Here is a 144,179-nt window from a genome sequence, read left to right on the forward strand (position 1 = left end):
AGAGAATGTACTTGATGGTAAATGAAGGATCCTTGAAGACTGGAAGAAGATGAATGATGAATGAAGATTGAAGAATTGCTTGGAAGCAGGAGACTTGAAGGGCTAGGCCAGGAAGCTCAGGGATACAGGCAGAGACCAGACTGTGGAGAGAACTGGCAGCGATGGGGTTAAGCAGTAACCTAGACCAACACAGAGCACGAGCAAGGCACCAAGGTCAGGAGAGGTGAGTCAGAGAGCCGGAGTCAGCTGGGAGCTGTGAACGCCTCTGGAGACTCTTTGCACTGACGCAGCCCTAGGCAGATCCCCTATATCCCAAGAGGGCGGCTGCCATTGGCTGTCAGGTCAGTATGGGAGGAAACCTCAGACCTGGGCCAATCTGCTATTTTGCCCTTAACCAAGATGGCGGCACCAGCCTCCCGGCACCATTACAGCACACACTGCTACACCTGTCGGCGTCCCACGCTGCCTGCTGCCCACCAGACTGTCGCTGCCCGCTGCCGCTGACCCGGAGACCACTACACGCTAGCCGACGGCGGGCGCGGACGGGTGAGTAATATGCCCGCCGCGCACCACCGCGGCTGAGTGTGACAGTACCCCCCCTTTTCTGGGTGACCCCAGGACACCTACGCACCTTATGTGGGTTCCTTTGAAAGAATTGTCTCACCAGACGGGGAGCATGGAGATCTGCCGCATCAACCCAGGAGTTCTCCTCAGGACCGAATCCAAGCCACTCCACCAGATACTGCAGATGGGCATTGCGACAACGTGAGTCGATGATGCGTCTCACTTCGAACTCAGTCTCTCTTTCAGAACCAATCTTGGGCGGTTTGGGCACCTTCTTTTGATATAAGTTCAATCTCAAGGGCTTTAGAAGAGACACATGAAAAGAATTTGAGATCTTCAGGGAAGAAGGAAGCTGTAGTCTGTATGCAACTGGATTAATAACTTGCGTGATTGGGAACGGTCCGATGAATCGGGGAGCCAGCTTCATGGATGGTAACCGAAGGCGTATGTGGCGGGTAGACAGCCACACTCGATCTCCAACCTTCAATTTGGGAGCCGCTCTTCTTTTCCTGTCTGCCATCCTTTTGTATCGAGCGGATGCTTTGAGGAGAGCGGTATGAACATCTGACCAGATTTTCGCAAACCGTTGTAAAGAAGCAGCAGCTGCAGGAACATCGGATGAAGATAAGTCTGAGAAATCTGGAGATCGGGGATGTTTGCCAAAAACAGTAAAAAAGGGAGTGGTGCCGGAGGATGAATGATAAGAATTATTGTGCGCATATTCTGCCCAAGGCAGAAGATCCACCCAGTCGTCTTGAGAAGAAGAGATGAATAAACGAATGAAGGCTTCCAAGTCTTGGTTGACCCGTTCCGTCTGCCCGTTGGTTTGTGGGTGGAATGCAGTGGAGAACTTGAGTTTGACTTGTACAGCGGAACAGAGGGCCCTCCAAAACTTCGCAACGAATTGCACTCCACGGTCAGATATAATCTCTTTGGGCAACCCATGAAGTTTGAAAATTGTGGAGATGAAGAGCTGAGCCAGAACTGGAGCGGATGGAAGACCTTTCAATGGGAAGAAGTGCGCCATTTTTGAGAACCGGTCAACCACCACCCAGATTACCGTATGCCCTTTGGAGGGAGGAAGTTCACAGATAAAGTCCATAGACAAGTGGGACCATGGTTCTGTAGGAATGGCTAGAGGTAGAAGAGGACCGGCAGGAGATGTTCTGGAGGACTTATGCTGGGCGCACTTTACACAGGAAGCGACGAAGCTGGTTACATCTTGACGAATGGTGGGCCACCAATATGAACGTAACAGGAACATTAGGGTCTTCTATGCACCAGTATGTCCTGCAAAACGGGAAGCGTGTGCCCAGGACAGCACTCTTTTGCGAAGATTGAGGGGAACAAAGGTTTTGCCCGGAGGAGGTGAAGGTTGGACCGTAACTTGAGCAAAAACCAGAGGGTCGAGGATTGGTCGAGGAGGAGTATCTAGGTCGGCCGGAGTCTCGAAGGAGCGTGAAAGGGCATCGGCCTTGGCATTCATCGACCCGGGTCTGAATCTGATCTGGAAATCGAATCGTTCGAAGAACATGGCCCAGCGGGCTTGACGAGCAGTAAGACATTGGGCATGCTTGAGAAATGAGAGATTCTTATGGTCAGAATATACCGTGATCTTATGTCGTGCCCCCTCCAGGAGGTACCGCCACTCCTCCAACGCTAACTTGACAGCTAGTAACTCTTGCTCCCCAATGGGGTAATTTCTCTCCGCTGGAAGAAACTTCTTAGAGTAGAAAGCACAGGGGTGAAGTTCCTGGTCCTCCCCTTTCTGTGACAAGATTGCCCCGACTCCCTCTGAGGATGCGTCCACCTCGATAATGAAGGGTTTGTCGAGGTTCGGCTGAAGAAGAATTGGAGCAGAGACGAATGCATTCTTTAGTTGTTGGAAAGCTAACGAGGCTTCGGGTGGCCACTGACTTGGATCTACTCCCTTGCGTGTTAGAGCTGTAAGGGGTGCAGCAAGGGTGGAGAAGTCCCGGATGAAGCGACGATAATAATTTGAGAAACCCAGGAACCTCTGGATACCTTTGAGCGTGGTAGGCGCTGTCCAGTCTTGGATGGCTCTTACTTTCTCTGGGTCCATCTCTATCCCAGTGCTGGTGAGGATGTGGCCAAGAAATGGAATGGAAGTGACCTCGAAGACGCATTTGTCTAGCTTGCAGAACAATTGATTTTGGCGTAGACGGCGCAGGACTTCAGATACAGTTTGACGATGGAGATGAAGGTTAGGAGAGAATATGAGGATATCATCGAGATACACCACGACGGAATGATACAGTAAGTCCCGAAATATGTCGTTTACAAACTGTTGGAAGACGGCCGGGGCATTGCAAAGGCCAAATGGCATCACCAGGTATTCGTAGTGGCCATCCCGGGTGTTGAAAGCCGTCTTCCACTCGTCACCGGAACGGATTCGGATCAAGTTGTACGCCCCTCTCAGATCCAGTTTGGTAAAAATAGACGCCCCTCTGATCTTATCGAAGAGTTCGGTGATGAGGGGTAATGGGTAGCGGTTCTTGATTGTGATATCGTTGAGACCCCTATAGTCGATACATGGCCGGAGAGTCCCATCTTTTTTTTTAACGAAGAAAAACCCCGCTCCGGCTGGCGAGGTGGATGGACGAATGAAGCCTTTATTCAAGTTTTCACGAATGTAGTCAGACATAGCCTTGGTCTCGGGTAGAGATAAGGGGTAGATACGACCCCGTGGTGGAAATTTCCCGGGTACCAACTCTATCGGACAGTCCCAAGGACGATGAGGGGGCAGAGAATCGGCACCTCCCTTGCTGAAGACATCAGAAAAAGAATGGTATGGTGGGGGTATAGACAAGGGTGAAGCTGGTGAAGACGGAAGACTGGAACCTCCCTCTTCTTGAGGATTCATTTGATTGAGTGGAATGATACGAGTCATGCAAGTGGTTAAACAGTTCGTACCCCAGGCCTTGATCTCCATGCTGGTCCAATCAATATGAGGATTGTGTTTAGCGAGCCATGGTAGACCCAGGACCACCTGGTGTGATGACTGAGGAAGAACTAAGAACTCTAGAGTCTCTTGATGTAGAGCACCCACTAGCACTGTCACTGGATTGGTTTGAAGGGTGATTTGCCCACTACAGATACGACTCCCATCCACTGCAGTGAGAACCAGAGGATGGGTCAAGGGTTGTACTGCCAGGGAGTGTTGAAAGACGAAAGATGAAGAAAGAAAGTTTCCTGCCGCTCCAGAATCCAATAGGGCCTGGACTTTATTTTCCCCTTGAGGGCACACAATGGTAATTGGAATGGTGGAAACAGTTGAGGAGGGAGATGAAAGCAAAACTCCTAACCGGGCCTCCCTCTGGGAGGTTAGGAGCGGCCGTTTCCCGGACGCAATGGACAGGAGGACAGCAAATGGGCAGAAGACCCGCAGTACATGCAGAGATTCTCCCGTCGTCTACGGGACTTTTCTTCCAGTGAGAGCCGAGAACGATTGATCTGCATAGGTTCATCAGGTGGTGTAGTTGTGGAAGGACTTGGTCTAGGAACGGGAACAGCATTTGGAGTGAAGCGAGGGCGAAGGCGATCAGAGCGATTTCTCTCTAGTTGGCGTTCCTGCATCCGTAGATCTACTTTGTTGCACAGAGAGATGAGCTCGACCAAGGTAGCCGGGAAGTCACGAGTAGCTAATTCATCCTTGATACGACCTGCCAGCCCATTCCAGAAGGCGGAGAGGAGAGCCTCTTCGTTCCATTTTAATTCTGAGGCCAGGGTCTGGAACTGCACAACATACTGTCCCACCGATCGGCTACCCTGGCGAATCCTCAGGATTTCAGTAGCGGCAGAGGACACTCTGCCAGGGTCATCGAAGATGCGACGAAAAGAGGTAATAAAAGCTTCATAGTCATTGAGCAGGGGGTCAGAGCGTTCCCAGAGAGGGGACACCCAGTCCAGAGCTGACCCTGCCAGGAGAGACACAATATAGGCCACCTTTGCCTTGGAGGTTGGGAAGTGAGATGACTGCAAGGTGAAGTGGACATCACATTGGTTCAGGAACCCACGGCATGCCTTTGGCGAACCATCATACTTGCTGGGAGTAGGGAGTTGCATGTGATGAGGAACTACGGATCCTGGTGTGGAAACAGGAACTGGAATCTCTGGTGCTGGAGCCACCGACACTGAGGGAGCCGCCTGGGGCGGGGACAAGGCCTGAAGAAATTGAGCCACTTGGCGTTGGGTAGTTTCCACTTGTTCGAGACGAGCCACGATACCTTGAAAGACGTCCGTCATGGAAGCCTGTACTTCACCCGACTCCATCTGGTCAGTGCAAACTGTCACAACTGAAGGGCTGGATGAAGTCGTGTGGTGTGTAGCAACTGGAGACGGACCAGAGGATGAAGGATTAAATCGTGCAGGTTTAATAATAGAATTCATAAATGGGAACAATACACACTTGAATACTTTCTTAAAAGTGGCAGTTAGTGATAAACAATACTTGAGCCAGCAAGGCACTTTAGAAGAAGAAAGTTCATTTGAATAATGACAGTTCAAAATGCATAGGACGGCAGGCTGGGGTCTTGAAGAATAAGAGGATCCGGAAAGAGAATGTACTTGATGGTAAATGAAGGATCCTTGAAGACTGGAAGAAGATGAATGATGAATGAAGATTGAAGAATTGCTTGGAAGCAGGAGACTTGAAGGGCTAGGCCAGGAAGCTCAGGGATACAGGCAGAGACCAGACTGTGGAGAGAACTGGCAGCGATGGGGTTAAGCAGTAACCTAGACCAACACAGAGCACGAGCAAGGCACCAAGGTCAGGAGAGGTGAGTCAGAGAGCCGGAGTCAGCTGGGAGCTGTGAACGCCTCTGGAGACTCTTTGCACTGACGCTGAACAGCCCTAGGCAGATCCCCTATATCCCAAGAGGGCGGCTGCCATTGGCTGTCAGGTCAGTATGGGAGGAAACCTCAGACCTGGGCCAATCTGCTATTTTGCCCTTAACCAAGATGGCGGCACCGGCCTCCCGGCACCATTACAGCACACACTGCTACACCTGTCGGCGTCCCACGCTGCCTGCTGCCCACCAGACTGTCGCTGCCCGCTGCCGCTGACCCGGAGACCACTACACGCTAGCCGACGGCGGGCGCGGACGGGTGAGTAATATGCCCGCCGCGCACCACCGCGGCTGAGTGTGACATTAGTAATGCAGTGGCTGATTTTGTGTGATCAATCAATTACACTACATACAAGTTACATATCATATAACTGTAATACAAGGTTATAGGGTCAGAGGAATAACTCCCAGAAACAATGGAGCTTAATATCATGATTCTGTCCCTGACCAAGGGCCAGATTAATGGCTTTATGGGCCTGGAGCTGAAGATGTTCAAGGCCTATTCTGAAAAGTGGAGGAGGTGAGGCCAATGCCATGTAGGCATGTAGACACCAGTTCACTTGTTTGTGCCTCTGCAATGCTCCTGTGCACGAGTGGTTTGCTGACCACACATGTGGCAGACATTGTGCAGTAACTTGCTGCTGTCTTGTAATCATTTTTACTGTCTGATGGGGTCCCAAAGAAAAATAGTTTGAGACCCCCTGCCAGGGGCATGCGTGATTTGCAAGGGGAGGTTTCCAGAGAGGGGTTAAGAGACGTATGGGGTTGAGACTGAGGTGAATCAGTATATACCTGGTCCATTAAGCAAGTGTAAATAGATATAAAAATTGTTTTAGATATCTGGGTGTGGTATGACTGGCCGAAGGTCGTGATCTCGGCGGTCAGTATACTGACATCGGAATCCCGGCCGCTGGTATCCCAACAGAGCGGCGGGTACAAAAATGCCCCTTGCGGGCTCGGTGGCTCGCTGTGCTCACCACACGTTCTATTCTCACAGCGACTATTTTCTTGGGGTGCAATATTTAACTAAACTTCAAATCATTGCTGGCAATAACTAAAGTCAAACATACAGGAAAAACAGGCACTGGTGAATGACGAGATGGTAAAATGACTAATAATCTGGCAGAGCTGAGGCTCCCACATGAACACACGGAATTGTAGACCTCTTATTAGATGCACAAAAATATTCAGTATTACGGAAAAATAATTTCTGTCAATGAAGGAAGCGCTGCTGTATCAGCTATAAAAGACTGAAAAACACGTCCTTCATGAAAAAAATATATAAATTCATGAATACACATATTGTGTTACTTTAGGTAAAAGGCTGTAAAATACATAAAATCACAAAATATTACATATAAACAAAACCTACAGAATCATCTAATCCTATTGAAGCATGGACAATGATATACTCTCAAAAAAATTAAGGGTACTTGCCTAGCATGGCACCCAGATTTTCTACGTACGGCACCATAGGTAAATATTTCCCTACGGTGTCGTACGTAGCGGCATGCGATGCAATGCGATTTTCTCATGTATTTTTTTTACTCATTGTACATCACTATATCGCATCGCATTGCATCGCATGTCCCGCAAAATCGCATGCGATTTTATAGGGTGTGCGATGCCATGACATTAGGTATACAATAATCTGATTGTATGTCCCAAAAGTAGATTTAACGCACCCCCCCCCCACTATCCACGCCACCCCGAATCATGGCGAGCGCAGCGAGCCCCGCAAGGGATGGCGGAACGTGTTCTCCAACTATTTCATTACCCCACTATCCACGTCGGCGTGGAGTTGCCTACATATAGTGTGGCGAGTGTAGCGACCCACCGAGGCCAGCGAGCCCCGCGAGGGGACGCAGATTATTTTACATGTATTCCACAGCCGCTCGCCACGCTTCGGGCTCAGTGGCTCGCTGCGCTCGCTACACTATATAGAATCAACTCCATGCCAATGTGGATAGTGGGGTAATGAAAAATTCGGAGGACGCGTTCCACTGCAATCGCCACTCTTCGGGGTGGCGTGGATAGTGGTGGTGGGGGGGTGCGTTAAACCTATTTTTGGGACATACAATCATATTATTGTATACCTAATGTCATGGCATCACACACCCTATAAAATCATATTCGATCACATGAGACTAAAAATCGCATGCGATGGCCCGGTGCTGAGAGAGCAGTGAATAAATTACCTAGGAAAATCGCATCGCACATCGCATGGCCCTAAAATGGCCCGTGCGATGCGATTTCACTTTGCAAAATAGCCCACTAAGCAAATAGCTTAGTGGGCACCGTGCTAGGAAACAAGTACCAAATAAAGAAATTCATATTAGAAACCAAGTCCTGCTGATAAGTTGGTACTCTTTACCTAGAACGGCGCCCAAGATTTGGATCTTGGGCATCGCAAGGTAAAAAATCTGGTCGGTCGCATCGCATGCGACCAAAAAAATCGCATGCGATACGACCGACGCGATTACCGCGATTTTACAAAGGGAACAATGTTAAATGGCCCAATTGACCCGATTTTACATAGGGAACAATGTTAAATGGCCCACAGAGCCCAAATAGCCACCCTCAAGTGTGAAATGGCCCCCCCAATTGTTAACGCCACCCCACGATCAACGTCAACCCGAAGCGTGGTGAGCGGCGGCGGTACGCGTCCTCCGACCTTTTCATACCCCCACTATCCACGTCGGCGTGGAGTTGAGAATAGAAAGTGTGGCGAGCGCAGCGAGCCACCGAGCCCGAAGCGTGGCGAGCGCAGCGAGCCCCGCGAGGGGACGTGGATACCTTCACAGGTATCCGCGTCCCCTCGCAGGCTCCACGGGTCTCCTTGGCCCCTCACGGGGCTCGCTGCGCTCGCCACGCTTCGGGCTCGGTGGCTCGCTGCGCTCGCCACACTTTCTATTCTCAAATTTACGCCGACGTGGATAGTGGGGGTATGAAAAGGTCGGAGGACGCGTACCGCCGCCCCTCGCGGGCTCGCTGCGCTTGCCTAGCTTCGGGTTGACGTTGATCGTGGGGTGGCGTTAACAATTGGGGGGGCCATTTCACACTTGAGGGTGGCTATTTGGGCTCCGTGGGCCATTTAACATTGTTCCCTATGTAAAATCGGGTCAATTGGGCCATTTAACATTGTTTCCTATGTAAAATCGTGGTAATCGCATCAATGCGACCGACGCGATTTACATTTTAACATGCATTTCTATGTGAAATCGCGGGCATCGCATCGGTCGCATCGCATGCCATTATAATGGCATGCGATGTACATGCGATGCCCGCGATGGGCGCCGTTCTAGGTAAAGAGTACCGATAAGTTTGTAGGGCCTTTGTTATAAATCAAGTCCTGCCATTGAAGCTGAACTTTATAGTAACAATCATTGTTGGAAGTTGCAACTTTGTATATTAGCAAATAAAAAAGCTGCATTTGGCAGCAGGGGGAATCCGGAGGACTGTGTTAAATAAAAATACAAAGTGGCAAATTCCAACAAAGGACTGCTTTCTTCACAACCCGTGATTCACGAGTGTTTCAAAAGGGGGCAGTGATTTCCAGGGGAGGGGCTTAAATACAGGCAGCAGCAGTGAGTTAAATTCCATTTTAAAAAATCTGGTTTGTCATGGGGGTTTCTGGGTACTCAGACCCCCCCCGTGTTCGCCACTGCCTGACCTATATGTTGTTAAATTATACTGTATTCACTGTACTGTGATGCATTCCCTATAGTGAATAGTACATTATTATGAATGCACTATCTGCACCTACTATGTATGTTTATAAAGAGACCCAGTGAGCACTCTCTTATAATTATGCAAGCCTTTTTGGTGGTTGGCCACACCCTAAAGCATGTGCTCCTTCCACTGCATTCCCCTGGTGAGCCTATAATGTCTCAGTCCAACATTTGCCATTTCTTAGGGACTGTACACAGGAGCATTTCCTTGCATAGCTCTCTGCCAGGGAGGTAATGCAAAATAATGGTTGGTGGATCTCAGTGCTGTGCTGCCTATGCTCCTGCCCGCATGGTCAGCAGGAATGCACGCAACTGCATTGCTGGGAGACTATGCTGACTATTCAGTACATGTATATTTGTCTTGCCATTGGATACGACAGTAAAAGGTGCAAATGAATCATCCAAAGGCAAACAATGATATTAAATATATGAAATAGATCAGGTAAGAGGGGGCAGCCTGTTCTTTGGGTACCTATTTACATACAGGGTGAACTTTACTAAAGCTTCTAAAATGAAAAGAGGTGAAGTTGCCCATAGCAACCAAATCAGATTCTGTGAGGGATATCTACTATCTTCTATCTAGAGGGTGCAAAATAAATTAGATAATAGATAGTATCTGATTTTTGCCCATAGCAACATCCAATGCAAAATAGAATTCACATCTTAGTACAGTGATGGCTAACCTTGACACTCCAGCTGTTGTTGAACTATACATCCCAGCATGCCCTGCTACAGTTTTACTATTTAGCAATGCTAAAACTGATGCAGGGCATGCTGGGATGTGTAGTTCAACAACAGCTGGCGTGTCAAGGTTAGCCATCGCTGTCTTAGTAAATTTTCACCTATCTATTTCTATATTTGCAATCTAGAAAAGGATACAATCAGATCAAAGCAAAAATCTGACAGGCTTTTCATTTTTAAAAGCTTTTATAAAATTGACCCCACGGATGGAAAAGCCTGTGTTATTTCACTATTTAATGAACAGATCACCTCAAACGGTGACATGTCCTAGAGAATAGGATCTGCTTGGGCCATTTTGAATCCCTCTATCCCTGTAACTGTTACAGACGGTGATGAATGGTCTGATCTGCCCGACATTCTGTAACTGCACTGGCTCCTTCTCATCTCTTACACAAACATCTTGCTGTCACCAAATTGCTGCTGCCTGAGACAGCTGTTCCCACAGCCTTCTGAATCTACGCACATCCCTGCATTACTCTTATGGGGCCTGCCTCATTTAGCAGGGGTAGGACCGCCAACCACCAGCCCCCACCAACCGCCGGAAGGGGACGCGTGCTTGTGTCCCCTTCCAAAGGAGCTCACTACTGGTCCCCGTAACCCTCGCCGCCGGTCCCTGACGCTCACCGGCACCTCCCCCCCCTAACCCTGCCCTGCCTGAAGTGGTCTCCCATTGCCCGTTAACTGGGGTGCACATGCGTGTGGGATACTCGTGTGTCCCAGTCAGATGGAACGCCATCTCGCCAGCGGGGGGCAATCTAGCGAGCCCCGGCGCTGGCTGGAGGCGCTCCATCTGTACACATGGAGATGATTGCTTGATTTTTAAGTGATTTCGCTAAATCGCTTAGAAATAAAGCACAAATCGCTCAGTGTGTATGCCCCATAGAGATGGAGATGTGCGGCTAGATCATTCAAGCATGCAGTATATATCTAGTCAGCGATCGACGTCACCCTCACTCCTGAAATACCGTCACAATTTTTACTTTTTTTTTTGCTTAACACAAATCACCCATACTAATTCGCTCAGTACAAATCTCTTGTGTTCAGGGGCCTACACATGGGAAATCTTGCTGGCCGATCTGAGCAATGTAGATTGTTCAGAATGCTCTAATAACAGGGCTTAAAGTGGTCCTGGAGTGGTGGTGGAACTCCGTTCCCCTAACAATGAGCAGAGCCTAGACCAGTGCCAGGAAATTTGTGCCCTACCACCCATAAAGGGATAATGGCCCCACAACACATTGTAGCACAATTGTGTACACATTACACCGCATGTACTGCCCTTGATTCATCTTAAACCATACAGTAATGCCCCTTATACACATAATGTTCACAGTTGTTCATCTTAACTTTAAATTATATACGCCGTACCAGAAGAAGAAGCTACTGGAACAGGCTTTTCTGTTGGAATTACTTTTCAGGACTGTGGTAGAGGTGGAACTCAGTTCCCCCTACCATTAGAGGTGGTGGAACTCAGTTCCACCCCGTTCCCCCTCACTTTAACCCCTGTCTAATAAGATCGCTCAGCACACAGCGATGTGTCAGTAATGTGTGTTGAGCGATCTATCAGGGACAGTGTTCTCCTGTGGATCTTTTAAAATGTGTCAGTGAGTAATGAGTGCACCTCTGTACTTGCTGGGTGAAATAGAATAAGTGAACTGTTTAGGCCCCCATACACTGGGCCTGTTTTAGTCAATTCCGATGAATCGAGCCGTCAAATTGGCCCAATTTGATATCCCCTCAGGCCCAATGCACACGGGACATGAGGGGATATCAAACTGTTCCGAGACGGTGCTCAGACCTGCTGGCCTTCTGACCACCTGACCTGGAATCTCCCTTAGGGGCAGGGCTGCCAACGGGGGGGGGTGTAGGGTCTGGAGTCCCGGGCTCCGGCAGACATGGGGGCCCAGGGGTCAGTGGAATACTCCTGCACCCTCTTGAAGTTTTTATTTTAAAATACTGTTGCACAGGAAGTGGCTCCCCTTTCGCTCTGTTGAGCTGTAATGCGAGACCCAGCACCAGAGAAATGCAGCAGCCGGGGATTGCGGGGAGGAGACCCAGCTCGGAGACTGGGAGGACGCCCGGCAGGTGGATTGCGGGGAGGAGAACCGGCTCGGGACTGGGAGGAGGATGCCGGTCGGGGGACCGCAGGGAGGAGACCCGGCTCAGGGACCTGGAAGAGGATGAGCCCTGGCCCTAGAAATCATGAGGAGAAAGCCCTGCGCCCGCAGCTCAGAGGAGGAGGCCAGTAAGTGTGGTGTGTATCTACATTACATGTTCTGTGAGTCTGTGTTTGGATGTACGGTATGCTTTATGCTGTGTGTAGTGTGTATATGAATGTATGCTGTGTGTGTTTTGAATGTATCTATGCAGTGTGTTTTGTGTATGTGTATGTTATGTATGCTGTGTATGTATGTATCATGTATGTAGTGGGTGTGTCTATTTATGTTTTGTGTGTGTGAGAGAATGAATTTTATATATATATATATATATATATATATATATATATATATATATATATTGGAAAAATGGATGAGAAACAGCGCTCTCTAGTGTAATAGGTAAAGGTCACACTTCCAAAGTATAGTAATGTGCGTACCGTATATAAGTGAATTTAGTGCTCTTCAAAGTAATTCTTTGGATTGTTGATCCCATGGGTTTACCAGGCTGCTACCCGGACTACAAATTTAGACACTGTACGTGTCTCTCCACGAGTATCTCGTGGAGAGACACGTACAGTGTCTAAATTTGTAGTCCGGGTAGCAGCCTGGTAAACCCACGGGATCAACAATCCAAAGAATTACTTTGATGAGCACTAAATTCACTTATATACGGTACGCACATTACTATACTTTGGAAGTGTGACCTTTACCTATTACACTAGAGAGCGCTGTTTCTCATCCATTTTTCCAGTACACATTTCGAGACGACACAACAACGTTTCAAAAGGAGAACATAGCAGCCGCCTGCCATACAGGATTGGTGTATTATTTGAGAAAAACTATACCCTGGGACACAATAAGAACTGGATCAGACCCAATAAGGGCGAAGCGCTGAACAGTACCCAATTTTTGTTATATATATATATATATATATATATATATATATATATATATATATATATATAAATAAATGTGGGGGGAACCCCTTCCTGCGCTATAGAAATAAAAGCAGCACCTCTGAAGGGTCTTCTGTTAGACAAGACCCAGACAATAGAAATGGGAAAAAGGGGGGGTATCAGAGTGCGCTAAGATACAATCAATAACGATTTAAACATTTGGTATTTAATATAAAATATACAGGTATAAGTACAAGAATAAAATTAGCCCTTTTTTAGGGTATCACAGATATACAATTGGTGAACATGAATAATTGCTGTTCAATTCAGGAGATCTTGATCACAGTTAGCCCAACGCGTTTCGTCATATCATGACTTCATCAGGGGCGGATATTGTAATCAGCATTGACCGTATGTGTTCACCAGTGTGCGCCCCCCCAGTGATTCATGGACCCCCACAACCCCCCCTCCCACAATTTGCGGACCCCCGCGACCCCCCTTCCCTTGATTCACGCCTTGATTGGCGCCATCCTACGCAAACATTTTTATGTTCAGCCAAGAAGAGGAGGTGTTCCTTAATAGGCCTGAGATTAAGCGGCATTTGCTCCTGTACACCCGCTACATAGATGATATTTTCATCATGTGAACGGGTGTACAGGAGGAATTTGATGATCTCATGTCTTATGCCAATTCCCGTGACTCTCCTATACGGTACACTTATGAATGCAGCACCACTTTGGCGCATTTCTTGGATGTGGAGATTACCATCCAAAACAACAGCATCACCACTGATGTCTTTTACAAAGATGTATCACGCAACACATTCTTAATGTCCAGCAGCCATCACCCTCCCGCCCTCAAGCGTGGCCTTCCACTATCACAGATGATTAGGGTGGCGAGACTGGTTAGTGATCATGATGCTCTCTCAGATCGGCTTGACCATTTGGTTGGCAAATATCTGATTAGAGGCTATGATCCAGCCTTACTGGCCGCCCAGAAAAATCAGGTCATGCAGATGCCACGTCAGATATTGCTAGAGCCCAAGAAACGCTCCACTGAGGATGTTATCCCGTGGACCAGTACATTCTCCACAGACAGCCCTATCCTCAGTTATGCAACTAAATCACTCTGGCCTATTGTTAAAACTGATTTAGAATTACCCGGGTTCCGTGCTTCTCGGCCTATGGCTGCTTTCAAACGTGGCCCTAATTTGCGCGATAGGTTGGTTAAAACTGAAATTACTGGTATGGGTATTCCGCGAGCTCCCAATACCACCTTTAAAGCTGCTGGTTGCTACAGTTGTTTAGATTGCGTTACATGTAATTACATGGACACTTGTAAAAGCTTCAAACATCCCCATATGGATAAGGAATATCAAATTCGCCATGTGGTGTCATGCCGTACTGCATTCGTTGTATACATTATAGTATGCCCCTGCGGGCTTTACTATGTGGGCCAGACCACTTGCCCCTTTAGAGTCCGTATGGCGCAACACAGGTCGGCGATTGACCTGTCACTACGCGGCAGGAATGTCGACCAACCTGTGGCGCGCCATTTCAAAGCGTTTTGTCACCCATTGGCTTCCCTCAAGTACTTTATAATAGACCACATTAAAGAATCCCTGCGCAGAGGTGACCGTGCCAGACAACTCCTGAGACTTGAATCCCAATGGATTCTCAGACTGGATGTAACTCATCCACGTGGTCTTCATAAAAAAATTAACTGGAATGCCATTATGTAATTATGCCTGCTGTATATATTTTCGTGTCTTTTTGTTTGTTTTATTATTGTTTTTCTTTTGTGTATAGCTTTTATGTTTTGTCTTTTTACATGTATTTATACTGTGCCTTGCTCCCCGTCAGATTCGGCTTCCCCCGCCGCTGGTAAGCGCCTTCTTCCGGATTATGCGCATTCACTCCTTTCAGTGAGACGCAAGCTGTTTTAGTTGCCGGGCAACTTCATCCACTACACGCCGGATATGCTATGACGCGTATTTCCTGTATGTGCATCTGAACTGCTGGCAGCGTGCGGGGGTGGCCGGAGCTGTTGGTGACTATATTAGAGGTGAGTGTTATATGTCACTGTTGTTGTCTGTACCTGATGAAGGGGGTCATACCCCGAAAGCTAGTCTTTTAATACAGACTCCTTTTTTTCACCTACAACCGCCTCTTGAGTGCTGCCTCTGTTGGATTCATATCTGTTATTACGTCCGGGCACCGGGGCCTATATTCTTGAGAACACACCGAGTGCCGGCTGACTTGGACTCTATATATATATATATATATATATATATATATATATATATATATATATATATATATATATATATATGCAGAGCCAGCCGGCAGCAGAGCTGGGCGATAAATGAGGGGGGTGGGGGGGGGGGGGGGCGGACTAGAAATCAGTCCCGGACCCCACAATTTCTAGTGGCAGCCCTGCTTAGGGGTACTTGAAACCGAAGTTGAGAACCACTGATATAGACTATGGGAAATCAAATCTCCCACCAGTAGCGTAACTAAAATGGTGGCTCCCCCCAGCCATAAAAAATGCTGCCCCCCCCCCCCACAAAAAAAAAAAATGCGCTGACAGTGCAGGTACAGACAGAACAGTACCTGTGCTGCTTTGATCAGCCAGGGCCCGGGAGTGAGGACAGGGGAGCGGCGGCCAGGGTGTAAGGAGGAGCAGCGGTCAGGGTGGAAGGAGTAGGCGCGGTTACGGTAAGGGGGAGCGGTGACCACGGTGTAAGGGGGAGCTCTCCGGCTGTCTGTGTGAGGACGCTCAGTGACCCGCCCCATGGGTGGTTCATGGGGTGGGTCACTGGGCGTCCTCACACAGACAGCCGGAGATAGAAGTAAGAATCCTTAATTACTGGATGCTGCAGAGCTTTTGGTTTTCTCTCACAGGGCTCCTGGCAGCCTCAGACCCTCCAACATGACCCGTTCCAGTAGGTACAAAGTGCTCTGTTTCTGGACTTCTTTCTTAATAGATAATTGCAGTCACCTGCTTTGAACTAGTTCAGTGATAATAACGGTGATCCAGCAAAGGTGAAGGCAATGCTAAATTAAGGAAGAAGTCCAGGAGCAGAGCATTTTGTACCTAATGGAATGGGTCATGTTGGAGGATATGCAGCCTCTGTGAGCGGCGTGACCCTGCGCCCCCGTGGCGCCTGCCCCCCCCACCACCGCTAGGGCTGCTGAGCCCTAGCTACACCACTGTCTCCCACACTAAATTGCTCAGAACACATCTCTTGCTCAAATCTCCATGTCTGTATTCCCCACATGACTAACATTTCTAGAAATAAAGCAATAAATAAAAATGGATTTGCGCTTAAAGTGTCCAAATAGGTGCCCTGATGCCATTACATCTATTAACAAAACATACATACAGATATTGTGGTTTCAGTTATATTCTGTTTCAGGCCTGCGATTAGCAAATGTTAATTGGCAAGTTGAGGTCATTTGTATCTGCCGCTCAGTACTAGTTACAGCAGTCATTAGGGTTATGTGTGAGTCAGCAACCAGAGTTTGGCTTTGATCAGTTTGATGTATGTCAGGCTTAGGCCCAAATCACAACATAGCAGTTTTCCCTCAGCCTCAGTAGTTGTAGCACTGTGTAAAAGGAATACAATGTCTGCGATGTGTCTGTCACACAGCGGATGTGGAAACTGGACTGGCTACGAAGACATTTTACGCATGTTCTTTTTCTTTTTACAACAGATGATAATACTTTGGTCCTTCATTCAGCCACGACTGCAGAGTTCTCTCATCCTTATTAATACAGGAGGCCAAAATTAGAATGCGCAGATTTCCCATAGCGTCACTTTATAATTTGTTTTCTTGGGAAAATAAATCTATTTTTGTATCTATGAGATCCTAAGCTTCCAAACTGAAGGGTGTGGCTGTAATGAAGCCTTGCAAACAGAGCACCTGTTCTAAACACCCTTTATATAAGGGGGTGTGGTTCGCAGCGTCTAGGTCACAGGTCTTCAACCTGTGGCCCTCCAGATGTTGTGAAACTACAAATCCCAGCATGCCTTGATACAGTTTTGCGATAAGGAAGTGTTAAAACTGTGGCAAGGCATGCTGGGATTTGTAGGTTCACAACATCTGGAGGGCCACAGTTTGAAGACCCATGGTCTAGGTCAGGCATGTCCAACGTTGGCCCTCCAGATGTTTTGAAACTGCACATCCCAGCATGCTTTGCAATAGTTTTAGCATTGTCTAATAGCAAAACTGTGGCAAAGCATGCTGGGATGTGTAGTTTCACAACATCTGGAGGGCCAACGTTGGACATGCCTGGTCTACAGTAGGTCCTTGATGGCTAACCTTGACACTCCAGCTGTTGTTGAACTATACATCCCAGCATGCTCTGCATCAGATTTAGCAAGGCCAAATAACAAAACTGAAGCATAGCATACTGGGATGTGTAGTTCAACAACAGCTGGAGTGTCATGGTTAGCCATCAAGGGTCTAGGTCAAACCCGAAATGTTGACATGGGAAAAAGGTCAACATTAGTTTTTCACATTTTTTGGTGCCACTATGTCAATTGGAACACTTAGAGCAGGCATTCCCAACCACGGTCCTCAAGGCACACCAACAGTACAGGTTTTGTAGATATCCAGGCTTGAGCACAGGTGACTTAATTAGTACCTGAGGAATTCTGATTAAACCATCTGCGCTGAAGCCTGGGTATCACTAAAACCTGCACTGTTGGTGTGCCTTGAGGACCGTGGTTGGGAATGCCTGACTTAGACCCTGAATTAATGTACTGCTTGCAGCCTCCTGATGCAGTGAACAGAGAACAGTGAAAAGTGCACTGGTTCTCAGCGCCAGAACTGCTGAGAGGTGCGCTAACCAGGACTCAGGAAGGGTGCAAAGAAGTATATATATAGAGAGAGAGAGAGAGCTATATCAGCGGTATACAGTCGTTAGGTGAACACATATTAGGGTGACCACTAAAGGTCGACATAGCTTAGGTTGACACATGAAATAGGTCGACATAGCTAAGGTGGACAGGGTTGGCAGGTCGACACAAGCAATGGCTAGGTCAACAGCCAAAGGGTCGACCTGAGTTTTTCGTGTTTTTTTTATTTAGCTGACATGTGCCAATAGGCGGTATTCCATGCCCTAACATCCACAAGGGCATGGAGGGAGAAAATAATAGTGTGCCGTGCCTAGCGAGGCACCGTGCCCGGAGAATGGTCGAGAGCAGCGCTACACTTTGACAGTGAGCATGTCGACATTTGGGGGGAAACGTGAAAAACTCACTTCGATCTTTTGACTGTGGACCTATTCATTGTTGACCTAATGTTTGTGTCAACCTTCCAACCCTGTCAACATTAGCCATGTCGACATATACCATGCGTCGATTTAAGCCATGTCAACCTTCTGTGGCTGACCGAATGCATGTTCACCTAATAAGTGCCGACCCATGACCCGTCTCAGGTGACATTCTGCTTCATCTCACCACTGTACATGTGGTCATAGGTGCTGAAAAATTTCGTCATTTTGGGAGCTCTGTACATTAACGGAAACATGATCCATTTTATTTCATCTTGTTACAGCTTTTAATTTTGATAACTATTCCATCACATTATTCACATTAACTGCATCCATTAGCGTGAATGGCATCTCAGCAAAAGAAATGGAATATTACCCATAGGCTTTAATTGAAGAGCGCCCTCTAGTGGCCAAAATGTCATGAAGAATACCAAGATACTTGTAAGCAGCCCTGTTTCACTATATAGACATCTGTGGTTTCTTACACAGCAACAATTGTTACAATTTAGTTTTTGTATATTAAATATTCCGGTACTTGTTACCTAGAACGGCGCCACCGATTTTGATCCTAGGCATCGCAGGGGGAAAAATTGCGTCGGTCGCATCGCATGCGGCCAAAAAATCGCATGCGATGCGACCGACGCGATTACCGCGATTTTACATAGGGAACAATGTTAAATGGCCCAATTGACCCGATTTCACATAGGGAACAATGTTAAATGGCCCACAGACCCCAAATACCCACACCGAAGTGTGAAATGGCCCCCCAATTGTTAACGCCACCCCACTATCAACGTCAACCCGAAGCGTGGCGAGCGCAGCGAGCCTGCGAGGGGCGGTGGTACGCGTCCTCCGTCCTTTTCATATCCCCACTATCTACGTCGGCGTGGAGTTAAGAATAGAAAGTGTGGCGAGCGCAGTGAGCCACCGAGCCCAAAGCGTGGCGAGCGGACGCAGATACCTTCACAGGTATCCGCGTCCCCTCGCGGGCTTCACAGGTATCTGCTGCGCTCGCCACGCTTCGGGCTCAGTGGCTCGCTGCGCTCACCACACTTTCTATTCTCAACTACACGCCGACGTGGATAGTAAGGGTATGAAAAGGTCGGAGGACGCGTACCGCCGCCGCTCGCCACGCTTCGGGTTGATGTTGATCATGGGGTGGCGTTAACAATTGGGGGGGCCATTTCACACTTCAGGGTGGCTATTTGGGGTCTGTGGGCCATTTAACATTGTTCCCTATGTGAAATCGGGTCAATTGGGCCATTTAACATTGTTGCCTATGTAAATCGCTGTAATCGTGTCGGTCGCATCGCATGCGGTTTTTTGGCCGCATGCGATGCGACCAACGCGATTTACCTTTTACCATTCATTTCTATGTGAAATCGTGGGCATCGCATCGGTCGCATCGCATGCCATTATAATGGCATGTGATGTGCATGCGATGCCCGCCGTTCTAGGTAACAAGTACCAATATACCTAATTCAAATGGGAATAATAGCCTAATACTTATATAAAGCACTTAAAAAAAGTTTGTGCATTCTAAAATTACCTTTTAAAGTTTCACTATTTGTATGCATAATTTTTACGGAAAGTGCATACACATAAAGCAGAAAAAAACGACGACTAAAATAGAAATCCCCTTTACCGCAGTGCTTTAAAGTCTAACTGGCACAACTATGGTTAACGAAACAGCTTGGAGTTCCTCACATATGCTGTGGTTCTAGAGGCGGGCGGGCCTGTGTGTGCTTCTACTCAGTCCAGCAGTTAGGAAGGAAAACTACTGTATATATAAAAACTACTTTGCAGCAATACTCTATCATTTTGTATTATTATTCACCGAAGAGAAACATGAAGAAAGTAAGAAGAGACTTGGTTTTAAGATCAATTTGTCCAACAATTCAAGCTTTCAATAGTTTGGGCTGGCTCTGAAAGAGGGCAACGGGCCAAGGACCAGATGAATTAATATTCCAGTCAAGACGGAGGTAAGGCAGACAATTAACCAGGCCGGCTTCAGCAGTGCTACAATGCAGCTCATTATACTGTTTGGCACTGAATTTGTTTTGCAAGTTACAGGGGGGAAAAAAGGCATAATAATTACTGGGGCTCTATTTTTTTATTTTTAGTATAGAGGTAATCAGATTGTGGCCAAATTTACTAAGATGAGCGTTCTATTTCATATGGGATGTCGCTATGGGCAACCAATCAGAGACAGGTCTGGTCTCCCTTATTCGTGTAATCCAAACACCAAAATATTCCGAAAACCGTGTTTTTAAAAAATATATATATTTTTCTTCCCCCGTTCCTTTTTTTTTCATACTTTCCTCATCCCCCGATGTCCACGACGACCTCTGGGATCCTCTTCAGCAGCATTTCCGATCCCAGGGGTGCATTGCGCAAGTGCGTGGGCGTGCAGGTGATGTCAATGGCGCGTTCGCGCACTCATGCAATACACCCCCGGGACCGGAGATGCCACTGGAGATGATTTTGAAGGCCGCCGTGGATGTCGGGGGACCATCAGGGCACCACCAGGGGGCCAGGTAAGTATGGAACAAAAATATTCCTTATCTAAAATGCTTGTGGTCCCGAGCATTTCGGATAACGGCTACTCAACCTGTACTATCTATTATCTTCCAGTGGTAGCCAACTCCAGTCCTCGATAGCTACTGTACCAACAGTTCACATTTTCCATACAACCCAGCTGCTGCACAGGTGCACTCATTACTCACTGACACATTTTAAAAGATCCACAGGTGGAGCTAATTACTTCACTGGTGATTCTGTGAGGAGACCTGGAAAACATTAACTGTTGGTAGCTCTCGAGGACTGGAGTTGACTACCCCAGTTCTAGTTGCTGCAAAATAAGAAAGAAGTAAATTCTGATTGGTTGCCCATTGCAACATCCCACGTGGAATAGAACCCCCATCTTAGTAGATTGTTTGTATTCTGTGAGTCTCTAGGGCAGGCATGTCCAAACTATGACCCTCCAGCTGTTGTGAAACTACAAGTCCCATCATGCCTTGCCACAGTCTTGCTATTAGGGAATGCTAAAACTATGGCAAGGCATGCTGGGATGTGTAGTTTCACAACAGCTGGCGGGCCACAGTTTGGACATGCATGCTTGAACTTGTAGTTCTAAAACAGCGATTGAACTACATAATACCTAATAATATTAACAAATACATTCTTGTAGTGAAGATTTCCAATTAGAATGAGATACTCAGCGTGATGGGCCAAATATGCCCAAAATATTTAAATTATTGGCCCCGAAATGAAAAACAAAAACCTGCGATAAAATCACATCAGAGAAGAAAAATGTGAATGGAATTATTCAAGGCTCAATAGTTTGATGTACTTGCCAGAGAGTATTTTGGGAAATGCATCTGGTCACTTTTTTTTATTTTCATATATAGCTTGGCAACATAACGTGAAATGAGAGACAGATGTTTTACTATTTCTTTTGCCTTTTTACATTTCAGCGGGCAACACAACACTTAAGGTAGGATTATAGGAAAATAAATTGGTTGCATCTAAAAAATGTAAAGGATGATGTTCCATTTTCTTACTCCTCCTGCAAACTAATTGAGCAGGAAATGAGGTTTATTCATTAGAAGCTGAACATATGATGGCAATTTCTTTTGTGGGGGAGATGTTTTCCCTGGCAGTATATAAACCCTATAAAGATTGTGATTGGGTTTTTCAGAGAATGGCAAAACACGGGGAACTGGGTGGGATCTACTAGTCTAATAATATTCCTCATCCAATGGAAAACATTTCCTATTGAGACCCCCCAAGGGTCCCCCTGGCTTTCAGATCCAGCCCAGACATTAGGCCTATTCTTCTCTCCAGATTTTTTTTCTTTCCTCTGAGGCATGCTGCTTGTAATACTCAGCATTGGCTGTGCCTAACAAAGGAGTGGTGATAACAGCTGCTGTTGCTCTCACATTGGGAGGATTAGCTAGATTCTGGAGAATGAGAAACTGGACAACTGTCCCATAGGTTCCGTCTATTTTATTTCCTCTAAGGATGGATGTGCACATGGAGTTATAATTATTGTCATCTCTGTCTCAGTTACTGGAAATGCTGGTTCTGCTCTGTGGTGAGTATGTCTGTTACTCTACTACGTCTGTTACAGTGTGTGCTTGTTTTAGTGGAATATGATTCCCTAGTTACACAACTTTGTGTGTGTATGTGTGTGTGTGTATATATATATATATATATATATATATATATATATATATATAATGTTATTGTACTTGCCTGCTGGTCATTGTTTTATAAAATATTTAAAAAAAAAAAAAGGATTACTTTGGTTACAACAATGTGTAAGTTTTGTTCATACTGTACATGTTCTAGATGCTGTTTGTGACACGTGTACAGTAATGAGGGTCTTGTGATGCTTGTAGAGTGTTTTGCTGGCCATAAGCCTGTTAATGTATTGATAGTCTGTTCATGTGCTATCCGTTCCCTGGGGAAACAAGGGAGATAGGCAACTGTCTCTTATCCAGTGTTGTTGGTAGTGGGAATGGCATCTAATTATATGATTATTAAATGAGTATAATAAAACTATACTTGAAAGCAAAACTCTATCTATCTATCTAGATTGTACGCTTGTGAGCAGGGCCCTCCTACCTCTAAATCGATCTGTTACTACCCAGTTTGTTTAATAACTGTTGTTTCCAATTGTAAAGCACAACGGAATATGCTGCGCTATATAGGAAACTCTCTCTCTCTCTCTCTCTCTCTCTCTCTCTCTCTCTCTCTCTCTCTCTCTCTCTCTCTCTCTCTCTCTCTCTCTCTCTCTCTCTCTCTCTCTCTCTCTCTCTCTCTCTCTATCTATATATATATATATATATATATATATATATATATATATATATATATAATTACACAGTGTGTGTGAGTTATGTGAAGCTTACATCTGCTGCAGTGCTTTACCAAAAATATTTGGTCATTCACATCAGTCCATGTCCCAGTGGACATTTCGCTTCCTACCATATGTACTTACCACAAGACTAACAAGGAGAGGCACGTGTGTGAGTATACAGTGTGTTTGTATATACTGTATATTGCATCTTCTCAGTTTCTGAATGGCTTACTAGAAGGCATTGTGCTTGCTGCTGCTAGTAAGGTCCCACATTTGCAGATGTATAGGTTTGGGTGTGACCTTGGTGTTTTAAACTGAACTGTGAACTTTATGCAGATGTTGGGAGGATGGAGTGGAGGGCTGTAGTGTAAACATCAGGAGGGATGAGAAATGTTGTGGGATGGGGGAAGGGGAGAAAGCAGAAGGGGGGAGGTAGAGGGGAGTTTTCACATTTTAATGAGTGTCAGACATAATAGGAGCAGGAGGATATTACTCAGTGCGAATAGATGAAATTCTGTGGATCTTCCTAAACAGAGATTTACCATGCTCCTATATCTGTGTGTGATGGTAAGTGTGGGAGCATAGTGCTAAGAGATGTATTCAGTACTGAGGGTGAAATGTAATAGGGTGACAGAATCAGAAAGTGAGAGATTTGGTAAGAAATCTCCCAGGTTTTTTTTTTTTTTTAAAGCGGCAATCGTTTACACTGCAAAATCTAACTGGTTTTGCCGTGTAAATGATTGCCACTTTAAGAAAAACTGGAGATTTCTTACCAAATCTCTCACTTTCTGATTCTGTGACCCTAATAAATTTTGCCCCTAGTCTCCTTTTACCATATACAGGGAGTTGCAGGGAAGGGAAGGAGCCAGGCTTTTTCTTGTTTAGCAATAGATGCAAGAGTTTTGGAGGATCACACAGTCCATTAAAATGAATGAATTGTGAGAATGTTCTGTGACACACTACTGTCTGCTAAATATTTAATGAATGTTTCTGAATTGACTAGTACCCTTTTAATTAAATGCATTGATTTACAATGGGCAGTGACTACAAATCATTTTTACTTGTCTGGATTAAAAACTTGTACTGAATATGGTAGGGCTGTTCTTATCAATTGTATGGAATAGCTATACAATGTAACATCTCTTTGTAGAATATCCCTATCCATAGGACAGGAGAACAGCAGAGGTGTAGTCGCTGCAACTGGAAATATTATTTATAATTTTTTTTTTTAGAAATTGAATTTACTTTGAAGTCACACCGGACAAAATGTATGATACTGGTACAGCAATACACGTGTGTCCTCCCGTAGCCATCTGTCGAGTACAGGTGTTTCCCCGTAGCGATCTGTCGGGTACAGGTGTGTCTCCGTAGCGATCTGTGGGGTACAGGTGTGTCTCCGTAGCGGTCTGTCGGGTACAGGTGTTTCTCCATAGCGGTCTGTCGGGTACAGGTGTTTCTCCGTAGCGGTCTGTCGGGTACAGGTGTTTCCCCGTAGCGATCTGTCGGGTACAGGTGTGTCTCCATAGCGATCTGTCGGGTACAGGTGTGTCTCCGTAGGGATCTGTAGGGTACAGGTGTGTCTCCGTAGCGGTCTGTCTGGTACAGGTGTGTCTCCGTAGGGATCTGTCTGGTACAGGTGTGTCTCCGTAGCGACCTGTCAGGTACAGGTGTGTCTCCGTAGCGGTCTGTCGGATACAGATGTGTCTCCGTAGCGATCTGTCGGGTACAGGTGTTTCTCCGTAACAATCTGTCAAGTACAGGTATTTCCTTGTAGCGACCTGTCAGATTATAGTTTTAAGAATTCTAATGGTTCGAGCTAGTGCAGCAGTTTCAAGGTTATATTCGAAGATGTATATACAGTACTATACATAGGGGGTTATGGATTCTGCATCAGGAGGCTTTCACCACCAAAATGTATTTTTATGCCCCTGCTTCTGTATGGTTGCTATTGGTGATGCAGCTGTGAACTTTAGTAGGACTGGGTGCTTCTATGAAAACTGAAATAATGTGTGATGTAGAACACAAACCCCCAGGGGTAAAACATGTGATGATGCTTTTTGTACTATATATACACATAATGAATTGATCAGTGTGAGCTGTAGCTGCCTGGTGCTGTTTTGATTTTCAAACCAAAAGATTCTGACTTGTAAACTCCAAGTACCCCCTGGGTCACAGGGCTGGCAGGTACAATGTGACTGTATGGTATTGTTTGTAGGTCACGCAGGTGTGACATACATTCTATTACTGACAGTTACACATACTGTTGCAATATACGGACACATGTCCTATTTATATGTACAAACATATTGTGGGTAATTGGTTGAGTGATTATGTAGGATTCTGGTTGTTGTATTATGTACAAATAATTGACCTCTTTCTGGTCCACACGCAACGCTGCAAAATTTGCAGCATTGGGTGTGGATAAAAACAAAAACACAGCCCGCCACTCGCACAGCTGCCCCCCCCCTCGTTAGCCGAGTACCCCCGCAGGCATGCAACTGGATGTTTTGCATAAACATCCGTTGGCAGCCTTGGGTGCGGGGCCAAAGCATCCGCTGGTCATGACCATCAAATGAGTTGGAAGGTGCACGCAGAACTAAGACACTCTCTGGTGTCTTAGCTTTGCCTGCTCCCTGTATGGGAACAGGGTGGGAAGCTGACGTCCGCTGCCCACCCGTGTCACTGCTTAAACTCCAAGGGAATGCCCAGCATTTTCATGGGAACACCAGTGAAACGCTGGGTGTTCCCATGGGCGTGGCCCATCACCACCCCACCCTCATGACAATACCCTATATCCACGCCTTTTAGTGCTATTAGCACAATCTGACCCACAAATATAATTTCTCACAGCTACTATTAGAACACAGGGGTCCTACTTGCCCAATCTCCTGGAACTTCTGGTAGACTCCCACATTTGGAGGAGAAGATCCCAGAAAAGCATGGGCACTTTGCAACATCCTGCCGATGGTGACCACTTCTTATGTATAGTGGGCCGAGCAATGGGAATAATGATGTGACGCTCTTTCAAAGGCGTTGCTGCAGACCTGACCCCAGAGAAATGAAAGCTGTAAATCTGTCAGAACAGACTTAGGTCTACAGTCATTAGGTAGACCCCGGAAGTCGACTTGCCCCAAGGTCAACAGGGTTAAAGTTCGACATGGGTTTAGGTCGACAGTCATTAGGTCGACATGAGTTTTTCACCTTTTTTTTAGCCGAATGTCGACACAGTCAACATGGACACAGTTGGAGATGCACCGCAGCCCCTCGCATCGCTAGCTTCGCTCGCAATGCTTCGGGCACGGTGCCTCGCTGCACTCGGCACACTATTTTATTCTCCCACCATGCCCTAGTGGATTGTAGGGCATGAAATACCGCCTGTCGGCACATGTCGGCTCAAAAAAAAGTGAAAAACCCAGGTCGACCTGAACCCAGGTTGACCTAAACCCTTGACCCATGTCGACCTTTAACCCTGTCGACCTTGGAGCAAGTCGACCTTCCGGGTCGACCTAATGGCTGTAGACCTAAGTCTGATCTGACAGATGACCGCTTCCCAGAGAAATAAAGCTGTGAAATGGGCTATATGACGCCTGGTTACTGGTAGGAAATGGGGGATACATCATAAGGTCGACACCACTAGGTCAACATGCTGAAAGGTAAACATGGAACAAGGTCGACAGGTCATTCGATCGACACAAGCATTAGGTCGACATGTGCCGACAGGTGGTATTTCATGCCTTAGCATCCACTAGGACATGGTGGGAGAATAAAATAATGTGCTGAGTGCAGCGAGGCACCGTGCCCGAAGCATGTGCACTTTATCCTGTGTCCATGTCGACCGTGTCGACATTCGGGTAAAAAAAAAACAGCGAAAACCCTGTCGACCTTTTGACTGTTGGCCTAATGCTTGTTGACCTAGTGGTGTCGACCTAATGACTGTCAACCAACTTATGGTCGATGAAATGATCCATACCCGAAGGAGAAAGGTCACGCATTTCGGCACCAGGTTAGAAAACCGCCAGCAGCACCCTGGTTATAGGAATGATCCTGCTGATGGGAAGAGAAGTCAACAGGAAAATGGGTTCAGTGCCATTATGTGCAGAGCTGCTGATTCAGGACTCCAGAAGTGTAAGTATTGAAGAACATGGGTGTGTCTGGTGTGAGCGTCTTGGTACGGGTTATAGGGTCGACAGTCGACTGGGCTTAAGTCGGCACATGAAATAGGTCCACAATGGATGGTCGACAGTCAGAAGTTCAACATGATATTTTCCCGTTTTTTTATTCAGTTTCTGTTGCCATGGACGCGGTGTCAGTGTACCGCGTCCCCTCGCATGGTTCATTGCGCTCTCCATGATTCCCTTCTCCCTCCACGCCCTAGTGGATGGTAGGTTTAGGAAAATAAATGAAAAACTTGCGTCAACCTTTTGACTCTCAACCTTCCCATTGTCAACCTAATGCGTGTGTTGACCTTTTGACCCTGTCAACCTTAGGCATGTTGACCTATAGCATCTGTCGACGTAAGCCTTGTTGGCTTTTAGTGGTCCAACTAATGTATATCGACCTTCATACTGTCAACCTAGCGACTGTATCCCACTTGATACAGAGAACCATGTAAACAGCAAATCCTGTACTCATTGTAGATCCACCACTGCTGCTGATACAACAAGTGTTCAGGAATTATCCGAAAATCACATTATATTGTCCATACCTCCCAACTGTCACGATTACAGCGGGACAGTCCCGATTTTCGGGTCCTGTCCCGCTGTCCCACCCGCGGCAGGCATTGTCCCGCTGCGGGGGGTGGCAGTTGGGAGAACCCCCAATCTAGTAGAATAGACGCCAACTAGGTTGACCATCAAAAGGTCGACATGCAGTTTTTCATTTTTTTTTTTTTTTTACCCAAATTTCGACAGTCGACCTGAACACTGAAACGTAGCAGCGCGACCCCTTGCATGGCTCACTGCGCTCGCCGTGCTTTGGGCACGGTGCCTCGCTACGCTCGGCGCACTATTTTATTCTCTCACCAGTGGATGGTATTGCATGAAACACCGCCTGTCAGCACAAAAAAGGGAAAACCCCCAATGTCGACATTTTGACTGTTGACCTTCCCCATGTCGACATAATGCTTGTGTCGGCCTTCCTGTATGTCGACCTAATGTTTGTAGTCCTAGTGACAGTATCACATTTGGGGGGGGGGGGGGGGCACCAATACTTGTCTTGTCTCCAGGCAACTGGGACAAACTTAAGCCACTGGTGGTCAACCTAGACACTATTGATCTAAGGAATGCATACCCCTGATATGATCTACTTCATTCCCTGCACGGGCTCCGTGAGTGACCAGCATTATACAGTATATACACTAGTTACCAGCCTGCAGCTAGTGTACAGGACATACAACTGTAATGACAACTACTGTGCGTGGTCGACTGGGGCAACACTAGAATCTCTCCGTCACGCAGCTCCCAGTGTTAGCATTTTATAAAGCATGTCTCCGAATTCTCTGCCAGTCCTTTTGTGCTTTCCCAGTTTACTCCCTACTCGCTGGTTCTGGGTTTTCTGAGACATATTTGACATTTTGTGGTTTTCTTTAATCCTATTTATGTTTTCCAAAACTGTTAATTCACATCCGGTGGTCTGTAGACGACGTTCACAAACTTCTGCTTTGCTATCAATGGAAAATCGATTGTGTGGTTCCCTTTTTTTTTTTTTGATTCTTTACTTGTTACATATTTATTTATTTATTTATTTATTTTAGAATTTTCCATAGCACAAATATTACAATTTGTAACTTTTCATATATTAGTGTGAGAGTCCCTGAAAGGGGATACGGTCAGCTGGTCGACATACTGGAAGTTCCACAGGTGCTTAGGGCGACACAAGCATTAGGTCAACATGGTCTAGGTTGACCGTCAAAAGGTCGACGTGGTTTTTTTCGAGGGGACGCTGTGCACTTAAAACTGTGTCCATGTCGGCTGTCGACATTCGGGTAAAAAACTGTGAAAAATCCCACGTCAACCTTTTGACTGTCGACCTAGGCACCTGTCGACCTTCCATTATGTTGACCTAATGACTGTTGAACGTCTTTAGGTCGACCCAATGATCCCATTCCTGTTTTTTTTTTTACATACATGTACTATGCCCATAGCCAATAATGGTAATAGGGCAGTATGGATGGTGTAATGGTTAGCGTTACTGCCTCACAGCACTGAGGTCATGGGTTTGATTCCCACCATGGCTCTAACTGTGCGGAGTTTGTACAGTATATTCTCCCCATACCTGCGGGGGGGGTTATCTGGGTATTCCGGTTTCCTCCCACAATCCAAAATTATACCAGTAGGTTAATTGGCTCCCAACAACATTAACCCTAGAATGTCTGTGTGTGCGTGTACATGTGGTAGGGAATATAGATTGTAAGCGCCACTGGGGCAGGGACTGATGTGAATGTTCAAAAATTCTCTGTACTGTGCTGTGGAATATGTATGCGCTATATAAATACCTGGTAATAACAATAATATTGATAAATACAGTAGACTGAATTTCTGCTATTCATTTTGTTATATAATTTGTTATATTATCTTTATATTTTGTTATATTATCTCTGTCATGATGCTGACTTGTACATGTTTAGCTAAAGCAACATTAAATTTTTTTGGGAAATAAATGAATATCTAAACTGACCATCTTATTGTCTTAACTACCCCTTATCCAAGTGGTTCCCGAACGGTGTACAAAGGCGCCCTAGGGACCTACAAGGCTCTTGTAGCAGTGCCTCGGATTGGTAGCCCAGGCCCAAATCAAATTATTTATGGTCCAAGTGATAGGCAAAGCAAGTGCGAGTGGCTGCCAGTCATAAAACACGTAGAGCGTAATAAGCACAGGTGTACATCGTCACATAAAGGACTCCTAGAATGACAGCTAGGACCAACTCCATTTAATATTTATTTTCATATACAGTATATCAATAAAAAACTTTTATCCCATGACTGCCATGAAACAAATGCTGTTTCATGGCAGTGTGTGTGTGTATTGTGAACCAATGTCTGGTGGCAAATGAGTAGCTTAGTGACATGGTTGCCAACAGTATGTGTTTCTGTGCCCCCCAATGCCACACAATTTGGAATGCCCATTACAGATAATGAACCACACTGTAATGCCCAGTAAACATCAAACATGCCACATACTGTAATGCCCATTGCACATGCCACACACCATAATGTTTAATTCACGTTTATGCAACACCGTAATGCCCATTACACTTTATGCACCACACAGTAATGCTTCAGGGTAATGCTATACACGCAAATGCGTAATTATAAAGTTTGCACCCCCATATCATTTTAGTGCCACTTACACATAATGCACCCTGTAGTGTCCCATTACATACATAATGGTCCCAATAGTGCTGCTTACACATACTGTATACCGTATATACCAGGGCTGGGCAATTGCAGCCCTCCAGATGTTGATGAACTACACATCCCAGCATGCCTTGCATCAGTTTCAGCATGGCCACATAGCAAAACTAATGCAAAGCATCCTGGGATGTGTAGTTTATCAACATCTGGAGGGCCACAATTGCCCAACCCTGGTATATACTCATGTATAAGTCGACCCGAATATAAGCCGAGGCAGCTAATTTTTAACAAAAAAACTGGGAAAACTTATTGACTCAAGTGGGACCCTCACTCGAGTATAAGCCGAGAGGGGGCTTTTTCAGCATAAAAAATGTTCTGAAAAAGTAGGCTTATACTCGAGTATATATGGTTATTCCTCCCTGTAGTGCCACGGCCTAACACACATAATGCCCCCACTAGTGCTGCTTACAAATATAATGACCCCTGTAGTGCCACTACCTAACAAACATAATTCTCCAACTAGTGCTGCTTACAAATATAATGACCCCTGTAGTGCCACTACCTAACAAACATAATTCTCCCACTAGTGCTGCTTACAAATATAATGACCCCTGTAGTGCCACTACCTAACAAACATAATTCTCCCACTAGTGCTGCTTACAAATATAATGACCCCTGTAGTGCCGCCTAAACACATAATGCCCCCACTAGTGCTGCTTACAAATATAATGACCCCTGTAGTGCCACTACCTAACAAACATAATTCTCCCACTAGTGCTGCTTACAAATATAATGACCCCTGTAGTGCCACCTAAACACATAATGCCCCCTGAAGTGCAGCTTACCTACCTGCTTGATGCCCAGGGGGGATTACCTGCTTGTTGTCCAGGGGGAGTTAAATGTTTTTTTATTGCGCGGTAGGGATGGCGCCGTGGAGTTGAGGAGTCTCTGACAGCATTAAAGCAACCTTGCACCCCTCCAAAGATGGCCACCACGGCAAAAACAACAGACACTAGAGGTGCAGGAGTACCTCTAGCGTGTCTTCTATGTGGTGGTGGACATTTTTGGAGGGGCGCAGCGTCTCTGTAATGCTGTCCGAATGAGCAGGTGGCACTCCTTCGGGGCCCGCCACTTACGCTCTGCCGGCTCCGTCCTCCATACAACCCAGTCTGTTGGATTTCATCACAATGTTGCTATGAATGTTCTATTCTGTGCAGACAAAAGTTATCAAGTAAAGGTGCATGCACACTGAGTGATTTGTGGCACCAGTGATTTTGTGAACTATATTGGCGGTGTTGCTGGACAAATGATATAGTGCATACACACTGAAAGATGTTAAAGCTCTCATTCAGTAACATCACCGGGTTCCTCTCTGCTGAGCATGAAACAGGGACTATGTTAATGGCCCACAGGAGCGCGCATTGTTCACGTTGTACACACTGGGGGATATTTTTGGACGATATCACTCAGAAAGGCCAAATGAGCAATCGCATTTAAAAAATAACCCAGTGAATATGCATCTTAAAAGTTGTTCATTTTTTTTTTTTTAGATCTGAAACCAAATATACTGCACAATGCTACCCATACACTACAGCAATTTGGGCCGATTTTCACCTGTTACCGATGGATTGGGCTGAGAAATAGGGGGAGATTCTCTAAGGTGAAAATGCGGTAAAAACCCTGTTATCTGGGTTTTTACCGCATTTTGGGATGCTCTAAGCATCCCCCTCCGGGTTACCGTGGCGGGTGGCATCGACAGAAAAATCCGGCGATGCCCCATAGAAGCCAATGGGCTTCTAACGCGAACCCACTGCCGCCCCACATCGCCCCCTCACCTGTGTCCGGGCAGCACAGAGCTGTGCTGCCCGGACCTGTGACCTCCTCCCTGCACTGATCCTCTTCCGGGTGCAGGGAGGAGGAGAGCCCGGCGCAGCAGCAGCAGCGCCGGGTGTGGGAGGGAGGGGGGACCTGCTGGGACCCAGTGACTCTCACCGCAAAGGACAGCTCTTAACGCAAGAGCTGTCCTTTGCTATAATTATCGCATATGTTAGAACATATGCGATAATTATGATTGCGATGGGCGGCGAAGGGGGCGGAGGGTTTCAGAGAATCTCCCCCATAGTCCCAAATCTGAAGCAAATGATATCCCATCAGGTCCAATGCGTGGTCCCGTGCGCATCTGACCTGAGTCTGATGCACCCAGACCCCTCTTCCAGGTGATGGGTAACAGGGGTCGCATGTAATACATCACATGTAAAAGTACCACGCGGCTCGCGGGAGATTGGATGGCCATATTTTTATTGTGTGTGTGTTTTTTTTCACTATTGGTTTTGTTGTAGAACTAAAAGTATCAGCGGCCCTTTAATGCCCCGCATGCTGGGACTTGTTGTTTTCAAAGTCCCTGCATTCAGGGAAGGCTTGCTGAGACTTGTAGTTCCACAACACAACTCAATAGTTTATTTTTCTATTTTTACCCTGGGCACTGGGGACAGCCCCCGGCTTATCCAGGATAACCCTGGCAGGGGTTATACTGGAGGGGGCGCACCCCTTTATTGGATGGTTCCCCACTCCTAAAAGGGTCCCTACCTGGGCTGACCAGTCAGGGGGTTAATGCTTTGGCTGGGGGAACTTGTATAAAAAGTTTCCCCCAGGCTGTGTCATTATCCGGCTGGATGTTTGGGCCCCATATTTTGGAAACCAGGATTGGCCCATGAGCCTGGTGCTGATTTTAGAAATCCTGGGGAACCCCAATGTTGTCACCCCAGAATTTCTAAAACCAGGACCGTTTCAATGAGCCCAAGGCTGGCGAGGACCACGCACCATTTTTTAAAATGTATTTATTCATTTTTTTTCACACTTAAGACAGATCTGTGCAGGTTGCAAAAGTCGCAGCAAAAATATATTCTACTGAGCATTCCTATTTACTGGTGAATTCGAATTCACCAATACGAGTGATAGTACATTTGTCAATGACATAGAACACTATGGGCAGTATTCAATGAGAAAAGTTCTCCGTGTTTTGTGGAGAATTTGTGCTTTGTTCGCCTTGGATGGAGCATTTTGCTCTCCAAAAGCGAGCAACCCTATTCAATGTGAAATATTCTCCGTCTTTTTAAGTGATTTTCTCCGTCTCTCTCCGTGTAGCAATTCTCCATCTTTTGATGGAGAGCTGGAATGTGAACTTTTGAACGTAAAGGTTTTTTTTTTAAATTTTGGTGTAAAAAAATCAGGTTTTTTTTCCTGTGAAGGGGCATGTTATTTTTATTCATGTGCTTATAGCACATGAATATATATTTAATTTTAAAAAAAAATATTTTTAAAAATTTTTTTTTTTTTTTTTTTTTTTTTACACAGTGCAGCCAGCAGGGGGCCCGAGCGCTCGAGCCGCTCATTAGATATTCATATATTCACTGCAGCCAAACGTAACTATGCACGAACGGTGCAGTGAATACTGGGTCCCCCGCTGGCTATAGGGGGGTGCAGCCTGGGTCCTGGAGAGCCCCCCTCCCCTCCACAGTCCTCTGGAGCAGCCAGGGAGACTTTAATCTCTCTGGCTGCTTCCGGCTCCCTGAAAGCTCCCTGCTCCCTGCAGGGGTTAAGACTCGCCGCGAGTGGCGGCGAGTCTTAACCACATTGAATAGAGGGAGCAGGAGTGGCAGCGAGCCCTCCGGAACACGGAGAGTGCATGGAGAGCTAAATAAAACGCTCTCCATGCACGGAGAACTTTTTCATTGAATACTGCCCTATGGCCGGCGGCCGCATAGTCATATGCATTTGTGAACATCTGAATACAGCTGATCTGGCGGTATAACATTTGCTGTTTGTAAATTAGGGGATGCGGGGTTCCCAGGCTGTATATCAGATTGCATCGTACCCATTCGATTTTAGTAAATTTACCCCTCAATGTCTGCCGAGAGGGTTGCAACAAAACTTTCCCACATTTAAAAAAAAATCTGTTTTTGTTTTGTTTTTTTAAACCTGTCCGTTTAAAAAATAAATATAAAAAGAGAATATAGCAGTTTTATATTATGAAACCAGATTTCCTATTAACTGCTTTATAAAAAAAATTGTATTATAATAATGTCTCAAGAAAGGAATAAGAATCTTCAGTACTGAACCGTCTATGAGTACAGGCAAGGTGAAGGCAGCTTCTTTTATGTTTTCCCATTAATGTCTGTAGCTGCGGGCTGGAGGTTGTCACCTGGGTGCCCGACTAGAAGTGATTGGCTGCACAAAATTCTCCTGGAAAGAGAAGCCGAGGGGAAAGGAGGTCCCTCTTTTGAGATTGGCAGCTGCTGCAAGATTCTTTTCAAGCAATGGCCCAGTGGTCCTTTCTGATGGGTCGCATGAGATGTGACATTATCAGGTAAAGCCCAGCTTGGCTTGGTGAATCTGAATCAACCACACCAGAAAAGTAATTCACATACCTCCCAACATGACCCTCTCCAGGAGGGACACAATGCTCTGCTAGTAGACATTCTTCTTAACATAGAATTACCTTCATCTGTGTTGAACAGGTTAATTGATAAGAAAGGCGTTTCAACACAGGTGATGGTAATCATAGATATAGGGAGGTATTCAATCACGGGCGAGCATCTCCTGTCGGGGGAGATGGCCGCCGGGCCCTATTCAATGCTGTCTTCCTCGACAGTATTGAGCAGGGGATCTCACAGAACGAGCCCGATTTCACAAGCAGTCAGGTTCGTTCTGACGGGAAATGCCGACCTCACGGTCGCAGCTCTACTATTACCGGCCACTTCTCGTGGCTATGCCCCCTTCTCGCCCCGCGGCAGGCGGGACATTGAATCCTGTCTGCTTGTTCTCGGTCGTTCTGACCAAGAACAGGACTGGGTCACAGCTGTCGAGCCAGCGCGACAGCCGTGAACCGCAGATTGGATACCCCATTTTTGAAGCTATGTACACTCCCTGGATGGAGAGCTGTAGGACACCCCACTTGTCTCTCAATGCCCCATATATCAGGCCAAGCAATGTATAGTCCCAGAACCCATCTTTACTCTGTGTCTCCACCAGTAATAGTATGCCTGATGGAGCATTTCCAGATGGACATAAGCTTTTTAATAGATTCCCCCCCCCCCTTTTTTTTTTTTCTTTTTGAATTTTTAATACAATGTCAGAATTGGATCTGAAGCCCCAAGTGCAGGATTCCAGTTCTGCTGCACTTGAGCAATCTGGCTGGAGTCCTCTAAATGCTACATGCCAATATTGCTGCGAAGCTGAGCATCACTCGGGTGACCTGGTGATCATTTCTTCTTAAATTGCAATTTGCAACATTAGAGGATAACCTGTTAAATCGCAAAATACAGTGTGTGTTTAAATTCATGCTTAATTTTGCTGCAGTCGTATGGGGCCTACACCATACCTCCCAACTTTGAAGGACACTGAGGCGGGACATAGTTGATGCGCGCCGAAATTTTCGGGGGCGTGGCCTAATCTCGGGGGCGTGGTCCATACTCCCAGCTCTTCTGCAAGGCCACACCCCCATTTTGACGCTATAGGGGCATGACCCAGAGGCTCCGTGAGCCTCTAGCCATGCCCCCAGCCCCCTGGCTGCGGGAATAGACACTGTGCGGATGCGCACAGCGTTTATTCCCCGCTGCTTAGTAGCCGACTGGGGGGACTCCCAACAGCCCCCCCCCCCCTCACCGTGGGACACTGCCGGTCGCGGGTGGGACAGCGGGACAGGCCCTGATAATCGGGACTGTTGGGAGGTATACTACACACTGGGCGATTTTCATAGCATTTTCTAAGTGATCTAACTAGATCGCTTAGAAAATGCCCCTACATCACTCCGTGTGTAGGGGCTATATTGCTGTGCAGCCCCGCTCGTCGCTATCGCCCGCCAAATAATATCCAGCCTGCTGGATAAAACCAGTAAATTGCTGATCAGGGGTTATTCTGATTCACTCGGAAAGCCACAATCACTCTCTAATGGACAAAACCTTGCTGCACTGCAGGTGGGGTTGATGTAACATGTGCAGAGAGTTAGATTTGGGTCTTTTATTGTTTCTGTGCTGGGTAAATACTGGCTGCTTTATTTTTACACTGAAATTTAGATTTCAGTTTGAAGTACACAAACCTAAGATTCCTCTCCGATGTAGCAGTCCACACCCACGCTTTTAGGTGCCACGTTCACAATCTTTTTTTTTTTATTTTTTTTTTTTTACAATCTCTCCACATATGGAACTAGACACGCCCTTTGGGTGAAGCATGACACACTCCTCAATGGGGCGTTGTGCAAAATTCTACTACCAACTATAATCTCCCTGAAACTAGTTTTCAAAAGTAGGCAAGTATGAAATATATATAATTGGTTTTCAATGGACTGGAGGATTGTAAGAGCTTTTGTCATATCTGCTGATTTTTACTTCCCCATCCCAATTTCCTACAAGGTTTAAAAACACATGGTGACTTCTCTTTAATAGAAATAGTGTTTTAATAAATAAGCTCCAAAACAGGCAAGGCAGTTCATTCATGTCCCAGTGACATAATGGAAAATGATCACTCATAAGTGTGTGCATCAATGTGTATTTGGTCAGAATGTCCTACTACAGTATTTGTTTGACGGGTGGTGTTTCCATTGGTGTGGCCCATGGGACGAAACTAAAAAAGGTTATTTATTGGTAGCTGGGAGAATTGAGTGAAGTTTCAATATTGTTTCAGAGCTGTCAATGCTATCATTGGCTACAGGAACGTACTGGGAACCGCCCCAGTGCAGTGACTGGTATCTGAGGGAAAAAAACACACTTAAAGTATTTTTTTTTTTGGCCTTACGTAACAATTCCCTAAAATGACTATATTTGTGTATGTACATTTTGTATATGGTACATCTTGTATTTTCTCACGGCTCCCCCAAAGAAACCTTTTTATGGTTCCTGAATCTGCGTGAAACCACCTTTCCAAAGCTGCAGAAAGACAGAATCCACAGATAGGTTTTTAGAAAATCAGTATGTGCTTGAAAAAGAGATTGCTTTATTTCTTAAATGACCATAAAAAATGTATAAATAATATGGTAGCCCAAACAAGGGATGACATTTTGAGCGACAGACAACATACCATGATCCATGTGTTTACTGTTGCAAGAATGGGGAGATCTGGTCAGTAGAACCCCCACCCCTTTACTCTGTACTTAACGTTGGATTACAGGGAAAAAAATGTGTTCGTTCTTTAACTGCCCATCTGCTAGGTCCGTGTCTTACAAAATATACCCAAACATACCTAACATTTCTGATGCTCCCTCTGGGAGGGTGCAACCAGGTCGCACAGGAGGGGTGTGTGGAAGAGGTGGTCCATCGGCGTGGCGACACATTCTTCCCCAGCTTTACAATGCCCCCATTACTAGCATTATCAAACTGGACCAGGGCTACGATGACACATGCAAATCGCATCATTGTCCTGCCCACTTTGCCTGTGTGCACAGGAGGAACCAGGAGTGCGGACAGGGGTGAACTGATGGAGGGGGTGAGCAAGTTGCGGTAGATTTTCCTTGGGGGCCAGGATGGTGACTCAATTACCAGAAGCCTCCTAAGACATTCCAGGAGTGTGGGTAACTATGACTATAAAGGCCCGTACAGTCACACTGGGCGACTTTGAGCTGAAAGCCGCTCAAAACAGCGATGAGCGGTGATGCGCGCTCCCACATCATTGCCGGGAAAGCCGCTCATCTGCTGCAGATGAGCAGCTTTGAGGACAGCTTTGCATAGCGCTGCGCTATGCAAAGCTGTCCTCCCCCCCCCCCCCACTCTGATGGCGCCGGGCAGGGGGAAAGCCGCTCAGTGAGTAAGCACTGAGCGGCTTTCCCTCTAGCGATCATCGCTGTCCATACACGCTGGGAATAATCACCCAGTGTGTATGGACCTTAACTCTTCCAATACCAACCTCCTATCCTGCACTTTGAATACCTAGGTTTACTAATGGTTTCTGCAGCAAATGGTCAGCAATGTTCTCCTGATTGGAACTGACATGAATATTCAATAAGTGTCAGTCTGGTCTGAGATGCACACGATATGAGTGAGCATAGGAGAGGAGACCACACCCAGCTGGGACTCCTGCTAGCTGCTTGATTGACATACGTGATGTGTAGACTCACTGGGAAAATGTAGGGAAAAATAGTTAAGTACAATGTTCTGCTGAATGATGAATTCACTTGAACATCTTGGAGATCTCCTTCCCGGACCTCCTAAAACCATCTTAAAAATAATGTCAAAATGTAATTTTATTTTACCCAGAGTATGAATGAACTAAGCCGATTTAGCTAATGTTAACATTAAATACATTCCGGCCATTATCCATTATTTATACAACCCGGACAGAGGTGACCGTTTTAATTGGAAGAAGTCTGTCGGGATACTCTTGTGTTTCATAAACCGAACATTATAACATGCTGCAGGCATACACTGCAAGAGTGGGACATTCTAAGGTCGCAGAACTTATGGCTGGCCAATTTTTTTTTTTATGTTTTTGTTTGAATGCTGGAATACGTGGTGGTGGGTTGGCTGATGTTATCTATAGTGAGGAGAACATGTTTCCCCTTCCCCCAGGCAAGGATCTGGTTAAGACATCTCTGTGAAGATAATTAGCTCAATCCAAAACAGATCCTTCAGTTTAGTCAGTGTACACTTATGCTGGCCACACATCAGACCAACTTCAGACCAACTTTTCTGAAACCCTTCAAACCTCCAACCAACCAACTTGACAGTCCAACTAAAACAGTTCCCCACACATCTAACCAACTTTTCTTCCAACCAGTAAACTTTTTTTTCCCAGCCAACTTCTGTCCAACTTCTGATGTCACAGAAGTAGGCGGGCAGTGCCTGCCTGTTTTGAAATTTTATGCATTCATGAATTCACCTGTGCCCATTCCCAATAAACTGAATTCTGCATGATCATTTTAAAAAGCAACTTATGCTGAATCAGGGAAGACTGCTCTTTTTTTCTGCAGCCTTCAACACCACTATAAGAGAACATTGTATTTGTTTGTTGATACATTGAAAAATCTGCACTTACTATGTATCATTTGTGTAAACATTGTTGCAATTATGTAAATGGAAGGTAATGGGAATCTTACCGCAGCTAAAAGCCATTCATTATTTAGATTTTTCTTGTTTTTTTTTTGTAATGATTATCAATTTCTGTGATCCATGCAGCGGCGGCTGCAACACAGCCGGAGGGGAGAAACTGGGGGAGCTGTCTGCCGCTGGGGTCACCCACACACACCGCAGCATATAATATAACCCTAAGCATACACACCCCACAGCCTATAACCATACACACACCCCACAGCCTATAACATTAACCGCACAACATACCCCACAGCCTATAACCCTAACCATACACACACACACACACACACCCCAGCCTAAAACCCAAACCACACACACACATACAATACCGTGCAGCCTATAACATTAACAGCACAACATACTCCGCAGCCTATAACCCTAACCATACTCACACACCCACACCAGCCTAAAACCCTAACCACACACACACACACCCCGCAGCCTATAACATTAACAGCACAACATACTCCGCAGCCTATAACCCTAACCATACTCACACACACCCACACCAGCCTAAAACCCTAACCACACACACACACACCCCGCAGCCTATAACCCTAACCACACACACAAACACCCCAGCCTAAAACCCAAACCATACACACACACACAATACCGTGCAGCCTATAACCCTAACGACACACACCGCAGCCTATAACCCTAACCACACACACAGGCTGTCTGCTGTAGTGCTTCTAGCACAGTGTGGTCTGTATATCAGCACTGATATGAAAACTAGACCTGTGCAAGAATCACCACTGCAGACAGCGACACCCCAGGCAGGGAACAGGAACTGCATCGGTTTTCAAAGATGGGGCATGCTAGAATGAACACTAACATACACACACAAACACACACACACACACATGCATACATTTTTTTTATTTACAGTTTCTTATATAGCGGAGCATATTCCATTGCGCTTTACAATTAGAACATACATACATACATACATACATAGTGTGTGGGGGGAGTAGGCAGACAGTTTGCCAGAGGAATCTTGCATCGGCCCTGCCTACAGAGCAAGGTTAGCCAAAGAGTTTCTAATGAAGATGTGTGGAGTAGGTGGTCAAGAAATTAACCTGGCCTTTGGACACTAACCCAGTGCTATGCGATGCAGGCACTCCTAAACGCAGCAACTGTATGAACCGGGCGGCAGCAGAGGTGGTGCAGGCCCTCTTGGACACAGCAGCTGGACGGACCGGGTGGCAGCAGAGGTGGTGCAGGACCTCCTGGAGATAGATATATTTATTTCAAACATATAGACAGCATATATATATATATATATATATATATATATATATATATATATATATATATATATATATATATATATAAAATTTCTGTAAGCGTTCTGGCACTCTTCTTACTATAAACGGCTGCTCCGGTGGCTTACGCAGTGGATGAAATAGAGGTATTGGTGGCAGTAGCACTCTGGAGGCTGGTTTCAAAGGTGTAACAAGTTTATTTAACAAATAACCATCATCTCATACAGTCCGAAGTTTTGGGGTACAGGTGTGTCTCACCTTGAAAATGGGGTACAACTGTTCCCAAAACGTTGGCCTGTATGAGATGATGGTTATTTGTTAAATAAACTTGTACCTTTGAAACCAGCCTCCAGAGTGCCACTGCCACCAACAACTCTATGTGTGTGTGTGTGTATATATATATATATATATATATATATATATATATATATATATATATATATATATAAAAATGGAAGAAAGAGACTGGCACTCAGAGGTCTTTGTACAAAACCGTGTATTCACACAAAGTGAAAAAACATCCAACGTTTCGGGGCTGCGCCCCTTTGTCAAGGTGTGTGAGGTAACCTTGACAAAGGGGCGCCGCCCCGAAACGTTGGATGTTTTTTCACTTTGTGTGAATACACGTTTTTGTACAAAGACCTCTGAGTGCCAGTCTCTTTCTTCCATTAATCAATTGTCTGGATGGATATATATATATATAAACTTTTCTTGTATCGCCGGGCACACCTCCAAGAATACTCAGCTTTGCAGGCGCCTTCGTCCAGGGGTAGATACAGACGGCAAAATGACGCGGCACTCCAGACCATACAATCGGTGCAAAAGACTTTATTTCAAGCAACGTTTCAATACGTGGGTATGAAGAAGCCTGAAGAAAATACCCACGTATTGAAACGTTGCTTGAAATAAAGTCTTTTGCACCGATTGTATGGTCTGGAGTGCCGCGTCATTTTGCTATATATATATATATATATATATATATATTAGCTCTCTCCTTGAGTGCCTTATTTCCAATGCCGCCATCCATCTACACACGTATATATCTCTATCTCTCTATCTAGAATATGTGGTTATGGTGGCATTCAGAAATAAGGCACTCAAGGAGACAGCAATATATATATACACAAACATACAAATAAGGTGGGTGCTGGTGCCACTAATTGTTGGTCGCAGGACTGCTGGTAAAGGGATGAGGATTGGAAATGAGCAGGTGCAACTGAATTCCGGGGGAGGAGAAGATGGCTGGGGATCGAGGGGGGGGGGGAGGGGGGATAGAGAGAGAGGGGTGCCAGGGAGAGAGAGGGGTGAGAGGGGGACAGACAAAGAGAAAGATAGAGTGGGGGGTTAGGCAGGGAGAGAGGTGAGATAGAGGTGTTATGCAGAGAGAGATAGAGAGAGAGAGGTAACAGAGGGGGGTCAGACAGGAACAGAGAGGAGGGGATGAGGCAGAACGAGGGGTCAGGCATACAGAGATGGGGGTGAGGCAGAGAGGGGTGAGAGAAGGGGGGAGTCAGGCAGAAAGGGGTGGGAGAAGGGGGAAGTCAGGCAGGGAGGGGTGAGAGAAAGGGGGGAGTCAGGCAGAGAGGGGTGAGAGAAGGGGGGAGTCAGGCAGGGAGGGGTGAGAGAAGGGGGGTGGAAGGGGCCAGGAGTTACCTTTTGGGAGTAGGTATAGCAGAAACCCCCGCCAGCAGCCCTCACCTTAGAGACACCGCTGTAGTCTTGTGCCCAGCAGCGGCAGGGAGAGGTCCAGTGGCGGCGCAGTTATGAGAGCCCAGCAGGGCCGAGGGTGAGAACAGGGCACCCGGCAGAAGCAGGTAGAGGACCAGTGGCACAGTGATGAAACCTGGACGCAGGGTGAGAGCGGAGTGTGGGCAGTGCATCCCCTCCTCACAAAGCCGCTGCCCCCTACTGCCGCCAGAACCATCTGTAGGACCCATGAGCTGCACTTTATGCTGCTGGCGCCGCTTGTTAAATGTGCACCTGGCAGCCACAGCGCATTAGTGCAGTCACACAGCAGCACCAAGAGCAGGGAGAGTGCAGCGCATAAGACTGACAGGAGGACACACATCGCGGGCACAGCCAGGTCAGCAGCCCGAACACGGTTGCGCTCAAACAGGGATACCGATTCCTGCCTCCCGCAGGCTGCTGCTGCACAACCAATTGGTTAGTACAGTGGTAATGTGCTGTAGTTAGCGCCGGGCCGCCGCCGGCTATAAGTGGAATGCGCTAACACTGTAAACAGTGCTGCAGATCAGAAATAGATATCCGATCTGCAGCGGGTGGGGGGCAGAGGGCCAGGCAGTATTGATTGCGGGTGCTGGTGCCAGTGTCACTGACACTGGCACCTCTCCTCCTGCTTCTGCTGGCACTGGACTCCACTGGTGACACAAGTAGGTGGACACTGCTGGTCAGTGTCCACCTACTTATCGGGCAGTTGGGGGAACTTTCCCCACACATCTGCACGATCAGCTGGGAAAAATCAAACAGGTTTGATTTTTCCCAGCAAGTTGGAACGACCGTTCAGGGCCGTTTAGCAGCGTTTTTGGCCGTGTGGGAGCAAACGGCTGATAATCGTTTGCTCCCACACACTAGAAAGATTATCATTCCAACCAGCCAAAAGTTGGCTGGTTGGAACGATATCTGTCTGATGTGTGGCCAGCATAAGCCAGGAAATGCCTTATGCCTCACAGGATATGCAGTACATGGCTAAGGAACATTGATTGGGCGTTCATCCAATCATCCAAAAGAGTAAATGAGACCGAAATGTTGGGGTAACTTTTATTTTTGTGCGTGTGCAAGATGCACTTTATTCTTCTCACTCAAGTGTACTGTAAGCTATGAATAATAACTGTGGCTAATTAAAAATATTTTAGTCCTAATGCAGAGATGGCCCACAATTCGTCCGACATTGCTTTTACATTGCATGCAGGTCATGTATGCATTTCTTACAAGTTAAAAAGATCTCACCACTGACCTCTGATTTACTGCTTGTACAAAGCTTTACAGTCAGAGCTTAAAGTGGTCTTGGAGAGGTGGGCAAACTCCTTTACCTCTGCCATCTAATTAGCTCCCCCCCCCCCCATTAGGCAGAGCCAGGGCCAGTGGTAGGGTTTTTGGCACCCCCCTGCAGACTATAATGCTTTTCTGTTAGAATTAACCCGCAGGGCCAAGGTGGAGCTTAAACTAGTTCCACATCGCCGTTAGAGGTGCTGGAACTCCGGTCCAGAAGTATACTGTCAAGTTTTTGTTTTATCATTCAGCCGGATGGAAATTGGGTATCTAGAGATATTCTATTGAATGTAATTGTATGATTATAGATTTTTTTTATTAACTTGTAACAATGCTTTATGTAGTGCTAACCTGTTTTACTGTGCTCTATACAAAATGTAATTATTCACATCCGTCCCTGCCTTAGTCAGGCTTTCAGCCTAAATTTCCTACCACACAAATGCAGAGCTGCACACAGAAAGGCTAAGTTCATAAGAATCCAATTAACCTTCAGCATGTAAGTAAGTTTAATTTATATAGCGCATTTTCTCCAACAGGACTCAGTGGGAGGAAACTGGAGTACTTGGAGGAGACATGAACAGGGGTAGTGTATGCAAAACTTCATGCAGATGTTGTCCAGTGCAGCAAGGTAGCTCCGAAAACAAAATATTTAGCATATTCCATAAAGTGACATTTTAATGTGGCTTTAACCCTACTTATCTGCTTCTTCGCTGCCCAATCCAGGAGAGTTGTCAGAGGAGATATAGATCGAGTAGCGAATGGGACTGGCAGAATCATGTACTGTTACCCACCCTCCACGGAGCAATACCATAAATCATGACATCACACAGAGGGTGAGGGCTGATGACATGATTTGCTGAAAATGGTGTTGTCATCATGCTCCCCATACCATCCATTTACCTAGAAAGTGAGAATGGTATGGAAGGGTGACTGCTCTCCTGGGTTTTTGGGGGACTCCCTAAAGTCCTGGAGTGTATGCAAGTATGCTTTCACTTACTAATTCCGTAACTTCATCCGTGGCACAAAAAAAATCAGTTGAGAAAGGGATTGACTTGGGCAGGTATTGGGTCATACATGTGAACATCCTGGCTGTCTCTCCGGGGAGGTGCAGAGGACAATGACACAGCCAACCTGCAAATGTGGAAGGAATACCACAACATATGTATCATCAGGGCTCGGCTACCGCTAGACAAGGTTGTGATTTTATTGCATTTTAAATCCTGGGGTGGGCCACAATGTCACAATTTGTTGAGAAGGGTGCCAATCTGCCCACTTAACTCATTTACTTATTGCAGGAAACTTGCTTCCCAAAAGTAAGGAGTCTACAGAGAGTAGGTAATTATGACATGGTTGTGTCCCAATGGAGAATGTACTAGGTGACACCATCCAAAGCATAAGCATAAATGCAGGGGGGTTTCCAAGTTTCCCCCAAAATATCCCTTTCTGCTTAGCCTGGCCAGTGTGCATAACGGGTGGAATGCTGCACATCACAGTGGCAGCAAAAGAGAAAAGAGAATCTAGTAGGTGGCCTATTGTGATCATTGGATCATCTGCCTACAGTATGTCTGATGTGTTGTATGACCTAGATCGCACACTGTTTGCACTTCTTGGGGCAAACTGTAGCTTGTTTCATGCTAATTATGCATCCTTCGTGGGCTGGCAACAATTGCTCTAAAATCAAACATTTGGAAAATTAATTAAGAAATCATGAGTTTGCCCCTGCAAAGGGGTGATACCAAAATATCAGTCCTGCGTGCATCATTCACACGTTGTCAGATGAGGTTTGGGGCTGCACCGTGACAAGAACAGTGTGTGACATGCGACCACACCAGTGGCGCACACCAGGGGTGGTTTCTGTACCCAGAAACTGCCCCTGACAGGCTGCTTTTTTTTTTTTCTTCCTGAGATGAAGATTGCTGTCTCCATCTATACAGTTTCTGCTTCAACCACAGTCTGAGCTGCTGATCTACAGACAGACAGAGCTCTGTGCAAGAGAGCTCTTTGTGCTCTCCAATCCACAGAAGATGTCTGGGGGGGGGATCTGTGGGTTCCTGATAGTGGCAGCGGCTGGATCAGCGATTACTAGACTAAAATGCACACCGGAGTGGCGGACATCCTGCTATATTATGCAGCAGAAACACTGTGTCTAGTATAATGCTTCCAAGGTGCAAATATTTAGGTGTGTATGTAACTGGATTAGTGAGTTTGGGTGTCCGCAGGGCCAGATCAATAATGGTGTGGATGGAGCCACATAAATATAGGCCCATTATTATGACCGCATGATGATCACCAGAGAGACACCAGCTGGCCATAAATCATAAGTATCAAAATTGCATTCTATTTTACAAACAATAATGAAACATTGGTATTCTATTTAGGTAGACATTAGGGCGTATAGTGTGCGAGTGCTCCACGGCATTGGCCTTGACTCCACTTTTCAATATAGGCCCTTGAACAATTTCAGCTCCAGGCCCATTAGGCCCTTAACCCGGCCCTGTGTGTATGTGTAGCCTGCTGGTGTTGAATCTTCTGTACTAAATAGTGGCAGACCTCCCAACTGTCCCGAATACCACGGGAATGTCCCGTTTTTCGGGGACATTGCCTCTCCCCTCCCATGGCCAGCAGTGTCCTATGGCAGGGACAGGGTGGGGGGGGGGCAGTTGGGAGTGTCGTCCCCCCCCCCCCCCCCTGTCAGTTGCTGATCAGCACTAAATAGATGTGTCTATTCCTGCAGCCAGGGGGGCTGGGGGCATGGCTAAAGGCTCACAGAGCCTCTGGGCCATGCCCCCACGGTGCCAAAATGGTGCAATTATAGGCCACACCCCCTTCCTCCGCTAGCCATGCCCCCTAATTTAACGCACGTGCCTTTGTCTCTCCTTGCAAGACCTAAGAGTTGGGCGGTATGTAGTGGTCGTCTTGAGATGTAACCGATGGAGGCACTGAAGGTATTCATCATGGGGCATGTGCAGAATAGCAGGTCTTTGTTGTCTGGGCTGCATGGAGCCTGTAGGTGACTATAGACAGATGCCATATCCTTTAACACAGTGACTCCAACTATAGTGACATAACTGATGTGGCCTCGTTTGTCTGTGGTGCATGCTGGGATATTGGCAGAAAGTCACTTGGTAAATACAGCTGGTATCTCATGGTTCATAATAATCTGTTTGTTCACCTTTTTTGGGCCTGATTCAGACCTACGTATATTCACTACCCAGCAAGCAGGTAAACGCCACCCTGCCTAATCCCCACACTAACATCCGCTGGCATGCAGTCACATGTAAGGGAAATCATTCGATGGTCGATCACCATCAAATGATTTTTCCCAGCCTTTGGTCTGAAAAGTAAGTCTGCACTTTTCAGATGGCCGCTTTCACTGAATTAGAGGCGGCTGCTGATGTCATGTGACATCTGCTGCCCGCCCCCGAGGATACATGCCTGAGTTTGCAAGGGTACACCCAGCAATAAAACACTGGCCGGTCCCCTGCATCTACCCCCTGCCTGCCCATTTGTGAGTGAACCCCTCCCCCTGTGCATATTCACACATGCACATGCGTAAAGAACCGCACCATCAGCCTGGGGGAGCGAATTCGGATTTGACTAAGCAGGCCTGAATTGCTCCTTTGTAATCACTGGTCAGTTGGATGCACTTTGATCTCTGTATGCCCTATATTTCATATATCAAATATCCTGTGTTTCATTAAGTATAAAAAATGGATCTACGACCTTCTGGCCACATCCAGGGGATGTTAAAAAACAGTGAACCGTAATTTTGCTTAATTCAGTTTATTTTAATTTAGGAATTAGGCAGGAAGCATCGGAGTAGAACAAGTACAGGAAGATACTAATGGAGCGGCGGTTTAATAAGCCTTGTAGACTTGTATTCTGTCAGCTGAGAGCAGAGAGGGAGGTTTGGAAAAAGACCAAGATGCTATGTAAGGCGCAGCAGGTTTAATATCCATGTGACACGGTGCCTGATTGACACGCAGTCTTTCCCTCCATGACTTCCGTTACCTCCAACTTCAGCCTTTGCATTTTTTTCCGTTCAGTTGTGCAAAGTCTGTGCAATTCTCCTGCGTTCAGCGCTCCATAAATGGGTATGTTCTTCTCTTGTATGATTTAGAATTATTCTATCTTTGTATGTGTATATAGTGACTGGACATGTTTTATAGAAAAATAAACTTTACCCCGTTTTTAAAGAGGATCATTTACAAGTGAGGCGTTCACTAGTTTATATTACTCTAACATTAAACAATAGGATGACATTTTCATTGCTTGTAGCTTGTAGACGGCAGAGCAGTGGCCGTGCGGCTGACGTACATCCGTTTTATGTATAGATTTTATTTGATGTGCTAAAGTTCATTCACATCAACTTGAGAAAGATTCCATTCCCCTATAGAGCTTACAGTCTATTTTGCTAGAACCAAGCTAAGTACACATTTAGGGCCTTATTCTAGTTCACTCTTTCTGACAAAATCCTTCTTAGATGGACAAAACCATGTGCACTGCAGGGGGGCAGCTGTAAAATGTGCAGAGAGAATTAGATTTGGGTGAGTTATTTTGTTTCTGTGCAGGGTAAATACTGGCTGCTTTATTTTTACACTGCAATACAGATCTCACTTTGAAGTAAAACCCCACCCAAATCTAATTCTCTCTGCACATTTTACGTCTGCCCCACCTGCAGTGCACATGGTTTTGTCCATCTAAGAAGGATTTTGTCAGAAAGAGTGAACTAGAATAAGGTCCTTAGTAACAGAGAGCCTAAGCATATTTGCACATAAGCATGTGCAAAACCTGCACCATGGGGCATGGGACAGAAATCAGGGTCTGAATTAGCCCCAGAATGTGATACAGAATAGTTGTCTTGGTGCGAGTGTGCTATTAAACTCTGCTTGTTAGGCAGGCTGGATCATGGCCTTCAGGATCATGGTAACTCCATAGTATCTAGAGGGATCCCCTTGGTATTTTAATCCTGTAGGAATGTGTAGGTAAATATACTGTCCCATGGGATCTGTAATCACTCACGTTTTTAAACCTAGTGAATACATGCAAAAATGATACCGATAAACAGCTGCCTTTTCAGAATGACTCAGTTCTCATGTTAGCCGATACGGTGTGTGGCGGGTATTACAGTCAGTGTAGCCTATGTACACTGTATAAGGATATAGTTCCATAGGCAAATGCAGGTGCCTTAAATTATGACAATAGCCACGGGATATAATATGATCAATAGAGCTGCCACCACATCATGCAGTGTAAGGGACAGGTCGGAGTTGCTGCACATGCCCAGTGTACCAGTTTCTTCTACCACATTTACTGTATGTGTGGATCTGAGCCCTCAAACATCGCAATGTACCAGAGAGCAGCTGCCAGGAGGAAGAGACAGGAGCCTTACCACAAAGTGGGAGATTGTGAGCTTAGAAAGTGCAGTACTGGTTCCGTTATGTTTTTGTATTTATTTATTATGGTATGTTTAACCTTTTCCTGACCACTTATCTTATTTAAATGTTTGAAACATCCTATACTGTAGACCATACGTACTGTTAAATATTAAAACTGTATCCAGTATATAATATATATATATCCTTTTCTCCTCCTTTTGAGTCTCACTCTATCTGTCTATACTACCCCTACCACCTCCGTGTCGCTGCAATCTACCGCCCCCCTGGCCCTATCTCCCAATTTCTTGACAACTTCGCTGCCTGGCTTCCACACTTCCTCTCCTCTGACCTGCCATCTGTTATTCTTGGTGACTTTAACATCCCCTTGGATAACCCCTCTGATCCTGGCACCTCCAAACTCCTCTCTCTCTGCTCCTCTCTTGGCCTATCTCAGTGGACTACCTCTCCCACCCACATCCAAGAACACTCCCTCGATCTAGTCATCTCTCGCTCTTGTTCCCCTACTGACTACACTATCTCAGCTTTTCCTCTTTCTGACCATCACCTCATCTCCTTCTCCCTCACTGCTTCCCCCTCTCCCACCCCCCCCCCTCCCAAGCGCATTGTCTCACGGCATAACGTCAACACACTTGATCTTGCTGCCTTCTCAAACACGCTGTGTCCTCTTCTCGCCCCAATCGCCCTCATGTCCTGCCCGAACCTCGCCGCCTCCCTCTATAATGACACCCTATCTTCGGCATTGGACTCTGCCTGCCCTCCCTCCTCTATCCCCCTTCGATGCTCCAACCCCCAACCGTGGCACTCGCCTATCACCCGATTCCTTAAAAAGTGCTCTCGCACTGCTGAGCGCTTCTGGAAGAAATCACGCTCCCTTGCGGATTATCTCCATTTCAAATTCATTCTTTCCTCCTTCAGCTCTGCCCTTGCTCTGGCCAAGGAATCCTACTTTAAGTCCCTCATCCTTACCCAATCATCCAATCCCCGCAGGCTCTTCGCCACCTTCAACTCCTTGCTCTTCCGTCCTCCATCGTAGCCGCTGATTTTGCTACCTACTTTTCAACCAAAATCTCCTCTCTCAGGACTGCCATCACTGCTGCCATGACCTCACCCTCTCCCTTCTCCCCTCCTACATCTCCACTCCCCTCCTTCCAACCCCTGTCCTCATTTTACCCCACCACTGCTGCTGAAGTCCAATCTATCCTTCAATCCGCTTCTCCCTCCACCTGCCCGCTCGATCCTATCGCCTCCAATATTATCAGTCATCTCAGTTTGTCAGTCTGCTCTCACCTGGCTCACCTCTTTAATCTTTCCCTATCCTCTGGGATCTTCCCTTCCTCCTTCAAACACGCTCTTGTCTCCCCAATTCTCAAAAAAACAAATCTGGACCCCAACTCTCCATCCAACTACAGGCCCATCTCCCTCCTCCCTTTTGCCTCCAAGCTCCTAGAACGTCTGACCTATAATCGTCTCCTAAGCCACCTTACTGCTAACTCCATTCTAGACCCCCTCCAATCCGGGTTCCGCCCTTTACATTCCACTGAAACTGCCCTGACCAAAGTCACTAACGATTTACTATCGGCTAAATCCAAAGACCTCTTCTCTATCCTCATCCAGCTTGATCTGTCGGCTGCCTTTGACACTGTTGACCACCATCTCCTGCTCAACACCCTCCGCTCCTTTGGCATCACTGGCACGGTCTTCTCCTGGTTCACCTCATACCTCTCCGATAGCTCCTTCTCCGTCTCCACTCCGAGCTCCTCCTCTCCTACTACCTCGCAGCCAGTCGGTGTTCCCCAAGGGTCAGTCCCTGGCCCTCTCCTCTTCTCCCTCTACACCACCTATCAGGGCACCCTCATCAGCTCCTATGGTTTTCATTACCACCTTTATGCTGATGATACCCTAATCTATCTCTCCTCCCCCGACCTATCCCCATCACTCCTGTCCAAGGTCCCTGAATGCCTCACGGCCATCTCAGCCTGGATGACCCAACGCTTCCTGAAACTAAACATGGCTAAAACTGAACTTCTAATCTTCCATCCCCCGAACATCCCCTCTTCTCCCACTATCTCCATCAGCATTGGTGAAACCGAGATCACCTCCACCGACCAAACGCGCTGCCTCGGTGTCATCATTGACTCCTCCCTCTCTTTCACCCCCCACATTCGTGCTCTCACAGTCTTGCCGCTTTCACCTACGCAACATCTCACGCATCAGACTATTCCTCTCCACTGACGCAACCAAAATTCTCATTCACTCTCTTGTCATCTCCCGCGTTGACTACTGCAACATCCTTCTCTCTGGGCTACCTCTCACCCGCCTCGCACCTCTCCAATCCATTCTTAACGCTGCTGCTAGGCTCATCTTCCTCTCCCGCCGCTCTACCTCTGCCTCCCCCCTCTGTCTATCTCTTCACTGGCTCCCCATTCCATTCAGAGTTCTCTTTAAACTCCTCACCACCACCTACAAGGCTCTCTCCTCCTCCACTGCTCCTTACCTCTCTTCACTGATCTCTATCCACACTTCCTCCCGTCCTCTTCGCTCCACCGCTGACCGCCGACTTACCTCTCACCTAATCACCTCCTCCCACTCAGTAGCGCATGGCAGGGGGGGTTTCTGGGTACCCAGAAACCCCCCAGGAGTCTAAGAGCCCTAGGCTGAAAGCTGAGGGTCCCCTCTTTCAATGGGTACAAGAATTTTAAAAACCAGCCCTTGGGAACCGGAGATATCTGACTTCAAAGCAGTGGTCCCCATCCAAGCCTGTTAATTGCTCTTCCCAGTCAGATATTTCAGGTTCTGTCTGACTTAGAGTTTCTCTGAGGGTATATTCCAAAAGCTGGGACTCTCACCCATTGGTAGACACTAGTAGCTTGTCTCTACTGTTCCCAGAACCAGAGATATCAGCCTTCCAGCAGCTGGTTACTGCTCCAGCTCCACACACCTGGTATGTAGTTTTATATTCTCGTTGGCAGATTGCTCTGCCTCCTGGACTCTGATCCCCTAGTCCTCAGTACCATTAGTAGGTGGGATTCTTTAGTTTTTAAATCCATTAAAATCTAAGAAATGTATTTCTGGGAACTGGAGATATCTGCAGTCAAGCAAGCTGTCCTCCCACCAGAAAATTATGAATAATATGCCCACTCCACTATACACCCCTCCTCTGCATATTAAACATCCTCTACCACCCTGGAAGTTATGTATCAGGGCCCCTTCATTCAGCCCAGTGCCCCCTTCTCCCACCTCATCTCCCACCATCTGTGCAGTAAAGGGGTAATTAATGGAAATTACTGATCCAGGCGCTACATGCTGAGCAGTTGATATAATACCCCCTACCACCCGGGGGACATCAAAGCTTCCCCCACCCCTACCGCAGGAGGATCAGTAGTGGCCCCAATACATTGCTATGCCCAGGGGTCTACACTGCTATTGACGCCCCTTTATGTATATGTATATATGTGTGTGTATATGTGTGTGTGTGTATGTGTGTGTGTGTATGTGTATATATATATATATATATATATATATATATATATATATATATATATATATATATATATATATATTATATAATTTTTTATTTTTTTTTATATACATTTGGTCTATCTATAATACTTTAACTGACCCGGCATATACTGGGTCACCTAAGTGTCCATCTCTGTGCTTTGCTCCACCCCTCTGGAAACCCCCTTCTGAAAATCCTGCATTTGCCACTGCCACTCCCGTGTCCAAGACTTCTCTCGCGCTGCCCCCCTGCACTGGAACAACCTCCCGCCACCCATCAGGCTTTCTGATTCCCTTACCTCCTTCAAGCGCTCCCTCAAAACCCACTTTTTTCGACTAGCCTATCCCTCCTCCTAACCTCTTTTGATCCTCCTATCCTGCCTCCGTTCCCCTCCGTTCCTACTTATCCTGTTGTTTTTCGTTCGTCCACCCAACTATTTTTAGTATGTTAACTCTTATGAGTAGGGTCCTCCTGCCTCACGTACTCACCCTACCTCTTTACCTCACCTGTCCTCCTTTCCTGTTCTTCTCTTCCTCTACTTCATCTTCAGTCTCCTCTACAATTTTGACACCTACTTCTGAACTGATGCTGATTTTATTTCTACCAGCTATACCCCTATTTATACTGTATTTTTCAACACACCCTGTACGTTACCTTGTCATTTGTTTTTTGTTTGCTATGTACGGCGCTGCGGACACTTTGCGGCGCCTTATAAATAAACGTACTTATATATATATATATATATATAGCAAGTAATCCAGGCAAGCAGTGGCACTCCGTAGGACTTGGTGAAAAAAGTTTATTACAAAAGTGTCCGACGTTTCGGGGAGTGAATACCCCTTTGTCAAGGTGTGTTACACACCTTGACAAAGGGGTATTCACTCCCCGAAACGTCGGACACTTTTGTAATAAACTTTTTTCACCAAGTCCTACGGAGTGCCACTGCTTGCCTGGATTACTTGCTACACTTACCTACCTGGAGGCACCCGAGGCAGCTGTAACCGACAGCGGAGTGCCAGGCTGAACATCTCCTTTTATATATATATATATATATATATATATCTCCCCGTACTTACTCCAATGCAGAGTGGGAGATTTTGGATTATACTTGGTAACCCCCTCTAAAAGACCGGAGCTCCTGTGCCCTGTCGCTGCCCCAGCTGCCGATCATAATAGGTGGCAGGTTCGGGGCGGCTCGGGAGGACTCTGGGCCCGATATCCGAGTGCCCCCGCAAGCCCGACCCTTCCGCCTGCTGCTTACTTATACAACTTATGGCGGCGGGGACAGGGGAGGCTGAGCGATGGGAGGGGAGAGGAGGTTGGGGGTGCTTGGACAGGGGATGCGCCACTGGTGCACACCTGGCCACCACTGGCCCACACCTTCTTCTTATTAACCACTCAAGTGGTTAATATTGGTTATTAAACAAATTGGTTGTGTTCTAACAAGTGTGCAGCTTAAAAAGAGTCTGGGCCAGATTCTCTAAGCTTCAAAAGTGATAAAATGGAGAGTGATAAACAGCCAGCCAATCAGCTCCTACATGCCATGTCACAGACTGTGTTTGAAAACTGTCAGGCAGGAGCTGATTGGCTGGCTGTTTATCACTCTCCATTTTATCACTTTTGAAGCTTAGAGAATCTGGCCCTCTGTGTGGTTACATGACTGTAATTTGTTTTTAAGCTGCAGAAGTGATATTTTAATTAAGAATACTTGTTTTATCAGTAGTAGTACATTAACTGAATACTGACCCTGCCACAGGACATGTATACAAAGTATGATAAACAAAATGTTTGGTACTTGTTTAGTTTCACGGCGGCAGCTCTACGCTACGCTGACAACATACTGTAGCTTAGGCTACGTTGTCAGCGTAACAGGCACCGCCGTGAAACTACACTGGGACCAGGGTGGTGGGTGGCAGAGGGAGCAGGGTGGGTTTTATACTCACCGATCCCCGTGGGCGACGGGCGGCAGCTTTCAGTCCCGCAGTCACTCCCCGGCGCCAGCAATTTACGTAATTCAGTGCATTGCCGCTGGGGGAGCATCACATGGTTTCCCTGCTCCACCAGCGGTACTACGCTAATTGTGTACATTGTACACTGGCAGTGCTGGAGGAGAGGGACCGAACAATGGTGCTAGTGAGGGATTGCTGTAGGAGGGGGACCCACTGGTGGATTACGGGGACCCAGTGGAATGGTGGCCGGGCCGGAGGAAGGTTAGTCTAACGCACAACACACACATTTTCTCCACTATCCACGTCATATCGGCACTATCCACGTAATACCCCCAGTATCCACACCGGCGTGGAGTTGAATTTTTTAAGTGTGTCGAGCGCAGCGAACCCCGCGAGGGGACGCGCATTCGCACCCCCTCTCATGGCTCGCTGCGCTCGCCACACTTTATAACATCGACTCCATGCCGATGTGGATAGTGGGGGTATTAACCATTGTTTTGTTTCAGGGCTACAGAAGCAGTTACGTAGTTTACGTAAGCAGCATAGTGCTGTATTGGTATTCTCAATACAGCACTACGTAACTGCTGCTGTGAAACTAAACAAGTACCAAATGTTTGATATGAAAAAAGAGGTGGTTAAACCAACCAATTATTTGGTGGGGTGTGCTCTTCATTGACCACTGCCCAAACTGGTGGGTATTCAAGGTAGAAGGCGAGTGGTAACTTTTGTGGCTGTCATTTATTTACATTAACTGTGCGGAGTCTGTATATTTTTCTCATACTTTGCGTGGGTTTCCTCCGGGTACTCCGGTTTCCTCCCACAATCCAAAAATATACTGGTAGGTTAATTGGCTCCCAACAAATTAACCCTAGAATGTCTGTGTGTGCATTTACTTGTGGCAGAGAATAAGATTGTAAGCTCCACTGGAGCAGGGACTGATGTGAGTGTTCAAAAATATTCTCTGTAAAGCGCTGCAGAATATGTGTTTGCGCTATATAAACTGTTAATAAATAATAATAAATAAATATAGTCATTATTCGAAAGAGGACAAGTAGAGGTCTTGGCCAGAGCTTGCCTGGGCCGGTATCAGGTAGTTGCTGAATGTTCTGGACACTCTACTACCCATCCTAAGCAGGGATGTACAGGGGTGGGGGGGGGGGGGGGGGGAAGGTGTTTGGGGCCATCACAGGAATTGTTTGCACATAAGTTTAAATTTGATAGCTCTTTGCCAGAAGAAAATTTATGCTGACATTTTACTTTGTGAAATTATAGTATTGCAAAGTGGCTTTGAATCCTTATTAGACACCATGCCAGCACATGCAATATTTCTAGCATATAGTACACTTTACAGCTTTTGACTTATTTAGGTTTTCAAGATGTGCCAAGACGCATGTCCCTCTATCCTGAAATGCCTTAAGGGGTTTAAATGAAACCCCTACTTACATCACACACATGCAACCACAATAAACTTACTGTTGAGTCCCCTGTTATTACAAACTATGGTTTACCATCATTTTTATTTTTACCATGCATCTGGTCTCCTTGGGATTCACTGTACACGTGTATGGTCCATCACTGGTTACTCCATGATCTAGCTGAAGAGAAACAACTGGAAATGTCCAATAAATTATATATAGGGATGCCAATCCCGGGGCATTTTTTTCAATCCCTGGAATCTGGATTGAAAAATGCACAATCCCGGGATTTCTGGTATTGGCATCCCTAAAAGAAAACTGTGCATCCCCTTACTTTAGTGGAGAGGGGCAGGCGGTGGCTGCGACGTCTGATGGAGGGAATTGCTGTGTGCGGCCGGTAGAGGTCGGGCGCCGTGAGCGTGTTCCGGGATCCCGCCGATCCCAGGATTAGCTACCCTAATTGTGTAACATTAAAACCTGTTCTGTTCATATAAGTAGAGATGTGCAGGCTCTGATTTACTCTGATTTCAAAGCAGGATCGAGTAAATTAGAACCTGCACATCTCTAGTTACAGTATAAGCAGTTTCTTATGCAGCCCAGCAGGTTCCGTTACACTTTACGATTGGAAACGGTGAAACTGGGTAGTTACAGACAGTCAGAACGGTAGGAAGGCCCTACAATCTATAGAGTCACATCTACCACTATTCATGCCTCTCAGTGGAGACAGAGCAAAAGGCCTGCATGGAAAAGGTAGACACATTAAAAGGTTGACATAAGTTATTTGGGAATTTTCTTTTTTACTTTTTCACACTTTCCATATTTTCTCCGATTGGGAAAGGTATAGCGGGCGAGGTGGTACACTAATTTGAAGCCGATATGCTCCAAAATATGAAAAACTCATATCAAATTTTTTTTTTTTTTGTGTGTGTGTGTGTTGACCTTGTGCATGTTTGTTGCCAATGTTGCACTAGTGCAGGTCAGCATTTTGTTGTTCACCTAACGACTGTTGACCTAGAGTCATTAGGTGAGTTATATACCACACCCATTTACTTCCGATGATCTTTACGTCCAGAACACAGCTGAGCTGGCATACGAGCAGGTTGTTGACCAAGTCACAATCACTTGACTGTATCTGCTGTAAAATTCTGGAGCATACACCCACCCATTTAGCATTGCATAACTATGGTTTTCGGATGGGGTTGTGAGAAGGACCAGGGAAAAATGGCTACTAGAATCCTAGTTCAGCTCATCTTACTTTTTTGCTTGGCATTGGGGCATGACCTTGCATGGAAATAAGATCTCAAGCTAGTGACCTTCTTGCTGATATTCTGGCTGTCCTCTCAGCATGGCATAGTGCAGCTTACTGATGCAAAGTGAATGCCCACAAAATTGTGTCATTGCTGTCCCACCCCCGCTACGCAATGTCCAGATTACACGCATTGTCATCTCAGGGGCCCTGGAGACTTCAGCCCCCCCCCAACTGACCAGGCTTGTATTGCCTGTAATCTCTGCATTGTGTAGCAGGGGTGGATCTGCAATAGCTCTGTTATGTGGTGGTCCCTTATTTATTTTGGGAGCACCACACGATTTTCAGGAGCCTCCCACCCATTCTGGTAGAGTAGGCTGATATACATGAGCAGTTTAGGTAGAGCGTTGTGAATGCACAAAACTTTAGGTCAAGGCCATTAAAAAATAACCTAATGCTACATATCAACTAAAATGTAATACTGTAGGTATCTCCTAATTCCTTGTTTTATGTGCAGTTCGAAAAGTACTGCAAATAATCATTAACTGTGTTGTCATTTTTTTTATATTAGGTCATTCTTGTACTGATGTCATTAAGGTCCACTTTGGTTGTGAGTCTGAGTATCTGCGTTCTCTTACATGGAAGCTAGTGGTGGCACATAACAGTGGGGATGCAGAAGAGATAATTACCAGGGGGAACCACTGACTTTACCTTTCCATACAATACAGTGTGAACGTTACTAGCTCAAGGGGTCCATATATCATAGATCGCATATTCAATGCGACTTGTCTTCGATATTAGCGCCCATGATCGTGCTGCAATATGCAATCACATTGAGTGGATTTATAAGCACCTTTAGACCTGCTAAGATGAGAGTTGTACTTCACATGGGATGTTGCTATGGGCAGTCAATCACAATCTACTTATTTATTTAGCACCTTCTAGAAGATAATATATAGTATCTGATTGGTTGCCCAATGCAACATCCCATGTGAAGTACAACTCTCATCTTAGTAAATTTCCCCCAGGGTCTCCAAAAAAAGCTTGTACGGTGATGGCGACTGGCAGTGCCTGATTGAACATACACTGTAGGCACTACAGGGAACCCTCTGTCCTCTGCAATTGCGGTGTGTAGCCCATATGCTTCGATTTGTTGGGGGGGGAGGGGCAACATTGTGAGTACTTTGCATTCCAAATATTAGTAAATTTATTCGATAGCATCCCATTCCCCATATAAACCTATGCAGGGCCGTTTCGAAACAACTTAGCTCCCAGGGCAAAGAAATTAAAAATGCGCGTGGCTTAATAAAAAAGGGGTGTGGTCTAGCAGGAAAACAATCACCTTACATCTCACTTTTGCAACCTGCATGACCAGACATTGGTTACCACAGGAGTTATCATTGTCCTTGCACACTTAAGTTGGCTGGCTGAAAACATAAAGGCCCACACAGTGACCTAGTACACCTCACACATCAAGGCCAAACAATGACAGACTACTTAAATCATTATACACTGTTTATCCGTGATGCCAATTACACATTACGCAGCACACCATGATGCCCATTACATATTATGGCGTACAACGTGATGACAGTTACATATTATGCTGCACACCGTGATGACATTGCGTGTCTCTCCTTCCCCTTCACTATGTCCCAGACTGGGACTGGGACGACAGCCAATCATACCTTGCGGGCTGGCTGCTGATTGGCTGCCGGCCTGCGAGCTCTGATTGCTGACAGCCCAGTGACATAGTCAGGGGGGAAGGAGTGATGCGCTCCCCTCCCCTCCAAACAAAATCTGCTGTGGCGGGGGCGGCGGACACGAAATTTGCTGTGGCGGACGGGAAGAAGAGGAGGAAGGGGGGAGCTGCCGGGTGCCCCTGCTGTTTAACCGAGGCGGACAAGCCGTGCGGCGCCCCGGGTGGCTGCATGGCTTGTCCGCCTCTAGAAACGGCCCTGAACCTATGATGTATTCAGTTTCAGTGTAAATGGAGGGATCGCAGCAGGTATTGGAGATAACTGCTACGATCCCTCCTGCTTACATTATGAAACCTGATAATTGTAGCTAACCCCTGAAAACAGGTGTTATCAGGGAAATTGCTGCAAATATGCGATGACTAAAGGGACCCTTAATCATTTTGATCAACCATTTAGAGATTCATCTCATGCCGCAAGAGACTGTGTGCATAAGGGTTGAACATTGGCAATTACTGTGGTTAGTAAAAATTTCTGTGATGCATTACTAGCAACTGTTTAACAGGTATTCAATTAGTGACGCTTTTTTTGCATAGGCAAAAATACTGAACTAATCGGACACCCGACTATTCAATTGATGCCGTTTGGGCCACTATTGAAGTTATTTTTTTACCTGTTTTTTTTTTTTCATTTTTTTTCTTTTTATGCAAATAAGCATGGGTGAAAAATGGCTCCAAAAAGTGGTAAAAATGAATGCATTTTCACCCGGAAAGTGGCAAAAACATGTGAATCGGCGGCTAATTTGCCAATCCAGGTGTTTTTTCACCACTGTCTACTTGGTGAATAATCGTCCCTCCATTTGAATCTCCATTCGCCCTAAAAAACTGGGAAAAGGGCAACTGCACTAATTGAAAGCTTCCATTATTGAAGTTTTCACACCATTGACTGTGACTTGTGGTAGTTTCAAGCTGAATTTCTTTATGAAGTCTCCACATTATTTTCAAGTTTTGTATAATCTCATTTAATTTCATATTTATTGTTGATTTGATGTTCTGTTGGTCACCATCCAAACAAACTCCTCGTATAGGGATTGTTCTCTTGGTCAATATGGTGTTAGGTACCTGCTAGTTTAAGGAGATTTATATTGGCAATAAGATAACAGGCAAAACTGGGTTGCTTTGTTCTGTAGCTATAAATTGATATTTTGCTTCGGACTAAAAAACAAAGTGGGATGATATATTTTGTTGGTTTATGATTTATCATTTGTATCTCATTTTCTTTTGGTAACCTCACCATTCCCTATGCGTTTTTAGGAAACTATAAAATTTTCTAATTATAGCCTGTGTACAGAGGGGTGGGTACAATTTATTTATTTATTTATTTATTTATTTATTTATTTTTCTTTTAAGGGGTCAGGGCTGGTTATGTGATGGTCAGAATTTTATGGTGTTAATTGTCAAATATGTTCTTTTTTTTTTTTTTTTTTTAGGCTACCAGTATGTATTCTAGAGATGAAGACTTACTTGAACATGACATCAGACTTCACCACATAAAAATGCAATGCCAGGATTGTTTCTAGAAAATTCTATGGATGCTGTCGGAATCCACAGAGGATTCAGCAGAACTTTCTGGAGCTTGGGATGGGAAACTACAGCAATAATAATAATACCTGCCTCATTGATGACTCTTTTAAGTATAACCTCTATGGAGCAGTTTATAGTGTGGTATTTATCCTTGGGTTGATCACAAATTGTGCTTCTCTCTTTGTCTTCTGCTTTAAAATGAAAATGCACAATGAAACTGCCATCTACATGACCAACCTTGCCGTGTCTGACCTACTGTTTGTATTCACGCTTCCTTTCAAGATATTTTATAACTTTAACCGCCACTGGCCCTTTGGTGACACTCTGTGTAAGATATCAGGCACGGCATTCCTTACCAACATCTACGGGAGCATGCTTTTCCTCACTTGCATCAGTGTAGATCGATTTCTGGCAATTGTCTACCCATTCCGTTCTCGTACCATCCGAACAAGAAGAAATTCTGCCATTGTCTGTGCTGGCGTTTGGATTTTAGTGCTTAGCGGAGGCATTTCAGCATCTCTCTTTTCCACCACCAATGTGTCCAACACAAGCACCACTTGTTTTGAAGGCTTCTCCAAAAGCATCTGGAAAACCTATTTGTCAAAAATCACCATGTTTATTGAAGTGGTTGGATTCATCATACCGTTACTTCTCAATCTCACCTGTTCATCTTTGGTTTTGAGGACTCTGAGGAAGCCTGAAACTCTGTGCCAGATTGGAACCAACAAAGAAAAAGTTCTGAAGATGATCGTAGTCCATGTTGCTATTTTTGTTGTGTGCTTTGTGCCGTACAACTCGATCCTTTTTCTTTATGCTTTGGTCCGCTCGCAAGCAATAGCTAACTGTTCTGTTGAGAGGTTTGCACGGACAATGTATCCCATTACCTTATGCTTGGCGACCTTGAACTGTTGTTTCGATCCATTTGTTTATTATTTCACTTCAAAATCATTTCAAAAGTCCTTTAACATTAATCCTCTCATAAAAATGGATCACCTCTTCAAGATTGACTCGTCGAAAATGGTTTTGCCAGTAACACATGAGGACCTAACTGAACAAATGAATGTTAACAATGGGGGAGATCTGATGTCTGAGTCTAATTTTAAGGACTAGACTTTTGTACAATAGTATAGCACACAGATTGGTTCTAAAGACTGTTACTATAATTTATGAAAAGATGTTTTGAGCTCTATGGTCAGTATTATAGTTGAAGGAATATGTATTAAAATAGAATGTTTAATTTAAGTAGAAATATAAGACTGGTATATTGTAAAAAGCTTAAATGGTGTGTCACAACAAAATGTTTCTGTAAATATTCATGTATAAAATATTGTAGATATATTTGCTCCATTGACAGTGTTTTAGTATTTACAGCATTTGAATGTGAAAAAGAAAAAAAATAACTAAAAAAAAAGTATTCTACACTGTTCTCATGGCTGTTGTTGTTATTTATCATGCTCCAAATTCAGGGAAACCAGTTGGCTTCATTTTGGAACTAGTGTGCGGAGGGCGTACTTCAGAGGCGTACCTAGATATTTGTAGGCCCCATAGCAAAAGTTTGTAAGGGCCTCCTATTTAGCAACGGATGGTGATAAATGTTTATGATAAACAAATTACTTAAACAGTGGTGAGAGCTCAATCAAACTAGTAATGCCTACCAGGTGCTGCAAGGGAGGGGGATTTAACCCCCAGCACACCAAAGGGCATTAGTAATAAGATTTGAAAAACCAACATAATAAAGGGTCATTCAGAGATCTTAGTTACATATATTTTGCAAAAGATATGGTAAGCTTCCGGGCCTCGTCAAGGCTTCTCTGATACCGGAAGTCCTACACAGCACCCAAACTGGGCCATATAATTGTCTACTGTAAGGCTACATGATAACAGCACTTACCAATATATCTAAGTTGAGAGCCAGCCTATCAAGAGTTACCCCTAAATCCTCCTTGTGGCACTACAGGAACCAGCATGCCCTCGAAATGCATGTCCCAACAAATGCCTCTTGCATATAAAAACAGTGGTGAGAGCTGCTCAATCAAACTAGTAATGCCCACCAGGTGCTGCAAGGGAGGGGGATTTAACCGCCAGCACACCAAAGGGCATTAGTAATAAGATTTGAAAAACCAACATAATAGAGGGTCATTCAGAGATCTTAGTTACATAAATTTTGCAGATATGATAAGCTTCCGGGCCTCGTCACGGCTTCTCTGATACCGGAAGTCCTACACTGTCTATTACTTAGACAGCAAAGATGGGCCCCCTTCAGCTCTGGGCCCCATAGCAGCTGCATCCCTTGCACCTATGGTAGTTATGCCCTTGGCATACTTGTTACTCTCCAGAATTACAGTATCAGTAGGGTCATAGAAACACATACAGTCCCGAAGGGCATTATAAGGGCAGCTGCCTATTGGCGTTGAACATGTGCTTCTCCCCATGCATAGAAACCATCTCTTATGGTGATGGAAGGCAGAGATGGAGGAATCCAAGTGAAAAGTACAGGCAACATCTGCATGATTTATGTTGCCAGTGCAAAATGTTACTTTTTCACCTATCAACTCTTTTATAATTCATTCTCTAACTCTCAGGGGTTGATTTATTTACTAAGATGGGAGTTCTATTGAAGATGGGATGCTGACCATTGCAATCAATTAGTATCTACTGTACTTCTATAGCTTGTAAGCTTGCAGCAGGGCCCTCTTATTTCCAATTCTGAATGTTACCCAGTTTGTTTTAACATTGTAAAGCACAACGGAATCTGCGCTATAGAAGAAACGGTCAATAAATCAATTTAGCACCTTCTAGAAGAAAATAGAAACTGTATGGTTTCCCATACCAATATATCATCTTCAATACAACTCCCATCTTCGTAAAATTAACCCCTCAATGTGTAGCAAACAGTTGGTTAAACCTCTCTGAACCCTTTTTATACCATTTAAAATTTCCAGCACATTTTCAACCCTTCTTCAGATATGATCGCAGTACAAATTTGTTCTCGAAATGGGCAAAACCATGTGCAGAGAGAGTTAAATTTGGGTGGGGTGTGTTGAAACTGATGTCTAAATTGCAATGTAAAAATAATGCAGCCAGTATTTACCCTGCACAGAAACAAAATAATTCACACAAATCTAACTCTATACGTGTTACATCTGCCCCACCTGCAGTGCACATGGTTTTGCCCATTTTGAGAACAAATTTGTACTGTGATCAGATCTGCGCCACATAGTGTACCTCACGCAACACCGATACCCTTATGGTGGTATCCTTATCAGTACAAAGTACTTACATACAATCTCAATATACTGTAACAGGGATCGCTTCTGTAAACACTTCCGGTTATTGCGAATAAATGACACAAGACTTGGTATAAATTCGCAGTAAGAGTACAAACGCCTTCACCGTATATTTAGTCCCTAATGGACACAAAGGGGTTACAAAAAATAAAGAGATCACTTCATATACAATTGAACAATAATAATGAAAAGGGGGAAAACAAATGCAATTACAATCAGCTACAATACAATCACATCAATACATAAAATACAGTTACCGTCTCTCACTCGCAGGCGCCACCCAGACCAGGGTTCTGTATTCAAAGTCTGAGCACAGTCAAGTAGAAAGTCCCTAACCCGGGCGCAGCAATATATAGGGTCCAGGCAATGGGGTACAAAAAAGTTCTTCATTGATTAAGAGGTCAGGTTTCGCCTCTCCTTATTGGTATAGTAAGGATGCGCAGCTGGGTCTTTTCTCAAGGCTTCATCATCATGTCCAGGGGTCCCTGCTGTGCAAATTGTTTTAACTGGATTCGGTACTTATGTAGTATCTGGGCTGCCGATTTTTTGATTGTATGCCTTAAGTTAAGGCATACAATCAGATGCGATGCGATGCGATATCGCATCGCATCGCATCGCATGCGACCATCGGATGCGATGACCCGATTTTTCCATAGGAATCAATGTTAAAATGGACTGAGTCCATTTTAACATGGAATTCAATGGGAAAAAGGGGTCATTTTCATACCCCTACTATCCAAGTGGGCATGGAGTTGGATATAAACCTGTGGCGAGCGTAGCGAGCCACCGAGCCCGAAGCGTGGCGAGCGAACGGTATTCTGTGTCCCCTCGCGGGGCTCGCTACGCTCGCCACGCTTCGGGCTCGGTGGCTCGCTACGCTCGCCACAGGTTTATATCCAACTCCATGCCCACTTGGATAGTAGGGGTATGAAAAGGACCCCTTTTTCCCATTGAATTCCATGTTAAAATGGACTCAGTCCATTTTAACATTGATTCCTATGGAAAAATCGGGTCATCGCATCGCATCCGATGGTCGCATGCGATGCGATGTACCCGATTTAGAAATCGGCAGCCCAGATACTACATAAGTACCCTGGATTCCTTCTGTTAGCCTTTCCTAGTGGCAATAGATTATTATATGTAATGTCCATAACTTCTGAATGATATATGCTGCATTTACCAACGTAAGTGGCGGCCATAATATGCTAGCGCAGTGTAGATGCAATCCAACTTCGATAACTGGATAAGCTAAAGTTTAAGGGGCGGAATGTACTAATACTGTACATAAATGCGGTAAAAACGTCATTATCGGGTTTTTAATGCATTTCCTTATGATCTAAACCCCCTCTGCCAGATCAGTGATGTGGAGGGTATCCCCAGTTAAAGCTTGCAATACCCTGTAGAAGCCTATGGGCTTCTCTCCCCGCGGTCACGGATCCCTCCCAAGCATGCCCCGTGGGCGGGCAGTCACTCTGTGCATGGGCAGAGGGACTTCCGCGTCTCGGACCCGGAAGCCCAGAGATGGCGCCGCATCACAAGGGACAGCTCTTACCACAATCGCATATGTTAGTGCATATGCGATTAGTTAGAATGCGGTAGCTGGCGGAGAAGGGCGGCGGATGTTAGAACATCCTACACTTGGTAGCAGGTAAAGAACATATCGGGTAAACAGTGGTTATGGTATAAAACATCTAGAGTGTCTAGGTCTACAATCCTATGGTCGACCACTAATGGTCGACTGGGTCCAAAGGTCGATTGGTCAAAAGGATGACAGTGTTCAAAGGTCAACATGGTAAAAAAGGTTAACACGGAAAAGGGTTGACATTTATTTTATTTATTAAGTTTCTTATATAACGCAGCATATTCCGTTGCGCTTTACACAGGAGACAGTGATACAACAAACTGGGAATTTACAATCATTCAAAGGTATGAGGGCCCTGCTTGCAAGCTTACAATCTATGTTTTTACAGTGTCACTCAATGTCAACATAAGTCAACATGGACACTGTCTAAGTGTATCACTGCACTCGCCATGCTTCGGGCTCGGCACACTATTTTATTCTCCCTAGTGGATGGTAGGGCATGAAATACCACATGTCGTCTCAAAATTTAGTAAAAAAATGCATGTCAACCTTTTTCATGTCAACCTTTTGACCATGTCAACCTTTTGGCTGTTGACCTATTGACACTGTCGACCTATTGTCTGTCGACCTTTAAACCCTGTTGACCTATTGTCTGTCGACCTTTAAACCCTGTCGACCTTTAGACCCTGTCGAACAATAGTGGTCGACCTTATGACTGTCGACCTAGAATCATTCTAGGATCAGTCCGGATACCGTAAATAGCATAGCCAAGGATGACTTTAGCATTGCAGCATACAGGTGTCACAGCATAGTACAAACTCCTCAGTATGTTACAGTGGTTCCTACTGTGCCCCACACCCCGTCCTATCACCATCAGGCACAATGACCTCCTGCCTGGGAAACACTTATATCAGAAAGCCACAGGTGCTGTTACACAGCCCAACCCTGATCACATCAGTCAGGAAACCTGGAATGGATTCTAATTTTCCTGCTGCTACTCTAAACCCTGGACTGGATTTTCCACATTATCCTCATAAGGAAAAAAGTTGTATCTGCTACAATTGCTTATTACAGTACATGCTGTAGTTGAGGTAGGTACTTTTTGATTAAGGAAATCTGATGTGGATGCTGATCTTACACTAAGCATTGGCATTAATGTTCTCACACAGGACAAATGCTGGAAAATATGTAGTACACATAATATTTAGTTACAGTAACAGCGTTTTCGTATTAAGAACTGAATTGTTTTCTGAGATATTGACGGAAGAATGAATGATGTGGTTAAAGTGTACATCCCAAAGAATGGAGGCAGCATTTTTGTCATACAGTACGTGACCTTTGACATGCTCGTGATTTTCTTTCCATTCCTTTCATTTCTTTATTTGCCTTTTTATAAACTGTTTTCTCTGTGTATGTTTTGTCTAGCTAGTGCATTATATTTGCATCATAGTTTTTTTATATTTAAATTCTACATGAATGCCCTAAGGATAAAACCTAATATATTCAGAAACCTTCTTTCTTTTACTACACTGTTTTTCTTTTTTGTATTTTAAAACCAAGAGATATTCAGTTGTACAATTTAGCGGGCAGGAAAGATAGTTTATAACTTGTATTACAGCTTTTGTTTACTGGTATAGCATAGAAAAGTGTTTCATTGAGTGCAGATTGGCCATTTATTGTGCTGTGACCGCTTGATAATAAAAACTGTTAATGTCCATAAACACTGGAGAAAATCGCTGGGCTGAAAACTGCTGTGAAAGCAGCTCAAACTGTAAAAGTAAGCTGGACAGAAAGTATATTATCCCTGGTTCTGCGCTAATTGAAGGCTGCCACCAGAGTTACAAATAGGAGAATTCCCAGCTCCTGAATACAAGGATATACAGACAAAGGTATGTAACTCTTAACGGCGCCAATATATGGGTGAAATAGGTAAAGTAGGTTGCATGCATACAGGTGATTAAAAAGGTGATATGAAATGCAAAATACTTCCTTTCAAAAGGTCAGGGGTTCAATCTTTTGATCCTCAGATTCAATCAGGATATCCCCAGCAGGTGAAGTGATTCAATGTATGCGGAAACAAAAAAGGCTTGTGATAGTGAAGCCAATTTTTAATTACATACACAAAAATCACACAAACAATACATAATGGTAATACAGTACAATTTAAAACCAATGGATTCCGGGAGATAAATGCAGATATGATGTCAATTACCAGCTGCAGTATCAGAACTGGGTGTTAAGCAGTTCATAGGCAAGAAATAATCACCAGTCCAAACGCCCGGGTGGTCTGTCTGGGAACAGTCGGTCCAGCTGGTAGTCCTCTGCTCTGTCTGCCCGGAGATCCTGATGCCACAAAACAATGCCAGGCATTGTTTTGTGGCATCAGGATCTCCGGGCAGACAGAGCAGAGGACTACCAGCTGGACCGACTGTTCCCAGACAGACCACCCGGGCGTTTGGACTGGTGATTATTTCTTGCCTATGAACTGCTTAACACCCAGTTCTGATACTGCAGCTGGTAATTGACATCATATCTGCATTTATCTCCCGGAATCCATTGGTTTTAAATTGTACTGTATTACCATTATGTATTGTTTGTGTGATTTTTGTGTATGTAATTAAAAATTGGCTTCACTATCACAAGCCTTTTTTGTTTCCGCATACATTGAATCACTTCACCTGCTGGGGATATCCTGATTGAATCTGAGGATCAAAAGATTGAACCCCTGACCTTTTGAAAGGAAGTATTTTGCATTTCATATCACCTTTTTAATCACCTGTATGCATGCAACCTACTTCACCTATTTCACCCATATATTGGCGCCGTTAAGAGTTACATACCTTTGTCTGTATATCCTTGTAAAAGTAAGCTGCTTTCAGCTTAAAATCGCCTTAAAGGTCCATACACACTGGGTGACAATGCCCAGCGTGTATGGACAGCGATGATAGCGTTCATCGTTGCGGGGAAAGCACACAGCAGCGCTCAGCGCCGGGCCATACACACTGGGCGGTTTTGAGCTAAAAGCCGCTCAAATCTGCTGTTTTGAGCGACTTTCAGCTCAATGTCACCCAGTGTGTATGGGCCTTAAGTCTTCCAGGAATATTATGACTATTTTCTGTAATAAAGCCTAGCAAAGGATGTTTAGATTTAATAACAAAGTACTGATCAAATTATTGTTTTTATTATTATAATTCTCTGCTCTAGCTATCATACAAAGGTTTATGTCTAATGAAATAACTTCCTTGTTAAAAATCTGCTTACCCAAGTCATACTGTGAATACATTGTGGCCGTCTATAGAATTGGCCTTAGAATAGCATTTACTCATAAAATCGTCAATTGAAACCAAAATTTGTTGATGGTCTTTGATCTTTCTAGGATCTGTAGTTCCCACTTCAGCTGCTCATAATATAACCTCTGTCTGTAAGCAGGAATTCAGATATTGATTCCTCAAAATATTGATTTCCCCTTACTATACAATAATACAATACATTCTTAAAAGGCTCTGGAAATCTTTTAATGTAATGTTTCTAATCGTGTGTGTGTGTGTGTATGTATATATATGTATATATATGTATATATATGTGTATATGTATATATATGTGTATATGTATATATATGTGTATATATATATATATGTATATATATATATGTATATATATGTATATATATATATATATAAATAGAGAGCGCTAGTAAGGTTACCACCTTGAACAGTCACAACAAAGTCATCTATAACAAATATGTCCAGATTAACAATAAAAAAATATTTTTATTAAAATGACACTTAAAATGTGATGTTCCACTTCTGTTTGTTCAATTCATTAACAGTAGATGACAACTTCTGTCCAAACCCTACGCGTTTCGTCATTATGCAGACTTCATTAGGGGTTGCACATACAGACTGTATGTCAAAGAGAACCTACTGCGAGTGGATCTTTTTTGGGGTGTAATACGGTGTTCAATGACCAATAAAAATTGAAATAATAATCTCATAAATCTCAGCGATATTGCAGGAAATAGATGCCACAGGAGAAGGTGTGTCACAGAAGCTCCTTTCACAGCAAGTCACATTATTACACGCCACCAGTCAACATCCAATATCTATGGTTAAAGGACTTCCATATTCCCAATTTTTCCGGATTCGTCGGATCACCAGTGATCCTAAATAGGCAGAAATACAAATGGATGCTATGCTGAATAAATTCCTAAGTAGGGGCTACCTGAGAAAGGATATGGAGGCTGCAAAGGCAAAAACACTATGTATTTCCAGAGAATCTTGTCTACAAGTATGCCCTAAGATCACCCAGGATATTATTCCCCTTGTGAGCAAATTCACACCAGCCAGTAAACATATTGTCTCTACTTCTAAAGGATACTGGCCGCTAATTACTACGGACAAACAATTACCCTCATTTAAGAACAAAAGAATGCTGAATTGCCGCAAACGAGGGAGGAAAATTCACGATTGGCTTGTCAAAAGTGACATTACGCTCACACCCACTCCTTCCACCCATTTTCTAACTAAAGCACCAGGTTCCTACAAATGCACGGGCTGTGCTACTTAGTTATCTCCAGACAGGAAGCTACATATTACATCCCCATTCTGGAAAGAAGATCCCTATAAAATATGCACTGACCTGTTCAAGCCACTATGTTGTATATATGATCAACTGCCCCTGTGGCCTAGCTTACATAGGCAATACTATGTGCACCTTTATATAACGTGCAGGTCAACATCGGTCCGCTATTAGAGGTGCTTTGGAGGGCAAGGCCACAGAGCAACCTGTGGCCAAACACTTTCCAGATGCTAGACATTCTCTAGCGACTGAGATATAAGATTTTCGATCATGTGCCCCCTATGCCACGGGGCGGTGATCGCAATAAGAAATTATTACGTTTGGAGACTAAATGGATCCATGATCTCAATACAATTGCTCCATTAGTTCTTAATGAGCAATTGTCATTTAATTGCTTCTTATAATGGTTCTTACTCTATGTTTGACATAGTACATGTTTTTCCCATTGCATATTGATGTATTTTTCTAATAATGTAATATGCCTTTAAATGCTAGTTATACCTTTTACATTAGAAATAGCACTGCATATGTATTCTGTTATTGATGTTTGACCTGCTGTCTCTTTTAGATTTAATCTGTTTATTTGTCACTATGGTGACCTTGGTTGTCGTCGTCCCCCCCCCCCTGGCTGAGGACAGCGGTGGAATGACATCATCACGCCGCCACACAGAAGTCAGAGGGGAACTCGTGGGACGCTGCACTGTCTGTCTTTAAAGGGTTGGTAAGTGTTATGCATACTTGCCTACCTGACCCTCTCCATGCGGGAGAAAATGCTCTGTTTCTGGACTTCCCTGGTAATGTTTGATTGCCAGCACCTGTGGGTAGCTAGGTAAAGGCGTTTCACCACAGGTGATGGCAATCATACATTACCAGGGAAGCCCAGGAGCAGAGCATTTTCTCCCACATGGAGAGGGTCAGGTAGGCAAGTATGGTGTTATGTTTTATTTATTCCTGAGGAAAATTGTTTTAATACAATTGAAACTTTGAAGTTAAAAGCTGTGGGCTGATTGATTTCTACAAATATCCTGTGAGTGCCGTTGAATGTTGGAAGTATATATATATATATATATATATATACACACATACACATACATATATCCTAACATGACCCTCTCCAGGAGGGACACATTGCTCTGTTTCTGGGCTTTCCTCTTAATTTATGATTAAATCACCTTTGGTGAAATGCCTTTCTTGTCCATTAACCTGTTTAAAACAGGTGATGGCAGTCATTAATTAAGAGGAAAGCACAGTTTGGATACTGATATATACAAAGAATATACAGTCTCACCAGTGCTCAAATAAAGTACACAGAGTTCATAAGACACTTAAATTAGTGTGATCAAATGATGTCCTTTTAGTCCAGAAAAAGAGTTCTTTCTTTCAGAATCAACACATGATTATTCGATTTGTCTAAAATAAAAAGACAGCCAGTATTGCAACACCTTCAGGTTAAAGGGGAAACATTTATTCTAACATTGCACCCGCATGACATAATTAAAAACAAGCGTATCATCACCATCCAAGTGATTAAATGAATTATAGCAGCATTCTGGTCTCACCGACCCGCTCCTAAGTCACCCTCCTTGAAGCTTCCGGACACTCCAGGGAAAAGGGATAGATCAAGGCGTATTGATGAATTCCAAAGTGTGAATACAGGCATGCAATATTCTCCTCCTGTCAGGGGCACACCAGCTCAATGCATTTCGGACTTACAAGTCCTTCATCAGAAGATGCTTGTTCTGACAGTTGCTTCAGGGCAGACTGTACTTGAACTTGCACAGATCTACAGTTGAGGAACATAAAGGATGGTCCAATTTGGAAAATTATCTGGTAGCAGAGTTCTATCTATTTAACAATTTTTTGGGATGGATTAAATAGACTGTAGCTGTATTATACATTAATTCAATATTCTTCTCAATTCTTCATTTCTTCACCCCTGAAGAAATGCCATGCAAGATTGCTTCTGATCTAGGTGTCTAGATGTCTTGTTATCCTTCAGGCAGTGGCGGATTATAGTAGAGGCGACAGGGTCGGTCACCCCGGGGCCCCCACACCGGTCCCCCCCTCCACTGGTGCCTGGCTAGAGCGGGGATTTTGGCATTGTCCAGGGCCCCCACAGACCTTAATCTGGCCCTGACTTTAGCATTACTCTGCATAAATCCACGTTCCTAATATGCAACAACCGATTAATCTCCTTTATTACCATACATGGGTTTGTCATCTCTCAGCAGTATGGCTTAAAGCTTTGTGACAAAAGCCAAAGAACTACAGCAGAAAAAGAAAAGTTGCTTTTTTATTTATCTTTAAACTTTGTACCGAGTAAAATCGAACCCGCACATCTCTAGTTGCTCTGAGCAACATCCCATCTTCAGTACGGGATTATGGTCATTGGGTCACCAGCATGATGTCAACGGTCATTAGGTTAACACCATTAGGCCGACATGCATTTAGGTCAACATGCAGGAAGGTCGACATGAGTCTAGGTCGACAGGGTCATTAGGTCAACATGGGTTAGGTTGACAGTCAAAAGATCGACATGGGGTTTTTCACATTTTTTTTCGAGCCAACATGTGCCGACAGGCGGTATTTCATGCCCTACCATCCAATAGTGCATGGTGGGAGAAAAGAATAGTGTGCCGAGCCTAGCGAGGCACCGTGCACGATGCATGCCGAGCGAAGCGAGCCATGCGAGGGGATGCAGTGCTAGTGTCTATGTCGACTGTGTCGACACTCGGGACAATTTAAAAAAAACAACAACCCATGTGGACCTTTTGACTGTCGACCTAAACTCATGTCAACCTAATGACCGTCGACCAACAGTGTGGTGACCCAATGATCCTTACCCTTCTGTATAACTTCAGTCTTAGTAAATTTACCCCTGACTGTTTTAACCTGGAAGTTCTATGGAAAAGGACAGTTTTTATTGGGAACGCAGTCATTTTGCAATGGTCTTTAAGAATACGGTGTTCATAAATGGCATTATGCTTGTGATGAATGTCAGATTGCATTGCATGCATGTGCATGCACTATAGAGACTAACAGCTCTAGTGCTCAGACTAAACAACACTGCACTGCTACCGGCAGCAGCAGTGACACAAACACTCTAACACTCCTCGGAGACAGCAATGACTAAATTGGTGAATGATCTGGTAACTGCTAGGTGTAAAGGCCATTACTCACTACTAATTCTTCTAGATCTTTCTGCTGCATTTGACACTGTGGATCACACCAGTGGCGTAAGTTCCTCCCAGGTGCCCGGAGGCAATATAAATGTTGGTGCCCCCCCCCCCCCCCCCCCCCCAATATATCCACACAATATATACACAAAAACACATTGAAAACACACACCTCTGTACAGGGGCGGATTTAGAACAAAACAGGGGTGGACCATGGCAGGGGGAGGGGTTATTTTTGCATGCTCCCAAAACAATGGGCGTGGCATCACAACAATTTCTTGGCCTCTAAGGTATGATGAGGAGAAGCAGTGGTGGAAAGTGAAAAGGTGACGGGGGGGGGGGGGCAGAGAAGGGAGGGTGTGTGAGAGAGAGAGGGGTGAGAAAGCTATTGAGAGAAGAGAGAGGGAGGAGTGTGAAAAAGGTAGTCAAGAGAGATACGGGCAAGAGTGGGAGTAATTGTGAGAAAGAGATAGGGAGGAGAGAGGTGTGGGAGACAGAAGGGTGAGAGTATAGGTGCCCATACACGTTACAATTATTGTATACAATATTGTATACAATATCGCATCTCATCGCATATCGGTTTTGCGATGAGATGAGATCTAGTACAAAAAGTATGTGCTGCACAGGAGGATTGTATGTGCAGCACATACTTTTTGTACTAGATCTCATCTCATTGCAAAACCGAGATGCGATGAGATGTGATATTGTATACAATAATTGTAACGTGTATGGGCACCTTAAGGGAGGGGGAGTGAGTGTGAGAGGGGGAGAAGAGAGGATGGAGTGAGAGGGGGAGAGAAGAGATGGGTGAAAGAGGGGGAGTGAGTGTGAGAAAGAGGAAGAGAGCGATATGGGGGTTAGAGAGAGGGGGGGAGTGAGTGTGAAAAAGAACAATATGAAAGAGGGGGGAGAAAGAGGGAGAGAAGAGAGAGAGCATTGGTACAAGTGCGCAGGAGAGCAGCGTACAGATACACTTTACCTTCTCTCTGTCACTGGATCCCCTTACTCCTGAGGTGGGAAGGTGCCCAATGTCCCATGGAGGAGTCGCAGCTCCCAGTGTGTGTAGCATGCTGGTCGGCTGGCTCCTGTGAGAGGTGGTATGCGGGTCGGCTGTTTAAAATGTAAAAAAAAACATCACATAAACGACAAGGGGCGGGGGCACGTGCCTTGGTGACACCCCCCCCCCCCAAATCTGCCACTTCCTCTGTCACTTAACACACACCTGTTTCACTCAAACATGCACATCTCTTTCAGTTAACACACACTTTACACACACATCTCTATCACATCACACACGCACTTATTTCACTAATAATAACACATATACGCACACCTCCCACTTAACATACACTTTCACTGTCACTTTAAAAAAATCACACATACACTTCATTCACTTATAAACATCCATGCACTCAGACTGCTTACTACTTAAAAACGCCTCCCGGCACATGGGCCGGCGACCAGTCACTAGAGCCCCAACAGTCTGCGTCAAGGAGCATCACACTGAATGGCGCTCTGCGACTCACAATCAATGCTAAATAACACTGCAGTACATGGAGGTGGACTCCGGAGACAATAGAGAAGTGCCCCCTTCGGGACAGAAACCCGGTGGAAGGCGACTATTGTTTCCAGCAGTTTTGTCCATCACCATGTCTGCATTTGTGTAACTGTAAATGTATGCAAATAATCTCACACACACAAACTAATTTGAGCTGCAGATAAAGAAAATATAAAATAATATAATAATAAAATAATAAAAAATAACCCATACACACATATACCTACATAAAATCACACACCTATACACATGCATACTGTATATACAGTCACACACATACTGTATATACATGCTGTCATACACATACATACCTACACTTATGCATACATAATTTAATCACACCCATGTACACATTCATACAGTACAATAATTATACACACACACACATATACACACACACAAACACACACAGATAAAAAAAATACAGTATATAATAGTTATACACACACACACATAAATACATAAAGTGCACCTTCCTGAGACACACTCACCATGCTGCTGGAGGGCCTGGGCTGGCACTGACTTCACAGTACACTATACCAGCACTGTCCATGCTGCTGGAGGGCCTAGCCTGGCACTGACTTCACTGTACACTGTACCAGCACTGTCCATGCTGCTGGAGGGCCTGGCCAGGCTGGCACTGAGTGACTGTACACAGTACAGTCTAGTTCCATGTAGCCCCGCCCCCTTTTCAGCTGCCTGCTCCTTCGGAGCAACTGGTCTGGGGCTGCAGGGCGAAACAGAAAGTAAACTTAAGCCCCAGCAGCCCTGAGCTTCCTGCAGCAAGGGCTGCTAGGAACTGTAGTTCATATTCCTTTGATTACTGCGGTGCACCCGGTTATAGATGTATTTATCTATAACCTCAGAGGCTTGGTGCCGGCTCCTCTGTGCCCCCCCTAGTGGCTAACGCCCGGCAGCCAATGTCTCCATTGCCTCCGGGAGTTACGCCACTGGATCACACTCTTCTCTGACAAACACTACACTCCCTAGGTCTTAATGATACAGCCCTTTCCTGGTTCTCATCTTACCTATCTGTTTGCTTTTTCAGTGTTGGCTTCTCTGACTCTACCTCCTCTTTCGTACCTCTGTCAGTTGGAGTTCCGCAAGGCTCAGTTTAAGGTCCTCTTCTTTTCTCAATCTATACCTCATCTCTTGACAAACTCATCAGCCCTCAGATTTTAGTATAACTTGCATGTGGACAATACCCAAATCAATCTGTCAACCCCAGAGTTGTCACCAGTGGTCTTGGGCCAAGTGTCAGAATGCCTCTCTGCCATCTCATCTGGGATGTCTTCTCGCCAAATCAAACTCAATATTTCCAAAACTGAATTACTTATATTCCACCAGCCAATAACAGTTACCATCCTGATATTTCCATAACTGTTGCATCTTGACAATCTCCCCTACCCCACAAGCTCGGTGCCTAGAGGTCATCCTCGACTCTGAACTGTCCTTTGTTCCCCACAGTCAATCTGTCTCCAAATCATGCTACATGCATTTAAAAAACATATCCAAAGTATGACCCTATATCACACAAGACACAATGCCCCTTTCAGATCGCACTTTTTACCCATTATTTTGCAGTGTTTTTTACCGTTTTAAAATGGTAATTTCTGCAGTCTGAAAGGTGCAGACTGAATTTACCAGTTCTATTGAACTGGTATTTCTAAACGGTAATAAAGCAGGGTCCTACCCGTTTCAGACCCGTTTTTTTTTTCATCAATTGTTTTCTATGGGTTAAAACGGGTTCAGTGTTGTGAAGGAACAAAAACTGCATTGAAATACCGTTTAAAGGACAGAAACTGCACTGAAATACCATTTAAAGACATGCAGTGTGAAAGGGGTTTTAGCTGTTAGACCTGTTTTTAGAAACGTTTTAAAATACCTGGTCAAAGCCAGTTTTGCAGTCTGAAAGCAGCATAAATCTCTTATCCATGTACTCATTATATCCCGCATTGACTATTGCAATAGTCTCCTAACTGGTCTTCCCAAGAACAGATTCTCGCCACTGCAATCCATTTAAAATGCTGCTGCTGCCGCTCACCGTCTGCTGATCCACTCTGCCAGTTCCTCCATTGGTTGCCTGTATTTTACCGTATTCAATATAAAATACTTCTACTCGCATATAAAGCTACTGTATTAACCATACTGCACCAGCATATATCTCTTTACTTATCACAAAATAACTTCCATCTCGATCACTCCGCTCTGCGCAAGATCTGTGTCGCTCTTCTGCATGCATCACCAGTTCCCATTCATTATTACAGGATTTTCATCAGGCTGCTCCCACCCTATGGAATGCCATTCCACACACAATAAGACTCTCTAGTAGCCTCCAAACTTTCAAGCATTCCCAGAAATCTCACCTCTTCAGGCAAGCCAATCATATTTAAGTACCACATGCATGACCTTCTGAGGCACTTATGTATTGTATAGATTCACTTCTGGACTTGCAACTTGGTGGGACTGCTATGCTATTACTGGTGCCTGTCCTTGTGTTTCCCTCCTATGTCCCTATAGATTGTAAGCTTGCAGCAGGGCCCTCTTACCTTCAAGTATGTTTGTTGTTACCCAGTTTGTTTTATCACTGTCTACAATTGTAAAGCGCAATGGAATCTGCTGCGCTATATAAGAAATTGTAAAAAAATAATAATAATACAAAATGGCAGCCACGCTATACTTCCAGAGAATCTTACATTTATTTATTTATTTACAGTTTCTTATATAGCGCAGCAGATTCCATTGCGCTTTATAATAGTGCACAGTTGTACTACTACACAGCACTGCTTCCGACAGAGAGGGGGGGGGGGTAGCCAGAGGATGCAGCACACTGGCCTCCTCCTCTCCTAAAATACCCCTGAATCATGGTGCCTCACACACTTTCTTAACTCCTACAACTTATTGGACCCACTTCAGTCAGGCTTTTGCTCTCAACACTCCAAAGAGACAGCACTGACTAAAGTTAGTCAATGATCTGGCCACTGCTAAGTCTAAAGGCCATTTCTCACTTCTTATTCTTCTAGATATCTCTGCTGCCTTTGACACTGTTGACCACTCTCTTCTCATACAAATGCTACAATCCCTAGGTCTTCATAACACAGCCCTTTTTTGGTCCTCAACCTACCCATAGTATCTAATCAATCTTTCAGCATTCACTTATCTGATTCTACCTCCTCCTCACTACCTCTGTCACTTGGCTCAGTCTTAGGTCCTCTGCTTTTTACAATCTATACTGCCTCTCTTGGCAAACTAATCAACTAGATTTCAGTATTATCTGTACGCTGATGATATTCAAATCTATCTATTGGAATTGTCACCATCAGTATTGCTCCGTGTCTCTGACTTCCTTTCTGCTATTTCATCTTGGATGTCACCCCACCACCTCAAACTTAACATTTCCAAAACAGAATTAATTATATTTCCACCAGCCAAGAGTAGTTACCAACCTAATATCTCTATCACTGTTGAGAACACAACAATCAATCCTATTCCACAAGCTCGCTGCCTAGGGGTCATCCTCGATTCTGAACTGTCCTATATTCCTATCTCTAAATCATGTTACATGCATCTAAAAAACATACAAAAGTTGTCCGTACCTTACACAAGACACTGCAAAAACTCTAATCCATGCACTCGCTATATCATGCATTGATTATTGCAATAGCCTCCTTAATGGTCTTCCTAAGTGGTGCCTACCTGCAGTGTAGATGGAGGTGGTGCTTGAAGATGACATTATCTCCAAGCGCTGGGACCGCGATCACCCCTGCCAGGACCGCCGATCATCACCCTGGGGGCAAGCCCAGCACCAAAGTAAGCTGCTGGGCTGCCCCCAGCCCCCGTGCACCCCCCGTTTGCGAGGTGGATGCCGCACACAGACATCTATTCACCTCATCCCTGACTCAGCTTCTGTCTGCAGAGTACAGCAGACAGCAGCAGAGGCTGTGTGTGACCCCCGTCCAACCTCCATACTAACCACAGGATACTGTGGTCTGGAGGTTGGGCTTCCCCCATTGATGTAAACAGGAGCCGGGTCAGATGAATGTGGCAGGTAGCAGGTAGGATGAATGTGACATTGAGGTGCATGTCCCTGCATCACCCCACCATCTCTGTCTCTGCGTCACCCCGCCATCTCTGTCCCTGCGTCACACCTCCATCTCTGTCCCTGCGTCACCCCGCCATCTCTGTCCCTGTGTCACCCCGCCATCTCTGTCCCTGCGTCACCCCGCCATCTCTGTCCCTGCGTCACCCCGCCATCTCTGTCCCTGCATCACCCCGCCATCTCTGTCACTGCATCACCCCGCCATCTCTGTCCCTGCATCACCCCGCCATCTCTGTCCCTACATCACCCCGCCATCTTTGTCCCTGCATCACCCCGCCATCTCTGTCCCTGCATCACCCCGCCATCCCTGTCCATGCAACACCCCGCCATATCTGTCCCTACATCACCCCGCCATCTCTGTCCTTGCATCACCCAGCCATCTCTGCCCCTGTATCACCGTACCGTCTCTGTCCATGCGTCACCCCGCCATGTGGCATATTGAGAATTTTGGCTCAATCCAGGTGGTATAATGTGGATTTTGGCTCAATCCGGGTCGCATAATGTGAATTTTTGCTCAATCCGTGTGGCATAAAGTGAATTCTGGCACTTTCTGTGTGGCATAATGTGAATTTTGGCTCAATCCGGGAGGCATGATGTGAATTTGGGCTTATTCCAGGTGGCATGATATGAATTTTGCCTCAACCCATGTTGCATAACATGAATTTTGGCTAAATTTATGTAGCATAATAGGAATGTTGGCTCTTTCTGGGTGGTATAATGTGAATTTTTTTGCTCATTCTGTGTCGCATAAGGGGAATTTTGGCTCTTTCCGCATGGCATAATAATTAAGGGGCAAGTGTAAGGGGGTCTACTACTGTTTTGCATAATGTGTACAAGGGGCATACAGCATGGTACACTACACTCAAGGACATGCCCCTTTTGAGTGGCGGCACCTTCTTTTTCGGGAGTGTGCACATAACTTCAGCCTTTAATTTCCCATACCCCCACTTCAAAATTTCCATATTGACCACACATTGGACCGATACAACAAAACACACCACACCACAGTACACACACCCACATACACTACAACACACACAAAAACAGTACAACGCACACAAACACAAAAATGAATGCATCATATGTGCTAAATCTCAGGAGTGGATGTGGAATTCATCAACACACAAAAGCTATGAAGTCAGGAGTGGTGTGTTTCAAACAACAACTCCACGTTGATTTCATTGCTGTCATTGAGTATCAATGCAAACACATTCTAACATTATGGTGGAGGTTTTAATAAATTACAATCTTGAGCCATAAACGCAGCATAAGACAACATTTTACAGCAATTTTAAAAAAAAAAAAAAAAAAAAAAACAAGGTTGTCCCGGGCAACGCCGGATGGGTCAGCTAGTATAAAATACTTCTACTTAAATACAAAGCCATTACTCTGACTACATCGACTTGTATGTCTTCACTTATCTCAATGTCTATCCCCACCCAACCTCTCCGATCTGCACAAGATCTGCGTCTCTCATCTATACTCATTATTCGCTACCACTTACACTTGCAGGATTTTTGATGGGCAGCACCCACCCTATGGAATGCCCTTCCACGCACATTAATACTCTCCTCTAGCCTCCTATATTTCAAGCGTTCCCTGAAAACTCACCTCTTCAGGCAGCTTATCATATTCTGGACCCCCACACAACCTCCAGTAGCATTCATATCTAATTGCATCCCATCAGGACTGTCTTGTAATCTGGTGGGACTGCCATGCTATGGAATTCTATCCTTATGTACCCCTCCTATTATCCCTATAGATTTGAAACTTGTGAGCAGGGTCCTTCTACCTCTATGTTGGCTTGTTTCTACCCAGTTTGTTTAATCACGGTTGTTTCCAATTGTAAAGCGCAATGGAATATGCTGCGATATATAAGAAACTGTAAATAATCAACAGTCATGTCTCCTGGGGACACCAACTTCCCATGGAGTTGCATAATTGTAGCCACGCCACCTGTTTTACAATGTCCTGGCACCACCACCTGTGCCACAACTTCATGGCGACCATAGAATGATGTCTCCAGCGCCCGCAGATCTGAGACATCTCTATGGTGTCTCTGATCTTCGCGCAACCTGTGCAACAAGCGGGCATCAGCTGACCGCCCCTCCCCCGCACCCATAACACCATGTTATTTGCATGGGAACGCCTATGAAACGCTGCATGTTCCCAAGGGCTGAGCCCCCCGCCCGCTCTGCTAGATGCGAGCGACTTTGTAGTGCCCGCTCGCACCCTGCATGTGGACATGCAAAACATTGGTCCCCCATGTGAACACGAAGGGGACTGATTAGATTAGAATAAGGTCCATAGGCCCTAATTCTGATTGAGTAGGTAAGAAGCTCACAGCTTACCATGTCCCAGAGTGCCTGCCTCCTCAAATCACCGCCCGCCACTGTATCCCCTCAAAACCATGCGAGGGGATTTGTCACGAAGATCCATAGCCTCGCATGTCCCGCTGATCGAGAAATCATTCGAAGGTTGCCACCAGCAACACCCAACTCCGCCGTCCCGCGCCCCGGCAAATAGTCGAGTCCGTTTGCCCAGGGACCCTGCACATGCACAGATAAAAAAAAAACATCAGTCCCCCGAGCAAACCAAAATGACCCCCATAGTCCTCTGGTCAGTTCTGCATAGTGCAGGGCCCTGATGTAGACATTATCTATGGTAAACGTAAAATAACACAAGGAGTTTATGGAAGTGGTTCACACTAATCATGTCATAGTTATCCCATTCAGTACAAAATCGAAATGCTTTGAAAGACCAGAGGAGAGCAGGGGGCACTTCTATGCTGTTGTTATTTTTAAGTCACAATTAAAAAATAAATAAAAAAAAACACCTGCACACTTACCAGATAAGGGTAACAAAAAAAGGCAATCTGATCTCAGTAATACAATAGTGGTGTACGAAGAGTGTGCACTGTGGAGATAAGTACTGTTAAACTTTATTGTAGCATATACTGTAAAAGGACAGTTTTGTTTTATGTTTTATTGAGCTATGCATCAATCAGTACTTGATCTCTTGTTTGTTTGTTAGTTTGTCCATGTAGACTGAATCTGTAAAGGGCACAACGCAGATCATCAGGAACTGGGGTGTGGTATGGGCCTTGTTATTACAGTAAATCTGAGAGCTGATGCTCACCCCGCTCTCCATGGATATTTGACTCGTAACTGCACCCCCACTCGGGGACACTGCCATCCCCGCAGGGTGGTATGCGGACAGTCCCAAGAAAACTGGACTGTCCGGCGAAAACTTGGACAGGAAAGTATGTATGCATACTGTACCTTCCAACTTTTCTAAACTAGAAACCTGGACCTGCGATCCGAAAAGGAAGCAGAGCTAATGAGCGAGTGGGCATAGCCTTGCTTGGAGGGGACATGGCCATAGCGCCACGACCCCTCATTTACATCACGTTGGGGGTGGGGCCAACACTCCCCTAGCAGCTGGGCTGCCCCCGGATCCCTCCCTGCACTGAAGAGATGCTGTTATGGCGACAGTTGGGAGGTATGTGACTGTAAAATGCACCTTACACCGTGTATCTAGGCTTTGGCCTTTCTGGTCTTGCTCTGAAATCTGCACTGATATTGCCAGTATGGAAAGTCTGTTTTATTACTGCCTTGTAATGTACATTGGCTTACTATAGGATTTCCCTTTTACTACTCTTATTGTGAAATAAAGTAAATTATCCCCCCCTTCCCCCCATATATTACAATGTCACTGACCTTTTTTAAATTTGAGTAGTTATTTGTTATAGAAATGTCTCTTGATTTTAGATCAGTGTCTAGTCTTTCCTAGGAAATGTTAAAAGAGGTTGGATGCAGTTGGACTGTATCCAGGGTACATATACACAATCAAACAGTGTCGAGAGCATAATGGTCGCCTTTTACGTAGGCCGATGCTTGCAGGCATGTATTTGCACAGGAAGAAAACCCTGTGGTTCATATTCTCACATAAAATGAAACTTTGCTGCCATGTGCCAGAAATGAACTGAAAGGATCCACTATTTGGTAATCAAACGCCTTTGGAAATTATATAGAGGTCATATGTTGACTGAGACTCAAATGTGTCTGGTTAGACAGCCATTTAATATTCTCCAAGACAGATAAATGGCTATGTTGCTTCTGGCCGGTGTATAAATAGCTAATTAACTGATTAGAGATACAGATTTATTTTTTTACACTAGTAGTTCAGTCTGGGTGACATCTCGGGTAGAGCATGATGAAGTAAATAGTTTACACATGCTAGGGTAGTTTATTTCTGTCCAGTTCCAGCTTTCTTCATTTAAAAAAAAAAAAATATATATATATATATATATAGATAGATAGATAGATAGAGAGAGAATGAGAAGGAGAATGTTTTATTTGTTTTTTTTTTTTTTAAATTAAGAATAGTATTAGCTTTTCCCAATATATATATATATATATATATATATATATATATATATATATATATATATATATATATATATATATATATATATATATCTCTGTAATATTTCATTGTGTTTCATTTTGGTGCAGATTTTTATTGTATGTGGCATAAAACCAATGGGCATCACTGTGATGTAAGGTAACAAACAACCATTACTGGGGGGATCCAGCAAAAGGAAGGCATTCCCAGGATGACAGATAGACGAGCCACAGCAGATATCTGCTTCATTCCCTACACTTCTGACCGTAACATCCCCCCTAATTCAATGATAAACTGTCAGAGTTACCAAACTCCAGAAAGAAAAGGGCTTTCCGGTCCATCAGACTGTTGAGGCTACCCTGCAGTCCAGACCCATCTGCAAGTGAGGGCTTTTTCAGAGGCTCTGTCCCATGCCCCAACTACAATAAATGCATGAAATTACAGGTGAGTTGGGGTTAAAAAAAAAAAAAGGAATTACAGGAAAAGCCTAGGATACATTTATATGGCTCATTATTCTACAATATACAGATCATATACACAAAAATGTTTTCTAATTGGTTGCTGTGAGCAACATCCCATCCTCAGTAGTGCTCCTATCTTAGTAAATTTATCCCATTGACCACATCTCCGATATCTGGGAATGGGGTTTATCCTGTGCTATGAACGGGATCTGGGGTAACCCATTCACAGTGCCCCATAATCTGGGTTGTTTCCATGTTTATACCATACCCGGGTTGAATTGTTGAGTCACTCATCTATGTTGTTGTTTTTTTTATTAGGACCATTTCACACCAGTTATCCCGGCAATAACCTGAGTTGAAGCGGTGGTGTGAAAGGGGTACATGCAATCCAGATCCGTCTGCGTAGTCTCAGTCAGAGGGAAACCTGCAGCATACACCAACCCATGCTAACCAGAACACTACACGGGTTGCTTCCAGCTGTGCAACTTCTCAATGAACTATGGGTCTATATAGTGAGACCTCAGGGGTAACAATAACGCCCCAATTACAAACCTTGTTTAATAGTAGTTTTATAAACTTAATGGAGAAATTGCCCATAGCAATCAGATTCTAGTGATTATTCTATAATATAATATCTAAAATCTGGATCTATAGCCAACCAATTTAATCTTTCAACTGTTTAATCAATTTTTTCTTATATTATGCTCATCCTTCGTTCTACACCTCTTAATTTCTCTTTCTGACTGCTCTTGTAGGTACAGTACTACATAAGGGCGATGTAAAGAGGGCTCACTAGGCCAGGGCATGTTTTCAAGAGGTTTTTCTGTCATTCTTTTATATAACTTGAGGTTTATTTATTATGTTTTTTTTCATTCGCAGCAGGTAAAGTATGATTTTTCTGCCGACTGACCTGGTCAGCTGACTTTTAAATTGGCCCAATATTTTTGTGTCTGACCGAAATGATCCAAAAGACTGTTAATGTACAATAATATTTAAGGAACAATAAACATTGTGAATAAATTTGCCGAATGCACAGACGTTACTAATAATAGTAGATACAGTAAGTGAACTATAAAATAAAAGTCAATGCAGGTAAGTGTTGCTTACTTACCTACCACAATATCATGGCACGATCTCCATATCAAGAATAGAAAATGAAAAAGCACTGCATATGGATTGCATTCATACAATACACATACAGAGGGGCAACTTTGGAGACTCCCTCTTCAGAGTAAAAAAAGTTACTCTGGGTCATGGTGAGAAGGGGGCGCTTAATAAGCTGTTGTTTAAATAAGCAGCTACAAATAAACAGGAGAGTCCCTCATGTACTAAAAAGAACCAAACAAAACAAGTGAAACGTGTGAATGATTCACCTCACTAGACGGGTATAAAAGCCCAATATGGATGAGACCAGGTTATCCTTTGATAAAGCTGCATTTGGGACACAGAGAAACACATCAGGACTCCTCCCAGCCACGCCTCCATCTCTCCCTGACCTTTAGCACCTTGTCTGAACCAACCACGAATTTGACAACAAAGATCTTAGGTGGTTGTCCACCACCATCAGTATTGCATCGATTAAGGAATCATCTTGCCAGAACATACTGTATATACTCTAGTGGTAAATTGGAAATGTATGATAGCATTCAATTAGCATCTCACCTTATCAAATGAGGCTGTGTTTGACCAGGCAGGATTCTCTGTAATGGTGGACTGGTAACTATTTCCACTATTTCCTCTAAGAGTTCACATATACTGTACTGCACATTGTTGTATAGAAGATTACTCTGGATTATAGGGTTCATAGCAACAGATAATACAGATTGATCAATAGGGGAGTGTCGTTAGGTGCTTTGTGCGATCTACAAGGTTTTATTTTTTAATATTTTGTGTACTGTGTACCTGTTTTTTTTATTTTATTTTAGTGAATCATTATTAAAAGCCTAATATTTCCATAGTAGCACTTAGTGGCGCAGCTAGAAATTCTGTCGTCGTCCCCCCCCCCCCCGCAGTGAGCGCTGAGCTGGTCCCGCTCCGTGCATATCTAATGAGTGGGGAGCTAGTGCAGTGCATATTTAATGAGTGGGTCCCTGCCCCGTGCATATATAATGAGCAGGACCCGCTCATTAGATATGCACTGCACTGGGTTTCCGCTCATTAGATATGTACAGTGCGGGACAAGCTCAGTGCTTACTGCTGCCTGGGTCACCTGTCAGTTCAGCGAGCAGCGCCCACCACAGACCCTGCTGGCGATGCTCCCCCAAGCCGCCGCAGGGTCTGCCACATATGTAGCTAAGCCACTGGTAGCGCTGCTACACTAGTTTTGTTTGGTTCCCTCTTCGGATGGTCAGGATCCTGTATCACTGGCTCATTCAATAATTGACTGGTTCAAAAAGTACAGCTGTGTTGACCCCATGACTTGGCACCCTTGCTATGTGCCTGACTTAGATTATTATGGGTGTTTGCAGATGACCAGGTCAAAGCAGAAGATCTAACATTTTCTTTTAATATTATTGTTTTTAGCCAATGGAAATTATTAAATGACATATTTTCTCAAGAACTGATACATCTACAATAAATCTAATTTTCATTTCAATGAACAGGTGGTATATTTATTAATATCAGTCATGCAAACATCCATTAAAAAAAATGTTTTCAGTGCTAATTTTTAGTAGATAGCTTTAAAAGTAATCTCCAAAAATGCTAGAATACATCATATCGGCTTTAAACATTAATGTTATGCAAATCAAATATTAACTTAGGAACGCTTTACTGCAGTACACTGGTGAGAAAAGACAGCACATTAGTACAGTGCTCTACTCCAGAGTGCCCATATACAATGTAAGACAGTGAGTCACAGCTGAGCTGTTTGGACCCATCTGGCTTGCGGTTGTTGCCTTTATGGTGTAAAATGTCTCAGCACAGTGGCATATGCTGTAGAGCTGAATGAACTGTGGAAACTGGAAAGACAGTGAACACAAGCTGTTTACCAGCATCAATGTCCTATTTCTTCAGCAGGCTATTGAATGGCTTCCTTCACAAAACATACATCAGGCACCGTTCCACGGGAAAAATCTCCAAATCAAATTATTATTTTTTAAAATATATTTTATTAATGACTCTGTAGCGTACAGCATATAATAAAGACCAATAATAAATGAAGTACAAAACAGCAATAGAGGCATGTGTACAAAAATGTAAGTCAAACAGTAGTGAGAATAGATTTTTACCTATAGACAAATAGGATAAGCACACACCGGGCAATTGCTATATATTTGTGGGTCGGCCACAAGTCTTGTAAGACAATTCAAATTATTTATGAACAATATAATAGAGGGCGAGATTCTCTATCACAGAAATGCGGTAAAAACCCTGTTATCGGGGTTTTTACCGCATTTCTGTATTCTCTAACCTCCCTCCGCAGTGTCACCGCTGCGGAGGGAATCGCCAGCAAAAGCTGGCGGTTCCCTGCAGAAGCCTATGGGCTTCTTACCGCAGCGGTGTGTGAGGGATCCGTCACGGATCCCTCCCAGCATGCCCTGCGGCCGGCGCGTCAGTCTGCGCATGCGCAGACGAACTCCCGGGTCATAGACCCGGAAGTCCAGCAACGGCGCCGCATCGCAAGGGACAGCTCTTATCGCAAGAGCTGTCCCTTGCGTTAATGACCGCATATTTTAGGGAATATGCGGTAATTAGAAATGCGATGCCGGGCGAAGAGGGCTGCGGATTTTAGAGAATCCCGCCCAGAATCAGTTCTTGTGGCTTCCCATTATATGTGGAGAAGTAAAACATGTTCCTCACCACATAACTTGATATACTGTATAATAACTTGGGTCTCAAAAATCCAAAGACTAAATATAGTATAAATGGCACTATAATGGAAACTACTGAGGAAGAGAGGAATCTAGGTGTCACTATTTCAGGGGACTTAAAGGCAGGTAGGCAATGTAACAAAGCAATGAAGAAGGCAAATCAGATGCTAGGTTGCATAGGGAAAGGCATCAGCAGTAGAAAGAAAGAAGTAATAATACCACTGTATAGGTCATTGGTACGACCTCATCTAGAGTACTGTGTTCAGTTCTGGAAGCCATATCTCCAGAAGGATATAAATACATTAGAGACTGTACAAAGAATGGCAACTAAAATGGTGCATGGCCTACATCACAAAACGTACCAGGAAAGACTAAAAGATCTTAATATGTACAGTTTAGAGCAGAGAAGGGAAGGGGAGAGATGATAGAAACGTTCTAATATATCAAGGGTTTTAACAAGGTGCAGGTGGGAGACATTCTTCACAGGAAGAGGAGCAACAGAACACGAGGACATGCACTGAAACTAGAGGGAGGAAGATTCAGGGGAAATTTGAAGTACTACAGTACTAAGTATTACAGATGGAGTCCCTCTCTTCTTTGTCCAGCACTCGCCATAGCGTCCCCGCTGGCGAGTGCCAGCGGAGAGGGACTCCATCAGACTGGGACACACAATCGTCCCAGTCTCTTGGTGGCTGCGCGGAGGGACCCTGCCCATCTCCGCTTCAGGGAGATGGGCAGGGTTAGGTGGGGTTTGGGGCGGCAGTGGAGACCGGTGATGGCTGCGGACGGCAGCTCCGTTGCATCGGGGCGCTTGAGCGTCTCATTCGTACGTGCCCCCGGGCGACGGCTGGTGGCTGGGGTTCCATCAAGAATGAGCGGCACTACATCTGTACTTCACAGAAAGAGTAGTAGATAAGTGAAATAGCCTCCCATCAGAGGTGGTAGAGTTAAATACAGTAGAGCAATGTAAACATGCTTGGGATGGGCATATTGATATCCTTACAAAGAAATAAGGATCAAATATGGTTTGAGGCAACATGTTTAAAAAAGGGGCAGACTAGATGGGCCAAGTGGTTCTTATCTGCCGTCAAATTCTATGTTTCTATGTAACTTATTTAATCTGATTTTTTTTTTCCAGAAATTCTCAGTAATAAACTTTTAACCTAGTGGTGCCTCTTAAAATATTCTGATACTCTAGGTGCCATTATTCAAAACAGTTTGGGAACTCCTGGTCTATACTGACAGCAGGAATGGCTGACACACCTACCACTAAACCATCATTTTGTACTAGTTTTATGTAACTCCAGCTACTACACACTAGTTAACATGCCGCAGAGAGAAGCCTGTGTGCAGCCTCCCCCGTCTAGACCTCCTCCTTTCTGCCCGCTACACTAGAGGGCTCAGATGATAATTCACATGCACAAATCTTAGGAATAGAGAGGCGGCCATTTTTCTGGCAATGTCCTTCGTTGCTGGGTGCAATGTGTGGGATACAGTTGTATTGTCCACCAGACACCGTTGGGTCGACAGGCAACTAGGACGAAAGGATTCTAGGTCGACATGGATGAAGGTCGACAGGTTTCTAGGTTGACATGGGACTAGGCTGACATGGTTTTAGGTCGACAAATGCGTAAGGTAGACATGGGCTAGGTAGACAGGTCGACATGGGTTTTTTCACTGTTTTTTGAACTGACATGTGCCGACAGGTGGTATTTCATACTCTACCATCCACTAGGGCTTGGTGGGAGAATAAAATAGTGTGCCGAGCACAGCGAGGCACCGTGCCCGAAGAATCGCGAGCGTAGCGGTTGTCGACCCAATGGTGTCGACCTAATGACTGTCGACCTAAGTCTGGTCGACAATACGATCCACACCCCAATGTGTATGGGATGGGGCCAATGTAAACTGCAAAGACTGCACCCATTATAAATCCGCCTCTGATGGGTAGCCATTTTTAACTAAACCATAAGAAATAAACATTGTTTAAAACAGCTCTAGAATGAAGTAAAATGTATACTGTATTTCTTTATTGTAAGTTAGTACTGCATGTAACCAGGGGTGTAAGTATGTCAGTGCAATAACAAATACCCCCCGAAGTGCTTACTGTGCATGCGTGCATATGTAAGTGGCGGGGGTCGTGTCCTCCGCCGCCCTGCCACAGCTGATTCCCTGCAGAGGGGAGTGGAGCGCATCGCGCATCTCTCCTTCCCCTCCCTGTGTTACTGTGACTGGGCTGTCAGCCAATCAGGGCTCGCCGGGCCGGCAGCTAATCAGGAGCCAGCCCACGAGATATGATTGGCTGATGACCCAGTCACACAGTCAGGGGCACAGTGAAGCTGGGGAAGGAGAGAAGCAAGCAGCGGCGGCGGGGGACTGGAGGGGGAGAGGAGACCTCGGAGTCCCGGACACAAGAAGACAGCCAGCACTTCTGGAGTCACACACGGAGGGTGAGTTGTGCTGCTGCTGGCTTGTTCTGAAACTGTGGCACTGTGTGTGGCACTGTGGGCATACTTAGCACTGTGGGGGCATACGATATCTGGCACTGTGGGGGCATATGATATCTGGCAGTGGGGGCATATCTGGCAATGGGGGCATACTTAGCACTGTGGGGGCATATGTGTGGCACTGGGTGCATACTTAGCACTGTGGGGCATATGATACCTGGTAAGAGAATTGCTATTATGTAAATCCAGCTTTCATAAGAGTCATATTTAAAAAAAACACATGATATTCTAATTATCACTCAAAATCAGTGCTTTTTTTCAGAAAGAACCGGCAGGAACTCAGTTCCTGAACCTCTGCTTAAATATGACATCATCAGGAACTGAAAATGTACGTTCCATAAGATAAGTTTTATTTTAAAGTTAGCTGGGAGTGCCTTTGTTTCTAAATACAATATATACATCTATCTCTCCCTCCCTCTCTCTGTTATATATATATATATATATATATATATATATATATATATATATATATATATATATATATATTTTTTTTTTTTTTTTTTTTTTAATTGATCCACCCCCAGACCTGGAGTTCCTGGACCTATTTTTCCAGAAAAAAAAGTACTGCTCAGAGTCATTACTAATCTTAAATGGTTCCCCAACCAATCAGCTCCTACATTAGCAATGAGTAATAACAAGAATATGACTCATTATTAAATATGCCCCTAATTCCATAGTCATTAAAATAATGCAGTATTTTATTTTAGCAGTGACACGAGGATAGAGCACAGCTAAGTTAGAGTTATGCTAAATGGCCCAGAGTGAGGGTTATTTTAAATAGGGTGGGATGTACCAACCACTTGTGGTACATCCTGCGTTTATGACATGGGAGTTTGTCTTTACATGAGCAGAGCGATGCAGTGATGCAGGGAGTGCTGGGAGGGATCCGATTGGATACTTCTCACAGCACAATTGAAAGAAAAACACCCATAGGCTTCTATAGGGTGACAGCAACAATAGCTGGCATTACCCCTTCGCACCAAAGCACAGCTCAGCTGGGCATAATACATATGGAAATGCTCTAAAAAACACTGGAAATTAGTTTTTACTGCATATTCTCTTTAGTACATTCCGTGGTAATGGTTAAATTATTTATGGATAGTTACCATTAAATGAAATGAGCAGGGGTAGCAAAAGCCTATGCTGCTTACATCTTGCTCTTCTGTTTAATATGTCTCACACCACATGTGGTGCATAACTTCCACCTTTGTGAATATGCCCAGCTATCACTCTCACTCCCGCGATCAATTCCACCGATCTGGGGGCATGGCCAGGTCTGCAGTGATCATGCTGTGCGCATAGCGTCTATTCCACTTCTCGGCAGACAGGGGGCACTCTCAACTGCCCCACCACCACATGGGCCATCCTTAAAAAGGGGTGTGGATTATGGCAAAGGGGCGTGGCCTCACAGAGATGCCGTGGGCGCAGGTCATGACCCCATTTTCCATCACTACGGGGGCATGTCCAGTGCTGTGTAAGTTGCTGCCTATTCCCCTAGCTCCTCTGCCTCACTGAATAGATGCTGTTCGCATGCGCACAGCATCTATTCCTGCTGGCACCGGCAGGCGGGGAAACTCCAAAACACCCCCACACCACAGGACACTGCCAGCCCCCAGGTGCGACAGGGACTGTCTCCCCCCCCCCCCCCCCAAAAAAAAACAACAGACAGTCCCGCGAAAAACGGGACAGTTGGGTGGTAAGGTGTTGTAATCCCACGAAGAGCTGTACCACGCAGTAACCAAAGCCATAAATGAATTATAAGGAGCCAGAAAACTCAGCAACACAGAATGGTCTCTTTGTTAAATTGTACAAAAAAACACTGACATAGGGGCTATACACAACTGTCTACTAATAACGACTGTATGAGAATAAACGGTATTTAGGTTACCTTGTTGAAATAATGAATAAAGCAATTACAAGCGCCCGAGTTTCTTAGAAAGTCAACAGAAAAGATTTGCATTGTAGGTTCTCTGCCGTGACCTTTACCCCAATTCTGAGTCATTTCTGTTTTTTTACTTAAAGAGAGAGGAAGAGGCAAAAGATTCCAGTCTAGTTAAGAATTAGTCCTCTGTTGTGGAAAGGCTTCACCATGTGCACATGAGCTGAATTACATTGTGGTTGCATAATAAATCTAAGCTATAATTCTCTTGCATCCATCAACCTGGGGAGTTTCTCGTTTATGTCATAAGACAGAAAAGCAGCGATCTCTTCACACATAACTAGAACAAGACATGTATATAAGCTATCACTATTAGGGGGTTATTCTGATTCACTCAGAAAGGCACAATCACTCTCTAATGGACAAAACCATATGCACTGCAGGTGGGACTGATGTAACATTTGCAGAGAGAGTTAAGGTGCGTACCCACGGTAAGATTTATGTTCCGTATGATATTGTATACGATTTCCCAGGAAAGTCCCAGTGGTCAAAAGCATAAGATTTGTGCTTAAAATAACGTACAATGTGCATAAGATATCACATACGATATGACATCACAGCTGTACTACACTATACTATCTTATGCTTGTTTCTAGCCAGATTGAGTTGCATGCTCACCCGAGCAGCTCCCTCCCAGACAACCGGCGGGAGCACGCATCGTACGTCGGATAGTGCGTACACACGGTAAGATATAGTGCACTATCTAGCATGCTATTCGAAACTAGCTAGATAGTGTGCTAGATTTTGCACTATATCTTACCGTGGGTACGCACCTTTAGATTTGGGTGGGTGGTGTACTTCAAACTGATATCTACAATATAAAGCAGTGTAAAAATAAAGCAGTCAGTATTTACCCTGCACAGAAACAAAATAACTCACCCAAATCTAAGTCTCTCTGCACATGTTACATCTGCCCCACCCAGGGCCGGACTGGGACCAGAAATCGGCCCTGGCATTTTGAGCCCACAGGTCCACCCGCAGCAGGCGGGACCCTTGTAAGGTGAAAAGGGGGGCGTGGTCTCATGGAAAGGAGGCATGGCGTCATAAAAAGGAGGCATTACACGTTATGGAACACACCGTAAAGCCCATTACAGAATATGACACAATCTGGACCCCACAGGCTGCTCCCCCTGTATTATAATAATAACTGGACCCCACAGGCTGATCCCCTGTATAATAACAGCACACAATAGGTTGCTCCCCCTGTATAATAATAACAGTACGCCACAGGCTGTTCCCCCTGTATAACAGGACCCCACTGGCTGCTCCCGCTGTATAAGTAATGGATCCCCACAGGTTGCTCCGCCTGTATAATCAAAGGAAACCACAGGCTGGTTAGTTTGGTTACAGTAAATGCTGTAGTAGGTGTGTGTGTGTGTGTGTGTGTGTGTGGGGGGGGGGGTTGATAGAGTCAGGCTGTGAGGGGGGTGTAGTGGCTACTGGCTACTAATCTGGCACTCTGACTGCAGATACCTCCAGTGCGGTACTCCGGTTCCCGGGATCCCTTGCATGCAGCCTGTGTTGGTGGTGCCAGAAGATGCTGGGATCTGCACTTACTGGTGACAAGCTGCACATTGTATTCCTACACGAGTCCCCGCACACACTACTGCCCGACCTGCAGAAATATTAGAGATTGGCGGAGTACTGGAGCTGTGAACTGTCATTCACACGCTCCGCAAAGGTCCAGGGTGGAGCTATGGGAGTCGCGCACAAGCAGCCACTGGCAGATGCAATCTTGGTATGCGGTATGGGTAACTTTTTCCAATTCGGACATGATCGAGCGGGGTGCGGACATGGTGGCACCCCATTGAAGGCCGCACCCTCTGCTACTGACACCACTGCATCCGTCCCACAATGCTACTCTCTCTGTAACGACCTCCTGCACTAGAAATGTCCTCAGTGCAGGAGGCCGGCTGCCATGTTTTTTCAGACCAGTCGGAGACTGGTGGCCATTTGCAGAGCACAAATTCCGCCCACCTGGCCATTGGCCCTTCTGACATTTGCCAGAAGTGCCAGATGGCCAGTCCGGCCCTGGCCCCACCTGCAGTGCATATGGTTTTGTCCATTAGAGAGTGATTGTGCCTTTCTGAGTGAATCAGAATAACCCCCTTAGTGTGAACGGATTAACAAAGCACATTTTGATGACATAATCAGCACCCCCTTCCCAAAAAAAATTCTCAGCATTTTTTTTTTGCTTATTAATAGTGAGTTACATGCTTTTTGCCAGTGACAAGGAATCACTTTGGGCGGGATGCACTAAAGCAAGAATGCGGTGAAAACCCTGTTTTGTGGGTTTTTACCACATTTTCAGATGCAGTGAAACCTGCACGCCAGGGTACCACTGCAGGGCGTATCGCCAGCAAAGCTGTCTATATCCAATAGAAGCCTATGTGCTTCTCTTCAGCGCTGTCTGAGGGATCCATGTGTGGGATCGGCTCCCTTATATACCTGGCATTGGCAAGTAAATATAATCTTGCCGATGCAAATATTGGCATCTGCATGGACTTGTTTAATGTGTATGGGGCTTTTGTAACAATTTTTTGTTATCTTTATGAATAGACCCCCTGCTTAGTTGGTACTTTTGGGTAAATATATTATAACCATTCCTGCCTTGCCTGGAGTCTTTACCAAGGCAAAGCAGAAAACCGTATCACCGCAATGTCCCTGCAGAGATGTTTGGCCAATGACACCTACAGCTGTCAATATTGATAGCTGCAGGTGTCAGAGCAGTCAGCTGACCGTAGGCGTGCTCAGTATATGTTATTAGGAGGTGCACTGTCAAAGAGATGTGCCTAGCACCACCTATTATGCATGTCTAAAACCGCCCATTGGGTGTGTCTAACACCACCAATCAGGCGTGTCTACCATGATCTATTGGCACTCACTACAATATAAAACGTCTCTCAGTCACACCATAATCTCCGGCCTATTTCAGTTGTAATCTTCTAATTTCTCTGTGTAGCAGTACAAGCAAAAAAGTCAAACACATACAGATGTAGCGCCTGTCTGCCAGCCTTTAGAATCACCAGATCTCCTGAGCTGGCGCAGGCTGGCAGCGGGCACCGGCAGAACTGCTGGTGGCAGGTAGCGGCGGCTGGTGAATGGTGATAGAATTGACAGGAGCAGCTCCAATGTGAGCTGCTCCTGTATATGGATGACGCAGATATGTAGTGATATGACAGTGGTCCAGTACAATAACAATAAAAAAATACCTACTATAGCAAGATGCCTGGTAGTAAGATTGGCCAGTAAGAAAGATATGTCATAGTAGCCGTAATAAATCGCAGTAATACACTGTATGCCAACCAGTAAACACCATGCCCAATACAATGTTCAGTAAGATCACCTCTAGTAGCAACGTACTTGCCTACTTTCTGGCTGCCCTCTATGGGAGAGTACAATACCATTTGGTAGGTGGGATTCTCTAGTTTTTAATATCATTAAAATCTAGGAAATCTATTTCCGGGAACTGGAGATATCTGCGGTCAAGCAAGCTGTCCTCCCACCAGAAAATTGTGAATAATGAGCCCACTCCACTATACACCCCTCCTCTGCGTATTAAACATCCTCTACCACCCTGGAAGTTATGTATCAGGGCCCTTTCATTCAGCCCAATGCCCCCTTCTCCCACCCCATCTCCCACCATCTGTGCAGTAAAGGGGTAATTAGTGGAAATTACTGATCCAGGCCCTACATGCTGAGCGGTTGATATAATACCCCCTACCAACTGCGGGATATCAAAGCTTCCCCCACCCCTAACGCTGGAGGATCGGTAGGGGCCCCAATACATTGCTATACCCAGGAGTCTACACTGCTCTTGACGCCCCTGTATGTGTATATATGTCCTGAAGACGGGCTTGTCCCGAAACGCCGTAGACACCAGTAAAACTATGTTTTGAGTTTACTAGACCCGGAGTGACGTGTCTTATTGGAATCATTGTATGTGGTCAGGTTTTCCCTGTTCATTGGACGAGCACCCGGGCAAGTTACCTGCAATACACTGGTGGGCAGTGCCGGATTGACTGGAGATATATATATATGTGTGTATATATATGTATACATATAAATATATATATATATATTATTGGAGAACAGACTCTTGTTTCGCGCCACTTATTCTGTAATACTATGGCCCTTATTCTGGTTGGTGCGGTCAGAGCCGCACACGGGGCTCCGACCGCACAAACCAAGGGCCGCCCACCCGACGGATCGCCACGGCCGTCCGTACACGGACGGCTGGCGATCCGCACAAAAATGGTGGAGGCTACGCCTCCACCATGGTGGGAGCTGCCCCCTGCCTTCGATGGTCGACGACCATCGAAGGCAGGCCCGCACGCCGCGGCAGCTCCCGCAAGCTCAGACCACACGGACAATCGTCCGTGTGGGAGCTTGAAAGGGGGCTGAAAGCTGACATCCGGCGACGTCAGCTTTCCGCCCCCATGTCATGGTAATGAGGGCGTCATGCCCTCATTACCATGCATACGCCCCGCGTTTGCATGGGAACGCCCATGAAACGCGGGGCGTACACATAGGGTAATGAGGGGCTGAAGCCCCTCACGCCCCTATACGCCCCCTTTGCGGCGGACGAAATCCGTCTGCGGCGAAGGGGGCTGCACATGCGCAGAATGACCTCTGCGCATGTGCAGAACAAAAACATCGGCGGTACGGCCGCACGCGGGCCGTACCGAGCCGAGTAGAATAAGGGCCTATGTTTGGGCTGCCGAACTTACAAAGACCCCTGTTGGATGGGGACAAGGAAAATGTGGACAGCAATTGAAAGTTGGCGCCCCTTATTCAGACCTTTAATGATTAGGTCTGTATAGCCTTTTAACAGATTTTAGAATAATCAAAGTAAAGTCCAAAATTCATATAAATTTATTAAAATGTCTCTTGTTCAATGTGACTGTGGTACTTGTTTCAGACCATAAAAAGTTCAACGGTAAAATTCACAACAGTAAATAGACGATCCCTCGGGGATCGTCTATTTACTGTTGTGAATTTTACCGTTGAACTTTTTATGGTCTGAAACAAGTACCACAGTCACATTGAACAAGAGACATTTTAATAAATTTATATGAATTTTGGACTTTACTTTGATTATTCTAAAATCTGTTAAAAGGCTATACAGACCTAATCATTAAAGGTCTGAATAAGGGGCGCCAACTTTCAATTGCTGTCCATATATATATTATTATTTATATACATTTGGTCTATCTATAATACTTTAACTGACCCGGCATATACTGTGTCACCTAAGTGTCCATCTCTGTGCTTTGCTCCCCCCCTCTGGAAACTCCATTCTGAAAATCCTGCATTTGCCCCTGACCGCCAACATTAAAACAATATGACGCACCCTCTGTCCCTGATTTTCAGCTCTCACTTTGAAAAACATATTTTTTAGTGCATGCGAAGGGAGCAGCATTTGATTTAAAATAACTCAAATAAATTCTGATATATGAACAGGGGCAGATTGGGATGGAAAACCATCCTGTGAAATTTCTGCAAGCAGCCCTCAGGGGTGGGGAGGGTCTGTCGAGGGGGTGGGGCCTGTTGAAGGTCCTGAATCTGAGTTGGACACAGTTTTATCTGTCATTGTGTCTTTTCCTAAAGTTGTGTCTGTGTCTTTATACTAATTCCACTGGCTCCACAGGCACGGTGGCCCACAGGGAATTTCCCAATGTCTTTTCTAATGACAATCCAACCCTGTACTCTAGAATTGAGTTGCACTATTTGTCCATCTCTCACACATGTGATTGACAGTTACAGGGCCAGATGCACCAAGCTTCAAAAACTGACAAAGTGTAGAGTGATAAACAACCAACCAATCAGGCAACCAAACAACCTGTCATGTTACAGGCTGGATTTGAAATATTGAGATAAGCGCTGATTGGCTGGTTGTTTATCACTCACCACTTTATCACTTTTTGAAGCTTGGTGCATCTGGACAACAGTCTTAAGAGTAACATGGAATACATTTATGTATTTAACTAAAGACAATCAAAAGGAAAACATTTCTCTTAATTACCCACAATGAAATATTAATTAGTACAACCTGCTAAGCTACTAACACTCCCTGAATAATTACACTCCCTGAATAATTACATTTATCTTGTTACGATGCAGCACCAAAAAAACATAATATTTATCCACATAATTGTGTATGAATGGTTAAAGGAAGTAATACCCCTTTCACATTGCACAAATAACCCATGTCCAACCCGCGTTGTTGCCGGGTTGACCCGAGTTAACGTGCGATGTCGAAGGGCCTACTGAAAATAACTGAGTCCAGCACAATCTGCAATTCTGACCCGGATTAATGCTGGGTCATTCCTGGGACGGACCTGTGTCCATATCCCAGGTGCGACCCGGCATTTGCAATTTTAAAGGGCTATAAATGAGAGAAAGCATCTACATTCAATACTGTTGATACTGTATATGTGTGAGCAATTGTGATTCATAAATAAAGAATATATAAGGAAAAATACACAGCTATCACCATAATGATCAGTGTTCTGTCAACCATGTTCCATGTGAGGAACCGAAGGTACAGTACCTGAGATAATGAGAAATAATGTTACAGGTTGAGTATCCCTTCATCCAAAATACTTATCTGGTCCCTTGATGTCCACGGTGTCCCCTGGTGTCCCCTGGCATCCATGGCGGCCTCGGAATCATCCCCTGTGGCATCCCTGAACTCAGAGGTGCATTGCGTGAGTGTAATCAATGAAGCGCACAATGCACCCCTGGGACCGGAGATGCAATTGAAGAGGAATCAAAGGTTGCCGTGGACACCGGGGGACGAGGTAAGTATGAAAAAAAGCGGTGCGGGGGGGGGGGGGGGTACCTACGGTTTTCGGAATATTTTGGATAAGGGATGTACAGTTAAGGGATACTCAACCTGTAGAACATTTTCTTGTTATACAGTATGTTCTAGGCTTCTGAATGAAGCCACTCTAAAGGGTAAGGACAAATAATACGTAATTAGATGCTTCATATTTTAAGTTCTTGGAAACTCTAAAGATGGATTATGAGAGCATGGCATACAAACAAACAGCCAATATCATAGACACCAGGCCCGTGAAAGGTTCATTTACTATGATATGCTGCAGCAGAAGGAGAGCAGACCAGGGTGGAATAGGAAACTTTCCATCTTGTCTCATTTAACAAGAAAAACAAACTTCAAAGTGAAAACTATTTTAATTGTGGGCTGTGACAGTTTACAAGAAGCTGGAAATGATAACTTTACATGCAAGTCATAGTCTGCTCTGCCCTGGGAAAGTACTGGGCTGCTGAGCAGTTAGCTCCTCCGTCACAGATTTTTTTTTTAAACGACAGCACTGTGGTGTCAGAAGTTGGACAAAGGCCTCTTTGACACTTTCTTCTTTAGTGGAAAATGATTTAAAAGCGAATCATTTGGCTGTGTCACTTAGTGCAATGCCATGAAAAATGAGACCGTTCATGTTGTGAATTATCTGCTTCCATTTTACTGATTTACATTCATAGACATTGTAATATGTGATGTCAGAAAAGCAGTGGTGCATTTGGAGCATATTCTCCCATAGTCCTTTGTGGTGAAATGATCCCAAGCTTAGTCATTGTGTAGCCGAAAATTGCAATACTCCATTATCCTCATGCTTCTCTTTCCAGATCATCCAGCAAATTAAATTGGCAGAAAGAGTGAAGAAGAAGGTCATTATGTTCCAAAGTATAAGAAAAGGGCTACTACATCTCCATAAAAAAGTTCCATTTGTATTCATTTATTTGCAATTTGGCGCCCCTCCACACACACACACACACACACACACACACACACACACACACACACACACACACACACACACACACACACACACACACACACACACACACACACACACACACACACACACACACACACACACACACACACACCTAAAATAAATATATGTAAGCATGTGTTTTTGTATGTATGTTTGTGTGTATTTATGTTATGTATATTATGTTTAAAATTAAATGAGTGTGACATCAATAGTGCTGATAGGAAGGGGAGTCAGCCACAGAAGCCAAGAACCTATTCAAGCATCTTAAAGCTGGTGCCACCAGTGTATTAGTCTTGCCATCCCCTCAGCCTTACTAGGAGGGTGCCGTGACCTTGGTGTTGCATTGCCTTAAGCCCCTTACAGGGCTATTTCAGCCACAATTGCTAGGGATATGGTCGCTGAGTGACCATATCCCCATGTGTACGGTGTGATGGTCGCCAGGAGCGCGCTCCCGAGACCAGTTCTGAAGTAATTTCTAGTTGCAGGAGCATGCTCCTGTGACCTGTGGCTTCCCTTGGAGGTTTTCCGGCTTCCCCAGGCAGTGTCTCATTTTCATCAGCGACCATCGCTGTTCTCTGATGAAAAAGGGACACTCAGCACTTTGGTTGGTCTGTGTGTGCGGAGCTTTACTGTATTACACATTCTCTTCCCTGACGTATTGAGAGAGACATTAGGAAAGGAAGTGTCAGGGCTGTGTTTGTTTGTGAACGAGGACAAAAGCTGGCAGGTTTAATATAAGATTTATTCATGCAAATAGTGCAGGTAAGTATCTATGGTTGAATAAAGGAATAGATGAATGCAGTGAAAACAAGTATACATTTATTGACGGTTCATCCAGCAATAAGATTTCATTTCACAGCTTCGGATTTTCAAAAAAGTGCCACATACAGTGCAGATCCGCGGCCCGATGTGTTTCGTCTCTTAGGACTTCATCAGGGGCAATGAATCAATCCAATAAGGAGGTGTCTCCTATACAATTTATGGGTGGAGGTAAATCCACTAACTGTAAGATTGTAGTCTATACAGAAGCTTTTTGGGGCTACCAATTTAGGTGAAAGTGGCAGATAGGTTCATACATAAAATGGCAGTGTTCAATTTGGTGTTCTTCTGACCACAATGGTAGATTTATACAGCCTCAATTTGGGTGAGAGTGGTCTCTCAGACCAGAATTTAGCAGATAAATTCACACATGTAATTGCAGTGTTCAATATGGTGTTCCTCTGTTCATAGTTGTAAATTTATACAGCCAATAGGGTGAAAAGTGGTCTCTAAAACCAAACAGTGGACTAATTCACAAGAAAAGTGGCAGTGTTCAGTATGGTATTCCTCTGTCCACAACTTATACAGCCTCTCAATATAGCCTGAACCAAGAATCACGGGGTCTCCTGGAGCTCTTATTTTAACTTTATTCCCAAATCATAATCAGGCCATATATAAAACATGCCACCATTAAATGTCGAGTTCCATTAGCTGTCATTGGGTGCACTTGGTAAATAATACTTGAGATCATGGGCCAAATGTAATAGGGTGAGAGTTTCAGAAAGTGAGAGATTTTGGGAGAGTTTTCCCATTTTGTTTTAAAGCAGCAATCAGTTACATGGCAAAATCAACCTGGTTTTGCAGTGTAATTGATTGCTGCTAAAAGGAGGGAGTACACCTTACTCAGCCCCCCCAATGCCCGAGCCGTCAGGGGGCTGACAGATGCAGCATGCGTGCGCCCCCTCCCCTGTCGCCACGCCTGCCCGCTCTCAGCTCCCCGCCCGCTGTGTCCGGGAGAAGTGTTACTATGCAAAATTCATATTTCCCGCTGGACCACGCTAGCCAATAGGCGCTTGCGGTCCAGCAGCCAATCAACTGGTGGCTGCTGGACCGCGAGCGCCTATTGGCTAGAGCGGTCAAGCGCGAGATATGAATTTTACATAGTAACACTTCTCCCGGACACAGCAGGCGGGGAGCTGGGAGCAGGCAGGCTTGGCGACAGGGGAGGGGGCGCACGCATGCTGCATCTGTCAGCCCCCTGACGGCTCGGGCATTGGGGGGCTGAGTAAGGTGTACTCCCTCCTACACACTACTGCTTCCACCCTCCCTCCTACACACTACTGCACCCTCCCTCCTGCACACTACTGCTCCCACCCTCCTGCACACTACTGCTCCCTCCCTCCTGCACACTACTGCTCCCTCCCTCCTGCACACTACTGCTCCCACCCTCCTACACACTACTGCTCCCTCCCTCCTGCATACTACTGCTCCCACCCTCCCTCCCTCCTGCACACTACTGCTCCCTCCCTCCTGCACACTACTGCTCCCTCCTTCCCTGCTGCACACTACTACTGGCGGTGCATTGAAAATAGCAGCCGGTAGCGGGCTGCTGCACAGTTCTGTCCCCCTTGGCAACAAGCAAATTCAGTCCTCCTTGGCATCGAGCATGAAGCCCCTTGGCATCGAGCATGAAGCCCCTGGCATTGAACATGTAGGTAAGTGGCATTTAGGCATTGAGGAGTGTTATATAGTATGTCATGGGCATTGCGGAGTGTTATATAGTATGTCATGGGCATTGCGGAGTGTTATATAGTATGTCATGGGCATTACGGTGTGTTATATAGTATGTCATGGGCATTGCGGAGTGTTATATAGTATGTCATGGGCATTACGGTGTGTTTTATAGTATGCGATGGGCATCATGTGTGGGCGTATGTGTAATTGGAATTACAAAGTTCACTAAAATGTGCAATGGGCATTACGGTGTGTGTGGCATAACGTTGGCCGTGCCCACTTTTCACTGCGCAGGAGCCTCACCTACTACAAATTGGGGGGGCGCGAAACATGCCCTTGCTCCGGGCGCCGTGGCACCTAGCTACACCATTGCGTTTAACTTGAGCGTTCTAGATAGATGAAAAAAAAATCAGCACTGCAGTTTGTTCTGTAATTTATAAAACAGTTAATGGGCCATGGCGGTTGTCTGATAGGGTCCAAATTTTTAGACGCCTCGCGATTCTGGAATTCGAAGCTGCGGATGTAAAACTGCAATACCTTTACTTATTGCTGCTTTACATCTGCAGCCAAGATCACTGACATCATGCTGCTTCTGAAAATGCAAATCCTATTACATAACACCCCCATGTGTCACCTTATGTATACTACAAATAATATGCAGCTGTTGGCATGAGTATGTAAAAGTAATGCTCCCCATTGCCATATTTTTTTTTTCAGACAATTGTTAAAAGTCGAATTTTTCAAGTGTAAGCTTCATGATGATAATTGATATGATCTACTGTCTCATGTCATGGTATGTATGAAACCTCTGGATCCTAATGAAGATAACATGAAGTTTGAAGTTTTCCTTATACTGGGTTATTGCAGTTCAGGGTCTGAGACTGACCATGGAGGTCTCTCTGCATGTATGTACATGTGCGTGACCAAACTCTCATTTCATTCTTAACCCTGGCTGTTCGGTTTACCTTCTGGCTGTAACTACATTCTTGACCTTAAAACTTGAACCTGAACTTATGTCTACTGACGACACCCTCATGAACTCGCTGCATTGGAATCCCTTTCTACAGTATGCCTCTCCAGTAGTGTTCTTCCATGAAGCCAGTACTTTCTGGCAATACTACAGTAATGTGGTCATCAGTCTGCTGGATGCACAGCTTCTCTAACAAACTCAGAGGTAGATGTATGAAGCAGTGATAAGTTAGGAGAAGTAAGCAAGAAGAGTAATGGCCCATGGCAACCAATCAGCTGTTCTGTAGAATTTTATATTATGCAAATTATAGATGTTACTTTAGTGCCATGTGATTGGTTGCCATGGGCCACTTCTCCTCTGGATCACTTCTCCCTTATCACTGCTTCATACATCTACTCCTCAATGCTTCGGCAGATCAATTGGCATATCCTGTGTCAGTTGGAAGCTGGTAGCTTCATCTTGGTACACCCTACAAGGCACAGGTACTCAGACCAATGACAACTTCACAGCAGAGGTAATTCATATGCATTCCAGGCAATACCAGCAATGTATTGGCAATGCCAACTAAGACACCAACCAAACACTTGGACCTGTCCCACATTCCTTAGTAGAGGGAATGATAGTTACCTTACTTAAAGTAGATGCTTTCATTTGGGTCAGTGCATACCTTGATAGAGACAGTTACAGGGGTGATTCAGACCGCTCCACCTGGCCGATGTTTGGGGTTTGCACATGCTCGAATACGCGCATCCTCAGGGCCGGTGGCCATCATGAGGTCAGTGCCAACCCCTAATTCTCCGTAAATCGATCATCTGGAAAGTACAGACTTACTTTTGAGACCGAAGGCTTGAAAAGTCATTAGATGGTGACGGCCATCTAATGATTTTTCTTCAGTTCGGCCGGATACACAACCGTTCGCATACTAGCGCAGGCATTTATTCAGCGGGGCCGCGTTTACCTGCTCGCAGGGCAGCAAATATACAGTACACAGCTTGGCGTGCAGGTCTGAATCAGGTCCTACATCCTATATAAGTTCAGCAAACGCTGTCACTCTAAACCACAGGTTCTCAAACTCAGTCCTCAGGACCCCACACAGTGCATGTTTTACAGGTCTCATCACAGAATCACAAGGGAAATAATGAGCTCCACCTGTGGATCTTTTAAAATGTGACAAGCAGTAGTGAGTGCACTTGTGCACCTGCCGGTGACCCGGAAAATGTGAACTGTGTGGGGTCCCGAGGACCGAGTTTGAGATCCCCTGCTCTAAACACTTACAGTATAGCACCAGTACAAAACACTTCATACAAGGTTGTATTCGAAACAGGCAAAAAAAAAAGACAGCAAACTGTCAATCATGGATATATTATTAAAGGTTATTGTACAGTTTCTTCTAAGAAGGCCTATTTAATTCTTAACAAGTTTAGGACACTCCCTTCCATTTCAATGTCATGTTTGTGAACCACTCTATGGGGGTTATTTAGACCTTATTGCAAAGCACTTTTTTCCCCAAATGTACAAAACCATGCTGCACTGCAGGTGAGGCAGTTGTAACATGCACCACCAGCACCCACAGCACTGTGCCCATGCAGGATGGACCCCGATGCCTCCCCACTGCCCAGCATCCATCAGCCGCAGGGAGGGACCCAAAGTAAGGTGCCCATGCCGGATCCTGCTGCCTCCCCGCTTCCCAGATCCCCACGCAGGTAAGTACCAGGGGAGGGCGGCGCAGGGCAGGTACCAGGGTACCAGAGGAGGGGGGGTGCAGGGCAAGTACCAGGGGATACCGTTTAAGACCCTATCCTAGACCTTGCTGTTCATTTGTCAACGCTGTGTAGCAATTTCACAGTTATTTCCACTTCCACTGACTTACTGTATACCCTCAACTCTTGATGTCAATTTGTAGTGACAGTCAGGGGTTTCATTTGCTCATATGACACCTGGTGTGACACTTATTTTATCTTTATGTGCATCTACGTTGTGCGTCCCAAAAATGGGCATCGTTTTGTAGGAGGGGTGTGGCTTCGAGGAGAGGCATGGTTTTGACTATTGAGCCTCTGTTTTTTTGGCACTATTGGGGTCCAGGAGGTGCGGACTACCCCTGGAGAGTGATATGGCTGCACGTAATGTTAAAGTGCAGCACCTAGCTTCTATTATTGAGTAGTAGTTGGCACTTTGGTGTCACCTTATGGTGGCTGACACTCGGGTTTGGACTGCACCTCCCTACTGAAGCTGATGTAGCTGCCAGGATCAGGTAAGTTATTACTGGGCCACAGAATCATTTCAGAACTGTCTACATGGTGAATTTTTACTTTGTCACCATCGACATTATGACCATGTCGGTAGTTGAAGTCTATGCTGATCCTTGTGCCATAAAAATTTAAACATGCTCGTTTGGCGTGAAGGTCTATTGGTAGAATTGTGTTTGTTTTTTCTTGTCTAGATTAACCCCTTCCTTACAAACACCTGTGACATGTCTTGCCCAAGCCTCCATGGGCTGCCTTTGCAGCAGCCCCCGGAGGCTTAATCAGGTTCCCGGGTCCGGCACATGCACAGTATCATCCATGCGCATAACCCGTTTTGGGGGCTGCCCCGCATTTGTGCACAGAGAGGCATCCCGGAGGGAGGGAACACTTCCCAATAGGACTGCCTTGAGTGACTGGCATGTCGGACTTCCAATAGGAAGTCACTGCCAATCACATAGAAGCCAGGGCGGTCTCACGGACTACATCTGGCTTCATTTAGGCAGAGACATTGGCGGATTTTACCTGGGGGCCACTAGGTAAAAACCGCCACAGCGGAATAAGTACTGGAGTCTGGGGGAGCGGTAATAGTCCTGAAAATTGGTCTTTTTATACACTGGATACTGCATGGAGTACATTATTAATATTTAACAATACGTATGGTCTATACTGTAGTTCAGGCTGTTTCAAACATTTAAATAAGATAAGTGGTCAGGAAAAGGTTAAACATATCATAATAAATACATACACAAACATAATATAACCAGTACTGCACTTTCAAAGCTCACAATCTGCCACCACATGGTAAGGCTCCTGTCTCTTCCTCCTGGCAGCTACTCTCTGGTCCATTGCGATGTTTGAGTGCTCAGATCCATACATACATTAAATGTGGTAGAAGAAGCTGGTACACTAGGCATGTGCAGCAGCTCTGCTCTATCCCTTACACTGCATGATGTGGTGGCAGTCTCTTAATCATATTGGGGGAGATTCTCTAAGAATCTCCGCCCCCCTTCGCCGCCCATCGCATTTATAATTATCGCATATGTTGTAACATATGCGATAATTAAGGCAAAGGACAGCTCTTGCGTTAAGAGCTGTCCTTTGCGGTGAGAGTCGCCGGGTCCCAGAAGGTCCCGGCGGCTCCCCCCTCCCTCACACACCCGGCGCTGCTGCTGCTGCGCCGGGCTCTCCTCCTCCCTGCACCCGGAAGAGGATCAGTGAAGGGAGGATGTCACAGGTCCGGGCAGCACAGCTCTGTGCTGCCCGGACACAGGTGAGGGGGGAGGGGGCGATGCGGGGCGGCAGGGGGTCGGCGCAGGGCGGCGGAGGGTTGCGGTAGAAGCCCATTGGCTTCTATGGGGCATCGCCAGATTTTTCTGGCGATGCCCCCCGCCGCATCCCAAAATGCATTTTTCGCTTAGAGAATCTCCCCCATTATATCCCAATGCTATTGTTGTCAAATTTTAAGGCACTTGCCAAAAGGAGGGGGTTTCTGGGAAACCAGAAACCCCCCTGTGTTTGCCTATGATGTATTTATATAAGGTGGTATGCGTGTGTTTGTATCTTGCCTTCGGGCAGCTTGGATGAACTTATGCCATTGCATCTCTGCACTTTCTATTATTGTGCAGGATGTTCATCTACTTTGCTGGTCTATTTGTAGCGCACTGGGGTCATTTTGTTTGTTTTTTCTTTCTTTCCTTAGAATGTCTCTGGCGTTGAAGTGCTGGGTCTTCCTGCAGCATTCCAGTTTCCTGATATTGAACTTGGCCTGTTTATTTGACCCTTGTATCTAATCCTGTTCCAAATATTCCTGCTGTTGATGACAGGTATCGACCATGGCCTAACTGACCTTAACCTTGTTCCTGACTATTTGGTTTTGCTCCTGGTTATGACCTGTGGCACTGAGCAACTGTGTTTCTGGCCTTCATTACTGAACCTTAGTGTTTGATCTCTCCATTGCAAAATTCTCCCATATCTCTGCAGTATCCTTCAGACAGATAGTGCGTTCAAGTATCTGGTACCTGGGTCAACAATGTCTAGGTCGACAGTCACTAGGTTGACCATTATTAGTCGAAAGTGACTATGTCAACACCTAAGAATGGTCGACACTGACAAAAGGTCGACACCACAAGCTTTAGGTCAACATGATCATGGTCGACACTCATAGATATGTGCTCTTAGATATATTAATGAGTATTTAATTAAAATATATAATTTTTTTGGTACTTGTTTCCTAGCACGGCCACAATCTTATGGATCGTGTACCTTTAAGTTAAGGTACACGATCCACACGATGGACCCGATTTCCTTTGAAATCAGGTCCATTTTGCCGGCTAAGTCACAATATCGGGGGCATCGCGTCGGTCGGGACCATTAACATTGGTCCCGACGCGACCGACGCGATGCCCCCGATTTCCCCATAGGCTTCAATGTTAAAATATTTTTTAACATTGAAATCGTGAGGATCGCGTCGGTCTTGTGCCATTATAATGGCACAAGATGAGATGGACTTGATTAAGTCCATCTCACCTTTAAAAAAATGTGAAAAATGTGAAATGGGCCAATATGACCCATTTCACATTATATATGGCCCCATCGTCACCCCACGATAGACGCCAACCCGAAGCGTGGCGAGCGCAGCGAGCCCGCGCGGGGCGGCGGTGCGCGTCCTCCGACCTTTTCATTCCCCTACTATCCACTAGGGCGTGGAGTGAGAATAGAATAGTGTGGCGAGCGCAGCGAGCCACCGAGCCCGAAGCGTGGCGAGCGCTGTGAGCCCCGCGAGGGGACGCGGATACCTTCACAGGTAAACGCGTCCCTTCGCGGGCTTTACAGGTATCCGCGTCCCCTCGCGGGGCTCGCTGCGCTCGCCACGCTTCGGGCTCGGTGGCGCGCTGCGCTCGCCACACTATTCTATTCTCACTCCACGCCCTAGTGGATAGTAGGGGAATGAAAAGGTCGGAGGACGCGCACCGCCGCCCCTCGCGGGCTCGCTGCGCTCGCCACGCTTCGGGTTGGCGTCTATCGTGGGGTGGGGTTTACGTCGTTAAATTTGGGGGTCTAGGGAATATTTTACATTGAATCCAATGTAAAATCGGGTCCCAGGGACCCGATTTACATTTCATTCAATAAAAAAATCGGGTCCAAAATCGGGTCGGTCGCGTCGATCGCATCGCATGCGACCAAATCGCATGCGATGCGATCGACCCGATTTTTCCGACACGACCACCCCGATGTAAATCGGTGTGGCCGTGCTAGGAAACAAGTACCATTTTTTTAATGATACAAATCAATTTTTACAATAGAACATAGCATGCTAAATTGTTTGTAAATATTGCAATGAAATACATAAAAATAATACAGGTTGAGTATCCCGTATCCAAAATGCTCGGGACCAGGAGAATTTTGGATAACGGATTATTCCGTATTTCGGAATATTTTTATATTTCAATGATGTATTTTGAAGTATCTTGCATGTATGCTGTATAAACACATAAAATACACACAAATATATTTTATTACCATATAAAATACACACAAATATATTTTATTTGTTCAAAAAACAAGGTTTCAAAACATGAAACAAAATTTGTGTACTATCTCAGATATTGAATTTGAATGCCAAGCAATCATTTTCTTGCACATATATAGTGCCAGTTACATATCATGTCACCAGTAGGGCTGTTACACATGTCCCCAGTGAGTTTTTAGCAAAAAAAATATTTTTTATTCACTTTCTGGAATGTATGGTTTTCGGAATAATTCGGATAACGGATACTCGGATACGGGATACTCAACCTGTAATAATAATAATAATATGGTGGCAGCAGGCTGGATATACCCATCTCCCTTGAACCAGTTGTTAGAAATTGGACAAATGGCATCCCCTGTGATAATTTAGCAGGTGTAGGTTTACTTCTCTGAATTGATACCCTTACAATAATAATTTTGCTGTTTTATATACAGCTTTTTCAAGGTGTACACCTTCAAAAAGCTGTACTTAAAACAGTGAAACGCGTCGGTGGAGAGGTACTGATCCACGCCTAAATCTACCCAGAGATCCTGATCCTACACCTGCTAAATTATCACAGGGGATGCCATTTGTCCAAGTTCTAACAACTGGTTCAAGGGAGATAGGTATATCCAGCCTGTTGCCACCATACAGTGAACTATCATATCATCAGAGGCAAGCCACCTCACCGGCAACATCTAGGTATTCCACAACTTACCCACAAGCCATTTGGAGGATTTCCCCTATCACTGGGACTGATGTTCTAACTGGACATCTAAGGATCTGAGGTCACAGGTGACTATAATAAATCTCAGTACATGCACCTTTTTTAATACATTTTATTTGTCTTTATTATTATTTTTATGTATTTCATTACAATATTTGAAAAATAATTATCAGCTTGCTATTTTTTATTATTGTAAAAATTGATTTGTATCATTAAAAATTATATATTTTAATTATATACTCATTAATATATCTAAGAGCACAGCAAACCAGTCCCAATTTTATATACCATTGTTTAAGGCAGGCATGTCCAACGTTGGCCCTCCAGATGTTGTCAAACTACACATCCCAGCATGCTTTGCCACAGTTTTGCTATTAGAGAATGCTAAAACCATTGCAAAGCATGCTGGGATGTGTAGTTTCAAAACATCTGGAGCGCCAACGTTGGACATGCCTGGTTTAAGGGTTTGAAACCCCTGATGTATTGCTGCTGCTTGGGTTCAAAAACAGCTCTCTTCCTAATTAGCGCCCTATTGATATATTTATATCATACCCTTGCTACCATGTCAACCTGAAGCTTGTGTCGATCTTCTGTCAGTAATCTAGTCAATGTCAACCATTATTGGATGAACAAGTTACTGTAGACCTAGATATTGTAGATGTTCTATACCACAACCATACTTCCATAGTAAATAATAAAGAAATAGTATGAAACATACAGTGTAATAATTAATATAACACCTATGATGGCAAACAGGTAAACATCAGCGGTAAGACGTATCAGAGAGAGAGATTAGACCAAGTCCACGTGTGACGCCATGCAAAAAAAATACATCTGTAAAATAATTACAAATCGGAAACACATTTTCCATATATAATAGATCTGGGAACTCTGATGGTTAGCATCATGATCACTGAGTTTCTCTCCCTGCAGAGTCTCTTTGAGGAGCATTACTGTATATAAAATGAGGGGATGCCAGGACAGTGTGGGAAGAGACGTGATATAATTTAGTATATTTTAGGTGCACTGCTACCAATTATAAAAAAGACCCCTTATTTGAAAAGCCCCAAGTCACTCTGAAGCACTCTGGATAATAAGTCACAGACCTTTGCTATATATAGGTATATTGCGGTTTTGCTGGTGAAGACCAAAAAATGTAGACAGTGGGACAGTACCACCTAGTGGCAAATGCTAAATAAAATTATACAAAACTATAGCTGAAGATTGTCCTGTGTATGCATCATAATACTTGAATCCATACCTTAATAAAATAAAGGCCAGGAGCCATTGATTTTTAGACATTGTTAGCTATTTATTTTAATGAACTATATAATCATATAGCTTTAGAAATAAAAGTATGGATGCACAGACAGAATGGCTAATTTCAGCCCAAACCCCAAAAACTCTAACACCAGTCAATCAAACCCAACTAAAACCACAAAGGCTTCCACCACGTAGCATTTAGAATAGATGTATTGGCGGAAGTGGTGCGTTCCACGGTAATGGGCCGCACCCTCACTTATGGCCAAGTCCCAATACATTGGGAATTAAAAAATCATTTAATACCACCCACTTCCGGATGCGGTTTAAAGTTTTAGGATTTATAATGCCCAAGAAACAGTTTTTTTTTTTTTTAACACATTGTTGATAAAATGTACTTATTATTCTACTGCTCTCTCTCTCTCTATTAATGTATTTATTTATCTATATAATGGGTGTGTGTAATGTAACCTACAGTATGTATGTATGTATGTATGTATGTATGTATGTATGTATGAGGTACCATCTACATTTTGGGCAGTATTCAGTGAGAAAAATGGCGACGTGCAGCGAATCCTGTTTAGGATTCGCTGCACATTCGCCACTGCCCGCCGCGTTCTGGAGCCTCGCCGGCTCCAGTATTCAACGAGTCAGGGGCTCGCTGCCCCTGACCGGCAAATTTTAACTCCTGCGGCGGATGCCACAGGAAGCCTGAGGACAGTGGCAGGCAGGGAGATGGAAGTCTCCCTGCCTGCCCCAGAAGTTTGTGGGGGGGGAGGTGGGCTCCCCGGGTGCCAGGCAGCACAGGCTGCCCCCCGGGAGAGCCAGCAGGGAAGCAGATATTCACTGCACCCGATCGTGCATATGTAATGATCGGGTGCAGTCAATATATGAATATCTAATGAGCGGCTCGGCTCCGGCCCCCCCGCTGGCTGCTCGTGTAAAAAAATATATATATATATTTTTTAAAATTAAATATATATTCATGTGCTTACAGCACATGAATAAAAATAGCATGCCCCTCCTCAGAATAAAATTCCTGATTTTTTTACACCAAATGTAAAAAACAAAACACTTTGGATGCACAGACAGAATGGCTAATTTCAGCCCAAACCCCAAAAACTCTAACACCAGTCAATCAAACCCAACTAAAACCACAAAGGCTTCCACCACGTGGCATTTAGAATAGATGTATTGGCGGAAGTGGTGCGTTCCACTTCACCATAAAAAGATAGCGATTGCTACTCGGTGAATCATGGCGAAAAAAAACCTTGAAATGTATTCACCATCTGGTCATTGAATAGGGTGATTCACCGTTTTAGTCAAAAATTCGCCTTACAGCACAAAATCGCCATAAAAACATGGCGAATCAGCCTCATTGAATACTGCCCTTTGACTTAAGAGCAATTTGCTATCCGAGCATCCTTTGCTAACCAGGTAATGGGTGGGGAAAATTATGAAAACTATAAATATATTATCCATCACTTGAAACACCACCACACCCTGAGGAAGGCTTGAAAAAAGTTGAAACTCATTGGTGGAGGTAGGAAACCAGGATTGGACCTTTTGTAATGACATAGGGGGGGTATTCAATGTGGGATCACAGCTGTCGATCCCCGCCGACAGCTGTGATCCAGGCCCGTTTTCGGTCAGATCGACCACAGAACGACAGACGGGATTCAATGTCCCGCCTGCCGCTCTGCACAAAGGGGGCATGGCCACGAAAAAGGAAGTGGATTGTCGATCTGCGGCCCAGATAACGACAATCCACGGCCGTTATCGGCAGAACGGGCCTGACAGCCTCTGAAGTCGGGCCCGTTCTGCCGTGATCCCTCATCAATGCTGTCGTTAATGACAGCATTGAATAGGGAGCCACATCTGCATGCAGAAAGACCATATGAAAACACCGAACCTTCATTTGACCTAAGCTGCTACTCATTGCCTTGATCAGAAGGCCAAATACGTTACTGAGCCCTTTTTATTTAATTTTTTTAGAAGTTGTGTGTTATTTATTTATTAACAGTTTCTTATATAGCGCGCACATATTCTGCAGCGCTTTACAGCGCATAGTTATGAGCAAAAACACATACCGAATTACCTCACAAGATAGTTTAGGACAAGTACATGGTTAATACGGATAGTTGCATCAGGGGACATTACACTGAAGCAATCATCAGGGTGGCAGTGGCTTATATATTCTAAGAAAGGCACATAAGGAGAGACGGTTAGAGTGTTAGATTTTTACCCTAAATAATAGAATGGTATTACACTATGTGGAGACACTTTTTTTTCATTTGTGGGTCATTGGAGACATTAAGGTAGAAGGAGTGAGAAAGGGGTCTTGAGGACAACTTCAGAACTTGCGATAACACATGTGTCCTAAGAAAAGGCCCAAAAAGGGTACAGAGTACTTTCTACCTCAGTCTTTGTTCTAGTATTTGTCCTACAGTATTTAAACATCAGAAAATATTTTCAATATGAGGTGCTGTGTCAAGTTATTAAGGGTATTGGATCAGATTAAACCTAAATAATAAACTCCAGTACTGAGACTACAATATATTATTTGTGATATTCATCAACAATATATCCCTGTTGGTAGCTCTTGGTGTTTTCAATTTGTAACTACTCAACCTTCTACCTTGACTACCCACATGGTGGGGCAATGACGCTGTCCTCGGTATGTTGGTCCAGCAGAGATAAACAGTCAACAAAGGTAAGCCTACCTAAAAACACAGAATCAACTCCAACTGAGCTATACACCAAAAACAGATAAACTGACGTTGTTCCCCACCTACAAATAGCCTACAAAATCCCAATAAAAGAACAAAACACAAAAAAGGTGGAGGGAGGGTGGGAAGACAGGAACAAAAGAGAACAGCCCACTTTAAGATTAAGGGGCACATTCAGTGTCTGGCGTTGGTGCATCTACTTCCGCCAGTTTATGTTTTTACTTAAGCACAACGTGCCGCTTGTCTAAAACCAGGTTGGTGTTCCGTCTATTCAGCATAAATTCTTGACACATATTCTAAAACACCAATAGGCGGAAAGCGGCATGTACTGTACACTACGCCGCCATTAGCAGAATGCAGGTGTTCTGTAGTGCACTTTCATACTTTCATAGCAGGGACCCAGCTGGCAGTGAATATTAATGATCTGGCCCCCGATCCAGAGCTGCACTGACAGCTGCATATGTAATGAACAGGGACCTGCTCATTAATATTCACTGCAAGCTGGGTTCCCCGCACATTACTTATGCGGCGGTCAGCGCCGCTATGCCCGGAGCAGGGATCCGCTCATTAGAATTCACAGCTAGCAGGGTTCCCACTCATTAGTCTGCCCCGGAGCCGAGTCTCCCCTCCACAGTGTCAACGGTGAACCCCATCGCCTGCCCCCTCCGCAGTCTCAGCGACGGTCCCTGAACCCCCCACCCGCGAGGCTGCAAGCTGTGCCTCTTCTCTCCCTTGTAAACACATACACTCTAATGACTGAGCAGCGGGCACTCCCATGTTCACTGGTAGGCGGCAGCAGTCAGGACTGCATTACATGCTGGCCACCAATGTCCAGCTGACCTGCACGTCTGGCACCTGCTGCCTGCCTTCATTGACTAAACCCATACTTGCCTACCTGACCCTCTCCATGAGGGAGAAAATGCTCTGTTTCTGGACTTCCCTGGTAATGTATGATTGCCATCACCTGTGGGGAGCTAGGTAAAGGTGTTTTCACCACAGGTGCTGGCAATCATCCATTACTACGAAGTCCAGGAACAGAGAATTTTCTACCGCATGGAGAGGGTCAGGTAGGCAAGTATGACTAAATCACTGGGCTGACTCTAAAGGTGCCCATACACGTTACAATTATTGTATACAATATCACATCTCATCCCATCCCGGTTTTGCGTTGAGATCGTGCAGCACATACTTTTTTTACTGGATCTCATCTATTATTGCACATAATAGGCCCTTGATAATTTTCAGCTCCAGGCCCATTTAGACCTTAATCTGGCACTATGTACACACTACAGAATAGGGGTGATCTTGGTTGGTTTGCAAAGGCAAACTCCTTCTTTAATAGACAAAACCATATGCACTGCAGGTGGGGCTGATGTAATATGTGCAGATAGAGTTACATTTGGGTGGGAGTTATTCAAACTGATATCTACAGTATAATGCAGTGTAAAAATAAAGCAGCCAGTATTTATTCTGCACAGAAACAAAATAACTCACCCAAATGTAACTCTCTCTGCACACGTTAGATCGCCCCCACCTGTAATGGTTTTGTCCAATAAAGAAGGAGCTTGCTTTTGCAAACCACCCAGAATCACCCCCAATGTATGTGTCCAGCAACAACGCCTGCAAAAGGGTCGGAATTGGTAAGTGCATACAGACTTGCCAGTGACGGCAGCGATGGAGCTCTGGTGGCGGCCATGCTGCATTCGCTAGCAATGGGGAAGATGTCACTGACAATACGTCCTGTGACCACGTTACACTGTGCAGAGCCGCATAATTGGGTCAGGAATAGCCGGACAAAGGCCCTTATTCTGATCGGTGCGGCCGGATCCGATTATGCGGCCAGGACCGTGCGTGCGAAACCCCGCCTTCCATACGGATCGCCAACTCCGTCCGTACGCGGTAAGAAGCTGGCCGAACGGACCGCACGTGTATTTTTTACGGAATACGCCTCCTCCATCTAAGGGAACCTCCCCCATCATTCGATGGTCGCAGACCATCGAATGCAGGACCGAGTGCTCCACCAGCTCCTGCAACCTCAGACCACACGGACATTTTTCCGTGCAAAAGCAGGGATCTGGGCGGGCAGCTGACATCCGGCGATGTCATATGTCCGCCCCCTACACATGCGTCACGGCCGCATTACCATACGTACGCCCAGCATTTTCATGGGAACGCCCATGAAACGCGGGGCGTATGCATATGGTAATGAGCCCAAATAGCCCTTCACGCCCCTCTCCACCCCCTGTTCGGAGTGTTCACATATCATGCGGGATTTGGCCGTACGCCCCGCTCGCACATGCGCAGAGACGCCTCTGCACATGCGCAGATACAAAACATCGGCGGCCCGAACGCACGCGGATATAAGGGCCAAAGTCTGAGCACGACTGCGCATGCACAGTCTAATTCAGAAATCCCGGAATCGGAAACTCCAATCCCGGGTTTTAAATCCTGGCAATTTTAGGGCCAAATCCCAGGATCCCACCAGTCACGATCTCATTTTTTTTTTAACAACGAATAGATGGAACCCATGCTGCCTATTAGGGTACAGGTATATTCAATTTCAAAATGTCCAGACCTAAATGTCCAATAACATTCCTTTTTGGTGTGTTCACTACTCGCCAAATCGAATAGAGTAGAATGGGGGGTCACACAGAAGGTGATTAGTTCCTCCACCAATATTCCTCAAAGATGCAAACAGAAAAATACATGGTGCTTAGAGTGTAAAATGTAACATTTTCTGGTACTTGTTTCCTAGCACGGCGCCCACCATATTCAGTCGTACGGCATGCAGTGCGATTTTAAATTGTATAAGCACCTATATGTTTTTTTCATTGTATAAGCACCGTATATGATTTTTAATTGTATAAGCACCCTAATGGGTGCTTACAATGTTAAATGCACTCGCATTCCACCCCCACTATCAACGCCAACCCGAAGCGTGGCGAGCGCAGTGTGCCCACGAGGGGCAGCGGTACACGTCCTCCGACCTTTTCATACCCCCACTATCCACGTCTGCGTGGAGTTGATGTTATATAGTGTGGCAAGAGTAGCGAGCCACCAAGCCCGAAGCGTGGCAAGCGCACGCATATTACTTTACATGTATTCTGCGTCCGCTCGCCATGCTTCGGGCTCGGTGGCTCGCTGCGCTATATAAAATCAACTCCACGCCTACGTAATTAGTTGGGGTATGAAAAGGTTGGAGACGCGTACCGCTGCGCTCGCCACACTTCGGGATGGCGTGGATACTGGGGGTTACATCTCATTGTATGCACCCATCAAATGTCATGGCATGAGTGCTTGTACAATTAAATATCGCATCACATGCCATTTGCTGGCATGCGATCCTATGCAATATTTTGTACAAGCACTCCTGTGATTTAACATGGAGATCGCATCGCACATCATTCATAATGGTACGCAATGCCAAGCGATGGGTGCCGTGCTAGAAAACAAGTACCATAAGATCTTCCTCTTGTTGGGGGCGGAATAGGTCTATTTTCTATATAGGTCTAGTTTCCTTATATTGTACATCTCAACAACTTTTAGAATAAATAACGATATCCATATTTATAAAGGGACTTCCCAATACACATGTAATTTCTTTATGTAGTAAAAAATGTTATAAAATCATGTACTGCAAAAACAGGAAGTGAATATGCGCTCCAGCCTTGGAATACACAACACTTCAGGATCTAGGATCAAAATGTTCTAATAAGTAAAATATAAATATGCAAATAAATGTAATTTCTTATGAGGGGCATAGCAGCCATACAGAACATTTTTTATATACCATTATGCTGATTATTCTTCTCTCATTATGAGGTTCATTTGCTTTTTATATTCTGTCTGTATAGTTTATACATGCTTTCCATTGTATTTTAATATTGCTGCTTAGAGTAATGATCAACTATTTGCTTTTAATAGTCGTTAATGTTTCTAACCATATTATAAGTGTTTTTTATTGCATTGCCTAACTTTTTAAAGAAACATAAAAAAAAAGTTAAATCCATTTTTAAAAACTCTTTCTTAATAAGTAAAAATAATAGGTACTTATATGTTAGTTGGGCGCTCACTAAGCTATTTGCTTAGTTTTGCGCGTCCCCTCGCGGGGCTCGCTACGCACGCCACGCTTCGGGCTCGTCACACTATATAAAATCAACTCCATGCCGACATGGATAGTGGAGCTATGAGTGTACTTACTAGAGTGGGTGCCCAACAAACATATAAGTACCAAATAATCAACTAATCACCCGCTCTGGGAGAGAGAAGACAAGCTGGTGCTGCAGCTGCTTCTCTCACCAGCTCAACACACAGCACTGAGCAACATGTACTGAGCTGGGGAGAGAGTCTGTGCTGCAGCAGCAGCAGCCTGTCCTCTACTCCCACTGCCCGGCTGCCTGCAGAAGTGGAGGAGGGTGCGAGACCCAGGACCCTCCATCAGACCCGAGCCCAGGTAAATAGTACCCCACCCCTCTTGACAACCCTGCTCATATGTCCCAGCACAGGATGTTCACACACAAGTCTGGCCATCTGTAGCAGTTGGTTGCTGTTGGTGGCAGTTGCTAGGCTTCAGCGGAGGAAGCAGCAGCAGCAGCAACATTTCCCAGTGGAGTGACAGGTTGGAGAGAAAACCTAAGGAGCAAGAAACAAAACATGGAGGACAAAATTTGCCATCTGCTGACAGAGATCGGAGAGCTCCGAAAAATGGTTGGACTGATGCAAGAGAATGCCGACCTTCGAAACACAGTGAAGAAACTAGAAAACTATATACGCAACTTGTCACCTGAAAGAAAACACGACAGTCCCACTGACTGCAATGATACAGGTAAGCGATAAAGGGGCCCATTTATTATTGGACAGCAAAGGCAATGTGATCTGGGCAGCATTTACTGGCCAGGGTCACATTGCAATATGCGATACTTACATTCACTGTATTAAGCTGCAGATGCAGGGACTCCGAAAGGAGCCAGTCGCTGCGCTCTGCTTGTCGGATGTTGGGGGTCTGCGAATGAGCGATGAGCGCTAGTGCGGTCAGTAGCCCATAGGCTACAATGGATTACATCTCAGAATGGACGCACTGCGATGCTGCCCAATGTTGATACATCGGCCAGCTTCGCATCCCCATAGTAATCTATGTGCGATACAGCCACAAGCGTGGTAGGAAGATCACACCCCGAAATGTTGCATTCAAATTTTCACCTGATTCCCGAAGTCCCGGAGTGCTGTATATATATATATATACAGTATATATATATATATATATATATATATATATATATATATATATATATATTATATTACTGATATAATAATCATTTGATATAATATATATATAAGTTTTTCTCTAGTTTATTATGGTTTTAATAGGTTTTTCATGATTTTTCCCATTAATATTCTACATGGCACTGATTTGGGGCCATTTAGATCTCAATTTAAACACACAGAGACGTAAGTGCTGATAAGATAGTTAGACGAACGGAGCTACAGTACACTTGTTTTAGAATTGCAATGGATTTAAGGGAGTGCATGACAAAATCAAGATAGCACTCTAGCACCACCAGGTGGCTTTATTAAAGTAATGGCACCTACTTTATATAGGTATGGGGGTGCTGTATTGGTGAAGTTGTCAGTGCCAGGGGGCAGGGCTGGCAACAGAAATCTTGGGGCCCGGTACACTTATATTTCTGGGGGCCCCCTACCCCCTCCCCTAAATCCCAGACCCACACAACAAGATTAAGGGGGGGGGTAATACATACTTGCCTACTTTTGAAAATTAGTTTCAGTGAGATTCTAGAGTTCGAGGGTTTGCACGGCATGCCAATAATGGGGCGTGACATGCTCCACCTTTGGGTGAGCCCATTGCGGATCAGGGTGGTATCCTGTAGTGGCAGGCGGAAACTAAGGGCCTGATTCAGTATGAATTGTATTATGCTGCAAGCCTAGAGTAAGTCAGACCTTATGCAGGCTTGTTGTTGCAGGGGGAATTGGGACGTTATGGAAACAGCGTACACAACTCATTCCTTGTCCTCGCCATGGCCGGAAAAAGGGGGGCAACACGCTCCTGGCTTCCCGAATGCCATCTGCACCCACCCCTGTCCTTCCCGGAGAACACCTCTGTCTGTCAATCAGATAGCATTCTGATATGTGATCACAGGACCCATTTTGCATATGTGCAGAACAGGTCCTCCCAATAATCGGGAAACTCGCTCAGTACTGAATAAAGCTGTAATGTGCACTGTATTACCGTACTAGTGCAGCATGCTTACATGGTCGTATGTGGCCTACACTATTGTATCATTGCGGCTCCATTTTAAATAGTAAATAATAATTTACTTGATCATTGGGTTCACTACCAGCCTACACACACACACACACACACACACACACACACACACACACAGGGGTCACTACCAGCCACACACACCGACACACACACACAGGGGTCACTACCAGCCCACACACAGACACACACACACGGGTCACTACCAGCCCCACACACATACACACAGGTGTCACTACCAGCCTACACACACACACACACGGGTCACTACCAGCCCCCCCCCCCCCACACACACACACACAGGGATCACTACCAGTCTACACATACATTTACACAGGGGTCACTACCAGCCTACACAGACACACACACACACACAGGGGTCACTTCCAGCCTACACACACACACACACACACACACACACACACACACGGGTCACTACCAGCCCCACACACACACAGGGGTCACTACCAGTCTACACATACACTCACACAGGGGTCACTACCAGCCTACACACACACACACACACAGAGGTCACTTCCAGCCAACACACACACACACACACACACGGGTCACTACCAGCCCCACACACACACAGGGGTCACTACCAGTCTACACATACACTCACACAGGGGTCACTACCAGCCTACACACACACACACATACACACACACACAGAGGTCACTTCCAGCCTACAAACACACACACACACACACACACACACACACACAGACATACATACAGGGGTCACTACCAGCCTACACATACATACATACATACATACACACACACACACAGACATACATACAGGGGTCACTACCAGCCTACACATACATACATACATACATACATACATACACACACACACACACACACACACACACACAGAGGTCACATCCAGCCTACACACACACACACACACACACTGCTCTGCTGGGCGGTTCTCTTCCTGAGTGGCTGTCTGAAGCTGAAGGCTGAGCAGGCTACTTGGGAGAGGCAGCAGTCGGAGCCTGGGCAGTGCAGGCTAGGGATGGCCATCGACCATCGATGATTAGAAATCATCGATGGTTTATGGCCGATGTCGAATAGTTTTGCCATTGATGGGGAGAAGAGGATTTGTGGGCAGTGGATGGTTTTGAGCTCCTCCCTTGTCCACAGGACCTGGCACCGTGTCATCTGGCTCCCCGGCCCCTCCAGAATCCATCATATGAGCAGTGGCGTAACTCCCAGAGGCAATGGAGACTTTTGTCGCCGGGCATTAGTCATCAGGAGGGGCGCAGAGAGCAGGCACCAGTCCAGGGTCACTATTGCAGATTTCTAGGAGCCCCTCCGCTGGGGGATTTAAGGTCCTGGATCAGTGCACGGAGGGATCTGGGGGTAACCCCAGGACACTTACACTAAAAGCCCCCCCCCCCCCATGTCCTCCCACCGCGCGCGTGCGTGTGACTCGCAGTGCATTGGATCTCTATTACGTCTCAGATCCGTGCTGCTGTGCTCCCTCTATCAGTTCTCTCTCTGCAGATCGGCCGCGGCGCATGCACTGACAGCCGCAAGTATGAACAGCTGAGCAACGGCTCAACTGTACAATGAAAACTGCAGCCTGCGGCACCCTGATTGGCTGGTGCACAGGCTGCAGGTAGGAGATGGGTTCCCTGCAGCACAGAATTGGCAACGGCATGCAGCCTGTACTGTGCGGCTGTGATGTGGAGGTAAGCGGTACAGGGGTTGAAAAGTGCGTGACATAGATTTGAGGGGTATAAAACATTTTTTATTAGATACAGTAGTATATATGGTGGCCCCAAATAATACTGGGGGTTGGGGGGGCACCACTATCAATACTGCCTCCGGGCGCATTGTTGGAACTTACGCCACTGCATATGAGGATTGAGGAGGATGAGCATTAATTAAAGGAATATATGTGTGCCTGAAAGACTGCAATTCTGCATTCTATGCGCTAACAGGATACACTTATACCAACTACTCTGGTTGCCTGACTAACTTTTACTGTGCGTATATTATCCGCTTAACAGACTATCTGAATACTAACACCCTGGCGTGATTAACCCACTGCTGGCTCTATATAGTTCCGGAATTAACTCCTTATTAACCCTACTATTCGTGACCTTAACAGAGTTTGCTACAGGAATTGCTTTATTCAAGTTCTGATACCTCTATTGCACTTGTCTATTATATGGGAAGTTGTATTTTCTTCTACATACAACTCCGTATATATTTTATATCTTTTATATTTACCTGTGTGTATTCCATTTATGTGTGATTATTAATTGTATGCTTCTTTTTTATATAAATTATAAAACTCAATCAGTGTAGTGTGTCTGGTGTCCTTTTATTCAGTGTGGTTCACCAAGCTTTATTCTAAGCACAGCAGCGCATTGACGGGGGAGAACCAGATGGTTTCCCACCATTGATGTAAAGCTTAAACGTTTTTGTTTTTTCCCTAAAGTGCCAGGACACGGAACATAGCTCTGCCCACGACACCTGCGAAGCGCAGCCCCCCGCATTTTGATTGGCCCACAGGCTACACAATCAGTAAAAATGGATGACCATCGATATACAAAACATAGATGGTCATCCATTGAATAGTTATACACTATCGATGGTCAGTTGCACTTTTGCCATCGATGGCAACCGTCGATGGCAAAGGCAACAATGGCCATCCCTAGTGCAGGCGTCAGAGCGGCCCAGGGAGTAGGAGCGGGAAGCACTAGCTGAGGTGTGATCGCGGGGGGGGGGGGGGAGGAGGGGGATGACTGATCGGGCATCACTGCTGCAGCCATTATTTGGGGACCCTCAGATTGTCGGGCCCGTGTCAGCTGTCCCCTGGTGGGGCGGTGCCTGTTATGCTCTCGCTCCCCGTCTTCCTTTCCCTACTCTCTTTCCTCCTGCACATCTTTCTCTCAGCCCAAACTCTGACACCTGTCTCTCTGCCCCTAGTCTTAGTCCTCTCTCCACCCCACGCTACCTCCATCTCCTCTCTCTCTCTCTCTCTGGCAGTCTCCAACTCCTGCCTCGACTCTTACCTGTGCTCTCTCTCTCTAGCCCTGTCTCTTCCCGACACCCTCTCTGAAAGTCTTTCTCCCCAACTCGACCCGATTTTTTATTGTACAGCCACCCTGATGGCTGATTACAATGTTAAATGCCCCCCCCCCCCCCCACACACCCGGTATTTAATTGTATACCCACAATGATGGGTAATTACTATGTCAAATGCCCCTGCCCCCCGCCATTGTTAACGCCACGCCACGATCAACGCCAACCGGAAGCGTCCTCCAACCTTTTCATACCCCCACTATCCACGTCGGCGTGGAGTGGATTTTATACAGTGTGGTGAGCGCAGCGAGCCACGAGCCCAAAGCATGGCGAGCGGATGCGGAATACATGTGAAGTATTCCGCGTCCCCTCACGGGGCTCGCTGCGCTCGCCACACTATATAAAATCAACTCCACGACGACGTGGATAGTGGGGGTATGAAAAGGTCGGAGGACGCGTACCGCCGCCCCTCGCGGCCTCGCTGCACTCGCCACGCTTTGGGTTGATGTTTATCGTGGCGTTGCATTAACAAAGGAGGGGCATTGGACATAATATTAACCATCATGTGGGTATACACTTAAAAATCGGGTCTGGGGGGGCATTTAACATTGGGTACAATGTAAAATCGGGTCGGTCGCATCGCATCGCATGCCATTGTAATGGCATGCGATGCGACCGATTTTTAAATTGCATGGGAAGGTCTTTAAAACCCTAAAATCGGGTCTGTCGGGTCCCATCGCAAACCTTAAGTTATGGTATGCGATGGGACCCGACGGGAGCCGTGCTAGGAAACAAGTACCGGCTTTTTCAACCAGTGTGCCACATCACACTAATGTGACGCAGAGCCAGAGTGGAGAGTAATGTGATTCATTTGGGGAGCATTGTAGTTGTTATTTCTGCAGAAGCCAGTGTATGTGATTTTTTTCCCCTGTGGAAACTTACAGTACTGTATGTGTGTGTGTTTTTTTTTTTTTTTTTTAACTGTGTGGACCAGTGTATGTGTGTTTTTTCCCCCCTGTGCCGTACTGATGGTGCACCTTGGAAATTTAAATATATTGTTTTGGTGTGCCATGGGTTAAAAAAGGTTGAAGATTACTGGTATAGAGGGTCAGTAAAGATACTACTCTGGGTACCAGAGGTCTGATATAAGTGACCAGTTCCATGTAGCGCTATGATGATCGGAGTTATGTTAATTGTTTTGGTATGGAGGGAGGTGGTAATTAATATGCATATTTGGCAAGTCACTGTATTTCTAAAGACACTAGTATAATACATTTTTACTTGTATAATGTTTTGCAGAGCTGGCTTGCTGCCATCACATCCCCCCCACTGGCACCGCATCACTTCCGGTCGGAAACCCGGAAGCTTACTCCGGACTCAGTCGGAGGGTGGATGGACGGCGAGAAAGCTTATACACCGGTAATGTATAAATATCACATCATTTGTATCACTACTGTTCATGTCCTGAGGACGGACTACGGCATGAAACGCCATAGGCAGACAGTAACTGGAGTGAAGTCTTCCTTCCCTCTGTACTAAATACAAAAGGAGAACCACAAGTCCCAGCATGCGGGGCATTAATGGGCCCGCTGGTACTTGTAGTCCACCTGTAAAAAGAATGTTAAATAAAACACACAAACACAGAAAAGTACAACTTTATTACACACACACACACCTTCGTTTTACACCAATATACTTACAGCACCATGGTCCAGCATTGCCTTCCTCCTCCACAGCCAGCTCTACCCGCACTGACAGCGGTGTGAGCCGGCTTCCTCCGTTGCTGCTAACAGCTTCTATAGCGCTGTCACAGTGCTATAGAGGCTGCTAGCATAGTTGGCTTTATGCGTCTCCATGGAGATGCTTTCAGCCAATCAGGGTGCCTTCTGTGAGCATTTAACATATATAGCAAACAGATTTACCAGATCTATCACAGCGCAACCTACCTGGAATGAGATCTAACACTGGAGCTCCTCAAACAACAAGTGAGAATGGGATGGAAACTGGGACCCATATTTATACCTGCCTTCTGATGAGGTCACTTCCGGTATCGTCTATCTCTTATCGGAGTAAAGATACTCTATGATAGTATGACAATACAACTTAAATGTGTGGAGCTCCGGCTGGTACTTAAATAATTATATGTGACCCAGGAGTATTTATTAATGCTGCTCGACTACACGAACTGGCGTGCGTTCCAGGGGTGCGTTCCACCGCACTTCCCCAAGGGAACTTCCGTGTCCGGCTGCCAGTATCACATCTCTATAGATACTGCCGGGACGGCATGCGTGCCAGAAGTGCGTTCCAGTGCACTTCCGTATTTAACCTCATAGTATTATATGGACTATTTTACAACACAAGTGTCATTTAAGAAAAGTGCATAAATAAGGATATAATGCTAAGTATTACATTATTTAAATAATCCTAAAAGGAGCCACATGACATTGGGAGACTTAGTTGTTAGATGTTTCAATATTTAAATCTATATATTTTTTAAAGGGGGCACAAAACTCCATCACAGGCAGCAACTGCAGTGAATTTAAACTTGCTAAGAGACCCCTTTCCCCCTCCCCCCGCATAGCAGAACTGCATCATTTTGTGTGTTATAATGTGAATTTTGTCTCGTGATGTGTGTCCTAATGTAAATTTTGGCTCAAAACCTATGTCCTAATGTGAATTTTAGCTCAAAACCTGTGTCCCAATGTGAATATTGGCTCAAAACTTATACCCTAATGTGAATTTGGACTCATACAGTGTGTAATAATGTGAATTTTGGCACATACCGTGTGGCATAATGTGAATTTTGGCCTATTCCTTGAGGCATAATGTGTAAGGGGCATATTGCACTGTTAAGGGAATATTTTTTGCAAATGGGGAGATGCCGGTAGATCACTAGTAAGTAAGTGTACATAAAGTAGATCCCGGGTTACAAAAGTCCAGCCGCCCCTGAATTACTGTATTTTGTTTGTGAATACAACACGCACAGCTCAAAGATACAGGATACCCATTTGATTCATATTCCATAGTATTATCTTCCATTTTCCCCAGTTAAACATGTTTCTTCTTTTCCTTCTTTGATACTGCCTTTTCTCTGTTCTACTGCCCATTCTACCTCACTTTATGCCTCATCAGCCTCCCTATAATTTTCCTCTTCCATGCCCAGAACTCAGGGGCAGATTTATTAAGCTCGGGGAAGTGATATACTGTCTGGTTTTTTTCACCGGCCAATCAGCTCCTACCTGTGAAGTTACAGGCTTGGTTTGAAAAATTACAGGAACGTACCGATTGGCCGGTTATAAAAACCAGACACTTTATCACTTCACCGAGCTTAGTAAATCTACCCCTCACATTCCTCTTTCACCCTTAATTTATTACTGACCAGCTACTTACTGTATACCGTATGTGTACTGTACAAAATATTGGCAACACACTTTACCGTAATTTAAATTGAAGTGCTATAACGTGTTGGTGCTCATAACTGAAGTGATTCATCAGAGAAATGGATGACTCTTTAGTTAATCTGATCTTTTAACACATTCAGATGCAAAGGATACCCAATGCTGGCAATCAATTATTGGGATGATGGCTTTCAGACTTGAGCGCAGGATCCTGTTGGACATTTTCCAGGAGAGAGAGCGTTATTATGGTTTCTTGGTTTCCAACATAGAAGAAAAAATTCTCCAGGTAAAGGAAGAGTTTTAAATAAGGGAGGAAAGACTAAAATGAGGGTCAGAAAGGTAGAAGTCTGCAGTAAGACAGCCAGGGCCGTCATCACGGGGGTGCTGTGGGTACAGCTGTCACGGGCCCGGCCTATCTGACAGCGAGTGAGGGCCCTGGCCACCCATTCTGCCCACCGCACCCTCCACCTCCAACTGCCTCCGCTGTGCTGAACGTAGCCCACTGCTTGCTGAACGCAGATTTCTTCACCTCCAAACTCTGGCAGCCATTTCAAATGCGACAGCGGCTGGCGAGCCAATCAGAGCTCATGTACCAGGAGCCACTCTGATTGGCTGCTGGGGCACAAGCCCCGATTGGCATACAAGTTGGCGCCATATTTTAAATGGCCACCAGCATCCGGAGGTAAAGAAGCCTGCACTCCGGAAGCAGGGGGCTTCATTCAGCACAGGCAGTGCAGCAGAATGGGTGGTGGGGGATCCTGCGCTGCGCTCTGCTCCCCCTCAAGCAGATCTGCGTGGTAAGTGAGGGGGTCGGGTGGTAAGGGGAGTAGGGCCAAGACTATAAATCAGTCCTGGGTCCTTAAAGCGTGGCTTAATTACTGCTTTTCGGAGATAGACTTTTTTAATATCGGGTGTCTCCAGAAGAAATTCCTGTAAAATCTGGCCTTCAATGTTGGTGTGTGATCATTTTTTCCAAAATGTTACCAGTTTTTTTTCACTGTACTTTGGAATATACAGAGATGTAATAATGAATTGCAATGCTGTTATTGCTCTCCTTACCTCTTCCACACAGGTGACTACCTCCCCTTTAACCAACCAAGTGGATGAAAAACTAAGGGCCGATCTGACTCAGCGGTATAATGAAACAATGAGTCGTCTGAAAAAGTTAGGCTACGATAAGCACGTCCACCCCGTCTTTTCAGAGTACCTGGTGAACAAGTATGGAGTATTGGACGAACACGTCAAGGAACTTGCATGTCACATTGACAGAGAGACCATACTAAAGATTCTGAGAGAGTTCACTCCGAAAAACATAGTGGAAGATGTGGAGATCATTTTCAACTGTCTGCACTATTTTTCCATAGAGGATGGAAAACCTCTCCTCTGTTAGGCAGTGAACATGGCGTTGTCCCCCATCTCTAAGAGACAATGCCCAAACATCGTCATCATCAAAGAAACTTAAGCTTATCATCTGTTATTAACATCTGTTCATTGCAAAACTAAAGCATTTATAAAACCAAAATGTTTTTGATTTTCTTATAATTGTGTAAGGATGCTGTAGCAACATTATACAGTTATCATCATCATCCTTTACATGGTGCCACAGGGTGTTTTCAGCTTCCTACAATGTACATAGACAGAACAAGAATGAACAAAACAAGAAAATGTGACTTATATTGCAGGACATGGTTTCTAAACATTGCTAAATCAAGGGTTAGGTGCTGCAGTAGGCAATATGGAGTAACTTATAGTATGCAAATAAGAGTTGAGGACCTTGTTAGTGAGCAGAGCTGGATTAAGGCTCTGGAGGGCCCGGGGTACTAAAGGGGGGCCCTGAGGTCTAAAATCAAAATCATAATACAATAAAAAAAAAAAAAAATTATATATATATATATATCGATGCCTGGCACTCTCCTTAATGATGTTCTTTGTGGTCTGGTGCTCTGTGTCCCTTTTGAGGGGGAGAAATATATAGCAAGCAGATAGGCACTCTGGACACTTGAAGCAATTAGTTAAGTAAGAAATAAATCACAGCTCACTCCAGCTGCTGTTGCCAACGTTTCGGGTTACTACCCTTTATCAAGACATGATAAAGGGTAGTAACCCGAAACGTTGGCAACAGCAGCAGCTGGTGTGAGCTGTGATTTATTTCTTACTTAACTAATTGCTTTAAGTGTCCAGAGTGCCTATCTGCTTGATAGATATATATATATATATATATATATATATATATATATATACAGCAAATGCAATCAAGGTTCCAACGTTTCAAATGTTATTTCAACATTTTTCATCAGGGTGTTGAAATAACATTTGAAACATTGGAACCTTGATTGCATTTGCAGTCTTTATTACCTGGAGTGCCACCCGCTGCATACTGTTATATTGGAGCGAGCTTCTGTCTCTCTTCCCCTGGGAGGGCACCCGGCCCTGTTTGTTTGCTGTTTGGAATGCCGGCCATCCCTTGGAAACCTTATATATATATATATATATATATATATATATATATATATATATATATATATATATATATGTAGCAACATGTCTCCCATCAGTCCCTTGTAAAGGTATCAGTCCCCTGCAAAGGTGTGTTCATGTCTTTTCTCCCCCCCACCCCTCCCTCCTGCAGCATACACCTACCCAGTGTTTATTTTGGGTCAATCCATATGGCAAAATGTGAATTTTGCCTTAATCTGTGTGACATAACGTGAATTTTGACTCAATCCATGTGCCATAGTGTGAATTTTGGCTCAGTCGGTGTGAATTTTGGCTCATTCCATGTGGCATATTGTGTAAGAGGCAAGTATAGTATAAGGGGTTACTATTGTGTTACATGATTTGTATAAGGGGTATATGGTGTGGTAAATTTAGGTAGCCACATAAAAGGTGCTGAAATGTTGTCTACCAAGTTTCGGCTTTCAGTATTTTTTTTATGACTGGAGTGCCGCCTCACTCCGCAAGTATCTGAGGACATTGGCGTCCTGCGGGTGCACCTTTGGAGGGCACCCTGCAATATATCTCCCTGCATTTTTCCTATGCCAGCCCTTTGCCTTTTCCAGGCATATATAATTAGTTGAAAGTATTTACACAAAAAGAGACACACCCATGAGCAGACCACTTAAACACTGGTCACGCCCCCATATTATTAGGTGCTGGCCACAACCCCTATTATTGTGCATAATAGGCCCTTGATAATTTTTAGCTCCAGGCCCATTTAGACCTTAATCTGGCTCTGCACCTACCCCACCATGGGCTATTCCTGTAATAGCAGATTGCACACCCTGCTAGCTCTGACCTATGCAGTGCACCAAGCTGGTTGCCTCAGATGGCATCTCTGCGGGCAGGATGTGGGTCACGTGGATGTTTCTGTGCAGGGTTTATCATACTACTACACAAGTATTTGCTTTTCAATATATACATTGGGTCCTTGTATGGCTTGCCTCCTACAGTGTAGCCTTCGTAGTTCGCCCTCCATGGCTGCCTCATCTGGTGCCCTTGTGGATGGGATGGAAAATACCTGGACCTGAGTATACATTGAAATAACCCATTTTGGGTAATTTCTTTTATGGATAATCTGTTCCACCCAGTGTAATCCTACGCAGAATGCCTAAACTGGCTGCCGCACCTGGTACCTTGTCAGGGTGGAGTACACAACCCATGGAAGTTATTATCCAAAATGCTGCACCACTCCTGCATTATGCTTACTTTTTGCTCAAGGGTTTCTTTTGTCTGTTACTTGTCTGTTACTGTACCACCCACATCCTCTGTATTATGTGCATTGTTTTTTAATGTCTGTGAAGTGCCTTGAGTCCTGTTGGAGAAAGTGCGCTATATAATTTAAACTTACTTACATACATACCAGGTTTTGGTCTCATCCAGTGCACATCACCTTTATGCCGCCCATACACGTCCCAATACCGGCGTGCGTTCCGTGCTTATATAGCACGCATCACATCGCATTGCATGCCCTGTGCATGCGTTGTGCATGCAATGTGATGCAATGTGATGAAAACTAAGTACAAAAAGTATGTGCAAGCACATACTTTTTGTACTGTGCGATGAGGTGCCGCGGGAGCGCGCACCTCAAAGCACGCATCGCACAGCCCGCATCGCAGCGTGTATGGGCTCCTTTACTAAGGAAAAAGTGTGATCGCTGGTTAAATCAATACCCAATTCTAATGAGTTCACCTAGCTCACACTATGTGGCCCCCTTACTAGTGGTTCTGCACCAGTCTTTCGTAGTTTGATAATTCCAGACTGGGAATATTTGTTTAAAGATCTTGAGAATCAGCAGCATTTTCCAATTGAGAAGGTGTTGGCTGTGTTTTGCCCCTGATGAAGTCACCATTGTGACGAAAAATGGCAGGCCACATGCGTTTATATTAGGGATGTGCACCGGCCACTTTTCACATTTTGGGTTCTGATTACCTTCAGGTTTTGGGTTCTAATGGGTTTTGCCAAAACACCCCCTTAATGTTTTGGTTTTTGGGTTCTGATTTAAAAAAAAAAATGCATTAAAAACTGCTAAAATCGCAGAATTTTTTTTGTTGTTCCTACTCTATTATTAACCTCAATAACATTAATTTCTACTCATTTCCAGTCTATTCTGAACACCTCACAATATTGTTGTTAGGGTAAAAGGTTGCACCGAGGTAGCTGGATAACTATGCTCAGCCTCAAAAGTGTGCGGCACAAACACGTGGCTCATCTAGGAGTGGCACTGCAGCAGCAGACAGGATGTCAGTTTGAAAAACTGGGCCCCAAAAAGACCCCTATCTGGCTTGATCATGTTTACGATGTGCAGCCGAGGAGCAGTGGGCATTTCGTGCAGCACTGACTTGTTCTGCAAGTATGTAACTGTTTCACTCCCAGTTTACTACCCAATAAGCCAGCTAAAAAAATATATAAACTAGGCCCCAAAAAGCACATAATGGCAAAAGAGGTGCAAGATGGAATTGCCTTTGGGCCCACTCACAATAAAAGAAGCAATGATAAAAAAAAAATAGTGCATCATTCATATAATAATGAAAATCAATCCATATAATGATCTGATTGCTCAACTGTGGGATTATTACTAGTCGTCTCTCAAAACATTGCCTAATGGGGGGAGGGGGGTAATTAATTACTAGGTGGCAGATGGAAAAGAGTTCCCCACCTCTCTAGGCCCACTTTTACCCCTGGGTTGGAGCTGTATACCTGTTCAGAAATGGGGAGCTTCCTTCCTAATCATACGTGTTCAATTTAATACCCAATAAGACCCCTGTCTGGCTTGGTCGTGTTTACAATGTGCAGCCGAGGAGCAGTGGGCGTTTTGTGAAGCACTGACTTGTTCTGCAAGTGTGTAACTGTTTTTATCAGTTTACTACCCAATAAGCCAGCTAAAAAAAAATAAACTAGGCCCCAAAAAGCACATGATGGCAAAAGAGGTGCAAGATGGAATTGCCACTGGGCCCACCCACAATAAAAGAATCAATGATAGAAAAAAAAATAGTGCATCATTCATATAATAATGAAAAAAATCCATATAATAATCTGATTGCTCAACTGTGGGATTATTACAAGTCGTCTCTAAAAACATTGCCTAATGGGTGGAGGGGAGGGGGGTAATTAATTACTAGGTGGCTGATGGAAAAGAGTCCCCCCACCTCTCTAGGACCACTTTTACCCCTGGGTAGGAGCTGTATACCTGTTCAGAAACCGGGGGCTTCCTTCCTAATCGTACGTGTTCAGTTTAATGCCCAATAAGACCCCTATCTGGTTTGATCAGGTTTATGATGTGCAGCCGAGGAGCAGTGGGCGTTTCGTGCAGCACTGAGTTGGTCTGCGAGTGTGCTGTGCTGTGTATCTGTTTTTATCAGTTTAATATCTAATAAGACCACTATCTGGCTTGATCGTGTTGTTTACCACCAGCCGAGGAGCAGTGGGCGATTTAGCAGCATTCTGCAGGCAGTGGCAGAAACGCTCCTGTCACTTACAACGGCATCTGGTTGTGTGATGCAGGGTGAGTGCGGCATCGATGGCCTACCAGAATAATGCAGGGTGAGAGCAGCAGTGGCAGACTCCTGAAATAATGCAGGGAAAGAGCGGCAGTGGTAGACTCCCAAAATAATGCAGGGTGAGAGCGGCAGTGGCAGACTCCCAGAATAATGCAGGGTAAGATCATCAGTAGCAGACTCGCAGAATAATGCAAGGTAAGAGCGGCAGTGGCAGACTCCCAGAATAATGCAGAGTGAGAGCGGCAGTGGCAGACTCCTGAAATAATGGAGGGAAAGAGCGGCAGTGGCAGACTCCCAAAATAATGCAGGGTGAGAGCGGCAGTGGCAGACTCCCAGAATAATGCAGGGTAAGATCATCAGTAGCAGACTCCCATAATAATGCAGGGTGAGAGCGGCAGAGGCCGACTCCCAGAATAATGCAGAGTGAGAGCGGCAGTGGCAGACTCCTGAAATAATGGAGGGAAAGTGCGGCAGTGGCAGACTCCCGAAATAATGCAGGGTGAGAGCGGCAGTGGCAGACTCCCAGAATAATGCAGGGTAAGAGCATCAGTAGCAGACTACCAGAATAATGCAGGGTGAGAGCGGCAGTGGCAGACTCCCAGAATAATGCAGGGTGAGAGCGGCAGTGGCAGAGTCCCAGAATAATGCAGGGTGAGAGCGGCAGTGGCAGAGTCCCAGAATAATGCAGGGTGAGAGCGGCAGTGGCAGACTCCCAGAATAATGCAGGGTGAGAGCGGCAGTGTTAGACTCCCAGAATAATGCAGGGTGAGAGCGGCAGTGGCAGACTCCTGAAATAATGGAGGGACAGAGCGGCAGTGGCAGACTCCCGAAATAATGCAGGGTGAGAGCGGCAGTGGCAGACTCCCAGAATAATGCAGGTTGAGAGCGGCAGTGGCAGACTCCCGAAAAAATGCAGGGTGAGAGCGGCAGTGGCAGACTCCCAGAATAATGCAGGGTGAGAGCGGCAGTGGCAGACTCCCAGAATAATGCAGGGTAAGATCATCAGTAGCAGACTCCCAGAATAATGCAGGGTGAGAGCGGCAGAGGCAGACTCCCAGAATAATGCAGAGTGAGAGCGGCAGTGGCAGACTCCTGAAATAATGGAGGGAAAGAGCGGCAGTGGCAGACTCCCGAAATAATGCAGGGTGAGAGCGGCAGTGGCAGACTCCCAGAATAATGCAGGGTAAGAGCATCAGTAGCAGACTACCAGAATAATGCAGGGTGAGAGCGGCAGTGGCAGACTCCCAGAATAATGCAGGGTGAGAGCGGCAGTGGCAGAGTCCCAGAATAATGCAGGGTGAGAGCGGCAGTGGCAGAGTCCCAGAATAATGCAGGGTGAGAGCGGCAGTGGTAGACTCCCAGAATAATGTAGGGTGAGAGCGGCAGTGGCAGACTCCCAGAATAATGCAGGGTGAGAGCGGCAGTGGCAGACTCCTGAAATAATGGAGGGACAGAGCGGCAGTGGCAGACTCCCGAAATAATGCAGGGTGAGAGCGGCAGTGGCAGACTCCCAGAATAATGCAGGGTGAGAGCGGCAGTGGCAGACACCCGAGAAAATGCAGGGTGAGAGCGGCAGTGGCAGACTCCCAGAATAATGCAGGGTGAGAGCGGCAGTGGCAGACTCCCAGAATAATGCAGGGTGAGAGCGGCAGTGGCAGACTCCCAGAATAATGCAGGGTGAGGCGGCAGTGGCAGACTCCCAGAATAATGCAGGGTGAGAGCGGCAGTGGCAGACTCCCTAAATAATGTAGGGTGAGATCGGCAGTGCAAAGAAGAAGGTGTGAAACCGCGCTTGTCTAGGAACTTGGAACAGGTGTAAAAAGTAATAAACAAATTTATTAAAATATTTATGTTAAAAAGTAATCTATTGATTCATTAGATAATCCACAAGAAAGTGCTGGTACCACAAAAGATTTATAATTAGAGCATGGATAGTCCCCCAGAGTTCGAATGAGTGAAGTCCTGTGTCCATTCCTATGTTTGCTTCCTTGATTAGTGTCCCATTTGAAGAAGGCCGATCGTGCAGAGAGGACTTTATTGGGAGAAATTGCTATCTCCAACCCAGGGAGCACTTGTTGGTGTAGGGCTCTACCTGGTGTGCTTATATTGTGTTGTCCCGATGTTTGCGGCTACTGGGATGATTCTGGAAGCTAGTCTGGTCACATGGAATGTGGACAAATTGAGGGTCCAAAAAAATGGGTGTCCTGGCTCTTTTCCACCAACGCGTTTCGCTTTGCAGTTTGTATCCTGAGGAAGGGGGTCAAACGGAGACAGTCAGAGTGCGCCCACAAATGATGCAATCTACCAGTGCCTGTAGTCATGGTGACGCAATGTCAGAAAAAATAAGTATATACAATACCAAAACCAACCAAGTGCGGAACATGAACATAAGGAATAATAATACAAATAAAAAGGATACATGAAAAACATCAAGAAAGTCAAGCGCAATGGCAAAAAGGTATAAATCAGTAAATGTACGAGGTTACAATCGCAACATGATGCCATGAGCGACCACGAAGGTATGCTCATCCTGCATAAGGAGTTGCTACAAACATAAGATACACAGTAAATGTAACGCTGTAAGAATAATCAAAATCAACATCAAGGTAAACATTAACAAGATCACTGGAAACAGTGGAGGCCAGCGGACTCGTTCAATCCACGGGGTGCCAATGTCCCCAATCTATGGATCCACCTAGCTTCTCTGTGAAGCAATCTGAGGTATCTGTCTCCCCCTCGCATATTGACTGGCTCATGATCAATAATGGTATAACGTAACATAGCAAGATTGTGTCCCATATTGACAAAGTGTCGGGCTACAGGTTGGTCACTGCGTCCGCAGGCCAATGCAGCTCGAATGGTAGATTTGTGGTTGGCTATTCTTTCACGCAGTGTACGGTCGGTCTTACGGACATAGCAGAGTCCACATGGGCATGTGATCATGTATACATTGAACTTGGTGGTGCAAGTTACTCGGAACTTGATCGGTATACAGTATGTTACTGTATACATCCTTGCTGGCGGGTCGCCAGAACGTACGCGCTGGCGACCTGCCAGCAGCCTCGCCAGCGAGGAGACTGAGACGCGCGTGCTAGCGCGACGGAAACCCTGTCCGTCTCCGCCTCAGGGAGACGGACAGGGTTAGGGGGGGTTAGGGGGGGGGTGCGGGCAGGCGGCGGGGACCCCGGGTTACCGCCGGCAAGCCGGCGGGGACCCGGGGGAACGGATCGAAGCGCCGTCGGAAGGGGACGCACGCGCCGCTCGTGCGCGCGCGTCCCCTTCTCACCATCGCCATGGCGCTGGCGGGGGATGGCGGCTGGCGACGCCAGCGCCATCCCCTGCAAAGATGGGACCTGACCCATCTGTATGCTGCCCTGTGTGAGGATGGGGGAAATCTTTGCCGGTTGTCAAAGATCTGCACACTGCGCTATTGATACATTTAAAGCAGCCAGTGCGTGGCTGTAAAAAGTTACTTTGTACTGAATTTGATCGTCCAAACCTGGTTATGTCAGGTCTCATCACCCAATCTCTAATGCTTTTCCCGCGTGTGTAACAGGGCATGATTCCGGTGGCACCAAGTTCCAAATCGGGATCTGTGCTTACAACAGGCCAATGTTTTTTGGCTATGTGCTGTTTAGTACCACTTGCCACATTGCAATGGTTCACCCACGGAATAAAGTTGCCTTTCTCTTTCCTAGTTCGTTGGCAAAGTGTATATATATATATATATATATATATACTGTATATATATATATATATATACGGTGAAGCTCGGCACAGCCTCCTAGTTGTAATCCGTTCTGGGTGCCCGCACTAAAGGATTATAAGATAGGAACCAGTCTGTGGTGCATGTGGTGCGGCACTCCAACAATACTACATTCATGGAAATAACTTCATGGGTTTATTGAAGTGTTAGCAACGTTTCAATACCACGGAGGGTAATGTCATCAGGCTAAAGAAAACAATACTGACACTTACCTTATATCAACACCCAGTGACATACACGCAGGGCGGGAGCCGTCCCGGCAACGCAACCCAGTGACGTCAGCAGCAACAGACACCTTGACATACACGGTATCTAAGAACGTGCAACCATCACCAAGGATACATATAAAACTGCGGGATTTGCTGCCATCATAGATGGTTTAAGTAAGAGCAGAAAAAGCACACGAGGGAAGAGGGCTCTGCTTGTGAGCTTACATTCTAAAGGGGAGGGGAAGGGATTCTAAATAAATTTATCCTGCTACACCAACCCCAGGCACTGCAAATGCCCGAGGCACTCTAGGCTGCAACAGCACCTAGTTTGGGAATCACTGAACTAGGCTGTAAAAATGCATACTATTTACAGAAGCAGACAGCATGATAAATAACTAAAATAGTGTTATTACTCCATAGCAACCAACCAACTAGAAATGTATCATACAATGAAATGAAACATGTAATTGGTTGACCTGGTTTTAGCGCAGATTCACAACTTTGACTAAAGCATCCTTCAAAGTAAAGATAAATGGAGGAAGTGAAAATAAACTACACCTTAAATTGTTGTGTGAATGTGCCCCATATTGCCGGATATCGGGTCATTTGTCACCATTTTAAGGATTAATTCCCCCAAAGACCTGGGTCTCCTCCTTCAGTGATGACTTAATTGATGCTCATATACTGCAATGGACAGTAAGAGGTTTATTTTACTAAGATGCAAGTTCGATTGATGATGGGATGTTCCTATGGGCAACCAATCAGATTCTGGGCAAGATGCACAAAGCTTCAAAAATGGTAACATGGAGAGTGATAAACAGCCAGCCAATCAGCTCTTACCTGCCATGTCACAGACTGTGTTTGAAAAATGTTGCACAGGATCGGATTGGTTGGTTTTTTATCACTCTCCATTTTATCACTTTTGAAGCTTAGTGCATCTGGGCCTCTATCTGTTATCTTCTAGAAGGTGTTAAAAAATAATAAGTATATTCTGATTGGTTGCTATAAGCAACATCCAATCTTCAATAGAACTCCCATTTTAGTAAATAAACCCCTAACTGTGCACTTATATTTTGCAATTACAACCAATGCATCCTACTGACTTGTTGGGGGCATATGGAATAGGATCCAAATTTGCTGGAGGTGGATCTAGATCTTGGACAATTTTGTTTAAAGCAGCGATACTTGTGTATTATCACGGCCAATCGCATGGCATTGTGTACCTGATTTAGATGTGTGCGATGCGTGCGATGCGATGCTTGTATGATTAAATATCGCATAGCATCGTATGCCAGCAAATGGGATGCGATGCGATTTTTAATAGTACAAGCACCCAGGCCATTAAATGTGATGGGTGCTTACAATGAGATGTAACCCCCAGTATGCACGCCATCCCGAAGCGTGGCGAGCGGCAGTACGCGTCCTGCGACCTTTTCATGCCCCCACTATCCACGTGGGCGTGGAGTTGATTGTAGATAGTGTGTCTATTTCCACAATGTAGTCAAATATATTAGGGCCCACAGACTGCAACGGGCTAATGCCATATTCAACCGCAATTAGGTTTTGATAAATGAGCCCCTTTGTGAGATGTGCTTTTATTCTGTGGAAAATTTAGGAGAAATAAATATATAGGTGCATTAGACCACAGGTTCTCAAACTCGGTCCTCAGGACCCCACACAGTGCACGTTTGCTCCACACAGAATCACAAGTGAAATAATTATCTCCACCTGTGGATCTTTTAAAATGTGTCAATGAGCAATGACTGCACCTGTGCACCTGCCGGGTGACCTGGAAAACGTGAACTGTGTGGGGTCCTGAGGTCCGAGTTTGAGAACCACTGGATTAGACCCTCACACGAGTACACGGCTTCAAGTTCCGATGTCTTTTTTTTTCTTTTTTTTTTATATGACTGCCGTTTGTTGTCGTGTTATAAAAAAAGTGTGTTATATAAAATAGTCATCTTAATGAACAATATGATTGGTGATAGCGAATATTTTCAGTGGTCAGATTTTACAGTATTTATTTGTTCATTGTCTTTACATTCAATGTGCATTATAATTGTCTTTTTATGGATGTATACTTACTATAATCTGAGACATGGAGAAAATATAAGAATATTTTAGCTGGTTATGCCAGTGGTCATTGCCTTCTTAACACTCTCAATATCTTAGGTAATTGCTAAAACAAAACAGGCTGTGGTTTGTACTTCCTCTTAGTTTTGAGAACGCTTTGTAGTTACATTCTCTGCATAACGGCATATTTCCATGTGTGCTGTACAGCGAGAAGACGTAACAGTAGGTCCGTACTCTATAGGTAAGCTATACTCGCATCTTGTGCTAAACATTATGTATACTGTACTTATATATAGAACTGAATTTATGCGTTACAATATATAGAATTAGCAAATGTTCATCTAGAGAAAGCACATTGTATAGTAAGGCTGCTAAATCAAAAGTAATATTGATGCAGCATAAACATAGGCAAATCTAAGAGGTGGTCTGGGGTGCACCAGACCACCCATCAGACTAGTGCACTCTGCCAATCTGCCGCCTCAGCCGCCTTCCTCCTTACCTCGCACACCTCTATATTGGAGGAGACAGTCGCTAGAGATCATACTTGACTTCTAACATCTGACGCTAACGTCTGTCTCCTCCAAGGCGGAGGGGCTCGGGGGAAGATGCCGGCGGTGGGCAAGCGGCGAGCATTGATCTCTTTGCAATGAGCATTAACCCTTGACAACAAGCATTGACCCCTGGCAACGACCATTGCAACCCTGGCAATAAGCAGGTAATTTACAATTAGAGACCTTACTGTGGGACATCATGTGCAAAATATTGTGTCAGGGGCATAGCGGCTGTCGGATCAGCGCTCTCTTCTGGCATCCGTGGATGGCTGATCTGTCAGCCGGAAACACCCTATCCGAACTTCCGGTCTGAGGACAGACAGAGAACGGAGACGCAGCGGCCAGGAGACGGAGGCGCAACAAACATCTATAAGTACCACAAAGACCCCGCTTATGGATGGGAGGTATTGTAGGGAAAGTGTAGGTTTGCTGATTCACAATGCATGATCCCCAGTGCCGCTCTGTACATACTCCCCGCAGCGAAAACTCAGAGCGCAGGTTTTCCTGCATATCAAAATGCGGTAAAAAGCCAGATGACCAAATTTTTGCATTAAAGCATCCCGCCCAAAGTCTAAAGATATGTCTTTGTTTTACTGTATTAAACTATTTTTACATAAAATGGCCCATGCATTTACTATTGTATGATCACATTTTGTAAATAACAGCTATTTAAACTTGATTCAATCAGCAAATCTGCACATTTCTAAATAAAATAATACTGAATCTTGGGACAGATGTTAGCCAGTAACAGTAAGTGGTTAATAAGCCGACACCTGCCACCACTCTGTTGCATGCTGTGGTTAGACGTCAACATTTTCACTATAGCCACCTACTCATCTCTATTAATAATGTCATGGCATACAGTATTTCTGTATCCTCTTTCATTAAAGGATGTGCGTATTGTCACACCAGACAAACAACAGCCTGACACAATTACAGATAGCACTGTACTTTATTCAATTTCAGTGTCAATAAATTCAATTTCCAAAACCTGTTTTGTAACATATTATCCTCATTCCTCATGTGGCCACAACATTTTGCACAATTCACTGGTGGAATGTAGCCATAAGTCAGTGCCATAACAAGGCTGCACTGCGCTCTATGCTAGTCACGCCCCCTGAGCATAGTTGTCTACCCTCCTGCATTCTGCAGGAGACTCCCTGAAATAACAGCAATCTCCCTCTCTCCCTCATTAGTCTAACAATCTCCCTCATTTCCCCTAGCCCACATTACACTGTTACATTTTTTGGGAAAAAAGGAATGAGAAATAGATACAGTTACTTTGAATAATCTGCACCATTTCCCAGCACTTTACCAAGTATAGTTGATCTTACTAACTTCTTTGGGGCTCATTTACATTTGTATATAAGTCATTTTAAAAGATTCCTCTCAGATGTAGCAGTACACACGCGCGTTTCCAGGTGCCATGTTCACAATCTCTTTTCACAATCTCTCCTTATATGGAACTAGACACGCCCTTTGGGTGGAGCATGACACGCCCCCTCAATGGGATGCTGTGCAAAATTCTACTACCAACTATAATCTCCCTGAAACTAGTTTTCAAAAGTAGGCAAGTATGTCCCATGATGCTGCTAAGGTGGTGAACCACTGAAACAAGGGTACTATGTGGGCTGCACAGACTGCAGGGTTCCTGCCTGCAACATCCAAAGGAGACACCAGCTGGTGCTGCAGCAGACACCGTTCTATAAACTTTGCTAGCCAGATGTAAAGGCCATTGGGCAGTGTTACAATAAGTGTTCCCAGTCCAGCCTGCAAAACATTGTAACATCACATGCCTGTTCTTTATGGTATATGTATCAAATCTTATAAAGAGGACAAGTGTAGAAGTTGCCAATAGCAACCAACATATACATTTTTTAATTGCTGCTTCCAAGCGATACTTAACTCGTTCAGGTGCTTGCACACGTCAAAAATAATGAAATCATTATGTTTCCGGAAGAAAGAAAAAAAGAAAAGGGGAAGAGGAAAGGAAGAAAAATTATTATTATCTTGTGTGTTTAAATAAGATTTGATTATTTGACAAATGTGTCTAAACAACTGTGTTTGTAGATTTCCCAGCAACATAGGCAGGTACTTCTAATAACCATAGCTTATACCAACTGTACTTATATTGAGAGATATTGAGTGTATTTAACCATAACCATCAGAACTATTGGATGTTACTATCCCTTTTCTCTCTTCTTTAAGGGACTCTCATTGTGGCCAGCCAGAGAGTGACCCCCGGCGCTGGGTTACCAACAGGGGTGATCCCAGAGCTGAGCTTCAACAGCAGATCCCAGTTATCTTTCTTCATTTGCCCCCATAATAGTAGCCCCTTATTCTGTACCCCACTTGTTTTCGTTCACTGCCCTTGAGGCACATGGACAAGTGAGGGCCAGTTGGGACTCTAGGCGTTCAAACTTTGTTTCACAGCATTACAAGCTCAGTAATAATATATAATTGTTTGGATGTGCAAAGCCTAATTATTGATGATCATAGGACACCATTTATGATATTGGGGTCTCCTGCAAGTGGCTGACACCACTTAAATGTAATATCCTCGCCATTTTTATTATTCACTTATTTTTTGGTGTAATATGTTTTGATGTAAGAATTACTTAAAGACACACACTCAATAAATTCAGCTCATTTGACTAATGACCCAAGTGATCTGTGGAGGATCACAAGTGGTGCTCATTGACTATATAAACTGATACATTTCATCACTTTTAAGGATTTAATTCCTGCTCACAGCAGTGTCTAAACTTAATGCTTAGCTGAAGTTTGATGAATTACAGTATTGTAATTATTGCACATAAAAATCTTTATTGGTGTAACAATTCACATATGGAGAGCACAGGTTCTATACCTGTGTCTGTAAGCAGGAAGCAGCTTCCGTAAGCAGAACCAACTGTACCAGTCTGCATTATTCCCTCTACAAAATAATCAAATCTTATTTAAACACGCAAGATAATAATAATTTTTCTTCCTTTCCTCTTCCCCTTTACTTCTTTTTTTCTTTCTTCCGGAAATATAATAATTTCCTTCTCTACTTAGGCATACATAATAATTTTTCTTTTTGCATTTACTTGTTCGCCAGGCGAGGTTGGTGTTGTAGAGTGTATTGCTTTTTATTATAAATGAATAAAGATTAAAATTATTTTAACAGTAAAAGTTAGTGCCCCTAAAAAAGAGTTATCTTTTTTCTTGTTCCAGAACCAGAGATATCAGCCTTTCAGCAGCTGGACCCTGCTCCAGCTCCAAACGTCTGGTGAAGAGTTTTATATTTTTTGTCAATGGATTGCTCTGGCTCAGTCCTGATCTGTGATCCCCAAGTCCCCAGCACCTTCTGAAAGGTGGGACGCTAGGTTTTTATACTATTGAAGGCTAAGCAATCTATTTCCAGATAATGGTGATATCTGCAGTCAAACAAGCTGCCCTTCCACCGGAAAATGACGAATATTAAGCCCACTCCATTATCCAACTCTCCACTGCGTATAAAACACCCCCTACCTCCCTGGAAGTCATTTACATTCATTCAGCTCAGTGCCCTCTTCCACACGTTAGTGTTCTATCTCCCACCACCTGTGCAGTAAAGGAGTAATAAGCAGAAGTTACTGCTTCAGTTCCTACATGTTGAGTGGAAGATAGAGCAACCCCTGCCACCCGTGGGACATCAAAGCTGCTGCTGATAGCACCCCCCACCCCTAGGAGGGGAGAATGGGTAAGGGCCCCAGTGCATTGCTTTGCCCAGGGGCCCACGCTGCTGTTAAGATGGCCCTGGAGCAGGGGGCTGCCCGGCTGTATTCAGAGCACTGCAGGTCCCGGCTATTTGAAATAATACCCGTTTCACACCAGAAAATGCAGGGACTTACCCGGGAAAATGGTCCCAGGATCATGCAGGGACATTCCCGGGCTGTCCCCTTTTACACCAGCCTTTTCCCTGCATTTTCTGTTGTGAAGGGGAGAGAAAACTACCCCCCCCCCCCCCATATCGTTTAACCGGCTATATCTTCAGAACCAACTGACCCATTTACATGAGACCAGTATCGTATTGAAGAACTTTTAAGTGGGCTTCAAATTTCGGTCCCATGAAACTGAGCCATTTGGTTCCAGAGAAATCTGCCCTCAGAGAATATGAACAGCCATGAAATTACATTTCAGAAATAAAAAAATCAGTTTACCCACAATATCTCTAGAACCAATTAACCCATATGAACCAGATTGAAGGCCCAGCGATTTGGGTTCAAATAAGATCAACCTCGAACATCAGTGATGCCAGGGGGGGAACTGGCAGCCGTTGGAACTGGGTGGGGGTTGGAATTAACGGGTCCCATGTTATCATATGGGGAAAACGTTCCAGGTTTGCCCAGCAGTATCTCTGGTTCCCGGGGGGATAGCAACATGAGGCTGGGCTTGTTGGAAAGCCCCAGTTCTCATCTACAAAATGGAGAGTGGGCTTGGAGCTGCAGCTCCATCAGGCCCACTGTTAATCCGGCCCTGGCCTTAAGAGTCCTAAAATGGGTGACAGGCCTTAAGAGGCCTGAAGTAGGGCACAGGCCTAAGGCCTGGGGTGTGGCACAGGAAAGGAGAGCTTGAATAGAGCACAGGCCAGGGGGTCTGAACTGGCAGCACATGCCAGAAGGGCATGACTATTGTGGCACAGGCTGGAAGGGCCTGACATACCCGTGGGCTTAGCGCCTGAACACCTAGTGGTATAGGGGAGGCTAGAGAGGGCATCAGCTCTGCAATTCCTATAATTCTGTTGCCTAAAATTACTTTCTCATTTTGCTTCATTTCATGGTAGTAATTCATTAATTACATTAAGATAGCTCTAGATAAGCTTATCTTGTTTAAGACAAATGATGGACCATCACATAAGTGACAAGCTTAGTCTGTAGGCCACACCCAGTCTATTGTGGTGCGGATCAAAGGGTTGACAGTAAGTAGGTTGACAGGGAATCGGTCGACCATTAATGGTAAATAGGCAAAAAGTCAACATAGAAAAAAGGTCAGCATGCAGTAGATTGACACAGACAAAAGATTGGCATATGCAAAAGATTGACATGACATTGGTCGACATGATATTTCCACTTTTTGTATCAGTGTCAACATCTGCCACTATGTAC

General features: G+C 45.1%; 3 protein-coding genes across 6 annotated transcripts in view; all 3 read left to right on the forward strand.

Annotated features, from left to right (window-relative positions):
• The first annotated feature begins 19,971 nt into the window (after positions 1-19,971).
• LPAR4 (lysophosphatidic acid receptor 4) lies at positions 19,972-62,027 on the forward strand. Of its 3 annotated transcripts, none has more exons than XM_083159619.1 (2): positions 19,972-20,218; positions 60,504-62,027. In XM_083159619.1, exon 2 carries the CDS (start codon positions 60,655-60,657, stop codon positions 61,705-61,707), a length of 1,053 nt encoding a protein of 350 aa, XP_083015745.1. In that variant the 5' UTR covers positions 19,972-20,218; positions 60,504-60,654; the 3' UTR covers positions 61,708-62,027. The 3 variants fall into 3 exon arrangements, with proteins under 3 accessions (XP_083015745.1, XP_083015743.1, XP_083015744.1); XM_083159617.1 differs by lacking the exon at positions 19,972-20,218 and adding an exon at positions 21,983-22,332; XM_083159618.1 differs by lacking the exon at positions 19,972-20,218 and adding an exon at positions 23,565-23,667.
• A 56,027-nt stretch (positions 62,028-118,054) lies between these two features.
• LOC146036697 (speriolin-like) lies at positions 118,055-127,977 on the forward strand. Its single transcript, XM_083160600.1, has 4 exons — positions 118,055-118,554; positions 124,357-124,476; positions 126,599-126,741; positions 127,528-127,977. The coding sequence occupies exons 1-4, from the start codon at positions 118,383-118,385 to the stop codon at positions 127,843-127,845; spliced, it is 753 nt and encodes a 250-aa protein (XP_083016726.1). The 5' UTR covers positions 118,055-118,382; the 3' UTR covers positions 127,846-127,977.
• A 10,688-nt stretch (positions 127,978-138,665) lies between these two features.
• Positions 138,666-144,179, forward strand: part of P2RY10 (P2Y receptor family member 10) — a 6,992-nt gene continuing 1,478 nt past the window's right edge. Inside the window, exons 1-2 of one of the 2 annotated variants that reach the window (XM_083160601.1) lie at positions 138,704-138,740; positions 142,267-142,406. The gene's annotated coding sequence lies outside the window, so the exon portion shown is untranslated. Of the gene's footprint in view, positions 138,741-142,266; positions 142,407-144,179 lie in introns of both variants that reach the window. The other variant, XM_083160602.1, reaches the window with a different exon arrangement.

This window comes from Crinia signifera, chromosome 9 (genome assembly GCF_055691185.1).
Source record: "Crinia signifera chromosome 9, ASM5569118v1, whole genome shotgun sequence".
NCBI lineage: Eukaryota > Metazoa > Chordata > Amphibia > Anura > Myobatrachidae > Crinia > Crinia signifera.

Excerpts from the sequence above, each read along its gene's own strand:
- LPAR4 (XM_083159619.1), top strand. The coding sequence starts at position 60,655 with ATGGGAAACTACAGCAATAATAATAATACCTGCCTCATTGATGACTCT.
- LOC146036697 (XM_083160600.1), top strand. The coding sequence starts at position 118,383 with ATGGAGGACAAAATTTGCCATCTGCTGACAGAGATCGGAGAGCTCCGA. Across the intron at positions 124,477-126,598 it reads GCGAGAAAGCTTATACACCG|ATGCAAAGGATACCCAATGC; the intron begins GTAATGTATAAA and ends TAACACATTCAG. Across the intron at positions 126,742-127,527 it reads TAGAAGAAAAAATTCTCCAG|GTGACTACCTCCCCTTTAAC; the intron begins GTAAAGGAAGAG and ends TCTTCCACACAG.